Source organism: Rhinoderma darwinii, chromosome 2 (genome assembly GCF_050947455.1).
Source record: "Rhinoderma darwinii isolate aRhiDar2 chromosome 2, aRhiDar2.hap1, whole genome shotgun sequence".
Classification (NCBI taxonomy): domain Eukaryota; kingdom Metazoa; phylum Chordata; class Amphibia; order Anura; family Rhinodermatidae; genus Rhinoderma; species Rhinoderma darwinii.
Window position 1 is genome coordinate 218,209,787 of NC_134688.1, and position 144,179 is coordinate 218,353,965.

The 144,179-nt window shown below is 43.6% G+C and overlaps 1 protein-coding gene across 2 annotated transcripts; it reads left to right on the forward strand.

The window, feature by feature from the left end:
- Positions 1-20,925: 20,925 nt before the first annotated feature.
- On the forward strand, positions 20,926-115,385 carry UBE2G1 (ubiquitin conjugating enzyme E2 G1). Of its 2 annotated transcripts, none has more exons than XM_075852849.1 (6): positions 20,926-21,127; positions 67,319-67,421; positions 69,801-69,898; positions 96,451-96,629; positions 99,385-99,455; positions 105,280-105,366. In XM_075852849.1, coding segments are annotated over exons 1-6 (498 nt in total). In that variant the 5' UTR covers positions 20,926-21,081; the 3' UTR covers positions 105,281-105,366. The 2 variants fall into 2 exon arrangements, with proteins under 2 accessions (XP_075708964.1, XP_075708963.1); XM_075852848.1 differs by lacking the exon at positions 99,385-99,455 and adding an exon at positions 114,057-115,385 and having other exon boundaries at positions 20,931-21,127; positions 105,280-105,402.
- Positions 115,386-144,179: the final 28,794 nt, after the last annotated feature.

Below are 144,179 nucleotides of genomic sequence, written 5' to 3' on the forward strand. Positions count from 1 at the left end.
ATGTAGAGGGGGCAGACACAAGCCATTCCCTGCTTCCAAAAAAGCACAGACAGAAACAATAAAATTGTTCAATCTATCCAAATATAATCTTAATACTGATGAAACAAGTTTACTGTCCAAGGGCCTTTCTTTTTGCCCTACTACCTCTGCCGATGGCTTCGAAATTTTTATGGACCTTAATAGGTTTATGCGTAAACTAACACTCCTACGACATTTTGCACTAATACCCAAAAATTCTCTTCCTGAGCTCCCACACCAAATGGTCCTATCCCCCCATTGTCCTAAGCCCATCAGTGTAGACGTTCGGCCTAGATCTACGTTTTATCCCCTCCACCACCGTGGACCAGCTCTTGAAACTTTTTATAACCTGGTCAGTAATGATCTTAAAACAATAGAACAACCCATACATTCTCTGGATAACCTTACGCGATCTGAGCGTATTTCATTAAAGAATCTCCAAAAGAACCACCATATTGTTATACGGTCCGCAGATAAAGGTGGTGGGATTATCATCCAGGATCGTTTGGATTATACCAATGAGGCCTATAGATTGCTGTCCGATACTAATTACTATGAGAAACTGCAATGTAATCCAATACCCTTGTTTCAAACTAAATATAAAAATCTTATTGAAACCGCTTTCAGGGATCAGATTTTAAATAAAAAAGAAAAATTATTTTTAACTGTTCCATTTCCTACCACACCGTTCCTCTACCACTTACCTAAGGTTCATAAATCCCTATCTAATCCCCCTGGTAGACCCATCATATCTGGAATAGGGTCCCTTACAAGTAATCTATCCCACTTTATAGATATTCATCTCCAGACACATGTGTCTAAATTACCATCTCATCTTATAGACTCAACTGATCTAATTAGAGAGCTGTACCACTTACAAACCATTCATGATTTTACGGATCTTTGGTTTTTAACAGCAGATGTTTCATCATTATACACGAACATCCCCCATGACCTTGGTATGCAGGCATCACAAACCTACCTAATGTCTGATCCACGATTACCAAACAACCAGATCAATTTTTTAATGGAGTGCATTGATTTTATACTTCAACACAATGTGTTCACATTTGAAGGGAGTTTTATAGGCAGTTAAAGGGCTGTGCGATGGGGTCGAGATTTGCCCCATCGTACGCCAATCTGTACATGGGGGCCTTTGAAGATTTTTATATTTATGGTAATGATAAATTTAGGGACAATATAATATTTTATAAACGGTATATCGATGACCTCTTTTTTATTATCAAAGGTGAGGCGACAGTTATTTCAGATTTTATCGAGCATCTTAATGATAACAGTTATGGTATCTCCTTTACACACACATCTTCCCGTGAATACATTGATTTTTTAGATCTTACAATTATGAAAAATGGTCACCTCATTAGTACTAAAACACATTTTAAAGGAGTTGATGTCAATAGCTACTTGGATTTTAAAAGTGCACATTACCAACCTTGGCTAAAAAACGTACCCTTTGGCCAATTCAGGCGGATAAGAAAAAACTGCACTAATGACAAAGATTTTTCGACTGAATGTAATTTATTAAAAAGAAGGTTTAAACAAAAAAACTTCCCAGCAAGCCTGATTATGGGAGCAGAATCGAGAGCAAAGGCATTAACACAATTAGATTGCATTAATCCGAGTGCTTGTATAGAGAAATCCACAGATTTTAATTGCAATTTTATTACTACTTTTAACAAAGGAAGCAAATTAATTAGTTCAACAATTAATAAACATTGGCATATCCTTAAGAACGACCAATATATGAAAAGTATTATTCCCACTAGACCCAAGATCACTTATAGAAGGGCTAAAACATTGAGGAATTTAATTGCACCTAGTAGATTACGGAAAATTAATTGTGACCCTCATAAAACAATTTTAACATCTAATGGCTCATATCGTTGCGGCAAACCAAGATGCCTCTGTTGTTCCAATATTGCGAACAAAATAACTAATTTTATATCGGTAAATACCAAGGAAAGTTTCCCGATTAAAAACTTCCTCAACTGCGGGAGCGACTATGTTATATACCTATTACAATGCACATGTGACCGTCAATACGTGGGTCGTACCACCCAAACCCTTAGAAATAGGATCAATAAGCATAGATTTAATGTCAGGACTGGTTTCGTTAAACATAGTGTATCTCGCCATTGTGCCACTGTACATAACTGTAACTTTGGCGCTATTACTGTAACTCCTATAGAGAGAATACCTATCGATATACCCGATAGATTTACCAGATTAAAGCAAAGGGAAAATTTCTGGATATATAAATTGGGAACGTTATACCCCAATGGTCTTAACGATATTACAGAGTCCGCATTGGATTAATGATCTTATGTTTATGTTTATATAACTGTTGACCTTGCTTTTTAACCATACTCCCGTATTGGATTAATGATATAGAAGTCTTGACGATTAATTTAACCTTGCTTTTAGATTTTGCTCCTCATAAGCGTTATGTTACTATTTTACAATAACCCTTCTATCTTCATTTATGCAGTTTTGTTGTAAGTATTATTATCATTGTGCTATGTAATGTTACCCTAACATTTTATGTGAATTTTATTAGCTGAGGTTTGTTCATACTATATATTTTTATATATATATATATATATATATATATATTTCTTTACGCTCTATAATAATATTATTAATTATTATTTATAGTTCGTGCATGTCTAAATCAATATTGAATTTCTTCGGCTATTGTATCTGGTATTGCCGTCCTAATTGTCTATATGTCCCCGGGTTAGGTCCTTTATTATGTCCTTCTAAATCTTCTATTGTAATTCATTACTGTATTAATCAGGTAAATCCTGTTTTTATAATCCCAGCATATCGCCCGTATCTGCGGTCCATTATGCGTATCACTGTGCTTCACTTCCGGGATTTTTGTTGTCAGTGGTTTCCCTGACAACGTTCCACCATGCGTTCCATTGAGACCGCTTTACCTCTTCCGGATTGTATTGTGTATGTGTTTCCTGGCAACATACAACGGCCGCTGCCCTTTTCTTAAACTACCATCACGTATGTACTTCAGCAATGTTTGTTATTATAATTATATATAATTTTTATTTCTGTTATCGTAAACTAGCTGGTAGTTCACTCTGATTTGTGATCCATGTCTTTTATCTAATCATCCTAGTCATATATTGTTATTTCCTTGTTATATGTTTGCATATTGCATTTCCCTTTTTTATTTATTTTTTTATTTTTTTATTTATTTATTATTATTTTTTTTTTTTTTTATTTATTTATTTATTTATTATTTTTTTTTTTGTTTTTTTTTTTTTTGTTTTTTTGTGTTTTTTTTTTTTTCCTCTCTCTTTATTTGTATCAACTTCTGAACTTTGACCTGCTGTTTTTGGCGGTTTTTGGCCAGGAGGCTGGTCTGAACTGGTCCAATCAGTTTGTAATTTACCCTGTGGTATTTGGTATATATACATGTGGTTTTTAACCCTGCGACATGCCTGATGAAGACGCCGGTCCGGCGCCGAAACGCGTAGCATCCTTCTAATAAACCGTACCTTTACAAGCAGCGCCGTTTATCCCGTTTTTTCTCTTACTTCAATATTACTTTGGCATCTCCACGGGGATTGCGTCCGGGATTGGCAGCAGCTATTGATACAAATTACATGCCGGTAATTTGCCACTGAACAGGTGAGCATTTATGTACCGTTTTTTTTGCTCCTTATACTATTGATCACGCCACTTGGCGCCGTGTCTCCCTTTTTGCTTTTTTTCCTAATACCTGAACCAATGGAAGTCCTGACTATACCTGACTCCCCCTCCTCCTCACTCAACGACTCCATTGAAGATAGCCTGATTTCATTACTCCAACTATCAGTACACAGTACCCCCCAGTCATCCCCTCTTGGCACACATACAAGCCCTCGTAGGAGCTTTTCCACATCCCTACCTTTCATAGACAACCCCTCCAAAATTGATTTAGCAACATCCTCACTTGACATCACTTATGCAGCAACTTCTTTTTTGGGCCTTCCCTCAGAACTCACCAGACACCCATTAACCCCCACAGTTACCAGCAACGACATTCTCCTACCATATATAATGAGCCCCAAAGCACAAACCATCACCCGTTTTTTTCCGAAAATACAGAAAATCTCCATAAAAAGAAAACTAAATACAGACACAGAGGACGGAGAGGAGGCAGGAAACGCAATAAGCCAATGTCCGAGATTGAACCCAAAGAAAAACCGAATAAAACAATAAAAATATTTAATTTGTCATCCTACCCGCTAAACACTCATGAGACGAATTTGCTCAACAAAGGACTGTCCTTTTGCCCCACATCTTTATCTAATGATTTTGATTTATTTATGGACCTCAACCGTTTTATTAGAAAACTTACCCTTATCAGACACTTTGCTTTACAGAAACCCAATATATCATCCATTACAATAGAGGATCCACTGATACCTCTTCCAAATTTAAAAGCCATCCCAGTTGAAGTTTACTCTAAATCTGAATTTTATCCTATCCATCACCAGGGTCCCCTCATTGAAACTTTTTCAACACTAGTGAGTAATGAATTCAGGACGTTAGAGACTCCCCATCTCTATCAAGATAATCTAACCTCACATGAAAGAAGGGCTATCAAATCCCTGCAAAATAACGAAGACATAGTCATTCGTCCTGCCAACAAAGGGGGAGGAATAGTGATCCAGAACAGAGACAACTATCTCGAAGAAACTATGAGGATTTTAAATGACAACACTTTTTATTGTAAATTAACGTCCAATCCCCTTCCCGCCTACATATGTAAATATACATCTATGATAGAGAAAGCCTTCCAGGAGGGCCTACTCACGAAAAAAGAAAAACGTTTTTTACATGTACCATTCCCGAACATACCTTTTATCTATCATCTCCCCAAAATCCACAAAACACTCACAGACCCCCCTGGACGCCCCATCATTTCAGGAATCGGCTCATTAACCAGTAACCTTTCTCACTTTGTAGACTTACACCTTCAACCATTTGTGCTTACGTTACCATCTTATCTCAAAGACTCTACTCAACTAATCAGAGATCTATTCAATCTCAAAATTGATGCAACTACATCCAACATACATTTTCTAACAGCTGATGTAACAGCTTTGTATAGTAACATCCCACATAATAAAGGCATGCAGGTAACCAAATCATTTCTATCATCTAACGTCTTAATCCCTGATAACCAAGTTTCCTTTCTAACCAATTGCATTGATTTTATTCTTCATCATAATACATTCACTTTTAATAACAGTTTTTATAATCAAATCAGAGGCTGTGCGATGGGTACCAGATTCGCACCAGCCTACGCAAATCTGTACATGGGGGCCTTCGAAGAGGAATACATTTTTGGGGAACATTCATTTAAAAATAACATTCTTTTATATAGGCGTTACATCGACGACCTGTTCTTCGTGTGGACAGGATCAGAAAACGAAGCTTCTAGTTTTATAAAACTTTTAAACACTAACACTTTTGATATTTCTTTCACGCACACTTTTTCTGAAATCTCAATCGATTACCTGGACCTAACCATCAGCTATGACACCATGACCGAACATTTTGTCACAAAAACTCACTTTAAATTCGTCGATGTGAATAGCTATATCGACTTCAAAAGTGCCCACTATCGCCCTTGGTTAACCAATGTACCCTTCGGTCAATTCAGAAGAGTACGTAAAAATTGTAGTACCAACGTAAATTTTAAATCAGAATGCAATATTTTAGAGAGAAGATTTAGAGAAAAGAACTTCCCTCTACAACTTATCAAAGATGCAAGACAAAAAGCCTCACTATTATCCCAGGACTCCTGCCTAATCCCTGTACAGAGAAAACCAGTACCAAATAAATATAACACTAATTTCATTACAACTTTTAACCAAGGGAACAAGACAGTCAGGTCAATCTTGCACAAATATTGGCACATCATAAAAAGTGACCCTTACCTCAAAGATGCGATACCCGCTCATCCAAGCATCACCTTTCGACGATCGCTAACTCTGAAAAATATTCTGGTCCCCAGCAGAATCCGTAAACCCAAAACAATATCAGCCACGTTTCTATCCAGACCCAATGGCTCCTACAAATGTGGCCACCCACGATGCATATGCTGCAATAGTATCAATAACAAAAAATACTCATACACATCGACAGTTACAAAAGAGTCTTTTCCAATCAAGTCATTCCTAAGTTGCAGTAGTACATATGTGATTTATTTATTGGAATGTACATGCCAACTCCAATACGTAGGGAGAACGACACAACACCTCAGATCCAGAATAAACAAACACAGATTCAATGTGAACACAGGTTTTTTGAAACATAGTGTGTCTCGCCATTTCACCCACATACATAAATGCCAATTTAACCAAATTACAGTCACACCCATTGAAGAGATACATCATGACGTTCCCAACAGATTTAATAAACTCAAACAGAGGGAAAACTATTGGATTTTTAAATTACAGACTTTACACCCAAGGGGTTTGAATGACATCTCTGAATCATCATTGGATTAACCTATACCATAAATTTTAAAATAATATTTGAGGCCAAATAATCTCCAAATTATCACATATCAATAAACATTTGGAATCTGACTGCCAAATTTATTCATTCATTACGCATTCTCTTTGTGCTATGCAACCCTCGTCTCTATACATTTTACTTATATTTTCCTTTTTAAAAATAGCAAAGTTTTCACATATTATCATTTTAACCACAATTGACTTTTTTATCAGCTTACCTGCGGTATGTTCTGCCTGTCCTGTTTCTGTTTTTCTTCGGATCCTACGGTGCCGTGGTTCCGCACTATTGACCTAGTAATATAATTGCCGTTTTAACCATTTCTTTCAATGTACATTATTGCAAAGAATAAGATCTTCGTATTGAATTACATCCCAGAGTTTAAAATATGCTGCATATTCCTATTGAAATCAGGACTGAACCACTTTGCGAATCACGCTAAATTTAGTCATCTATTGTTTTATCTGTGCAGTCACAAAAGAATATCTATGCCCGATACTATATCTATGTGCATTCTCACATTTAAATAATACATGTTTTTAAGCAGTTTTTAATATCTTACGCACAGCAAGCATAGATCTTTTCATTCGCTCCGTCGCTCCGATCTCCGCTTGGTTGTCCTGGTAACGAAGCCGCGTCCCGGCTTCGTTCATTTTAACCCAGCAACATTATTCATTCTTTTACTTTATTCTTCATTTTTACTTTTCATTCTTTCAATTGTATCTCAGTCTACAAGTAAATATTTGGCTTGTTTGTTAAAATACATTACGCATTTATAGCCCTGCGATGGGAACAGTGAAAAAAAGCCGGGAGTGACGTCACGATCGCACCTTGACCCCTGCAGATTTGGCGGTTTTTTCACTTGTGTCAATTTGAACCTACATGCTATATAAGATGTGTCCATTGTGATATGTACATGGCCTGAGGAAGACGATTGTTCATCGTTGAAACGCGTAGCCACTCACAATAAATTGAACGTATTATCAATACCTCCGGACTCCGTTCTCATCATTTTCACCACACAGCAGCGCCCCTGAAAAGATCCACCTTTTCTCCTGCACTTCTCTCCACTTAAAAGAGAAGGACTTAGACATGTCGGCCACCAGAGTCTGTGGCAACGATATATTAAGCTCCTCAGACTTCAGGTAGTTGATCTTGAAATTGGACAATTTCGAGTATTCACTCAGCTCCGCCATCAGGTTGGGCAAGGAAATCCTGGGAGCAGTGATAAAAAAGAGCAGGTCATCCGCATAGGCAGTGACCTTATGGGACTTACCTCCCAAAACTACACCCGCAATATCTGGATTGGAGCGAATGTGGCACAAAAAGGGCTCCAGGCATAAAATGAAAATCAATGGGGACAAGGGACAGCCTTGCCTCGTACCATTAGTGATTGCGAGTGAAGAGGAGAAGTGCCCATTAACCTTAACCTGAGCCGATGGGGAGGAGTAGAGACCCGAAATCCAATTCAACATATGTGTCCCCAACCCTACATACCGCAAGGTAGCCAGCATAAAATCCCAACTGACTCTGTCGAAGGCCTTTTCTGCATCCGTCGACAAAAAACAAGTGAGAAGGGCTGAGATAGCCGCTTGATACATCAGGTTAATTGCTCATGTGGTGTTATCTCGTGCTTCCCGTAAGGGCATAAAGCCCACCTGGTCGTTATGTATCACAGTATGCAGTAACGGGGACATCCTATGGGCCAGAATCTTAGCAAAAAGTTTAAGATCAACATTCAACAGAGAAATAGGGCGATAATTCTGACACAAGGATGGGTCCTTCCCCTCCTTAGGTGTCACCGTGTGTCACGAGCACAGGGTATGTGAACCCACTAGGCCGCTCCGTCGTAGCGGGGAGGCAGCTGACCAGGTCACAGTCTATGCGGAAGTAAATGGCAGACAGTAATGCTTGGGTACCTGAAATAGTCCGGGCGGTGGCTGTGGCTTCAGCACGGATGGAGGCAGGTGCGGCAAGTGGCGCCAGACGTGGCGGGCAGTATCCGATGAAGCGGTAGACACTTGACGTGGCAGATGACATGTGGCGTGGCAGAAGACACTTGACGTGGCAGATGCCACTTGACGGGGCAGATGGCACTTGACGTGGCAGATGGCACTTGGCGTGGCAGAAGATACTTGACGTGGCAGATGACACTAGACGTGGCAGATGGCACTTGACTCTGGTAGGCACAGGAACAATACGGAATACAGGAACGGTAACAGGGCACGGGTAACAGCTGGAACGGGAGACACTAAGGGACCATTTGCAAGACAGACTGGGAAAGACTAACAATGCTCAGGCATCGAACTAGGGGGCTGGACCCCTCTTATAGCCCAGGGTACACACGGGTCAAAGGTCGTTCAAGATGTCCGGTGCGCGCTGCCCCTTTAAGAGCGGGGACGAGCGTGCGCGCGCACCCTGCGGGCTGCGGCGGAGGTGAGTGGATGCAAGCGCTGGCGTCTCCTGAGGAGGAGGCTGGGGCCAGCGCTTGCCGACTCGTGGCTGCGGCTGTCAGCGGGAGGCTGGAGCGGAAAGCCCGCAGCCACGGACATTACACCGTGATATGGGCCCTCAACGTGTCTCGAGGAATGGAACCCCCCTCTGTAAGTGAATTGAAGGTATATAGGAAGTGGGGCGAGAGCAAGTCTGAGCAAGCCTTATAATATTGTAAGGGCAGTCCATCCGGACCCGGTGCCTTCCCCACTGGTGAGTCCTTCAGTGCCTAGTTCGATACTAGGGGGCTGGACCCCTCTTATAGCCCAGGGTACTTACGGGTCAAAGGTCGTTCAAGATATCTGGTGCGCGCGCTGCCCCTTTAAGTGGGCTCCGGCGGAGGTGAGTGGATGCAAGCGCTGGCGTCTCCTGAGGAGGAGGCTGGGGCCAGCGCTTGCCGACAAGTGGCTGCGGCTGTCAGCGGGAGGCTGGAGCGGACAGCCCACAGCCACGGACATTACAGTATCCCCCCTCTTACGCCCCCTCTTCTTGGGACCGGAGCGAGAGAGAAACTTCTTTAGAAGAGTAGGGGCATTGAGGTTCTCCTCTGGTTCCCAGGACCTCTCTTCGGGACCAAACCCCCTCCAATCCACCAAATAAAAAGTCTTTCCTCTCACTCTCTTGGTGTACAAGATCTCCTTGACCTCAAAGATGTCCGAGGAGCCGCTGGGAGCAACCGTAGGGCTGGGAGTCTTGGAATAGCGGTTTAGGATCACAGGCTTCAGGAGGGAGACAAGGAAGGAGTTAGGGATTCTGAGGGTAGGGGCAGCCGCAGATATAGGAAACAGGGTTAATTTGTTGCAGGATCTCGAAGGGACCAAGGAACCTGGGAGCAAACTCGTATGAAGGCACCTTCAAGCGAATGTTTCGAGAGGACAGCCAGACTTTAGTCCCAGGAAGATACTGAGGCGGCTCTCTTCTTTTGGTATCTGCCTTATGCTTCATGCGATCTACCGCCTGCAAAATAGAGGACCGGGTCTGTTGCCAGATTTGCAGGAAGTCCCCATATGCAGAGTCAGCAGTGGGAACCTGAGATGAAGTCAACACAAGAAGAGGGACTCTGGGATGTTGACTGTACACGATGTGAAACGGAGTGGAAGTGGTGGACTCAATTGTGTGGTTATTATATGAAAACTCGGCCCAAGGAAGAAGCTGTACCCAGTTATCGTGCTGAGAAGAGATGAAGTGGCGGAGATAATTTTCCATGATCTGGTTGATCCTCTCAACTTGCCCATTGGATTGGGGGTGATAGGCAGAGGAAAAGTCCAAACTCACATCCAGGAGTTTACAGAGGGCTCTCCAGAACTTAGAGGTAAACTGAACCCCCGGTCGGACACAATGTGAAGAGGCAAGCCATGCAAGCGGAAGATGTGCTGAATGAAGAAGCTTGCCAGTCGAGGAGCAGAGGGTAGGCCGGTCAGCGGGATAAAATGTGCCATCTTAGAGAACCGGTCCACCACCACCCAGATGGTGTTGCATCCTGCCGAGAGAGGAAGGTCCGTGACGAAGTCCATAGCGATGTGCTGCCAGGGGGCACTGGGTACAGGCAGGGGTTGAAGCAGGCCGGCAGGCTTGCTGTGAGCCACCTTGTTAGAGGCACACACCGTGCAAGCAGAGACAAAGTCCAGAACATCCTTAGGTGGCGTGGGCCACCAGAAGTGACGAGCGATCAGGTCTTGGGTCTTACGGACACCGGCGTGCCCAGCTAGTTTAGAACTGTGTCCCCAGCGGAGAATTCTTTTTCTGTCTGCCAACCGAACAAAAGTTCTCCCTGGAGGGATATTTCTAAGCTGCAGAGGATTGGCGGTGACAACGCAGGATGGGTCTATGATCGTCTGAAGGGACTCCACCGTGTCTTCCGTTTCGAATGATCTGGACAGGGCATCACGTTCTTGTCAGCGGGACGGTAGTGGAGCAGAAATTGGAAACGGGTGAAGAACAGTGACCACCTGGCTTGACGAGGATTCAGTCTTTGAGCGGACTGAAGGTAAGTGAGATTCTTGTGGTCGGTGAAGATCAGAATGAGGTGAGCAGCGCCCTCCAGAAGATGTTTCCACTCCTCCAGGGCCAATTTGATAGCCAGTAGCTCCCGATCTCCAATGGAATAATTGCGCTCAGCAGAGGAAAACAGTCTTGAGTAGTAGCCACACACTACTGCCTTTCCATTGGAGCTCCTCTGGAACAGAAGTGCGCCTGCACCAACAGAGGAAGCGTCCACTTCCAGTGAGAACTGCCGAGATACGTCAGGGTGATGGAGGATTGAAGCTGAGGTGAAGGCTTTCTTGAGTCTAATGAATGCGGACTCTGCCTCTGGAGTCCACACCTTGGCGTTCACACCCTTCTTGGTAAGGGTAGAGATGGGGGCCGTCAGAGAAGAAAAGTTCGGAATGAACTGCCAGTAGAAATTGGCGAAACCAAGGAACCGCTGTATGGCCCTTAGGCCTTGAGGACGTGGCCATTCCAGGACAGACTTTAACTTCTCAGGGTCCATCTTAAGGCCTTGATCCGAGATGACATAGCCCAGGAAGGGCAGAGACCTCTTTTCAAATGTGCATTTCTCTAACTTGGCATACAAGCGATTCTCTCTTAGTCGCAGAAGAACTTGACGAACGTGCCTCTGATGGGTCATCAGATCTGGGGAGAAGATTAGAATATCATCGAGATAAACTACAACACATGTATAGAGGAGATCTCGGAAGATGTCATTAACGAACTCCTGAAATACTGCGGGAGCGTTACACAGTCCGAAGGGCATCACTCGGTATTCGTAGTGCCCATCGCGGGTGTTAAATGCCGTCTTAGGGTATGTGCACACACACCAATTACGTCCGTAATTGACGGACGTATTTCGGCCGCAAGTACCGGACCGAACACAGTGCAGGGAGCCGGGCTCCTAGCATCATAGTTATGTACGACGCTAGGAGTCCCTGCCTCGCTGCCGGACAACTGTCCCGTACTGTAATCATGTTTTCAGTACGGGACAGTAGTTCCACGGAGAGGCAGGGACTCCTAGCATCGTACATAAGTATGATGCTTGGAGCCCGGCTCCCTGCACTGTGTTCGGTCCGGTACTTGCGGCCGAAATACGTCCGTATATTACGGACGTAATTAGTGTGTGTGCACATACCCTTACATTCGTCAACCCGGCGAATGCGGATTAGATTATAGGTCCCTCGCAGATCTAGCTTGGAAAAATTTTTGGCTCCTCGTATGCGATCAAACAGCTCGGAAATGAGTGGCAACGGGTACTTGTTCTTGACCGTGATCTGATTGAGACCACGGTAATCAATGCAGGGTCGGAGAGATCCATCTTTCTTTTTAACGAAGAAGAATCCTGCCCCGGCCGTGGAGGAAGATTTTCGAATAAAACCCCTCTCCAAGTTCTCCTTGATATAGGCTGACATCGATAAAGTCTCTGGCAAGGAGAGAGGATATACTCGTCCACGGGGAAGAGAAGCATTGGGAACCAGTTCAATGGGACAGTCATAATTCCGATGTGGAGGCAACGTCTCAGCCTCTCGTTTGCAGAAGACATCCGCAAAACTGGCATACTGAGAAGGTAGATTGGAGAGTGACTGCGGCAGAGGGGGCACAACAGGACGGACTTGTGACAGGCAATGGCTATGGCATCTGGAACCCCATTGAAGAACTTCTCCAGAACTCCAGTCGAGTGTCGGGGCGTGTAGACGGAGCCATGGCAGACCCAGCAGGATAGGATTGATAGCCTTGGGTAGTACCAGGAAGGAGATCTGTTCTGAGTGAAGAGCTCCGACCCGTAATGTCACCGGCTCAGTGATGAGCATGATTGGATCAAGCAGCGGTAGACCATTCACAGAGGCAACAGCCAGGGGTCTCTCCAGACGGACTGTGGGTAGTTGAAACCGATCCACTAGATCTTGGTGGATAAAATTAGCAGCCGCTCCAGAGTCAAGATAGGCGGAGGAAGGATGTGATGCCTGTCCGGTGACGATGGCCACAGGTATCGATAATTTGGAAGAGGTTTTAATGTTTGGAGACGTTCCACCTAGAGTTGCCTCTCCGACCAAACCTAGGTACTGGAGTTTCTCGGTTCTGTGGGCATTGGCGCACATAATGACCCTTGAGGCCACAATACATACAAAGTCCAGAGGAGCGTCTGCGCTGCTTCTCCTGTTCAGATAACCGGACTCTGTCTACCTGCATGGGTTCCTCAGGTAGCGCACTAGGAGTGGACAATAGTGGTCTGTGGGCAGAGGGTGCTGGTCTGTGGACCCGGCTCTCCTGATTCTCATATCAACCCGGGTGGCTAACAGGATGAGGGCATCCAAGGTAGGGGGAAGGTCGCGGGCTGCCAGTTCGTCCTGATGTGAGAGGACAGTCCCTGCCAGAAGGTCGCCACCAGTGCCTCATTGTTCCATGCCAGCTCGGCTGCTAGGGTACGGAAGGAGATCGAATACTCCCCTACTGTGGAGCCTTCTTGCTTGAGGGTCAACAGAGTGGCTGCGGCAGAGGATGTTCGACCCGGCTCCTCGAACACGGCACGAAAGGACTGCAGGAACAAGGCTAGGTCCGAGGATACAGGTCCTTGTTGCTCCAAGATTGGGTTCGCCCATGCGAGGGCCTTGCCAGCGAGGAGGGAGATAATAATTGCCACTTTGGCCTCCTCAGAGGGGAAGAGATGAGGCCGTAGCCTAAAATGATTGATTGATTGATTGAGAAATCCTCTACATGCTCTGCGATCACCGTCGTAGCGAGGAGGAAGAGGCAGAGGAACTGAGGATCCGGAACAAACAGGGGGAGCAACAGGCAGTGGCACGGCAACAGCTTCAGGAGGAAGAACCGGAGGTGGAACAGCGAGTAGATCCAGGCGGACCAGGATAGAATTCACCGCCTCAAGGAGTTGATCCTGACGTGTGCGTAGGTCATGCACCTCTGTCTGAATCTTCTGTACTGGGGTCTTGGGCTGGCCAGCGGGTTCCATGGCCTGAGCGTACTGTCACGAGCACAGGGTATGTGGACCCACTAGGCCGCTCCGCCGTAGCGGGGAGGCAGCTGACCAGGTCACAGTCTATGCGGAAGTAAATGGTAGACAGTAATGCTTGGGTACCTGAAATAGTCCGGGTGGTGGCTGTGGCTTCAGCACGGATGGAGGCAGGTGCGGCAAGTGGCGCCAGACGTGGCGGGCAGTATCCGATGAAGGGGTAGACACTTGACGTGGCAGATGACACTTGGCGTGGCAGAAGACACTTGACGTGGCAGATGACACTTGACGTGGCAGATGGCACTTGACGTGGCAGATGGCACTTGATATGGCAGATGGCACATGACGTGGCAGATGGCACTTGGCGTGGCAGAAGACACTTGACGTGGCAGATGACACTAGACGTGGCAGATGGCACTTGACGCTGGTAGGCACAGGAACAATACGGAATACAGGAACGGTAACAGGGCACGGGTAAGAGCTGGAACGGGAGACACTAATGGACCATTTGCGAGATAGACTGGGAAAGACTAAAAATGCTCAGGCATCGAACTAGGGGGCTGGACCCCTCTTATAGCCCAGGGTACACACGGGTCAAAGGTAGTTTAAGATGTCCGGTGCGCGCTGCCCCTTTAAGAGCGGGGACGAGCGTGCGCGCGCACCCTTTGGGCTCCGGCGGAGGTGAGTGGATGCAAGCGCTGGCGTCTCCTGAGGAGGAGGCTGGGGCCAGCGCTTGCCGACTCGTGGCTGCGGCTGTCAGCGGGAGGCTGGAGCAGACAGCCCGCAGCCACGGACATTACACCGTGATATGGGCCCTCAACGTGTCTCGAGGAATGGAACCCCCCTCTGTAAGTGAATTGAAGGTATATAGGAAGTGGGGTGAGAACAAGTCTGAGCAAGCCTTATAATATTGTAAGGGCAGTCCATCCGGACCCGGTGCCTTCCCCACTGGTGAGTCCTTCAGTGCCCACAACAACTCTTCCATGGAAATAGGAGCCTCCAAGGCAGCGATCGCCTCTGGAGGGATACATTCATCCCCGAGGACCGGAGATACTGCTCAATCTTCTCCAATTGACTGCCGCCATCCGGAGAAGAAGGTGCCTGAGGGAGATTATACAGCGAGTGGTAATAGGCACGGAAGGACTCCGAGATGTCCTGTGGAAGCTGCAGACGCCTATTTTGTGAGCCCAGAACATGAGGGACATAGGTGCGTGAACGTGTTTTCCTCAGTGCCCGCGCCAGGGTCCTACCCGATTTATTACTAAATTTGTAAAAGTGCCGCCTGCACTTAACTAAGGAGGCCCTCGCCTTAGAAAGACAGAGCGAACGTACCTGCTCTCTCAACTGCCCCAACTCCGCCCCCACAACTCGATCCTGAGATACCTTATGGGACTGTTCCAACCGGTATATCCGGGTCAATAAGTTCCGGAGATGTGCCGTCTGCGCCTTCTTTATTTTGGAACCAATACGTATAAATGAACAGCGCACTACACATTTATGTGCCTCCCAAATACAAAAAGGGTCAACCCCCGGCGAAGCATTCGTGTCAAAGTACTCCCCTAGTTCCCTGCGGATGTCCGATACCACTGCAGGATCCTGTAAAAGCGATTCATTCAAGCGCCACTGCCAGGAACGCCGGCTGGCTGTTGGGAGAGCCAGAGTAAGAGTAATAAGGGCATGGTCTGAAAATGTGATGTCGTCAATGGAGGCAGACGTGAGGCTGGAGAGGTGGGAATGACGTAGAAAAAAGTAGTCTAGTCGAGAATATGAGTTGTGGGGAACCGAAAAAACGTGTAGTCTTTGGTCAAGGGATGCAGAAGCCGCCACGTATCAACGAGTTGATGCTCATGCAACAGCTAACGTATACGACGGTGAGCCGACCTAGATAAAGAGGAATGCCCTCGGGAGGAATCTAATGCCGGATCTAAGGTGGCATTCAAATCCCCCCCCACAGTATTAGAGTGCCTTCCAGAAAGCCACCCAAAGCCACAAGAACCCTCTCCAAGAAGGCAACCTGACCAGTGTTAGGGAGATAATATGAGGCCAGTGTGTGCAGAGTGTTATCCAGCTTACCCTTCACGAAGAGGTACCGTCCCGCTCCATCCGTGCGAGTCTCCACGTGTTCCCAGTGGAGAGAGCGTGAAATCAGGATGGAGACCCCCTTAGTCTTGGAATCAGGGGACACACTATGATACCCTTCCGTATAATGAGAATCCGTGAGCTTCGGTATGCAGTCAGCCCGAAAGTGGGTCTCCTGCAGGAATGCCACGTGCGCCTTTCTCTTTCACAGAAGACAGAGAATAGAGGACCTCTTTTCCGGAATATTCAGACCCTGTGCATTCAGGGAGACAATGGTAATGTCAGTCATAGTGGACGGAAAAGTAGACAGAGGTGGGAAGGGGTAGAAAGAAAGAAAGCGAAAATGAAAAGCCCCTGCACAGAAACAGAAATACCGGAGCTAAGAGACAACACAATCCCTCTAATATCGGAGTATAAATTCCCTCCACTACTCAACATGAGCTATGTCGCCCTCAGAAGAAAAACACCTCCGACCACGACACAGCGACACGGAACCCTAATGGGGAACGAAGAAAGACACCGATGCGAAAAACAATGTCACAAGAATACAGTAGTTAACTAGAAATCACAAATTGAATGCATCGCAACCCCGGACCCACTAAATTAACTACCACATGAACCTACCCTCCCCCGCCTGACTAAGCAATTGAAACAGTCCCCACTGGAGAAAAAAAACCCCGGCCCATATCTTGTGCAGATGACCCCTATAACAACACCATCAACGCCTTCTGCCACTGCTCTCGAGGAACCCTGTGAAAAAAGGGGGTTAAGTGCAAATGATGTTCCACAGAAGGATGTAGGTGATCAATCTCTTTTATGGGGATCGCCGCCCTGGGGGCCGAAGCTCGACTGGCCCGACTCCACAGTCTCTGTGTGGGGATCGCCGCCCCAAGGTCCGAGGCTCGGACCGCCCAACTCCAGGACGAGGCGGGATATGAGGCACAAAATCAGGGCATGGTCTACCTCTAATAACGAACGGTGCCGGGGGTTCAGTCCAATCTGGTAACCGCACTGGTGAGATCTCCAAAAACCGGAAGGCCTCCTCTAGGTGATCCGGAGACCGGACCTCAAACGATTGCCCCTGTCTACGGAGGATGATGTGGAAAGGGTGGCCCCATCTGTAAGTAGCTCCCGCCATCTTGGTCGCTTCCATTAATGGGCGGACAATTCTCCGCATGGAGAGTGTCAGTCTTGAGACATCCGGCAGGACGGTAATCTCGGATCCCTGAAAAGAAACGGCCCCCTTCTCCCATGCTCTCCGGGCAATCTCCTCTTTATGTTTGTAGAAATGTACCCTACATATGACGTCCCGCGGGTGGTTACCATCTCTAACCCGGGGACCCGCCAGCCTATGAACTCTGTCCATTTCAATGGCCATGTCCCGTGGGCGATCCAAGAGTTTGTTGAAAATATGCGTCACTGCATCATAAAGGCCATCCGGGGGTACAGATTCCGACAAACCTCTCAACTTCAGGTTATTACGTCTCCCCCTGTTTTCGACATCATCTAATTGCAGAGAAAAGTCCCGCAGTTGCGAAGCTTGAGTGGCCAAGGACTGTGAAAGAACTGAGATGTCCAAAGAGGATATGGAGTTCTGGCGCTCCAAAGTTTCCACCCTCGCGGTCAGAGCATGCACTCCTGCGAAACCACGCCAATGGCCCTGTCGTGTTTCTCCTCCAGCCGGGAGAGGCGTAGATCCAAATCGGATTTGGTGGGCAACACCTTCACCATTTCCCATAGTTCCGCCAGGGTCCGATCCATAGATAGCGGGGGGCACGGAGACGAACCTGTCTGGTGATCTCCTGGGCGCACTGACGGGGCCAATGATCCCCTAAAAATGGCCGATGTTCCCTGACTCAGCAGCCAGGCCGGTGTGGGAGACTGCCGTTGGACGGTAAGAAAAGATGGTGCCTCAACCGCCCTGCCTGGCGGTGCCATGAGATCCACCCACTGCCCAGGTACTGACTGGGGCTGTATAGGGGAAAAGTCCTCTACCGGGGGGCCGGTGTAGCCGACCCTGGGACGCCTGCAGCACACTGACCTTTCTCTCGATGACGCCATGACCGTTCCAGGGACCCGAGAACAGCTGCCGGTCTGTGCCTGACCAGAGGAGGAAGGAGGCGGTGAGTATCCACGTGGCGGCGGAGTCTAGGTGCGGCCTGCAGGAGGAGAGGAGGAAAATTGCGGCGAGGTCCCGTCCAGCGTGGACCGAAGGTACCTGCCGATGGATGAAGTGCCAGAGGTGACCGGGAGGTTCTTATGGCTTCTCCCCTTCGTCATCCTGCAGCGAGGACCGGTAAGTGAGCCCTGTCGGGCGATTTTCTGCTCAGTAAGTCCGGAGCCGCAACGAAACACGTCCTCACACCGCCATGTCTAAACCACGCCCCCACCTGTTTAAGGTCTTGACACAGTATCTCAATGGATACAAGTCAGGACTTTGACTCTGCCAATCCAAGACCTTAATTTAGTTTCTTTTGAGCCATTCAGAGATGGACCTGTGTGCTTCAAAACATTGTTCTGCTGCATAACGCAACTGTGCTTGAGCTTTAGGTCACGATGGGTGGATATTCTTCTTGAGGATTTTCTGATAGAAAACTGAAATTACAGAAGTTTATTTTTTTCTGGCACACAACGAAATTATTATCAGTGCCTTTCCACAATATAACACTATCCATTGACCGTAAATTGTAACAAGTAATATCTTTTGAAGATAATACAGGATCTGCAATGGCGATATTTTACGTGTTCTCAGTTGCAGTAACATATTAAAATCAGTGATCAGTCCTACTCAATGAATAATGGTGGCAGTTTTTTGCCCATAGAAAAGTAAAACAAGTGTACTTGGCAAATATGTTTGAGAGAAGAAAACCTTCAACTCCAAGAGATATATTTTATACTTTGTGAGAATAGTACAGATAGATACACTACTGCTGAAAAGTAATTGGACACCCCTTCTGAATAGTGGGTTTGGTCATTTCAGCTGTGCCAATTATTAACGGGTACATAAAATGAAGCATACAGCCCTGCAATCTCCATAGACAAACATTATTAGAAAAAAGCTCAGCGACTTTCAATGATGCTCTGTGATAAGATGTCAAGACAGTTTCTTAAACTTCTGCTGGAAGGACTATAACAAAGAAGCACCATAGAGAAACAACATTGGAGAAGTAGGCCACGCACGCTTATAGAAAGGAACCACCAAGTCCTGAAGGGTGTTGTACATACAAATCTTCTCTCCCTAGTTGCCGCACTCACTACTGAGTTCCTAAGGCTGGATTCACACGACCATGTTCGGTCCGGAATGGACGGAACGTATTTCGGCCACAAGTCCCGGACCGAACACTCTGCAGGGAGCCGGGCTCCTAGCATCATAGTTATGTACGACGCTAGGAGTCCCTGCCTCGGTGCCGGACAACTGTCCCGTACTGTAATCATGTTTTCAGTACGGGACAGTAGTTCCACGGAGAGGCAGGGACTCCTAGCATCGTACATAACTATGATGCTAGGAGCCCGGCTCCCTGCAGTGTGTTCGGTCTGGGACTTGTGGCCGAAATACGTTCCGTCCATTATGGACCGAACATGGTCGTGTGAATCCAGCTTAACAGTCTCTGCAAGCCACATGGATTGGGTTTCAATGGGCGAGCAACCACAAATAGACCTGAGGTCATGTGCAATGTCAACATTAGCTGCAGTAATGTAAAACACACCACTATGGGCATGCCTTCTCAGGAATGACAACCATGCTTTACCATCTGATGAAAGGTAGAGTAACATACCTTGCTCAAATGTATAGTGGCAACTGTAAAGTTTGCTGGAGAACTAATAGTCTGGAGATATTTTATTTTCATGGTTTGGGCCAAATCAAAGGGATATTCTTAAAGTGCAGGCAAACAATGACATTCTAGATAATCTGGTGCTTCCAACTTAGTGAGGTCCATAAATTGTTTTTGCAGAGTATGGTGTGTAGGAACTTTACTGGCCTGAACATAGTCCTGACCTCCACCTCATTGACAACCTTCTGGATGAATTGGAAAGCCTCCTCTTATTTCCTGACAAAGTCCACAATGCTCTTGTGGCTGAATGGACACGAATTCCCCAGATCCACATTCTAAAGCCTAAGAAAAGAGTTCCAAGAAGACTGGTTGTTATAGTGGCAAAGGGGACCAACGCCATATTACTTCTCATGGTTTTAGTTGGTGTTCACGTCTGTGTGTCTATCTACCTATAACTATAGATGTGATGATTGGGTGTCCACGTACTTCGAATTGTCATGATCAACCCACCTATACCCTTAAAACCGTTTTTTACGTCTTAGTTTATTCAGGAATATGTATAATAACAAGAACAATAGAAAACCTCACAGAAGATGATGAATTACTGGCAATTTTCCTCCTAAAATAAACATTTATTCTTTATTATGCCTTTAAACCTTGTGTAATGTTCCCATTTGGTCTTTTTATACTGATAGGAACATGAAAAGTTTTTTCCCATTTTTATTTTATTTTTTGGTTTAATATACTAATTATTTTGCTGTCATTTGTTACAGATTACACATTATATGTACTGGCAGGGCCTCTCTGCTGTGTGGTCACATTGGGAGCCCTCCAATAGATAAAAATCTAGAGATTCCCCTCAGTTCTATGAGTTTTCTTACTATTAATTCCAGGCAGTACATTCTGACTATAATAATGATGACTGATCGCTCTCCAGTGGATACTTTATGCTGCACATAGGATTGCCACTGCAAAGCGACCTTCTCAAGATGGTGGAACTTTCCTCCCCACCCCCATCACGCAATGTGTAGGTCACACAATGGGGGAAGGGTTAAAATTGCGCAGGCGCAGTAAGGCCAAAGCCCAAGAGTGAGAGGGACAGAGTGAGGAGCCGGGGAGGGAGAACGAGAGGTGACGGCTCGGACCAGCTGTGCTGCTCCCTCCTCTCCTGTTCCTGTAGTCAGACAGCGCTGCTCACATCGGTACAGGATGACGGAGCCGCAGTCTGCGCTCCTGCTGCGGAGGCAGCTCGCAGGTAATGTGCCCCCCTCACCGGGGTAAGAAGGGAAGAGGGGAGGGAACGAGGTTGCACATAAAGGGGACAGCGCTAGTGTCAACTGGAGGTTGGCGGGATGTTCTTCTCTCTTCACAGCCCGGCAACTGAGAGAGGGGCAGATGGCTCTTCTGTGAGGAGGGGGCAGTGTTGCTGCTATAGAGAGGGGGAGGGGGCTGTTGTGGAGAGGCAGCAGCATTACTACGCCGGGAGGCTGTAGGCAGGGGTAACGGCAGGATGTTCTAGGAGCCTCCGGCCACTAGACTATGGAGGCGCTGTGTAGTCCCTGTGGTGTCCCTGGTGGCGCTCACAGGACGGCGCTGTAGGGCAGAGCTGTGGGTGCATTGCCCTCAGTCAGTGTCAGATAACGCCAGGTGCAGGTAAAGTTCCGTGTTGTGTAATGCCGAGCTTCCTGTACGCAGCCTGCATCTTGTGCTCTCCTTTAAGCGCCCCCTCCCTTTTGTGTCCGTTTCTCTCAGCCCTTGGCTGGTGTTGCCCAGGGCTTTGACTGCCAGTGAAGCACTGTCCGGGCCGCTTCTCTGCGCCTGCGCACTCACCCCTCACATTGGGGCCTCACTATGCTGCTTTACATGTGCTACGAGGTTTAAAGCGACAGGAGTCTGTTCCCTATCATCGAGGCCGCCAAATCTAGCGAGAGCAGCACTAGGGGAACACTTGTACAGCTCTGGCTATATAGACTTATTCTGCTGAGGATGTACGTAGGTGACAATACATTTGAACATTTTTAATACAGATCTGGAAAGTTGTGTTCTTATAGTTTGTCAATTATTTTTTATTTATTTTTTAAGAAGAAAGTTATTCAAAGAGGCTCTGTCACCACATTATAAGTGGCCTATATTGTACATGATGTGATCGGCGCTGTAATGTAGATTACAGCAGTGTTTTTTTTTCTTCAGAAAAACAACCATTTTTGACGGAGTTATGACCTATATTAGCTTTATGCTAATGAGTTTCTTAATGGACAACTAGGCGTATTTTACTTTTTGGCCAAGTGGGCGTTGTGGAGAGAAGTGCATGACGCTGACCAATCCGTGTCATACATTTCTCCCCATTCATTTACACAGCACATAGTGATCTAGCTAGATCACTATGTGCAGTCACTTATTCACATTACTGAAGTGTCTTGACTGTGAATAGACCTCCCCACCAGCCAGGACGTGGTGTCTATTCAGAATCCTGACATTTCTGTAGCGTTTGTGTGAGATTTACAGCACCGCAAGCGTAATCTCGTTTTAAATGACAGTTTACAGCGTAATCTTGCGAGATTACGCTTGCCTTGCTGTAAATCGTTACCGAAGTGTCAGGATTCTGAATAGACACCCCGTTCTGGCTGGAGGTAATGTATATTCATAGTCCGGACACTTCAGTAATGTTACTCTGTGTTTTATGTGGCTGCACATAGTGATGTAATAAGATCACTATATGCAGTGTAAATAAATGGAGAGAAGTGTATGACGCTGATTGGTCAGCGTCATACACTCCTCTGTACAACGCCCACTTGGTCATAAGTAAAACACGCCCAGTTGTCCATTAAGAAACTCATTAGCATAAAGCTAAAAATGGGTCATAGCCATCAAAAATGATAGTTTTTCTAAATAAAAAACACTACTGTAATCTACATTGCAGCGCTGATCACATCATGTACAATATAGGCCACTTATAATGTGGTGACAGAGCCTCTTTAAAGCGGTTCTGTAGCTCTCTGATGGTGTTTTGGTGGTTTTCTGTTACACAGAACTGTGTTATAGGTCAGACCTAGTAATAAAATATTTCTACAATCAGCTGCAATGTATCTGTCACCTCCCCTGACATGTCTATTTTAGTAAATACTTGCGTTCCCCATGAAAACAGTTCTGTAGCATATTTTCTTACGCCTCATGCACACGACCGTTTGCGCCCCGTCAGTGATCCGAGGAAAGATGTGACATGTTCTATCTTTCCTCGGATCGGAGACTCGGATCATTTTTCACTGACCCCAATTCACCCGCGGATGTGAATGGGTCCGTGAACACTATCGGACGCCGTGAAAAACTGCCCGAGTGGCACAACGGTTGTGTGCATGGGGCATTAGGCAATATTCACACGACAGTGATAAAAAATTGCCATTAAAAACTGTCGGTTTTTCATGGCCATTTTGCATCAGTGTGTTTCTAAATTTTCATCCATTTCCAGTCCTTATGTCCGTTTTTTAATGGCCGTTTGTCATCGGTTTGCCATCTGTTTTTCATGGCCGTTAAAAAAAAAAAGTGTGAATTTCATTTGTCAGTTTTTTTTTGTCCGAACCCATTGAAAATATAGTGCTGTCATTTCCCTGTAGATAGTGCCACAACAACCCTTTGTAGCTAGCAACACCCTCCCCTGTAGATAGCGCCACTGTAGGAGCGGAATCCCTCTGGCCGGGGATTCCGCTCATAGATGGAGCACCTGAAGTCTGTCAATATATGGACAGTGATGTCAGGAGGTTGGAATCCCCTGCCAGAGCTGGTTGGGGATTCCACTTCAGGAGTAACCCCTTGACTTCACTGTCCATATATGGATAGTCACGCCGGGGGCTTCTCCAGGAGCAAAATCCCCTGCCAGAGCAGGGTCTGGCTGCCGGGGACTCCGCTCCTACAGGGAGCTACAGTGGTGCTATCTACGGGGATGGGGGGGTTTGCTATCTTCTGGTGGGGGGCATGCTATCTACAAGACTGGAGTCCCCGGCTAGAGAACTGGCGCTGCTCTGGCCAGGGATTCCATTGTTGAAAGCCCTGACTTCACTGTCCTTATAAGGACAGTAATGGCAAGGACTCCCTCGGGCTCAGCGCTCAAAGAAGCGCTGTGTGCGGGGAGTCCACGGCCAGGATCAGCTTTTGCCGGCTGTTGCAAGGATTGTTTCCACTGACTCCTATTTTTTTTTAACGGCCAATATTCAAGGGCCGTTAAAAAACCGCAATGTGAATACACCCATAGAACTTCATTGTTCTGAAAATGGCCGTGTGGCGGCCGTTAAAAAAATCGCAGTTTTTCACGGTTGTGTGAATTTTGCCTTAGTCCTGTTACTTCTCCAAGAAATGTATGAATAAGGACTCATTCAGACGAGCGTTGTCCATGTGCTCTCTGTTGAAATAACTCGCTGCACACGGACCCATTCATTTCAATGGGGCTATTCAGACATGCATGAGTTCTCACACAGCGAGTGTCCGTTGCGTGACACTCCCTGCATGTCCTATATTGGTGTGTATTCACGCACCTAGTCTCCTATTGAAGTCTATGGGTGCCTGAAAACCACGGACAGCAGACAGACGACAATCGTGTTGCTGTCCGTGTTTCACACATCAGTTACATAGAAAAGCAAAGCAATGAATGTAAAAAGAAAATGTAGTGCTTGCACGGACGTGATAAACGCATGCCAATACGCGAAATGTAGGAAAAACGCTGCGTTTAAGGGATATATAACTTGGCAGTCAACACTTCACTGCCAATGTTTGTATCGTAAATGTCGGCTTATATAAGATAAATGATACACTATATCAAGAATGTGTGTCTAGTGCTTTCCCATTTGCATTGACACAAAATAAATCTAGTGTGGCAGGTAATGATGCTAAAAAAGTTACAGAAGTAAAAAAAAAAAAAGTAACACATATTTGGTATCGCCGGGTCCGTAACGACAAGTGATCAAAAAGTCACATCTACTCAAATGGTACTAATAAAAACTACAAGTCGTCCCGCAAAAGAAAACAACACTCATACAGCTGCATCGGCGGAAAAATAAAAAAGTTATGGCTTTTCAAATATGGAGACACAAAAACAAATAATTTTGAGAAAGAAAAAAAAAGATTTTACTGCATAAAAGTAGTAAAACATACAAAATCTATATAAATCTGGTATCGTTGCAATCGTAACAACCCGCTAGATAGTTATTGTTATTTATAACACGGTAAACGATGCAAAAAAAGAGTGGCGAAATTACTGTTCTTCCATTATCCTCCCCAAAAAAGTTAATAAAAGTTAATCCATAAATTATTTGTACCCCAAAATGGTGCTATTAAAAAACACAACTTGTCCCGCAAAAAAACAAGACCTTATACAGCTATGTCGACGCAAAAATAAAAAAGTTATAGCTCTTGGAATGCGACGATGGAAAAACTTAAAAAATACCTTGGTCATTAAGGTTTAAAATAGGCTGGTGACTAAGGGGTTAAACAGACATGTCAGGAGAGGTGACCAGTCCTGTTTAATAGAACATTCTGGGAAGAATGTTTGCACCGACTCTTTGCTCTTCCCCCCCACGCAGTGTTATCACTTCAGAATTATTGTTAAAAAGATTGTAAATGGCAGTCAACACCTTTTTTAAACTCTACGTTCTATCAGAGTTGCCCCTAAAGATTAGACCCCCAGCGATCAGCCATAATTTGTGGTGGGGGAACCTGACCGCATATTCAATTGTCCTGCAGCACCCCCACAGGGGAAATACTGCATTACACAGTGCCCATTCATATCAATGGACTGTCTGTAATGCAGGACATGCTGGGTCCTCCAGTGAGGGAGATTTTCTTTGTAGCTGCTCTCCGCTCTGACTCATGGATATCCTGAATGAAGGACCCAGCTCCATTAACTCCAAATGCCCTAAGAGGGTAATCTACTATCGGCTTCTTATTGTACTGTAAAATATTTTTTTATTTTTTTTAGGCAGGCTTTGGATTTGTCATGGGTTTCTGTGGGGGAGATGTATGTCTGATGTATTCCGCTCCTACAGTGGCGAGATCTACATGGGCACTGGCCCTATGTGAGCATTATCTGCAGTGGGCACTGTGGCACTATCTACAGGGACATTACAGCACTATCTACGTGGGCACTATGGTGTTTTCAGGGGGTTGGGGTAAAAACCTGACATGAAATCCATCCTTTTTCTTAAGAGCCATGAAAAATGGATGGCAAACGGATGACAAACGGCCATTAAAAACTGATAGACGGACCTGGAAATGCATGAAAAATTGGAGGCACACTGATGCAAAACGGCCATGAAAAACTGACAGTTGATCAGTTTTTAAAGAGGCTCTGTCACCAGATTTTCAAACCCCTATCTCGTATTGCAGCAGATCGGCGCTGCAATGTAGATAACAGTAACGTTTTTGTTTTTTTCAAAAACGAGCATTTTTGGCCAAGTTATGACCATTTTTATATTTATGCAAATGAGCCTTTCTTAAGTCCAACTGGGCGTGTTTAAAGTAAAAGTCCAAGTGGGCGTGTATTGTGTGCGTACATCGAGGCGTTTTTACTTCTTTTACTAGCTGGGCGTTGTGAATAGAAGTGTATGATGCTGACGAATCAGCATCATCCACTTCTCTTCGTTACCACCCAGCTTCTGGCAGTGCAGACACACAGCGTGAGTGCACCCTGAAACTGTTCGATACCACTATTTCATGTATTTCGATACTAAGCAGTGCGGCCGCCCAGCTAAGTATAGTAATACATGAATGTTGTTAAGAGCGGGGCTGCGGCTGTGTGATACAGCCATTGCCCCGCTCTTGATTCCTGACGAGTGCACGCGGTATGTTCACACAGGGAGGATATGCTGCGTAAAAGCTCACAGCGTATCCGTCTTGGTCGTCGCAGGGAATTCCGGACGAAAAACCGGCCCAAATAGTGGTACAGTTTTTTTGTTTTTTTTGGCCGGAATGACCGCTGTGGAAAATTCCATGTAAAAAACAAAGTTTGATACCCGTAGCCATGGCCACGTGTTCCTCTGACCTTCTGCAGCCCGGCCTCCTGAGATGACGTTTCATCCCATGTGAATGCAGCAGAGCACAGGCTGCAGTGCATTTTAACCCCTTCCCGGGGTTTATTGATTACTGTAAGTGGTTTCTATTTTTCCTGTAAAATAGAGCACCATATTTTAGTCGTGATACGATTTATATACACAGAAAAACACTTGGTTGAACCTAGTTGTTGCATTTATAATCTAGGAGTTGAGATGTGGCTATTGTATATTTGTACTAGGGATGCACGATGCATCGAAACTTCAATACCGCGTACCGTCAAACGGTTTAATACCGTTATTTCATGTATTTCGATACTAAACTGTGCGGCCGCACAGCTAAGTATGGTAATACACGAATGTTGTTAGAGCGGGGCTGCGGCTGTGTGATACAGCCATTGCCCCGCTCCGGAGTCCTGACAACTGTGCGCATGGTCAGCATGATTTGATGCGGCTGGCGCTGCACTAATGATTGCCGGCACTGAAGACCAAATATGGCGGCTGCACTGCAAAACACCCCCATGTTCTGTCTTCGGTGCCTGTGCCGCCGTTCATTAGTTCAGCGCCGGCTGCATCACATCATGCTGACAGTGCGCGTGCAGTTATTGTTAGGACTGTATTACACGGCCGCAGCCCCTCAGCGGAGATCAGAGAAATCTCTCATCTCCGCCGCTATTCCCCTGAAGGCTGCGATCAAAGCTGACTGCAGCATTCAAGGGAAAATGCGACGGAGGATGCCCTTTGGATCACGTCACATGGAAATCCTGTGATGCGATCGAGGGACATACCATATATACAAAAAAACATTAAAATAAGTCTCAATACATAAAATATACACATTTGGTATCGTCGCGACTGTAATAACACATAATGTCATTCATGTTTACGCGGTTATAAAAACTGCTTTCTTTCACCTATTAATGTGAGGCACGAGGTACTATGAATTTTGAACCTGCACGTGTGTCACATTAATAGTAATTAACCCCATCATGTATCTCAGACATTAACCCAATGTTGTCCATCATGACTGAGGAACATGATGGGGTTAATTACTATTAATATAAGACACGTGGGAGTTCAAAATTAATCACACCACGCGCCTCACAGAAAATGGAAGAACTTTTTATTTTATTTTTTTTCATTGTTGGCAAAAGTATGGTTTTGGTATCGAGTATTGCAATACTACACGAAGTATCGAAGTCCAAATTCTGGTATCGTGACATCCCTAATTTGTACCGTAGTCCGTGTTGTGTAATGCGCTCTGACAAGTTTCTGTGGGGTATTGAGTTCCTAGGTTAAGGTTTTATATGTGATCTGTATGCTTTCTCTGTAGCTTTACATTGCTGGTTCACTGACAACATATGGTTTGCTAAGGCCTTGTTCACACAATGCACATTTTGCATGTATTTTTAATTTTTTTTTGTTACACCAAAAACTGGAATGGCACCTAAACAGAAGAAATATATAAAGGAGGGTCTTGCGCTACATGCACACATTGCAGAATTTAATGCGGAAAATTTGCAGCAAAACCGCAGGTACTTCGCAGGTAAAATCCACATGTAATATTTTATTTATTTTTTTATGCATGCGTTTTTAGGTTCAGCTTTGCAGAAACGAGTGGATTATCTGCTGTGGATTTGTCGTTTTTTATTTTTTTTAATGTAAATTTGTCAGATATTCTTCTGAAACAAAAGACAAGATAATTTGACATGCTGCACATTTTAACCCCTTCCCGGCATTTGCTCTATATATATATATATATATATATATATATATATCACACATCATGTGGGGGAGTATGGAGTGGGCTCACGGGCTGAGCCCGCCCCATAGAGCTACTGTGTCGGCTGTGTGTTCTAGCCGGCCCTTTAGGGTGACGAGCGTGATCCCGCTCATTTAACTGGTTAAATGCCGCGGTCAATAGCGACCGTGGCATTTACATTACTAGAAACAGGGCAATGGCCCCCTGTAATGCTCCAACGGCCCCCTCGCAACACGATCGGGAGGCGCCGTTGGTTGGTGTGGTGTCCTGGGGGCCTAATGAAGCTATAATTGTACTCCTATGAAGCCCTGCCTCAGACTGTCAATATCAAAATATACTGCAATAAATTAGTATTGCAGTATATCGTGCAAGTGATCCAACTGGTTCAAGTCTCCTAGGGGGACAAATTAAAATAAAGTGAAAAACTGTAAAATAAAGTTGTTAATTTTATTGATTAAGGAAAAAAAAATTTAAGGCCCCATGCACACGAACGTGCTTTTGCGGCCGCAATTCCCCTGAAAATCCACGGGAGAATTGCGCCCCCATTAATTTCTATGGGCCCATGCACACGACTATGATTTTCTCGGTCCGTGCATGGTCAAGGCTCATTGACGTCGCCATGCGGGCGGCTCGCGGTGACTCTCCGCGGCCGGCCCGAAAATCATGGCCGTGCACATGGCTACGGTCGTGTGCATGAGGCATAAAAAAAAAATTACATCTAAAATAACTGGTGTCGACGCGTCTGTAAATGTCTGAACTGTTACAATATATAATTTAGGGTATGTTCACGCAGTGTTTTCAGATGTAATTCGGGCGTTTTACGCCTCGAATTATGGCTGAAAAAACGGCTCCATTACGCCTACAAACATCTGCTCATTGCTTTCAATGGGTTTTACGATGTTTTGTTCCCACAAGGGAATTTTATGCGTCCCTGTCAAAATACGGCGCGTAAAAAGAAGTGCATGTCACTTCTTGGGACGTTTTTGGAGGCGTTTTTCATTGATGCCATTGAAAAACCGCTCCAATAACGTCCGTAAAATACGCTGCGAAAAACGCGAGTTACTACAAAAACATCTGATAATACGGAGCTGTTTTCAGGTGAAAACAGCTCCTAATTTTCAGATGTTTTTGGTCACTACGTGTGAACATACCCTTAGTCCGCACGGTGAAATCCATAAAAATGTATAGACGGCAGAATTGCTGTGTTTTTTGTTTTGTTTTTGGGTCACTTCATCTCCCACAAAAAATTGAATAAAAAAATTATCAGTCTCATACACTCCAAAATGGTACCGATAGAAACTACAGCTCGCCCCGCAAAAATTAAGCCCTTATATCGCTTAATCGACAGAAAAATAAAGCTATGCTTTGTTAAAAATGAAACTTGAGTTGTTTTGTCGCCAATCCTTTTTTTCTGTGTAAAAGTAGTAGAAAAACATAAAAAAACTATATAAATTTGGTATCCCTGTATTCGTATTGACCCGCAGAATAAAGTTAACATACCGTTTTTCCCGCACATTGAACACTAAAAACAAAACCCTGCGATTTGAGGAATCACTGGTTTTTTTTCTTATTCCACTCCACGAATAAATTTTTCCCAGTTTTCCACTACATTATATGGTACAATAAATCATGCCGTGAAAATCTACAACTCGTTCCACAAAAAAAACATGCCCTCATACGGCAATTTTGATTGAAAAATAAAAAAAGCTATGGCTTTTGGAAGGTTAGGAGGAAAACAAAGTGAAAATTCCAAAAAAATGGCTGCGGCGGGAAGTGGTTAAAATCCGCACCGCAGGTCAATTTACGTGCGGAAAGATTAAGCAACGGGCCGATGAGATTACTTGAAGTTTTGTTTACTTTGCTGGTAATGTATTACACTGCAGATATTCCGCAGGATAGTCTGCGCTGCAAATCCACACGTAATTCGCATTGTGTGAATGTAGCCTTAACCCCTTAATACCGAAGGTATTTTAAACCTTAATGACAAAGCAACTTACCAAAAGTTTTTCCATCGTTCAAAGAACTATAACTTTTTTTTATTTTTCAGTCAACATAGCTGTATAAGGACTTTTTTTTTTCTTTATTCCTGGATACGTATTTATTAATGGTGCCATTTTGGGATACATATAATTGATTGATTAACTTTTTTTTTTTTTTGTGGGGTACTGGAAAAAAAACAGAAATATCGCTATTCTTTTTTTTACGCCGCTTACCGTGTGGCATAAAAGCCATAACTTTATTCAGCGTGTCGTTACAATTGCGGCAATACCATACTCCTATAGGCTTTTTATGGTTTACTACTTTTACACCGTAAAAACTTTTTTTTTTTTTTTTAAATTAAGTGTTTGTGTCGCCATATTTCAAGAGCCATAACTTTTTTTTATTTTTCCAGTGCTTTTTACGGGACAACTTGTAGTTTTTATTGTTACCATTTTAGAGTACATGCAAATGTTACTTTTTTACCTTTTTCTTGTTCAACAGTGCACATCTATTTTCTCACACTTCCTGATTCTGGCCAGTTGCTAGGGGCGTGTCTTACTGTGTGTGATGTTTGCCAGTACTATATCCAGTTAGTGACCGGCCCATCGTGTTTCTACGTCTGTCACTAACGGGCCTTATTCCGATGCCATAGACTTTTTACGTTGCGGCATCGGAATAAGTAAACAGAGCAGGGAACTGTCAAATCTCCCTGCTCTCGGCTGCCAGAGGTAGCTGAGGGCTGGGAGTGTCCCTGCTCTGCCGGGTGAGATCGATATAAGTATCGATCTCACCTGTTTAACCCCTCAGATGCGGTGCTCAATAGTATGCACCGCATCAGAGTGGTTTTGGAGAGAGGGAGGGAGCTCCCTCTCTCTCTCCCACTGACACCCGACGATCAGATCGCCGAGTGTCTGTGTCTCTAACGGCAGCCGGGGGCCTAATAAAGGCCCCCACGTCTGCCTGTGGTGAATGCCTGCTAGATCATGCCGCAGGCATGACCTAGCTTACACGGACAGGCATACTACACTGCGATACAAAAGTATTGCAGTGTATTATAAATGCGACCGGAGGATCACATAGTTAAGTCCCCTAGTGGGACTAGTAAAAAAGTTTAAAAAAAAGTGAAAACCCCACTTTTTCCCCTTACAAACTGCTTTATTATTAACAAACAAAATAAAGTAAAAAAAGTTACACATATTTGGTATCGCCGCGTCCATAACAACCCCAACTATAAACTTATTACATCATTTAACCCGCACAGTGAACGAAGTAAAAAATAAAATAAAAAAACATGCAAAAATTGCTGTTTTCTTTGAATCCAGCCTTAAAAGAAATGTGATAAAAAGTGATCAAAAAGACACATCTACTCCAAAATGGTACCGATAAAAACTACAAGTCTTCCCGCAAAAAAAAAAGCCCTCCTACAATTGCATCGGCGAAAAAATAAAAACGTTACGGCTCTTCAAGTATGGAGACACAAAAACTAATAATTTTGAAAAAAAAAAGCGTTTTTACTGTGTAAAAGTAGTAAAACATACAAAAACTATACAAATTTAGTATCGTTGCAATCGCAACAACCCGCTGAATAAAGTTATTGTGTTATTTATACCACACGGTAAACGGCGTAAATTTAGGACGCAAAAAAGTGCGGCGAAATTGCTGTTTTTTTCTATCTCCTCCCCCCCCCCCCCCCCAAATTTTTTTAATAAATGTTAATCAATAAATTCTATATACCTCAAATGGTGCTATCGCATTCCCTTCCCTGCACTCTGCTGCTGGCGGTTCCATAGTATATATAGAAGGTACGTGGAGGCAGAGGATGAGGGCATAGTGGCAGCAGCAGGGCACATCACGTTCTCTGCCCTGCGCTCTGCTACTCTGCAGAGAACTGTATAGTATGTAGAGGCAGAGACTTTCCTGATGTCAGGATGGGGGTGTGCACATCTGACGTCATGAGGCGGTCGACCGCCCACCTGTACACACCGTACACCAAGTGCATTCAAACGGTGTACGGATTTCTGCTAGCAACAGCAAAAATACCAGAAATAAAATGTGGTAGAAAAGTGTCAGTGGCCATTTAAAACACATATAATACAAAAAGGAGGCCAAATTCATTAAAAGTATATTACAAGATATATTTATATTACACATGCTGCTAGAAAATACAAAGTTGAATGAAAAGGTTTAGTTTAGCTTTAAAAAATGCATGCCAAATTTGCGGTGTGTGTGAACAAGGCCTAATATGTTAAACATGGTCCGTCCGTCCCCCGGGAATATTGCTTGCATTCCTAAACCCATTTCATACTGTGAAGTGGTCTCCATTTGACTTCTACGCCGGGAAAGGTGTAGGTTCCCAAATAGGGTCACTTTTGGGGTGTTTCCACTGTTTTGTTCTCTAAGGAGCTTTGCAAATGCAACATGGCGATGCAAATCAATCCAGCAAAATCGGAAGGGAAAGAGCGCTATTTGACATTCAAAGCCCTGCCGTGTGTCCAAACAGCAGTTTATTACCACATATGGGGTATTGCCGTGTTCAGGAGAAACTGCTTTACAGATGTTGGGGTGCTTTTTCTCCTTTTATTAATTATGAAAATAGAACAAGTCAGCTAAAACTACATTTCACATAGCGCTTTTGTAAATTTCACCTCCACTTTGCTTTAATTCCTGTGAAACACCTTAAGGGTTAAACTTTAAAAACTGCACCCCTAAAGTATTCAAAACTGCATTTAGAAAATGGGGTGATTTTATTGTAGTTTGTATTTTGTAATGTATGGGTCCCTAAAAGCCACTTCAGAACTGAACTGGTCCCTTAAAAAATGGGATTTTGAAATTTTCATGAAAATGTGAGAAATTGCTGCTAAAGTTCTAAGCCTTGTAACAGCCTAGAAAAAGAAAAGCATGTTCAAAAAGTCCCACACAAATGTTACTGAAGTGTCGGGATTGTGAATAGACATTCCGTCCTGGCTGGAGGTGATGTCTATTCACTCAAGACACTTCAGTAACGTTAATGTGTGTGTATGTGATAGCACATAGTGAAAAACGCAAGATCACTATGTTTATAGTAAATGAATGGAGAGGAGTGTATGACACTGATTGGTGAACGTCATACACTCCTCTGTACAACGCCCACTTGGTCAAAAGTAAAAACGCGCCCACTTGGGCATTAAGAAAGTCATTAGCATAAAGGTAAAATCGCTCATAACTAAAAAATAGGTAGTTTTTCTTAATAGAAAACACTGCTGTTAGCTACAGTACAGCGCCCATCTCATTATGTAGGAGATAGGGCACTTACAATGTGGTGACAGACTCTTTAAAGTAGCGCTGTGCCCGGGGATTTCTCGGCGGGTGGAATAGCTCCTTCTGCTCCGACCGCTCTGATCTAAGGCTATGTTCACACAGGGTATTTTGCCGAGTTTTTTGACGCGGAAACCGCGTCGCAAAACTCGTCAAAGACGGCCCAAGAACGCCTCCCATTGATTTCAATGGGAGGCGTCGGCGTCTTTTTCCCGCGAGCAGTAAAACTGCCTCGCGGGAAAAAGAAGCGACATTCCCTATCTTCGGGCGCTTCCGCCTCTGACCTCCCATTGACTTCAATGGGAGGCAGGAGAAAGCGTATTTCTCGCTGTTTTATGCCCGCGGCGCTCAATGGCCACGGGCGAAAAACGGCGCGATAATTGCCGCGAAAATCGGCGTGCAGGGAGAGGAATATCTGCCTCAAAGTTCCAAACGGAATTTTGAGGCAGATATTCCTCCCCCAAAATACTCCGTGTGAACATAGCCTAAATGCTGAAGCAGGGAGCTGACTGTTCCCTGTTTCAGCATTGGGTTCAACTGTATCTGCGTCCTGAGGACGCAGATACAGTTGACAGCGGGCCATATCCCCGGTCATATCATGACAACGTCTTGAAGGAGCGCAGGTGTATTCCCCCTTCGGCCCTCTCTCCTCTCCTGAGGGAGCTACGGTGCCCCGCGTGCTGCACATGTGTTTGAGACCTCTGCTCTACGCGGACATCACAAACATAATGTGAACAGGGCTCATTATCGGCGTTCCTGGAAAGGGAGTGATTCTGGTAATGACAGCATTTTGGGCAACTTATTTTATTACAGTTCCATAATATTCAGGGGAAAATTTATTAAACCCTTCTCGCCACAGCCACTTTTTCCATTTTTATTATTTTTTTTTCTCCCAGCTTTCAAATAAGCCAAAACGGTTTGCTTTTCTTTGGGGTTATTTTCAGCCCTATGAGGGCTTGATTTGTGTGAGACGAGTTCTAGTTGTCAATGGCACTAATTATTGTAACATAAAATTATTTTGTGGGGTGCAAAAAAATAAAAAATCAACCCAGTTATTCTTACCACTGTTATTTGGGTTTCGTTTTTACACTGTGTGGTAAAAACGACATGTTAACGTTTATTCTGCGGGTCAATCCGATTATCGCATTACTGAATTTAATTTAAAATTTTATATCCAGCGTTTTTCAGCACGTAAAACTTGCTAAATATGCACGTGAAATAGATGTGTGAACAGGGCCTTTTTTTAAATTTTTTTTATTTTTTTTCACGTTTTTTTCAACTTTAAGTTTTAAACTTCTTCAACTTTTTTTTACTTTTTAGTTTCCCTGGAGGACTTGAACAAGCGATAGTTTGATCACTGGTACAATACATTGTTATACTTTAATGTATTGCAGTATGTTGTGATTTTTACCATCGCCTATTGAGCCCTGCCTCATCCAGTGCGCTGCATTTTTTAAATATAGCTGTTGAGCACATCATTACTACCTGCTTGTTATGCTTCAGCCATGATAACATGGCTTATTTCCAGGAGTGCGAAATTTCTTGCATTACACTCCAAAATACACTTGAAATCCGCATGCATGCAGCTTCCTATTGATTTCAATGAGAAATATGCTGTGTAGTTCATACAAGGTGTATTTTTACAATGCTAAATTTAACCCCTTCCCGCACCTTGACGTTAATAAACGTCAATGTGTGCAGTAACTTCGCGCACCTTGACGTTCATTAACGTCAGTGCTTTGACAGTTAACCGCCGCGCGGCGCTACACCGCAGCGGCGGTTAACTGTGCAGGGTGTCAGCCCTGCTCTCCCTGTTGCAGATCAGCGGCCTGTCGCCGCTGAAATCGGCAATTAACCCCTTCGATGCGGTGGTCGATTGCGATCCCCACATTGAAGAGGTTTACAGCGGATCGGCAGCCCCCCACATGTATTTGCGGGGGCTGGCGATCCTTCTCACGGCAACCAGAGGCCAGACAATGACCTCCGGGTTGCCATGTACGGAAGCCTCGGAGGATCAGCCTCCGGCCGTTCCTCCTCTGCTTCATGTCAGTGTGACAGTTACGTCACAATGACAGTTACAACACATTACACTATGTGTGTAGTGTAATGTGTTCCAGCAGCGATCAGAGCTGCAAGTCTAAGTGTCCCCTAGTGGGACAAGTAAAAAAAGTAAAAAAAAGATAATAAAAATGTTTTGAAAAAGTGTAAAAATAAAAGTTAGAAGTGACATAAACAAAGAATGCTTTTTTTCCTATAATAAGTCTTTTATTATAGGAAAAAAATTAACACGATAAAAAAAGTACACATATTTGGTATCACCGCGTTCGTAACGATCCCGACTATAAAACTGTAATATTATTTTTCCCGCACGGTGAACACCGCGAAAAAAATAAACGAAAAACAGTGCCCGAATCACAATTTTTTGGTTACCACCCCTCCCAAAATCGACAATAAAAAGTGATCAAAAAGTCGCATGTACGCCAAAATGGTACCAATACAAACTACAACCCGTCCCGCAAAAAACAAGCCCTTACACCGCATTTTTGACTGAAAAATAAAAAAAGTTGTCGCTCTCAGAATACGGTGACACAAAAAAGAATTTATTTTATAAATAAGTGATTTTATTGCACAAACGCTGCAAAACATCAAAAAGTTATATACGTATGGTATCGCTGTAATCGTATCGACCCGCAGTATAAAATATAATGGTAATTTATAGCCCAGGGTGAACGCCATAAAAAACAGTTTCAGAATTGATGGTTTTTGGTCACCTTGCTTGCCAAAAAATTGAATAAAACGTGATCAAAAAAATTTCTAGTACCCCAAAATGGTACCAATGAAAACTACAGATTGTCCCGCAAAGAATAAACCCTCACCCAGCTCCGGTGGAAAAAAAATAAAACCGTTCTGGCTCTCAGAATATGGCGATGCAAAATGTGCAGTGTTCCAAAAGCAGATAAGATCGGGCGCCTTTTATCAGTGCGACACCGGCCACATATCTGCGGATTATTATTTATTTACTGCATTATTATACCCTCTTATTATACCCTGATGTACCCCGCACAGATGACATGTACCCTGATGTACTCCGCACAGATAACATGTACCCTGATGTACCCCGCACAGATTACATATGCCCCCACATTATATATTGAGACACCAGTAAAACCCCAAACAGAACTACTACCAAGCTACATCTGCGCCCCAAAAGCCAAATGCTGCTCCCTCCCTTCTGAGCCCTGCAGCGTGCCCAAACACCAGTTTACGCCCATAGATATGGCATCGCCATACCCAGGAGAACCCCCTTAATATTTTATGAGGTATTCGTCTTCAGTGGCACAAACTGGGCATAACATGTAGTGCACTAAAATGGCATATGAGTGGAAAATTGTAATTTTTACTCTGCACCATCCGCTGCACATTAACCCCTGCGCGCACCACAACATAGCATGTCGTAGTGTGGGGGGGGGGGGTGATGCATGGAGCGTCTCACGTGAAAAATAAAGCATTTAAAACGGCAAAATCGCTGTTTTTTTGGTCACCTTCGCTCTACCTAAAAATGTAATAAAAAGTGCTCAAAAAGTTGTATGTACCAAAAAATGGTACCAATAAAAACGACCGCTCGTCCCTCAATAAATAAGCCCTCATACCGCTCTATTGACTGAAAAATAAAAAAGTTGTGGCTCTTGGAACGCGGGGAGGAAAAAACTAAAAAGGAAAAGAAAAAAATGGATCAGTCCAGAAAGGGTTAATTACTTTCTAATGAAAAACCATTTATGACCACACGTGGGGTATTGCCGTACTCGGGAGAAATTGCTTTACAAATGTTGGGCAGCATTTTCTCCTTTATCCTTTGTGAAATTGAAAAAATACAACATTTTAGTGGAAGAAATGTTGATATTCATTTTCACGGCCTAATTCTAATAAATCCTGCAAAAGACTTGTGGGGTCTAAATGCCCACTATATCCCTAGATAGATTCTTTAAGTGGTGTAATTTCCACTTTTGGGGGGTTCCACTGTTTTGGCCTCTCAGGGGCTTTGCAAATGCAACATGGCACCCAAAAACCATTTCAGCTAAATTTGATCTCCAAAAGACAAATAGCGCTCCTTCCCTTCTAAGCTCTGCTGTGGGTCCAAACAGCCGTTTATTACCACATATGGCATATTTCCGTAATCGGGAGAAATTGTTTTACAAATGTTGGGGTGCTTTTTCTCCTTTATTCCTTGTAAAAATTAAAAATGGCTACCTTTTTTCAGAAAAAAAGTAGATTTTTACCTTTACAGAATAATTCCAATGAATTCAGCAAAACAACTGTGGCATCAAAATGCTAACTTTACCCCTAGAAAAATTCCTTGATGAGTGTAGTTTCCAAAATGGGGTCACTTTCCGGGGGTTTCCACTATTTTGTTCCCTCCAGTGCAATTCAAACGCGACACGGCACTGAAAACTATTCCAGCAAAATCAGAATTTCAAAATCCAAATGGTGCTCCTTTCCTTCTGAGTCCTGCTGTGGGTCCAAACTGCAGTTTATTACCACATATGGGGTATTGCTGTAATCGGGAGAAATTGCTTTACATATGTTGGGGTGTTTTTTCTCTTTTATTCCTTGAAAAAATAAAAAAATTCTACGTTTTTTTCAGAAAAAAAGTAGATTTTCATCTTCACATACTAATTCAAATACATTTTGCAAAAAAACTGTGGGTTCAAAATGCTAACTATACCCATAGATAAATTCCTTGAGGGGTGTAGTTTCCAAAATGAGGTCACTTTTGGGGGTTTTTATTGTTTTGGCCCCACAAGACCTCTTCAAACCTGACATGATACCTAAAATATATGCTAAAAAAAAGGAGGCCCCAAAATCCACTAGGTGCTTCTTTGCTTCTGAGGCCTGTATTTCAGTAAATTAGCGCACTAAGGCCACATGTGGGATATTTCTAAAAACTGCAGAATCTGGGCAATAAATAATAAGTTCCATTTCTCGGGTAAAAACTTCTGTGGTATAGAATTTTTTTTATTACAAATGAATTTTGTAAAAAAAAAATGACATTTGTAACTTTCACCTCTACTTTGCTTTAATTCCTGTGAAACGCCTAAAGGGTTAAAACACTTTCTGAATGCTGTTTTGAATACTTTGAGGGGTGCAGTTTTCAAAATGGGGTGATTTATGGGGACTTTCTAATAAATAAGACCCTCAAAGCCACTTCAGAACTGAACTGGCCCCTGTAAAAATCGGCTTTTGAAATTTTCTTCAAAATATGAGAAATCGCTGCTAAAGTTCTAAGTCTTGTAACGTCCTAGAAAAATAAAATAATGTTCAAAAAACGATGCCAAACTAAAGTAGACATATGGGGGATGTTAACTAGTAACTATTTTGTGTGGTATTACTATCTGTTTTACAAGCAGATACATTTAAATTTAGAAAAATGCTAATTTTTGCAAATTTTCTTCAAATTTTCGTGTTTTTTACAAATAAATATTGAATTTATCGACCAAATTTTTTCCGTAACATAAAGTACAATATGTCACGAGAAAACAATCTCAGAATCACTTTGATAGGCAAAAGCATTCCGGAGTTATCACCACATAAAGGGACACATGTCAGATTTGAAAAATCGGCTTCGTCCTGAAGGCCAAAACAGGCTCAGTCCTGAAGGGGTTAAATAATATACTTTGTAAAACCGTGACCTGTCACTTCTTGAAGCGTTTTACAAGCTGTCGTTTCAATAGAAAAAAATTTGGGAAAATCAAAGTGCCTTAAAAATACACTTCAAAAAACGCTTGCAAAAATCAAAAACTCTTTGAAAATCCGTTAAAAAAAAAAAAAAAAAGCCTGGATTTCAGATCCTGTTTCTCTTGAAATCAACCTTGTTTGTTTTTTCCCAGCCTGAACGTACGCCGTGTGAACACAGCCTAATTGTTGCTCCTTCTTCCCCGGTAAGCAGAACAGGTGGCCAGGAATTATTTCTGCGGTCTGTAGCCAAAGGCTTGAGAAAGCACTGACTGGGGCGGTGCGGTTGTGACAGACGCTGCTGACTCCTTAAAACCGTGTCGCAGCAGTTTTCTTCTGGCAGGACTGGGACGCCCCTAGAAATTTACCATTTGGGGGCATATACTCTGCATTAAAACAAGGGATGTTAAAAATATTTTTTCTTGAATGGTCACGAAGTTCATAGGAAATATTACGTCACGTCTGACAATTGAATGTATGCCTTATATTTAATTATTTTGAATAAATCCAGAATGTCAGTATGTAACGGTTGTTATAGTGAGGGTCTGTGCTTGGGAAGCTTTCCTGTAGGAAATCCTATCCGCTCAGGAAGTAAAACGAGCTGTGACTGCAAAGGTGGCGCAAGTTCCCAAGATACTGGAAATAGTTTGTACGTTCTAATGAATATTTACAGCACTGGAGAAATATTGCAGATTAGAGACCCCCATTTCACGATCAGTGGGGCCCCCAGCAATTAAAAAAAACTGATCACCTACCCTGTGGATAGGTTATAATTCTGGGAATACCCCTTTAAGGATTGCACCAAGGCTTTGTAGTGCTACTGATTTGATTTTAACTAATATTTGGATGCTCGACCAACATTTTATCGCTAGTCGTTCAGTTGATACACGCATTCCAAGTCCCTTTCAAGACGCTGCGTGTGGCGGTTATTCCATGGGCCTGGTTTACAAGGTGACATTTGGTCCCAGGCACGTTTACAACCATTTAAAGGTTTTCCCATTTACTATACAATGAGGACACTTTTAGGAATCCCTTGGGTAAAGCGTAGTCACTTCTATACAGTGACCTACATCAGAGCCGTTTATCGGAAGTATACGCTGGTAAGTAGGGTTTTGCAGTTTAATTTTTAATTATTTTTGGATAGTTATAAAAATATGGAGCCTCATGTTTGAACGTTGTCCAGAGCAACCAATCAGAGCTCCGCTTCTTAAACTGCTCCGGAAAAATTAAGCTGGGCTCGGGTTGGTTGCTATGTGCAACAAGGACCAGTTTACAGATGGACCGTTTTTGATTAATACAGGCCCCAGTGTAGTGTTAAATTTTGCTCTTGCCTCTTTGTTTCTATCAATTTATGATATTAATACGGAATGTTTTGTGAACATATTAAACCGTTTTTTCCTAATAAATCCTGAAGCAAGACTCTGGAGAAATGCGGACATGGCGTAGAAGCAGTTGGCATGCATGTAGAGACCACAATTTGATGCTGTCATTTGAACATGCCTAGTGCCCATGACAAGGGGCTTATGAACTGACCTTTCTATGGGTTTACCCGCAACTGCTGATCTAACAAGGGATGCAAGCTGAGCTGATCTTTGCTGGCTCATGGTGTTTAGTTACACCATGAGTGTTTAATGTTGTGTGAGGGTGTATATTCTGAAGAATGCCTATTACTTCTTGGTAAACATGATTCTGTCAGAGTACAAAATGTTCATTTCGTTTCTCTGTGACTAAGATATTCTGTATTGCATAAGTATTTTTTGGAAGGATATCACAGATCTGCTGTGGAACCTCCTTAAAGGGAACCTGTCCCGTTGAAAATGCACTTTGGTCTACAGGGAGCTTGTTCTAGAGCTGGAGGAGCTCAGCAGATTGATATATAGTTCTATAGGTAAAGATCTAAATCCCTGCACTCGATGATTGACATTTCCAGTTTGAGCATGCATACAGAAATAGCTGTCATTCACTGAATAAGTTAGTATTCGTAAAACATAATTAAAAAAAACAATATAAATTTTATAAATGCCATAATTGTACTGACCTGCAGAATAATGTTAATGTAATTTATACCGCATTTTGAATGTCTTAAAACAAAACCTGCAAAATTGCAGGTTTTTTTTCCCAGTTCCTCAAGAATAATTTATAAATGCTATACCATACGTACTGTCTAGACTTGTCCAAAAATGGAGCACCCAATCAGATTTCTGGTTCTATTTTCCAAAGGACCTCTGCAAAATGAAAGGTGGAATATGATTGGTTGCTACGGGCAACACTACTTTTCCTTTGCACTAGTTTTGATAACTTTCCCTATATATGTATCCCAAAGTAATGTCCTTATTAACCCCTTCCCTCTTTAACCCCTTCCTGACAGAGGCTCATTTTTCAACTCTGACATTGTTTCACTTTATGTGGTAATAACTCTCGAATGCTTTAAAGGGAATGTGTTGCCAGCATAACATGTTTTTTTTTTTTTAGTTAAACAATTAGTGTGTAGGTGATTAAACATTGTTCTAATTTTTTTTTTTTTTTTTTTCACGAGTCAGGAAATATTATAAATTGGATTCAATTTATAATATTTCCCAGCACTGGTCACTAGATGGAGCAATTCCCAAAATTGCAGCATTGCATGTGGTAAAGCAACCACATTGCTTTATGCTGCAAAATTGGGAAAAAAATCCCTCGCTCTAGTGAGCTCTCAGAATCCTCCCCTCCTTTATCCTGGCTAGTGCCGGGAGAAACGAGGGGTTTGAACGGTCTAACCTCCTACACTGTGTGTCGCCATTTTTTGAGCTAGCACAGTGTAGAAGGTTTACATACACTAGTAAAACACACTGAAACACGAACATACATAGAAATCACTTACCTGCTTCAGTCGCCGCTGCTCCCTCCGGTCCGTCCGCTCCGTCTGCTGCCGCTGCTCCATGTGCACAAGTCCGGAAGCCGCGACCGGAAGTAGTAATCTTACTGCCCGGCCGCGAATTCCGGTCCACAGGAAAATGGCGCCGGACGGCGCGCATTTCAAATCGGACTGTTCCCACACACTCGGCGTACACCATAGTGGATGGAACGGGCCCCGTTCGCAGTCCCTATGGGACTGGAGCTGCCGTATTCCATGTCTGTATGTGTCGTTAATCGACACATACAGAAATGGAAAAAAAAATGGCAGCCCCCATAGGGAAGAAAAAGTGTAAAAATAGAAAAAAGTAACACACAAATAAATATAAACGTTTTTAATAAAACTGATATAAAAAAAAAAATTTTTGGTGACACTGGTCCTTTAACCTATCCAAGAGATTCTGAGATGTTCTCGTGACACATTGGACTTTGTTACTGGCCCTAGTGTGCTACTAGACTGACACACCGGCCTCAGAAGCAAAGGAGCACCTAGTGGATTTTGGGCCTCCTTTTTTATTAGAATATATTTTAGGCACCATGTCGGGTATGAAGGGCTCTTGCGGTGCCAAAACAGTGGAAATCCCCCAAAACTGAGCCCATTTGGGAAACTACACACCTTAAGGAAATTATCTAGGGGTATAGTGAGCATTTTGACTCTACAGGTTTATTGCAGAAATTATTGGAAGTAGGCCGTGAAAATGAAAATCTACATTCTTTCAAAGAAAATGTAGGTTTAGCTAATATTTTTTCATTTCCACAAGGACTAAAGGAGAAAAAGCTGAATTTATAAAGCAATTTCTCCCGAGTAAAACAATACCCCATATGTGGTAATAAACTGCTGTTTGGACACACGGCAGGGCTTAGAAGGGAAAGAGCGCCATTTGGCTTTTGGAGCTCAAATTTAGCAGGAATGGTTTGTGGAGGCCATGGCATATTTGCAGAGCCCCTGATGGGACAAAACAATGAAACCGCCCAAAAAGTGACTCCATTTAGGTAACTACATCCCTTGAAGAATTCATCTATGGGTGTAGTCGTCATTTTGACCCCACAGGTGTTTCATAGAATCTATTAGAATTGGTCAGTGAAAATAAAAACAATCCTTTTTCTTCAATAAGACGTAGCTTTAGCTCAAAATGTTTCATTTTCTCAACAAAGGAAGGAGAAAAAGGACCCCAACATTTGTAAAGCAACTTCTCTGGCGTACGGAAATACCCCATATGTGGTTATAAACTGCTGTTTGGGCACACGGCAAGGAACAGAAGAGAAGGAGCGCCATTTGGCTTTTGGAGCACAGATTTTGCTGGATTGGTTTCGTGACACCATGTCGCTTTTGCAAAGCCTCTAAGGTACCAGTACAGTGGAAACTACCCAAAAGGGACTCCATTTGTGATACTACACCCCTTGAGGAATTTAAAGGGATCCTGTCATCAACATCTTACCTGTCAAACTCCCCTGACCCCTCAATGGCCGCAGCTGTCCAGAGTTCATTCCTGTTCTCTTCTTTCCTGAAGTCCTCCTCTGTCGGTAAATGTAGTCTTTTAAACTCTTCCCGCCTTTTATGGTAATTAGTTTTCCCTCTGGGACGCAGCTTAACCCCGCCCACCGCCGGCACCTGTCCGACCCGGACTGGCTAAGGAGCTGTCAATCAAAAAGGAGGTGGAGTCCACTCTGAGACGCTGGAGGAATGAAAATCTGACTTTTCAGATGAAGATTTGACTCTCTTTTTCTGCTCCTTTGCATACGGCGTGGGACTACTGAAAAACGAAATACTAAAGGTACAGAACTTACTTAGAACATATTTATAACTTAGATGACAATGATTTTTCACCCACTTTCACCAGGCATTGCTGGCTTTATAGCTAAAATGCTGGTGACAGGTTCCCTTTAATCTAGGGGTGTAGTGAGCATTTTGACCCCACAGCTGTTTCATAGATTTTATTTGAATTGGGCAGTGAAAATAAAAATGAAATTTATTTTTTTCCAATAAGACGTAGAATTAGCACAAAGTTTTTTATTTTCTCAAATAAAGCAGAAAAAGAACCCCAACATTTGTTAAGCAATTTCTTCAGAGTATGGCAATACCCTATATGTGGTTAGAAATTCATTTTTGGGCACACGGCAGGGCTCCGAAGGGAAGGAGCGCAATTTGGCTTTCGGAGTACAGATTTTGCTGGATTGGATTCTGGTTGCTATGTAGCATTTGCAAAATCCCTGTGGGACCAAAACAGTGGAAACCCCCTAAAGTGACCCCCATTTAGGAAACTACACCCCTCAAGGTATTCAGGTATTGCAGAGTGAAAATGGGATTTTTCCATAGATATGCCAATATGTGGTGCCCAGCTTGTGCCACCATAACAAGACCGCTCTCTAATTATTATGTTGTGTTTCCCGGTTTTAGAATCGCCCTATATGGGGCCCTAATCTTTTGCCTGGACATTTGACAGGGCTCAGGAGTGAGAGAATATCATGCGAAATTGAGGCCTAATTTGGCGATTTACACAGAATTGGTTCACAATTGCAGAAGCTCAGACGGGAAATAAAGAAACCCCCCACCCCCCAGAAGTGACCCCATTTTAGAAACTACACCCCTCAAGGCATTTATTACGGGGTGTAATGAGCATTTTCACTCCACAGGTCTTTTACATAAATAAATGCGCTGCGTATGGTGCAAAGTAAAAAATATATTTTTTCCCCAGAATTGCCAATTCAGTGGCAAGTATGTCGTGCCCAGCTTATGCCACTGTAGACACACACCCGAAAAATTGTTAAATGGGTTCTCCCGGGTATGGCGGTGCCATATATGTGGAAGTAAACTGCTGTTTGGGCACGCTGTAAGGCTCAGATGGGTGGGAGCGCCATTTGGCTTTTGAAGCGTAGATTTTGCTTGGTAGTAGTTTAGTTTGAGTATTACTGGGGTTTCTGTTTATAATGTGGGGGCATATGTAAGCTGGGCAGAGTACATCAGGGGCATAGTCAGGTGGTATACTAATAGGGTAAACAATAAAATAATCCATAGATGTGTTATGCTGTGAAGCAATCCTTTCTGCACAGGCCGGTGTCGCGCTGATAAATGGTGTCTTTACTTATCCCCCTTTTGGTCCACACTCGGCACCTTTGCAGTTTGGGAAATTTTGCTAGGAAGTGTCCTGGTATAATACGGGCACCCTCGCTTCTACCAGATATGTTTGGGCCCCCCCTTCCTGGTTACCTAATTTTAGGGCCCCGATAAATTGCCTCTTGAAACAGACGAAATGTTCCCCTCTGCACAGCTGCTTATTTTTTTATTTCCTGACTTATGGGAGCCTTAACTAATTTTATTTTTTCATAGACGTAGTGGTATGAGGGCTGTTCTGCGGGACAAGCTGTAGTTATTACTGGTACCATTTTGGGGTACATGCGACTTTTTGATCACTTTTTATCCTATTTTTTTGAGAGGCAAGGTGACCAAAAAACAGCAATTCTGGCATAGTTTTTTTTTTGTTAAGGCTGGGTTCACACGACCATGTCACGTCCGTAATGTACGGAACGTATTTCGGCTGGAAGACCCGGACCGAACACACTGCAGGGGGCCGGGCTCCTAGCATCATAGTGATGTACGACGCTAGGAGTCCCTGCCTCTGCATGGAACTACTGTCCCGTACTGTAATCATGATTACAGTATGGGACAGTTGTTCTGCAGCGAGGCAGGGACTCCTAGCATCGTACATCACTATGATGCTAGGAGCCCGGCCCCCTGCAGTGTTTTTTATACAGCGTTCATCATGCGTTTTATAAATTACATGTTAACTTTATTCTGCGGGTCAGTACAACTCCGGCGATACCTAATTTATAGCACTTTAATTTTATTGTGCAAAAAGTTGTAAAACCTAAAACTTTTGTAAAAAGAATGGGTTTTTTTCTGTCGCCATGTTGTGAGAACCATAACTTTTTATTTTTTTCATCGATGGAGCTGTATGAGGGCTTGTTTTTTGCGAGACGAGCTATCGCTTTTTTATAGGCACCATTTTTGGATTCATGGGACTTTTTGATCACTTTTTATTTCCATTTTTGTAGGGCAAAGTGACAAAAAAGATAAATGCCAGAATGTTTTTGTTTTTTACGCCATTCACCGCGTGGAATAAATAACATATTTTTGTAGTTTAGGACGTTATGGTTGCGGCAAGACCAAATAGGTATGGTTTATTTATTTTCAATAATAAAGGACTTGATCAGGGAAAAAGTGCGCTTGTGTTTTATTTTATTACTTAAAACTTTTATTATATTTTTTACAACTTTTTATTTTTTTTTTCTCACTTTTTTTTTACACTTTACTTTAGTCCCACCAGGGGACTTGAAGGTCCAACTGTCAGATTTTTTTTCTAATACATTGCACTACCTACATAGTGCAATGCATTACATCTGTCAGTCATTCACTGACAGCAAGCCGATTAGGCTTCGCCTCCGAGCGGGGCCTAATCAGCTTCCGTAATGGCAAACAGGAGGCCATTGTTAGGTCTCCTGGTGTCATAATAGCAGTCGGCAGTCGTGCGATTGCAGGGCACAGCTAGCGATCTTCTAGCAACCACAAAGATGTAGCGATCGCATCCGATCGCTGCATCTGGGGGGTTAATGGCAGGGATCGGAGCTAGCTCCGGTTCCTGCCGTTACAAGTGGATGTCAGCTGTAACATACAGCTGATATCCACCGCTGATGACGCCGGCTCATCTTCTAAGCCGGCGGCTACGGAAGCCTTTCAGGCCCCGCCTCCAGGTGGGGGCTGGAAGTTTTCCGTGCTAGGCACACCGGGAGGCCAGTATTAGGCCTCCGGTTGCCATTGCAGCCACCAACACCCCTGCGATTTCATTGCTGGGGTGTCGATGAGCTGGAAACACTTTAAATGTAGCGATCGCTTTTGATGGCTGCATTTAAGGGGTTAATGGCGGGGATCGGAGCTAACTTTGGTCCCCGCTGTTACAGCAAGATGTCAGCTGTCAGATACAGCTGACATCCGGGGATGATGGCACCGACTCAGCTTCGGAGCCGGTGCCAAGCATTTGGCGTATGTATACAACATTTGGCGGGAAGCACTGGCTTTCCATGTCGTATACCTACGACAAATGTCGGGAAGGGGTTAAATACACCTAAAAAAACAGCCCTGATGCGGCTATGTGGACCGAAAAATAAAAATGGTATAGGTCACGGAATACAGTGACGCATATATTATTACTTTTTTGTTTACCTCTTCCTGACATCCGCCGTAGGGCTTCCCGCAAGCGCAGAAATATTACGTCATGGTGATCGTGCGGGCTCAGAAGCTGAGCCCGCACCATCATTGCCGGATGCCAGCTGTATGTTACAGCTGGCACCCTGATGTAACGGCCAGGACCGGAGCTAGCCTCCGATCTGGCCGATTAACCCCTCAGATGCTGCATTCAATAGAGATCGCAGCATGTGAGGGGTTCTTAGCCACCGGCACCCCATCAACGTAATCGCTGGGTTGCCGATGTCTGCAATGGCAACCGGAGGCCTAATACTGGCCTCCTGGGTCTGCCACCAACGGAAGCCTCGATTGCCCCGCTCGGAGGCGTGGCCTAAATGGCTTCTGGTACTATCGGCAAGATGGGGCTGGCTCAGCTTCCGGCTCAGAAGCTGAGCCAGCGTCCTCAGCAGTGGGTGCCTGCTGTATGTTACATCGGACACCCCGCTGTAATGGCAAGAACTGGAGCTAGCTCAGATTCTCCTGCCATTAACCCTTTAGATGCAGCGATTAAAAGCGATCTCTACATCTAAGTGGTGTGTAGCAATTCTGCAGCCTGCCATGCAATTACAAGGCTGCCGACTGCTACTATGGCAACAGGAGGCCTAACAATGGCCTCCTGTCTGCCATTACGGAAGCTGATTAGGCCTCGACTGGAGGCGGAGCATGATCGTGTCAGTGAACAACTGACAGTTCTAATACGTTGCACTACAGAGGTAGTGCAACGTATTAGAACATCAAACAATTGGACCTTCAAGTCCCCTAGTGGGACTAAAAAGTGTAAAAGAAGTAAAGATAAAAGTTGTAAAAAATAAAATAAAACCAATCGCCCTTATCAAGTCATTTATTGAAAAAAATATTAAAACCATACTTATTGGCATCGCCGTATCTGTAACGACCTGAACTATAACAATATTGTTTGTCCCACGCAGTGAACGCCGTAAAAACAAACCCTAAAAGATACTGCCAGAATTGCAGTTTTTTTTGGTCACTTTGTCTTCCAAAAATTTTAATAAAAAGTGATCAAAATGTCGCATGCTTCCAAAAATGGTACCTTAAAAACTATAACTAGTCTCGCAAAAAACAAGTCCTCATACAGCTCCATGGACCAAAAAATTAGTTATGGCTCTCACAACTTGGCGACAGAAAAAATACATTCTTTTTACAAATAATAAAATTATATTGTGCAAAAAGTTGTTAAACATAATAAAGTGCTATAAATTAGGTATCCACGGAATCGTACTGATCCGCAGAATGAAGTTCACGTGTAATTTATATAGTGTTTACCACACGTTCCTAAAAAAACTGCCAGAATTGCTGTTTTTTGATCACCTTTCTAAGATAAAAAGTGATGAAAAAGTCGCATGTACCCCAAAATGGTACGAATAATTACAGCTCATCCCGCAAAAAAACAGCCCTCATACCACTACGGCTATGAAAAAATAAAATTAGTTAAGGCTTCAATAAGTCAGGAAATAAAAATATGCTGTTTTGTCGGCCCCAGGGGAACATGTCTTCTGTTTCAAGAGGCGAATTATCAAGGCCCCAAAATTAGGTAACCAGGAAGGGGAGGGCCCAAACTTATCTGCTGGAAGAGAGGGTGCCCGTATTATGCCAGGACAATACTTTGCAGTTTGGGGAATTTTGCTGGGGGAGTGTGGTCCAAAAGGGGGAATAAGTAAAGACACTGGCCTGTGCATAAAGGATTGCTTCACAGCGTAACAAATATTTATTGATTATTTTATTGTTTACCCCATTATTATACCACCTGACTATGCCCCTGATTTACTCTGCCCAGCTTACATGTACCCCCACATTATAAACTGGAATACCAGTAAAACTACTACCAAGCAAAATCTACACTCCAAAAGCTAAATGGTGCTCACTCCCTTCTGAGCCCTACAGTGTTCCCAAACTACAGTTTACTTCCACATATATGGCACCGCCATACCCGGGAAAACCCTTTAAATAATTTTTGGGTCCAGTGGCACAAGCATGACCTATTTCCCACTGAAATGTCACATCTAGGGAAAAATTAAAATTTAAATTACTATTTTTCACTATCTGCAGCGCAATCATTTATGGAAAAGACCTGTGGGGTGAAAATGCTCACTACACCCCTTAATAAATGCCTTGAGGGGTGTAGCCGGGAAACACAGCATAATAATTAGAGAGCGGTCTTTTCATGGTGGCACCAACACACAAACTGAGCACCACATATTGGCATATCTATGGAAAAAATACAATTATCACTCTGCAACATCGAGGGCACACTAATTTCTGAAAAACACCTGCGGGGTTAAAATTCTCACTACACGCCCTAGGTGAATACCTTGAGGGGTGTAGTTTCCAAAATGGGGTCACTTCTGGGCGGTTTCCACTGTTTTGGTCCCACAGGGGCTTTGCAAATGCGACATAGCGTCCAGAAACAAATCCATTAAAATCTGCACTCCAAAAGCCAAATGCTGCTCCTTCCCTTCTGAGCCCTACTGTGTGCCCAAACAGCAGTTTATGACCACATATGGGGTATTTCCATACTTTTTTCTATTTTTTTTTTTTCTTTCTTTGCTGAGAAAATGAAACCTTTTGAGCTAAAGCTACGTCGTCTTGAAGAAAAGATATATATATATTTTTTTTTTTTCACTGCCCAATTCTAATAAAATCGGTGAAACCTCTGTGGGGTCAAAATGCTCACTACACCCCTAGATTTCTTCAAGGGGTGTAGTTTCGTGAATGGAGTCCCTTTTGGGGAGTTTCCACTGTACTGGTACCTTAGGGGCTTTGCAAAAGCGACTTGGTTCCAAGAAATCCCAGCAAAATCTGTACTACAAAAGCCAAATGGCGCTCCTTCTCTTCTGATCCTTGCCGTATGTCCAAACAGCAGTTTATGACCACATATGGGGTATTGCTGTACTCCAGAGAAGTTGCTTTATAAATGTTGTGTGGTTTTTTCTTTTTTCTTTTTTCTTTGTTGAGAAAATGAAGCATTTTGAGCTAAAGCTACGTCGTCTTGAAGAAAAAGGATTGTTTTTATTTTCACTGCCCAATTCTAATTATACCTATGAAACCCCTGTGGGTCAATATGCTCACTATACCCGTAGATTAATTCCTCAAGGAGTGTAGTTTCCTAAATGTAGTCCCTTTTTGGCCGTTTTCACTGTTTTGGTCCCTCAGGGGCTTTGCAAATGCAACATGGCCTTCACACACCATTCCTGCTAAATTTGAGCTCCAAAAGTCAAATCGCACTCCTTGCCTTCTAAGCCCTGCCGTGTGCCCAAACAGCCATTTATGTCCACATGTGGAGTACTGTTTTACGCAGGAGAAATAGCTTTACAAATTTTGCGGTGCTTTTTCTCCCCTAGTCCTTGTGGAAATGAGAAAAAATTAGCTAAACCTACATTTTCTTTGAAAGAATATAGATTTTAATTTTTCACGGCCTACTTCCAATAATTTCTGCAAACAACCTGCGGCGTCAAAATGCTAACTATACCCCTAGATAATTTCCTCCAAGGAGTGTAGTTTCCAAAATGGGGCCACTTATGGGGGGTTTCCACTGTTTTGGTCCCTCAGGTGCTTTGCAAATGCGACATGGCCTCCGAAAACCATTCTTGCAAAATTTGAGCTCCAAAAGCCAAATGACGCTCCATCCCTTCCAAGGCCTGCCGTGTGTCCAAACAGCCGTTTATTTCCACATATGGGGTATTGTTTTACTCGGGAGAAATTGCTTTACAAATGTTGCGGTGCTTTTTCTCCTTTAGGGTATGTTCACACACTGCTTATATTCGGGCCGAAAAACGGATGCAGAATGCCTCCTATTATCTACCCATTGATTGCAATGGGGAAACAGCGTTCTGTTCCGACAGCCGCGTAAAAAAACGGCCACGTAAAAGAAGTGCATGTCCTTCAGCTGTTTTTGGAGCTATTTTTCCATAGACTTTATAGAAAAACTCGAGTGGCTTAAAAAACGTCTGAAAATCGGGAGCTGTTTTCCCTTGAAAACCGCTCCGTATTTTCAGACGTTTTTAAGTTGGTGTGTGCACATACCCTTAGTCCTTGTGGTAATGAGAGAAAATCAGCTGAAACCTACATTTTCTTTGAAAGAATGTAGATTTTCATTTTCATGGCATACATCCATAATTTCTGCAAAAAACCTGTGTGGTCAAACTGCTTACTATACCCCTAGAAAATTTCCTCAAGGGGTGTAGTTTCCAAAATGGTGTAACTTTTGGGGGGTTTCCACTGTTTTTTGTCCCTTCGGGGGCTGCTAACCATGCCTTCTAAATTTGAGCTCCAAAAGCAAAATGGAGCTCTTTCCCTTCTGGACCCTGCCGTGTGTCCAAACACCCCTTTTAGGACCATGTGTGGGGTATTTTAATCTGGAGAAATTGCTTTACAAATGTTGCAGTGCTTTTTCTCTTTTAGTCCTTGTGGTAATGAGAAAAAATTAGCCAAACCTTACGTCTAAAGGGTTAAGAAACTTTCTAAATGCTGTTTTGAATACTTTGAGGGGTGCAGTTTTTAAAATGGGGTGACTTATTGGGGGTTTCTATTATATAAGGCCCACAAAGCCACTTCACAATTGAACTGGCCCCTGTCAAAATAGCCTTTATGAAATTTTCTTGAAAAATGTGAGACATTGCTGCTAAAGTTCTAAGCCTTGTAACGTCCTAGAAAATTAAAAGGATGTTCAAAAACGATGCCAATCTAAAGTAGACATATGGGGGATGTTAATTAGCAACAATTTTGTGTGGTATAACTGTCTGTCTTACAAGCAGATACATTTAAATTTAGAAAAATGCTAATTTTTGCAATTTTTCGCTACATTTTGCTGTTTTTCACAATTACATACTGAATGTATCGAACAAATTTTGCCAGTAACTTAAAGTGCAATGTGTCACGAGAAAACAATCTCAGAATCGCTTGGATAGGTGAAAGCATGCCGAAGTTATTACCACATAAAGTGAAACATGTCCGATTTGAAAAATGAGGCTCGGTCAGGAAGGTCAAAAGTGGCCAAAGCGGGAAGGAGTCTGGTGTATTCTTGAGTTGCTGCTAGCAGGACTGGCCGGGCTCTGCAGGTAAGTACTCATAAACGACTTTTCTTTAGCATATCAAATCCGTGTGTCTTTCACTCTCAATGTGGACCGCATAATGTCATTGCCAGGTTCCCTTTAAAAGGGTTTATTGTGCTTGATCCTCCAAGCCTATCCTACCACATAACTTTCATATACAGTGCTGGCTTTTCCCATACTCCCTTTAGAAAAAAAGGCTTGTGCGTTAGAAATACATAGCACAAGCAAGGCTGGCGTTGGTATTTTGCTAAAGTGCAGCCACAGCCCTTTCCTGATTTTCAGGCATGAGATCAGGTTTTTTTTTTAATGAAGTCGAATGGTTGGCTGGTGACTATTAGCACAAACTCTATCAAACTTTGATACCGCTGATGGCTTCTGAATTTAGCTAGAGGGTTCTTTCTGCTTAGTCATGCTTTAATAGTCTGTAGATGCCTGTAGAGACAAGCAGAGTAGCAGCATGAAGCTGAAGATCCAGGAAATCCCACGTAGCGTAAACGCTGCGGAATTTCCGCAACGGAATTGTGTGGAAATTCCGTAGCATTTACGGTAGCAGCAAAGTGGATGAGATTTAGTAAATCTCCATCCCACACTGCGGAAAAAACAAAGCGTAAACGTTCAGAAATTGACATGCTGCGGAATTTAACTCCGCCCCGCAGCTCAATTTATGCAGCGTTTTTGGTGATTTTCGGTTGTGGGTTTTGCCCATCGAATTCAATGGGGATGCAAAACCTGGAACAGAAAGCCAACTGTTGCGATTTTTGCGGCATGATCGCAGCGCTTACGCCGCAAAAATCGCAACTCCGGAAGAAAATAAAACATACTTACCCAGACGGCCCTCCTTCCTTCAGTCCAGCCTCCTGGGATGACTTTTCATCCATTGTGACTGCTGCAGCCAATCACCGGCTGCAGCATCACATGGCCAGAGCGGATGTCAAAGGAGGGAAGAGGTAAGTATGAGCGCTGCTTTACACAGCAGAAATTCCATCCCAAAAACCGCACCACAATGGTGCGATTGGTTTTTTCGGACGGAAGAAAGAAGCTAAAGTGAATGAAGAGAAGTGTATGACGCTGATTGGTCCACGTCATACACTTGTCTTTACAAAGCCCACTTGGTCAAAAGTTGAAAAAAACGCCCAGTTGGGCATAAGAAACTAATTAGCATAAATCTAAAATTGTTCATAACTTGCTCAAAAATAATAGTTTTTCAAAATAAAAACCACTTATCTACATTACAGCGCCGATCACATTATGTAGGGGAAAGGGCACTTATAATCCGGTGACAGAGCCTCTTTAAGGCACATTTCCAGAGACACCATTCGGAATACTATGGGGTCTCCGGGTTGTACAATAAAACTGCTACAGTTCTTTAAGTGAAGGTAACCCATCACAACCATTTTTTATTTTTCTAATGCATCTAAAATGAAGCAACTTTTTAAATGGGCAGAATTAAAACTCTTCTATGGCTTTGACTTCCGCTCCTATGCAGGACAATAAACAAACACTGTGAAGTCTGATCCTGCAGTAATACGCCGTACCTCCCAACCATCCTGGATTCAACGGGACCGTTCTAGATTCTGTGCAGTGTCATGGGTATCCGGTAGTATGTCCCAGTGTCAACTGTATCTGCGTCCTCAGGACGCAAATACAGTTGAATCCAATGCTGAAGCAGGGAACAGTCAGCTCCCTGCTTCAGCATTCAACTATGGATTCCCTGGCCAGAGCAACGCAAGCTCTCTGGTCAGGGACTCTTGTCTTGGGAAAGCCCTTGATGTCACTGTCCATATATGCCATATATGGACAGTGATGCCAGGGGCTCCACCTGGAGTGCAATCCCTGGTAGAGGCATGGCCAATTCTCAGCAGGGGATTCCGCTCCAGGAGCAGCCCCTGACTTCATTGGCACTGTCTACATGGTGGTGGTGCTATCTACATGGGCACTTTGGCACTATCTACAGGGGACACTGGTGCTATCTGTGGGCACTGGTACTTTATAGGTTGGCACTATGTGGGCACACTGGCACTATGCATGCATTATCTTCAGCAGGCACTGTGGCACTCTGTACAGTGGCATTGCAGCAGTATCTACATGGGCACTGTGGTGTTTTCAGGGGATTGGGACAAAAAAAAAACCTGACATGAAATCCATCCCTTTTTTTTCATGGCCATAGAAAAAACACCAAAAAAAAACTGACCCAATGATGCTAAACTGCCATGAAAAACAGGCCTCGTGCACATGACCGTGTTTTTGCAGACACAATGGCGGACCCATTCTTCTCTGTGGCCCCATACACACAACCGTGATTTACACGGATCCAAGCGGGGGGCGCAAATTCATAACGCAAAAACTTTTGACAAGTCATTTTTGCGGTCCAGGTTTGCGGATTCACCAATACTGGTGAATTGTTTTCGATCCATGAGTCCAGATGACACAGGTATGCGCAACAAAGGTTTATTGCGATCCGACAGGCCGCAACAGGCCCGTGGTTTTGCAGGCCGCAAAACCAATACGGTCGTCTTCCTGACAGTTGATTTAGTTTTTAATGGCCTTTTTTTTTTTTCCCACGGTCGTGTGAATGTAGCCCATGTATTTATTTTATTTTTTATTAGACACTGTGGGGCATTATACTGTATGGGGCATCTGGGTGGGCATTATACTGTGTGGGAGGCTCAATGGGGTATTGTACTCTGTGGGAGTACAGAGGCGTACTCAATGGGGTATTGTACTCTATGAGGGTATTATACTGTGCAGAGGCACTATGGGAGCATGATACTGTGAGGGCTGAACCAGGGGTGTATGGGTGGGGTTGGAAGCGTGGCTTGAAAGGGAAAAAATTTGCCGTGACGTGTCTGTTGCCCCTCTTTGCGATACTTGAAGGATGGGAGGTATGATACTGCCTTCAATTTATCCCCTACTTTTTACTAACTTACTTTCGGTTTGTTAGGGGATGGGTTAAATTCCTGTATATGACTGACTGCCAGTAAGAACTTCTTCTGCACGACAGGAACACGGCCCCGTTAGAGCTAATGACTGACTATGGTGGTTGCTAAACATCTACTTCCTTTCACTGAAGGGAGCAAAAGTTCAGAACGCATACCGATGAGACTACAGATGCTGGGTTCATGTATATCGGTTGTGCCCATCCAGTTGTTTTATGTCTGCGCTCAACGCAACTGATGACCGGCTATGGATGCTGGGACAGTGCGAAAATCGTTTCAAGCAACATTTTTGTGCCCACCGCAAAGATGTCCAGCATCATAATTGATGCACCGAATGCCATTCTGTGTCCATAGGAAAGCATGGGATTTAGTTTTGGCATCCGTTTCCCTCAGGCGATTCTGTAACATGCCGGAGGCAAACAAAATCTGATCGCAGGATATATGTGAAGGGGGGGGGGGGGCTTACTGCACATAAGCATTCAGGTGGAAAACCCCATTTTTGTTTTTTTTACTGAAGTTATGCACACAAAGAATGTCATCTCTATTTTGCATAAAAAAAGTTGAGTACCTTTCTCTCCTATTAATTTTGAGTTATATGCTGGGTTTTTTTGTTGTTAAAAAGCACATACTACTATTTTCATGCTGCCCAAAGAGCAGCATTAGTTTGTGATCAGGATGTCAAGCTCCGACTGTTCACATCACATTTGAAAACTTTTGGCGCCACCACTAAACCTATCTATAGGGACATGTTTGAAGTGTCCTTTCTTTTAACATGTTTTTTTATTAATTTATTGTATGGAATAGTGTAACATAGTATGCTATTCCATACAGTCATCGATTTTTTTTTTTTTAAATCGTATACTACATGGTATATGCTTTTACAATAAGACCCTATGGAACTTATGTTTGTACAGTGGCATACATCAGAGGTGTACGTTGGTAAATACTCCCAACATTTACCTCCGATAGAAGGCTCTGATGTGATGTGAACAGATCCACCATGATTGAGAAGCTCGGCATCCATACCCAATCATGTTCTACGTTTTGGTTCAGAAGCACTGTGGCAAATTCAGGTTTCCCTTAGGCTATGTTCACACGGGGTATTTTGCCGAGTTTTTTGACGCGGAAACCGCGTCGCAAAACTCGGCAAAGACGGCCCGAGAACGCCTCCCATTGATTTCAATGGGAGGCGTCGGCGTCTTTTTCCCGCGAGCAGTAAAACTGCCTCGCGGGAAAATGAAGCGACATGCCCTATCTTCGGGCGCTTCCGCCTCTGACCTCCCATTAACTTCAATGGGAGGCAGAGAAAGCGTATTTCGCGCTGTTTTATGCCCGCGGCGCTCAATGGCCGCGGGCGAAAATCGGCGTGCAGGGAGAGGAATATCTGCCTCAAAGTTCCAAACGGAATTTTGAGGCAGATATTCCTCCCCCAAAATACTCCGTGTGAACATAGCCTAGGCTGCTTGTTCAGGTACCATATGATTATGAAAAATAATAAAGGCACTCATTCTCAGTAGGATGAACATTGCTCTTCTGATTTCTGCAAACTTGTCAAGTAACTGTATATACCATTAGAAAATACTATATGTAAGTATAAAATGCTGGAAAACCAGAGGTATTCCCATCTTAGACATTGACATATCCACAGGATATGCCATAAATCTCTCATAGATGCGGTCTTAACTCTGACCCGCACCTATATCAACAATGGGGGTCACCCAACCCAGATTCCAGGCAGGGACTAGTGGAGAGAGGGCCCCACGTGGGAGTTACGGAAACAGCCGACTCTCTCCACTAGCCCCCCGTCCGAAATCTTTCCAGTGGCTGCCACACCAGACGAAACCGGGATCCTATGACCCCCTATTCTCAATTTAGATACTGGTACCAGAGCTAAGAACCGCATCTTTCAGACATTTGGCATGTCCTGTGGGTATGCCATTAATGTCTAAGATGGGAATACCTAGAGCTGGGCAATTAATCGTAATTCAGCGCAATTAATCGACATCTTGCGAATTTTAGTTTTATCAACGGCGCTGCATCAGGATAAATAAACAGAGCAGGGAGCCGTTTAAATCTCCCTGCTCTCAGCTGCCAGAGGTAGCTTGGGGCGTCCCTGCTCGACCGGGTGAGATCGATATTAGTATCGATCTCACCCGTTTAACCCCTCAGATGCGGCGCTAAATAGCGTGTGCCGCATCGGAGTTGTTTTTGAGAGAGGGAGGGAGCTCCCTCTCATCCCACTGACACCCGGCGATAAAATCACTGAGTGTCTGTGTCTCTGATGTCAGCAGGGGGCCTAATAAAGGCCCACAGGTCTACCTGTAGTGAATGCCTGCTAGGCTATGCCAGAGGCATGACCTAGCAGATGCCTGTCCATGTTAAACGGACAGGCAGTAATACACTGCAATACAAAAGTATTGCAGTGTATTATAAAAGCGATCGGATGATCGCATATTAAAGTCCCCTAGTGGGACTTGTAAAAAAAAAAAAAATTGAATAAAGTTAATAAATTTTTTTTTTTAAAAAAACAAAATTAAACCCACTTTTTCCCCTTACAAAATGCTTTACTATTGAAAAAAAATCAAGGAAAAAAGTTACACATACTTAGTATTGCCGCGTCCGTAATGACCAAGACTATAAAGCTGTTACATTATTTAACCCGCACGGTAAACGCCGCGAAAAAATAAAATAAACAATGGAAAAATTTCTGTTTTCTGTGAATCCTGACTTAAAAAAAAAAAGTGATCAAAAAGTCGCATCTACTCCAAAATGGTACCAATAAAAACTACAAGTCGTCCCGCAAAAAACAAGCCCTCCTATAACTGCATCGGCGGAACAATAAAAAAGTTATGGCTCTTCAAATATGGAGACACAAAAACAAATGATTTAAAAAAAAAGTGTTTTTACTGTGGAAGTAGTAAATCATACAAAATCTATACAAATTTGGTATCGTTGCAATCGGAACAACCCGCTGAATAAAGTTATTGTGTTATTTATATCACATGGTAAACGGCGTAGATTTCGGACGCAAAAAAGAGGGGCGAAATTTCAGGTTCTCTTCTACCCCCCCCCCTTCCAAAAAAAGTTAATAAAAGTTAATGAATAAATAATATGTACCCCAAAATGGTACTATTAAAAAATACAACTTGTCCCGCAAAAAACAAGACCGTATACAGCTATGTCGATACAAAAATAAAAAAGTTATAGCTTCTTGGATTGCGACGATGGAAAAACGTAAAAAATGGCTTGGTCATTAAGGCCCAGAATGCAAGCAGGGGGAAGGGGTTAATTAATCATGATTTTGGTCATAATCTCCCAGCCCTAGGAATACCCCTTTAACAGTACTAAAGTACTGTGCCTCAATTTTTGGCTGGGGAAAGACTTGCTAACCTTTTTTGGAATTTACCCCTAATGCCAGTGTCTGATTTTCTTAATGTGTAAAGTGTATATGGAGGAACTTTTATCTTTAGGGGTGATTGACCGTTTTCTTGTGTATCCCTTTAATTGTCTTATAAATCCCATACTCCTGCTGCCACATTTATTACTTCTAAGTTTGCATGCTATGCCATCTAATACTCCATATGGTTATTGTGTGTTGAAAATAAATTGAAGTTGATCTTATTTCAAACCAGACTTGACATGTGACATTTAATGCACCTGTCACCGTCTTCTATGCAGAATGTATATAATTGCATTACAGATCTAGTTACCGATCCGCTGAATCTGTGCGAATGACCTCTCCAGCATCCTAAAGAAAAGCGAGTGTGAAGCTTGATTCCAGATAATTTTTCAGATGCCTTTCTCTCCCCTTTTTTTGCAATTCACTATATAGGGAAGCGCATATTTTTTGGATGGTTACCCCTCTCCAACCTCCACATTGTTTTTTTCCTCTCCTGAAACTCGTTAATAAATGAGACCAAATATAACATCCCCCTTCCCCTCCGCTATCTATAGTATTTTGTATTTGGGTGAATAAGTGAATATACAGGGGGCAGATTTGCGAAGTCTGGCGTGTCACACGCCAGTCTTAGGCTGGGTTCACACACCCTATTTACGGACGTAATTCGGGCGTTTTAGCCCCGAATTACGTCCGAAAATACGGCTCTAAATCGGCAGCAAAACTCTCCCCATTCATTTGAATGGGCTTTACGATGTTCTGTGCCGACGGTCATTTTTTTTACGCGCCGCTGTCAAAAGACGGGGCGTAAAAAAGACTCCCGAGTCAAAGAAGTGCCTGTCACTTCTTGAGACGTAATTGGAGCCGTTGTACCCTTGACTCCATGGAAAAACAGCTCCAATTACGTCCGTAACGGACGCAGCGAAAAGCGCCTTCACTTGCCATTACGTCTGAAATTGCGGAGCTGTTTTCTCCTGAAAACAGCTCCGTGATTTCAGCCGTTACGGATGTGTACGTGTGAACATACCCTTAGTCTGAAACCTGCAGGAAAAAGATGTGCCTCTTTAATAAATGTGTATCTTGTGCTGTTCATGCACCGCAAAGTGAAATCTAGATTTCCACGATAATTTGCGCCAGTTTCTGTAATTTTGTTGGGCCACAGACTACCCCTCCCGCTAAACCCTGACCAATTTTCAGAAATGTGGCGTAAAAGGGGGAAAATTTCCCTTTTGGACTTTTAAATTTGGTGTTGCTTTAACATTACTACTTCAACATTGCTATCACATAACACCAAAAAAGTGCCTCAATAGAATAATTTAGTCAAACACCAAAGTCATAGTTTAACCCCTTCCCTCTTTGGCCGCTTTTGACCTTCCTGACAGAGCCTCATTTTTCAAATCTGACATGTTTCACTTTATGTGGTAATAACTCCGGAATGCTTTTATCTATCCAAGTAATTCTGAGATTGTTTTCTCGTGACACATTGGACTTTATGTTACTGGCAAAATTTGCCCGATACATTCAGTATTTAATTGTGAAAAACACCAAAATTTTGCGAAAAATTTGCATTTTTCTCAATTTAAATGTATCTGCTTGTAAGACAGGCAGTTATACCACACAAAAATGTTGCTAACTAACACCCCCCATATGTCTACTTTAGATTGGCATCGTTTTTTGAACATCATTTTATTTTTCTAGGACGTTACAAGGCTTAGAACTTTAGCAGCAATTTCTCACATTTTCAAGAACATTTCAAAATGCTATTTTGACAGGGGCCAGTTCAGTTGTGAAGTGGCTTTGAAGTCCTTAGATATTAGAAACACCCAATAAGTCACCCCATTTTAAAAACTGCACCCCTCAAAGTATTCAAAACAGCATTTAGAAAGTTTCTTAACCCTTTAGACATTGCGCAGGAATTAAGGCAAAGTAGAGGTGAAATTTACAAAGTTCATTATTTTTTTCCAGAAATTCATTTTGAATCCATTTTTTGGTACCACAGAATGTTTTACCCAAGAAATGCAACTCAATATTTATTGCCCAGGTTCTACAGTTTTAGGAAATATGCCACATGTGGCTCTAGTATGCTACTGGACTGAAGCACCTGCCTCCGAAGCAAAGGAGCACCTGGTGGATTTTGGGTCTCCTTTTTATTAGAATATATTTTAGGCACCATGTCAGCTTTGAACAGGTCTTGTGGAACTAAAACAGTGGAAACCCCCCAAAAGTGACCCCATTTGGGAAACGACACCCCTCGAGGACTTTATCTAGGGGTGTAGCAAGCATTTTGACCGGCCAGTTTTTTTGCAAAAATTTTTGGAACTAGGCCATGAAAATGAAAATCTACATTTTTTTTTTTTTCAAATAAAATGTAGGTTTAGCTAATTTTTTTTCATTTCCAAAAGAACTAAAGTAGAAAAAGCACCACAACATTTGTAGAGCAATTTCTCCCGAGTAAAACAATACCCCACATGTGGTAATAAACGGTTGTTTGGACACACGGCAGGGCTTAGAAGGGAAAGAGCGCCATTTGGCTCTTGGAGCTCAAATTTAGCCGGAATGGTTTGCGGAGGCCATGTCACATTTGCAAAGCCCCTAAGGTGACAAAACAGTGTAAACCCCCAACAAGTGACCCCATTTTGGAAACTACACCCCATGAGGAAATTATCTAGGAGTACAGTGAGCAGTTTGACCCCACAGGTGTTTTACAGAACTTATTAGAAGTAGGCCGTAAAAATGAAAATCTACATTTTTTTCAAATAAAATGTAGGTTTAGGTTTTTTTTTTTTTCATTTCCACAAGGACTGAAGGAGAAAAAGCACCACAACATTAGTAAAGCAACTTCTCCCGAGTAAAACAATACCCCACATGTGGTCATAAACGGCTGTTTGGACACACGGTAGGGCTCAGAATGGAACTAGCACCATTTGGATTTTGGATAGTGTCTGGGCGCCATGTCACATTTGCTGAGCCCCTGTAGTACTAGTACAGTGGAAACACCCCAAAATTGACTCCATTTGGGAAACTGCACCCCCTGAGGAATCATCTAGGGGTATAGTGAAAATTTTGATCCCAAAGGTTTTTTGCTGAATTAATTAGAATTAAGCTATGAAAATGAAAAATAATTTTATTTTCCAACAAGATGTAGTTTTAGATCAACATTTTTCATTTTTACAAGGAATAGAGAAGAAAAAGCACCCCAACATTTGTAAAGTAATTTCTCCCGAGTACAGTAACACCCCATATGTGGTTATAATAGGCTGTTTACGTATATGGGAGCATTCAGAAGAAAAGGAGCGGTATTTATCTTTTGGCGCATAGATTTTTCTGGAATGGTTTGCGGACGCGATGTTGCATTTGCAAAACCCCTGATGTACCAAACAAAAGTGACCCCGCTTTAGAAACTACACCCCTAAAGGCATTTATCAAGGGGTGTAGTGAGAATTTAGACATCACAGGTGTTTTTCAGAAATGAATACGCAGTGGATGGTGCAAAGTGAAAATTGCAATTTTTCCACTGATCTGCCAATTCACCGCACAAGATGTTGTGCCCCTAGAGAATCTTACCCCATAAATTGTTAAGCGGGTTCTCCCGGGTATGATAATGCCTTACTTTTGGCCATAAATTGCTGTTTGGGCACGCTGTAGGGCTAAGAAGGAATAGACTGCCATTTTGAGCATGGATTTTGCTTGGTTGTTTTGTTTGAGTTTTGCTGGTATTTCCGTTTATAATGTGGTGGCATATGTAATCTGTGCGGAGTACATCAGGGTATATGTAATCTGTGCGGAGTACATCAGGGCATAATAAGAGGGTATACTAATGGGGTAAATAATACAATTCTCCATAGATGTGTGTTACGCTGTGAAGCGATCCGTTATGCACAGGCCGGTGTCACACTTATAAACGGTTTTCTTTCTTATCCCCCTTTTGTAACGCTCTGCACCTTTTGGGGACTTTTTCTCCTTCGTAGTTTGGGAAATATTACTGGGAAAGTTTTGCGCTGGTATAATACGGGCACCCTCGCTTCCAGCGGATGTGCGATGTCCCTTCCCTTTCCTAGTTCCTAAATACTAGGGCCCTGAAACTGAAGGAATGTTCCCCTCCGGCCTGCGCATTGAGATGTTTTTTCATCACCGCATTACTAGTGGCGTAACTTTTTTTGTTTTTCAGTTGATTGAGCGGTGTGCGGGCTTGTTTCTTGCGAGACGGGCTGTAGATTTTATTGGTAGAACACATACGACTTTTTGATCACTTTTTTTATTTCATTTTTTGATAAAGGAAATTACCAAAAACAAGCAATTCTGGAATCGTTTTTTGTTTTTTTTATCGGCATCCACAGTGCGCCCTAAATTACATGTTAGCTTTATTCTGTGGGTCGATACGATTACGGCTATACCAAATTTATATCGTTTTTTTTTATGTATTGCAGCTTTTGCACAATAAAATCACTTTTTTCATAAAATCATTTGTTTTCTGTGTCGCCATATTCTAAAACCCATAACTTTTTTATTTTTGCGTGCACAAAGCGGTGTCAGGGATTATTCTTTGCGGGACGGATTTTCGTTTTTATTAGTACTATTTTGGAGTAAATGTGACTTTTTGATCACTTTTTATAGCATTTTTTGGAAGGAGATGTGACCTAAAAACAAAGATTCTGGCGTTGTTTTTCATGTTTTTTTTTACGGTGTTCACCGTGCGGGATAAATTACATAATAGTTTTGTAGTTTGGGTCGTTACGGACGAGGCGATACCAATTATGTATAGTTGTTTTTTTTAATTTTTACGGTTTTTCCCATAATAAAATACTTACTATGGGAAAAAAGTCAGTTTAGCTTTATTTTTATTTGAAATGTGTGTGTTTTTACAACATTTTTATTAACTTTTTTTTTTTACTTTTCTGACGTGTCCCACTAGGGGACATGAGGGCCTGATGCCCCGATCGCTACTCTAATACACTGCACTACATACGAAGTGCAGTGTATTAGCGCTGTCAGTTATTCACTGACAGCAAGCCTATGAGGACTCGCCGCAGGCGGGTCCTCATCGGCTCCCGTACAAGGCAGACTCGGACGCCATTTTCTGGGGTCCGATTGCCACAGCAACCCAGCGATTGCATCACTGGGTTGCCGGTAGGTTGAAAACTATTGAGCGCAGCATCTGAGGGGTTAATCTGCCGGATCGGAGAGTAGCTCCGGTCCTGGCAGTTACAGGAGGGTGCCAGCTGTATAATACAGCTATCACCCCGCGGTGATGGTGCCGGCTCTGCTTCTGAGCCCGCACAATCACTGCGCCGTACATGTACGGCACTTTGCGGGAATCACCTCCCGACCGCGCCATACATGTACGCCGCATGTCGGGAAGGGGTTAAACACATATGCAGAAAATCCGTGTTAAATGACCCAAACATTTTAAAAATAACTATTTTGTATTTTTATCATGTCTCAATGAAAACTTTTAATGGCATCAAAAATAGATTAAAATAGAAGTCCTCACAGTAAAGAAAATACTGAGTGGGCTACTGGCCATAACATCTATACCATACAGAAGTACATTGTAAATAAGCCGCCATGGTGAGTCACATAACAAAAATAAACAACTGTGAAATAGACCATCAGAACTGGCAAGGTAGCCAAAAACGAATAAAAGAGAAGTTGACAGACCATGCAGATATACAATGGGGTAAAAAGTAGCGATGTGCCAGGAGCCCACTTGCACCCAACGCGTTTCGCCACCAGGCTTCGTCAGGGAGAAAAGGGATGATTTTTTTTTAATCCATTTTTGATGCTATTAACTGTATATTTTGTATTTTTATCATGTCTCAATAAAAACTATTTTATTTTTAAAATGTTTGGGTCATTGAACACTGATTTTCTGCATATGTGTTTATTGCTATAACATGTGTCACTAACATTTGTATATGAAAGCTCTTAAAACAATCATGCTGTTGCCTATTCGTCCGTTCCATTTATAATTGGAGAGGTCTTAAAGGGGTATTAGCGGCCATTCAGCTGGAAGACTGGGTTAACACGTTGTGTTTAGTAGTTTACCTGTAAAAACCGCACGTCCAATAACCACGCATTGCGTAAAAAAGTGTCAGGTCAGTACTTTGGCGCAGAAAACTCGCCAAATGTCTCCATAGTCAATGAGAGTCCGAATTATACGCCAAAAACTGATGCGTTTTGTGCACACTAACATGCCAAAAACATTTTAAAAAACCGCCTGTATTTAAAACGGGGCTTTACAAAACCGCTAGCATATTTGATGTGTTTACACCATTTTTTCAGCACCGTGTGTACATTCCCAAAGGGGTTGTCCCACCATAAAAAACGTAACCTATCCGCAGTACAGGTAATAAGTGTTCGTTCACTGGGACCCCCACTGATCCCGATTCACCTGTTAAAACATAGCGGTGGTCACGCATGCTGCTCCATTCATTCTTTGTGGGACGGCCTGAGATAGCAGTGTCCAATAGATACTCGTCTGTTCCACAGTTAAAGGAGTATCAGCACGTGACCGCTGCTCCATTAAATAGGTAACTCGGGATCCCCGCTCTCGATCGGTGGAGGTCCCAGCGATCAAACACTTATCACCTATTCTGCTCATAGGCTATAAGTTCATGAAATATTAGCTTTTTATGTGATGTGCATATAGCCTTCCAAAAATCTCCAAAATGTTATCTAAACATATATAGTATGACGTGCCCGTATTTTCTATGAACCAAATGTATGCCATGTGGTCTTTTGGCATACCTTTAAAAAAGAATTTAAAAAAAAATATGGTGCGAATAAGTCTTTACTTGAATTATGCCCTTCTCATTTTAAAGGGAATCTGTGAGCTGGATTAGGCCTGAAAACTGCTGACCGTGCGATACAGGGGAGGGCATTGTAAACATACCTTTCTGCCTCGGTGATGCAAGTTGCATGGCAGAAAAATCTATGTTTAATTCCTCCGCCGCAGTCACAGGGGCCACAATGTTCTAGTGCTCCTTACTTCTCCTTAGGGTATTTCACACTAAGTTTTTTGCAGGCAGAAAATTCTGCCTGGAAAAATCAGCTCCATTTTTGTTTTGTTTTTTAAGTGGTTTTGCACCACACTCGTTTTATGGCGTGTTTTTTTTTTTTTAGGCTATCTCTTCAACAGAAAGATGGAATAACCGCAAAAGTTTTTTGCTGAAAAATGCATTAAAAAAAAACGTGTTTATTTCCGTCTCCCATCTGATTTCAATGGGGTTTTTGAGGCGGAAAATGCCTCAAGATAGGGCATGTTGCTTCTTTTTCCCGCGTGCGGTTTTTTTTTTGTTCGCGGTAAATAACCGCCGGCACCACCCATTGAAATCAATTGGAGTCCATTTCGGCCATTTTTTGCCACGGCAAAAAAACTGTGAACATGGGCCTGAGGCCGGATTCACACAAGCGTGTGCGTTTTGCGTGCGCAAAAGGTACATAACCGCTCCGTGTCAGCAGTGTATGATGCGTGGCTGCGTGATTTTCGCGCAGCCGGCATCATTATGACACTCTGTATGTTTGTAAACAGAAAAGCACGTGGTGCTTTTCTGTTTTCATTCATAGTTCTTACTGCTGTTGCGCGAATCACGCGCACCACATGGAAGTGCTTCCGTGTGGTGCGCGTGATTTTCACGCACCCATTGACTTCAATGGGGGCGTGATGCGCGAAAAACGCACAAATATAGGACATGTCGTGAGTTTTACGCAGCGGACTCGCGCGTGAAAATCACGGACTGTCTGAACGGCCAGATAGACTAATATAGGTCCGTGCGAGGCGCGTGAAAATTACGCACATTGCACCGACGTATATCACGCTCGTCTGAATAAGCCCTTAGAGTGGCTTGATTGTCCGCTAGAGCCGTCACTCAGAGCAGAGAGTGGCACTGGCATCCACAGCACCAATAGTTGTAAACATCGATTTCTCAGACATGCAACTTGAATGACCAAGACAAAAACAAGTAGAATTACAATGTCCTCCTCTGTATCGCGCGGTCAGCAGTTTTTAGGCCCGCTGACGGGATCAGGAAGTGAGGAACGTGCCTTCTATCAATGTAGGGACTATTTTGGCTAACAATACTTAGTGTATTTTTAAACTTGTTTTGTTTTGCAGAACTAAATAAAAACCCAGTAGAGGGGTTCTCAGCAGGATTAATAGATGACAATGACCTATACCGATGGGAAGTTCTTATTATTGGTCCACCGGACACATTATAGTAAGTATCCTGTTTCTAGTAGCTTCTGTTCTCCATATAAGTTTATGATCATTCCATTATGGACATTGGGGTAAATGTCATCTTTTTCCTTCGCTGTCCATGGGAATGCATTAGGCTAGGTCTATTTATCTCCCTACAAAAAAATTACTGTCCATAGTAATACATTGAGTAGCTTGAAAATGTCTTCAAAATCGGTCCAGTCGAGCGATTTGCTAGTCTTCTTATTTTTTTTCTTTTTTGTCTCCTCTCTTGGGTTTGAAAGTTTTAAGTACTCCAAATAATTATACAAGCGATCAAAGGAGGATCCTTGCTTCAAGTACCACGAGAGTAAAAGAAAAAAGACTTCTGTTTAATGAAAAGTACTTCTGCAAAAAAAGTGTTAAAAACAAAACCCCTTTTTCATTAAAAATTTCATTTTGTAAAGTTTCCAGAAAAAATCACAACTGCCTGTAAAATAAGTTATTTTATACTGTGCATGGCATAAAAAATAAATAAATAAAAATAAAGGCAGTTTCGCCGTTTTTATTTTCATCTCTCCCTAAAAAAAAAATAGGCAATTAATTATATGTACTGCAAAATAGTACCAATAAATATCACAACGCACTTTAAAACAAAATAAAAAAAGCCGTCGTACAGCTGCATTGTTGGAAACATTTAAAAAAAAAGGGTTATGGTTTTCATAATCGCAACACAAGTGACTTTTCCTTAAAAAAAAAAAATACAACTCGTCCCACCAAAAACAAGGCATCATACTTCTACATCGATGGAAAAATAAAGTCGTGACCCTTTTGTATGCAAGGATGAAAAAAATGGTTTGGTCATGAAGGACCAAACAGAACTTGTCGTTAAGGGGTTAAAGCCTATAGTAAAATATGTGAGCCTACACACACCGTTTTGATTTGTCACCTGTACTGTACAAAATAAAACTACCAAACGCTTGAAACTTGTCCTTTTTTTTTTTAAAAAAAAAATAAAAAATGATGCGGTTTAAACCCTTAGTGACCAACAATACACCTTTTTAAGTTCGTCACTAAGGGGCCATAGGCTAGGCTAAGTCCTGCACGGGTCTCCCGTGCAGGCTTGAGCCGGGGCTCAGCTGTCTGATGACAGCTGAGCTCCTGCCTGATGACAGCTGAGCTCTTGCTCCAACGCCCGTGATCGAAGTTTACTTCGATCGCGGCCGTTTAACCCGTTAAATGCCGCCATCCATAGCGACCGCGGCATTTAACTTTGTTTACAGAGGGAGTGAGCTCCCTCTCACCCATCGGCGGCCCGCAAATGCAATCGCGGGTCTCCGATGGTGTGTCATTGCAGCCGGGGGCCTGATAAAAGACCCCAGGTCTGCCCTGGACATATGCCTGTTAGGACGCGCCGGAGGCATTATAGCAGCGATCTGAAGATCGCACAGTAAAGTCCCCTAGTGGGACTAATAAAAGAAGTAATGTGAAATAAAGATTATTAATAAAGTACAGTAAAAAAATAAAAAATGTTTTCCATAAAAAGTGGTTTTATTTAGTAAAAGTGTAAAAAAAATAAATAAAAGTACACATATGTGGTATCGCCGCGACCGTAATGACTCCATTAATAAAGTTAATATGTAATTTAAACCGCAAGGTGAACACCGCAAAAAACAATGGCGAAATTGCAATTTTTATCCATTGCCCCCCAAAAAAGTCATAATAAAAATGAATCAATAAGTCCCATGCACCCCAAAACAGTACCAATCAAAACTATGTCTCGTCCCGCAGAAAACAAGCCCAAAAAAATCACTACATTGATGGAAAAATAAAAAAAGTTACGGCTCTTGGAAAGCGACGATGCAAAAACAAATCATTTTAGTTCAAAAGTGTTTTTATTGTGCAAAAGTCGTAAAACATAAAAAAACCTCTACATATGTGGTATCGCCGTAATCGTACCGACCCATAGAATAAAGGTAACGTGTTATTTACGTCGCACAGTGAACGCCGTCAATTTGAAATGCATAGAGCAATGGTGGAATTTCAGGCTTTTTTTTTTATAATCTTCCCCCCCCCCCCCCCCCCAAAAAAAAAGTTAATAAAAGTTTATAAAAAAATACGTACCCAAAAATGGTGCTATTAAAAAGTACAACTAATCCCGCAGAAAACAAGTCCTCATACAGCTATGTAGACGAAAAAATTAAAAAAGTTATAGCTCTTTAAATGCGACTATAGAAAAACGAATAAAATAGCTTGGTCATTACGGCCTAAAATGGGCTGGTCACTAAGGGGTTAAACGGCAAAAAACGTGTGTGTGTGTGTTCGAGACCGTAAACTGCTAAAGGCCTAGATAATGCATGCTAACAATACTGACTCTTTATGCCTCCATACCCATAATGTGTACTCCTTGTTTGCTCCATAGTGAGGGTGGTGTATTCAAAGCGCATCTTACTTTTCCAAGGGATTATCCCCTAAGGCCGCCTAAAATGAAATTTATAACCGAAATCTGGCACCCGAATGGTGAGTAGATTTTTATTTTATTTTTTTCCCCCATGTATGTAAGATTTGTGCATGTTATGAAAAAAAATACAAATCTTAAAGTTGGACACGTAAAAAAAAGTTTATAAAATCCAAAGTAAAAAAAAGTGCTCTATTATGGGGAGGGGGGGGGGGGGGAGTACACCTAGTCAGTGTTGCCGCAACTGTAACGAGATCCGTGGTATAAAATGAATGCATTATTTTTTTCCCACATAGTGACCAACATACAAAAAAAAACAATTGCAGAATTTCTGTGTTTTGTGATGGCACAAAAACAGAGATAGATATGTGTCCCTAAGAAGAGGTTAATTGTTGCAGAGTCAAGCCATGGTGTGGAGGATCTGTCAGTAGTTTAGTAATGCCGTATCTCCTAACTAATCTAATAGGCGCTGTCGCACTGATCATGATCATGAAAATTGTGTCCCAAAACGTCTATTTTAAGTTATGAGCTTTCTTCTAAATATGCAAATGAGTCGATACTAGACAAGTGGGAGTCAACCGCAACGATTCTCCTGAGGTGGAGCCTCTGACACGGACCTATCAGCATGAAGCTGCATTACACCGTATGAGAGGCTGGAGGGAAGGGGGATCACTTCAAACAGCCATATCTCGGGCTGTAGGACAGTGATTCTGGTGGCATATGAAAGAGGAGATTCTAATATTTCATATGGCACCAGGATCGCAGTTCTAGCTGTAAAACAACCGGAGATATCACCAGTTAAAAACATTGTTGGGAATGGTAGCTGTATACTATATGATCGGGCCTTGTTGCTGGGCAGGGAAGAGAACTGTATGCTGATTGGACAGCGTCCTACAGAAAATATTACACCGCCCGCTGTGAAAAGAGTCCCCTCCCGTTTAGCAACTGAAGCCAAATTAGCAGATTTAGAAAAAAGCTCATTACTTTGCAAATCTCTTTTGAAAAAAAATCGCACTAGTTATCAGCATCATAGCGCCTATTAAATTAGTTAGAAGATAGGGAATTAATAATCTAGTGACCGTCTCTTTTTAAACTTTGACCACTTTCACACCGCTTTATTTTGCATCGGGATTTGTAAACCAAAAATAGGAGAAGGTGCAAATATTTCCATGAAACGTATTTATTTTTTCTCTATTAGTTTTTTTGCGGGACGAGTTGCATCCCACCTTTTGGACGCATGTAATATATTGAATACCTTTTTATTAACCTTATGTTAGGAGGGCATTGAAAATAAAAAGCTATTCCAGCATTGTTTTTCGCATTTTAAATATACGCCATTCACTATGCAGTATAAATAACATGTTACCTTTATTCTATGGGTCAGCACGATTACGGGAACACCAAAATATGTGGAGGTATTTTTCTCCTACGTTTGCACAACAAAAACCCTTTTAAAAAATACATTACATGTTTTTTGCATCACCGCGTTCCAAGACTCGTAACTTTTTTTATTTTTCCCTCGATGTGACCATATGTGGGCTCTTGTTGCGGGACAAGGTTTAGTTTTCATTGGTACTATTTTGTGGTACATGGGACTTAGGGGGGATTCACACGAACGCGATTTTCGTCCGGGCAGCCCGCGTGGTTTTCACGCGGGTCGCACGGACCTATGCAAGTCTATGTGGCAGTGCAGACAGTCCGTGAGTTTTGCGCAGCGTGAGTCTGCTGCGTAAAACTCACGACATGTTCTATATTTAGGCGTTTTTCGCGCATCACACACCCATTAAAGTCAATGGGTGCGTGAAAATCACGCATGCCCCACGGAAGCACTTCCGTGGGACGCGCGTTATTCGCGCAACAGCAGTAAAAGAATGAATGTAAACAGAAAAGCACCACGTGCTTTTCTGTTTGCAAACATCCAAACGGAGTGTCGTAATGGCGGCTGCGCGAAAAGCACGCAGCCGCGCATCCATATGAACGTGACACACGGAGCTGTCACGCTGCTGCCACGCGCGTGCAAAACGCAGCGTTTTGTGCGCGCGCTAATCTCTCACTTTCGTCTGAACCTGCCCTCATTCAACTTTTTTATTTTTGGGGGGAATCTAATCTTTTTTTTTTTTTTAATTTTTTATTTTTTTTATCGCCCTTCACCTGGCGGTTTAATTAATGTGTTCACTTCATTGTTCAAGACGTTACAAACGCGGCAACACAATATATGTGTGTATTTATTTTTTATTTATTTTTTACTAAATAAAACCACTTTTTATGGTACTGTAATTTTGATATAATTTTATTTTTTCATAAACTTTTTATTTAACGGTTTTTACATGTTTGTTTGGCTGCCATGGAAACCCATCGGTTCCCTGCGATCACGTCCCGGCGGTGACACGGAGCTTTCTCCCTCAAACATCTTAGAAGCCGCAGTCGCTATTGATCGTGGCATCTAAGGGGTTAAACCTCCGCAATCTGAGTACTCCTCACTTTAGTTTAAAGATTCACTCATGGAAAATAAGTGATTAACCCCTTAAGGACGCAGCCTAGTTTGGGCCTTAAGGCTCAGAGCCCATTTTTCAAATCTGACATATTTCATTTTATGTGGTAACGTCGGAATGCTTAAACCTATCCAAGCAATTTTGAGACTGTTTTCTCATGACACATTGGGCTTTGTGTTAGCGGTAAAATTTAGACGATATATTCAGTGTTTATTGGTGAAAAATTGCAAAATTTTGAGAAAATTTATAAAAAAAATAGCATTTTTCAGAATTTAAATGCATCTGCTTGTAAAACAGACGGTTATACCACCCAAAATAGTTACTAGTTCGCATTTCCCATATGTCTACTTTAGATTGGCATAGTTTTTTGAACATTCTTTTATTTTTCTTGGACGTTACAAGGCTTAGAACATAAACAAAAATTTCTCATATTTTTAAGAAAATGTCAAAAGCCTTTTTTTTAAGGTACCTCTTTGGCTCCGAATTGGCTTTGAGGGGCCTATGTAATAGAAACCCCCATAAAACACCCCATTTTGAAAACTAGACCCCTCAAAGTATTCAAAACAGCATTTAGAAAGTTTATTTAACCCTTCAGGCATTTCACAGAAATTAAAGCAAAGTAGAGGTGAAATTAGCAAATTTAATTTTCCTTTCTGAATTTCAATTCTATTCAATTTTTTTCTGTAACACAGAAGGTTTTACCAGAGAAACACTACTAAATATGTATTGTCCAGGGGCGTGGCCTAGAGGTGAATGTGAGAGGACGTGTGTGACCGGAGCTCCTGCTGTAATCATCCTTTAAGGTCCATATATCCCGTAAAACTCGGGGAAAATAGCTTCCCTAGGGGCTTACCAGAGTCTGGAGGTGGAGGAGCACGAATACCCGGTCATAATGACGCGCTCTAAGAAGCAGAAGTCGCCGCCAGCGAGTCCCGGGTCCCGCGCTCAAGATGGCGCCGAGGAGAAGGAAGGCCGCAATAGAGGCCTCCGGCAGGAAGTTGTGGAAAAGCTGGAGAGGTTCGCCCGCACGCCGAGAGCAGGGGGGGCGGCTGCACAGCAGCGAAAGTCGGCTGGAGATCAGGCAGCTGGAAGCTCATCATATGGATCCAGGTATTCTCCTTTGGCGGGGGACATGAGAAGTGAGGAGGAGGAGGAGGAGATGAGTGGCGCCATGCAGGATCAGCCAGGTGCTGGAGGGAAAAGTGGAGTAGGGAAGGAGGAACCCTCCCTAAAGGACATTTTGGCAGCGGTGAAGCAGAATTCTATGGTTCTTAATACCTTAGCAAGTCAGATGGGTGGATTGAAGGAGGACATTTTGCTGCTCAGGAATGATTTGCAGAAAGTTGCGGAACGCACCACTGCCGTGGAAGGGAGAGTCTCAGACATGGAGGATGCGATTCCTCACATAAAGCAGGATGTACAGGCACATTCGCAGGCAGTGGCGACATTGATGGCTAAGACAGACGATATGGAAAATCGGCTGAGACGAAATAATGTGCGCCTTGTGGGGGTTCCGGAAAGAGTGGAGGGAACGAATCCGGATGACTTCTTTGAAAAGTGGCTGATAGACACATTTGGTAGAGAGGAATTGACCCCTTTATTTGCGGTGGAGAGAGCGCACAGGGTGCCGACCAGACCTGGCCCTCCCGGAAGGCCGCCGAGACCGGTGCTGATAAAGATTCTACATTATAAAGATAGAGACAAGATCCTGAGGAAAGCTAGAGAACGTCAAGACATCTCCTTTAATGGGGTGAAAGTGTCCTTCTTCCCGGACTTCTCTTTGGAAGTACAACGGAAAAGATCACAGTTTATGGATATAAAAAGACGACTAAGGGCATTACAAGTGCAATATTCCATGATGTATCCTGCCCGTTTGAGAGTGGTGGCGCTGGGAACAACTTCCTTTTTTGAGACACCGAGAGAAGCGGTTAGATGGTTGGATAGCCATGAAAGTCAGCTGAGACCGGCAGAGGGACGGCGTTGATCCGGAACAGACCGGCTGGCAAAAGGAGGCTGGGGATGCAGGACTGAACCAGGTGTCGTAGGAAAAATTGCAAGATTTGGCATTTGATTGGACTTGGAGTTGGAGGGCATGGTTGCGGGGACCGCGGAAGACCGGAAGAGGAGGAATGTGTTTATGGACATTGAGGGGTATTGATATGCTGAAGGGATGGTAGTTTATTTGTAAGAAAATGGCAGCGGGAGGGATGGTCAGTTAAGCGGGAAAAGCACATAACGAGTTATGGCATTGTTGAATGTATGGTGGGCGGAGTTGACCTGCCGATGTTTGTTATGGGTAATGGCAGATACGTTCTGTTGCCCCAACCCTTGGAAAGGGGTAGGTTTACGGGGGAGGTTGCAGGGGGGGGAGGGGAGGTTGCAGGGGGGGGAGGGGAGGGAGGGAAAGAAGACCCAGCCGGTCGGATATGTAAAATTAAGAGAACAGGATAGGAGGAGCTGTGATATGTTGAGGGATGATGGGATCAATTAATTGTTTGTCCTGGAATGTACGGGGCCTGCGGGAAGCCAGAAAACGACAGGCGGTATTTGATTTTATTAGAAAACAGGAGTCGAGGGTGATAGGACTACAGGAGACACATATGACTAGGGATTCAGTTTCCATGATGCATAGGGCCTGGGTAGGCCATAGTTTTCATTCTTACCATACTACATATTCAAGGGGGGTGAGTCTTCTCATACATAGGGCAGTGCCATTTGTATGTCACGACTCCTTCCAGGATGGGGAGGGGCGGTATGTGGGGGTACACTGTACATTGTATCATTGGAATTGTGTGTTGGTGGTGTTGTATGTACCCCCTCCGTTTTCTAGTGGATGTATCAAGAAAGTGGTGGAGGAACTGGCTAGGTACCCGGAGGTGCCGTTAATAGTGATGGGGGATTTTAACGCAGTATTGAATACCAATATGGATAAATTTGGCATGACAGGGGGAGGTGTAACAGCTTTTGGCCATCTGGTTGCTGAAATGGGCTGGCGGGACATATGGAGGGATAAACATCCAAATAGCTTTCAGTATTCTTGTGCGTCTTCCACATATCAGTCTTTATCCAGGATAGACTTAATCTTGTGCTCACCGACAGCGGTACCATTTGTAGCTCAGATAGAATACTTGCAAAGAGCGTTATCGGATCATTCTCCTGTGTTAATGAAGGTAGAGACGGAGGAGAGGACAGGGCGGGGGCAAGGGTGTTGGAAACTTAATGCCTTTTGGCTAAAGCTGATAGACAATAAACAAATTTTAGACCTCATAAAGGAGTACTTTCAGTTCAATTCAGGAACGGTACCGCAAGAGATACTGTGGGACGCGATGAAGGCGTGGCTGAGAGGGGTGTTCATCCAGCACATTTCAGCAGTAAAAACACGGTCTAGACAATTAGGAGAAGCACTGTTGGGAAGGGTAGAGGAGACAGAAAGGCTGCATATAATAGATAACACAACAGACACATTGAAGCATTGGGTGGAGGCGCAGCGGTTGTTAAAGCAACATCAGTTGGAGAGGGCAGATAACAAAAGGATGTTTTTAAAACGCCAATATTATGAGGAGGGGGAAACCACTGGACGGTTACTGGCAAGGATGGCGCAGGCTCAGAGGGAGAATAATTACATACACACCATTAAAGGGGAGGGGGGGAGGTTGGAGACTGATACAGGACAGATTTTGAAAGTGTTTCAGCAGTTCTACTCGGATTTGTATGCCTCTAGGGCAGAGCACACGCCTCAGCAGCTGGAAGAGTATATAGGGGAGATAGAATTTCCTAGGTTGGGGGGGGAGGAGAGAGGGACATTGGAGGAGCCAATATCTCTGGAGGAAATACAGGCGGCTATAGGGATACTAGCCAGTGAAAAGGCGCCGGGGCCGGATGGTCTTCCGGTGGAAGTTTTTAAGGAATATGGGGAGGAGCTTGCGCCGCAGTTACTGGCCACTCTTTTAGATAGCTTCAATAGGGGGCGGCTTCCAGAAACAATGTATGAAGCGACTATAGTAGTTCTGCCTAAAGAGGGGAAGGATCCTCAACTCCCGGGCTCTTATAGACCAGTCTCACTGCTGACGGCGGATATTAAAATCATGGCGAAAGTATTGGCGCTTCGACTAGCTAAAGTAGTAGCTGGGGTGGTACACGGAGATCAGGCCGGTTTTATGCCATCCAAATCGACGGCGGTAAATCTGAGGCGGCTGTTTTTGAATCTACAAGTTATGCCGGATAATCGTGGGGGGAGAGCCATAATGTCCTTAGATGCGGCCAAAGCATTCGATTGTGTGGAATGGAATTATTTGTGGTCAGTTCTGGAAAAAATGGGATTTGGCCCTAATTATATAAAATGGGTAAAATTGTTGTATGTAGCCCCGACAGCAAAGATAAGGGTGAATGGGGTGTTATCGGATCGGTTTGCGCTGGAGCGGGGAACGCGTCAGGGATGTCCATTGTCCCCATTGTTGTTTGCGTTGGCGGTGGAACCCTTGGCGTGTGCAGTGAGACAACATGAACACATTCAGGGGTTGAGATATGGGGGGGTGGAGGAAAGAATTGCATTATACGCAGATGATATGCTGCTATTCATGGCGGATACCGAACGCACATTACCGTTAGTGATGGCCCTAATTAAGCGGTTTGGGAAATATTCAGGACTACTCATTAATTGGTCAAAATCGGCCCTAATGCTCATGGACCCGGGGGATATTCAGAATGGGGAAGAGGAGGTGGAGATACCTGTGGTGAAGGAGTTTAAGTATTTGGGGGTGAGGGTGACGGCGAAAGTACAGGATTATATGTCCCTTAATGTAATGCCACTGTTAACAAAGATAAAAGCCAAAGTAGAGGCGTGGAATAAGTTGCCCCTATCGGCTCTGGGTAGGACAAATTTGATTAAAATGATCCTTATGCCCCAGGTGTTGTATGTCCTACATAACTCACCGGTATGGATCCCCAAATATTGGTTCAGGAGATTGCATAACCTTTTTAGAGACCTAGTATGGAAGAAGGGGGTACCTAGGATTAAACTGGAGAAATTACAGCTGCCAAAGGAGGAGGGGGGCCTGGCTGTTCCCAATGCTTGGGTGTATTATTTAGCTGCCCAATGTCAGCATTTCTGGGGGTGGGAGCAGGAAGAGACATGGGGGTCCAGTGCGCGCATCCTATCATATCTGGGGGGGGGGGAGAACCCGTTGGCAGGACTGGAAGCGCACAGATATAAACAGATGGCGAGTACCAGACCCACTCTGCTTCTCATACATAAGGTGTGGTGGCAGTGCAAGCAATTGCTGGGGATAGGGGAGTGCACTAAATATACACCGCTCTGGAGGAATGCTTATTTGGGGGAATTGGGTAAATTGGAAGGGATGCAGGGGTGGGAGCAGCAAGGCATAATACGGTTGAATCAGTTGTATGAGGGAGACATACTCAAATCTTTTCAGCAAGTAAGGGAGGAATTTCAACTGGACTCCCGCATGTTTTATCAGTACCTGCAGATTCGGCACGCAGTGCAGACACAAGCGGTCAGTGTGGACCTGACGATGCATGCAGCGGGGGTGTTGGAGCATATTGCAAAGGCAGTATCATCAAAAGGATTAATCTCATTGGTTTATCGCAGGTTGTTGGTGGAACATCTGGGAGATCCTATGGCAACAGTGAAAGCAATATGGGAGAGGGATGTGGGTCCTATTACAACAGACCACTGGGAGGCGGTATTGGCAGCAACATGTACTTTGTCCATTAATGTAGCACAACGAAGATCGTTTCTGATACATAGGGTGTACAGGACCCCGTGGGTGCTGAAACAAATGGGATTAAGAGCGGATGCAAAGTGCCCTAGGTGCCCGGAAGAAAAAGCAGACATCCTTCATATGTTCTGGACATGTGGGAAGCTGGGGAGTCTGTGGACGGAAATATTGGAACTAGTGGGGAGAGTGTTTGAGGTACAGATCCCATGGGATCCGGTAGTAATGCTGCTAGGGTATGTTGGAGATTTGGGGGGAGATAGGATGTCAGGGTTGGCAATTGCTAAAATACTGTATCAAGTTCGGAAAGGAATTGCAAAGCACTGGCTGGATGCGGAGCCACCATCAAAACAAGAAATCATAGGGGCACTTAACTCACAGGTTCTGATGGAGTATAGGATATACTCCAAGAGGGGGTCCAGGGTCAAGTTCGACAAACAATGGGCTAGGTGGATTGATCAATCTGGGTATGCTTCTGTGGAGCTAATGACACTAAGGCAACAAGTGCAGGTATAGGGCCACTGAGGGGAGAGGATTGGAAAAGTGGTACTGAGGAGATCGGCTGGGGGGGATACAGGGGGGAGTTGGGGGGAAGGGAATGTTTGGTTAAATGTAAAGAATTGGGTCTGTTGAAAATTGCTTGTACACTGTATGAGAACGTACAATGACCTGTAATAATGTGGAGTTTTGTTGAATAAACTTGAACTGATTAAAAAAAAATATGTATTGTCCAGATTCTGCAGTTTTAGAAATGTCCCACATGTGGCTCTAGTGCGCTCGTGGACTAAAACACAAGCCCCAGAAGCAAAGAAGCACCTAGTGCATTTTGAGGCCTCTTTTTTATTAGAATATATTTTAGGCAGCATGCCAGGTTTGAAGAGGTGTTGAGGTGCCAACAGTAGGAATCCCCCAAAAGTGACCCCATTTCGGAAACTACACACCTCAAGGAATTAATTTATGGTGGTTGTAACCATTTTGACCCCACAGTTTTTACACAGCACGTATTTGAATTGGGCTGTGAAATTAAAAATGTCATTTGTGATCGAAATTTCTTATTTTCACAGGGAACAAAATACCCAATTTGTCCTGAGTGCAGCAATACCCCATTTGTGGTGATAAACTGCCGTTTGGGCCCATGGGAGGGCTCAGAAGGAAAGGACCACCATTTGGCCTACTGGGGATTTTATGGTGCGAATTCATGTACGCAGAAGCCCCTGAGGTACCAGTACAGTTGAAACCCCCAAGAAGTGACCCCGTTTTAAAAACTACACCCTTAAGGCATTCATCTAGAGGTGTAGTGAGCATTTTGACCGGAGACCTACACCCCATAAACTGTAATGTGGGTTCTCCTGGGTATGGCCATACCCTCAATGTGGCTGTTATCAGCTGCCTGGGCCCACGGCAGGGCTCAGAAGGGAAAGATGAGGGGGGATAAGATCTGCGGAGTGCATCAGGGTAAGTAAAACTGGGGTCGATTAAAAATCAAGGGATGTATGATAAATTTTAAAACACTATTTCATACAGAGCCTTAGTTTTTCGGGACACGCGTCACATTGATATATTGTGTCTTCCCTTATCCCCCTCTTATAGCAGACTTTGTACCTCTTTTGACTTTTTCCTTTCTTGCCAGTTTGGGGAACTTCTCCTGGAAAGGGTTGCCACCCCGGTACGATGCGTGTGGCCCCGCTTCCAGAAGTACTGGGTGCCCCCCCTTCTTGGTCCCTAAAGATTAGGTTCTTGATAATCCCCTCTTGAAATTCCAGGAAAGTTCCCGTCTGGCCTGCACATCGATGTAGCACGTACGCATTGTACAATGCCATCTGTATGATGTGCACGGCCAGCTTCTTATACCACACCGCATGGCGCTGTAGGGCTTCAGGACTTGATCTGACAAGTCCATCCCTCCCATGTACCTATTGTAGTCCAAGATGCAGTCTGGTTTGAGGGTGGCCTTTCCTTCATATATCCTAAATCTGTAGGTATACCCTGATGCACTCTCACAGCTTATACATCTTCACGCCATACCTTGCCCTCTTACCCGGCAGGTACTCGCGGAATTGAACCCTCCCTTTAAAATGTACCAGCTCCCTAAAAATTAGTTTCTTCATAACCACCTCTTGAAATTCCAGGAAAGTTCCCCTCTGGCCTGTACATCAACGTAGCACGTACACATTGTACAATGCCATCTGTATGATGTGCCCGGCCAGTTTCTTATACCACACCGCATGGCGCTGTAGGGCTTCAGGACTTGATCTGACAAGTCCACCCCTTCCATGTACCTATTGCAGTCCAGGATGCAGTCTGGTTTGGGGGTCTCTGTACTGGTACCTCGTACAGGTACATGGGTACTGGTGTGGCCATGTATTGTCAATACAAGGACATCTCTCTTGTCCTTGTGCGTGACACACAATATGTTGCTGCCAGAATGTGCCCTGCTCTCACCCCTTCTGAGTGTTTGCCCTGCAGAGTCTTAGGGAGGCCTCTCAGGTTTCTTCTAGCAGTGCCGCATGCCGCAGGACTGGAAGCGAGGCAGTTGAAGAGTGGGACGCTGGTATAAAAATTATCCAGGTAGAGGTGGTGACCCTGGTCCAGTAGTGGGTGCACCAAATCCCACACAATTTTTGCATTAACTCCCAGTAAGGGGGGGGGGCATTCTGGGGGCTGAGCACTGGTGTCCTTCCCTTCATATATCCTAAATCTGTAGGTATACCCTGATGCACACTCGCACAGCTTATACATCTTCACGCCATACCTTGCCCTCTTACCCGGCAGGTACTGGCGGAATTGAAGCCTCCCTTTAAAATGTACCAAGGACTCATCAATAGAAATTCTCGGGGGGTGTATGCTTGGGAAAACCGGGCACTGAAACGGTCTAATAGGGGTCTCCGTTTATACAAACGGTCAAAACTGGGGTCATCTTGGAGTAGGCAATGCTCATTAGGAGAAGCGAAGTATTGCCTCATTTTTATTTTTTATTAGGTTCCAGGTCAGTTCTGAAGTGGCTTTGAGGGGCCTATATATTAGACAGCCTTATCAAACACCCCATTTTAGAAACTAGACCCCTCAAAGTATTCACAACAGCATTTAGAAAGTTTATGAACTCTTTAGGTGTTCCACAGGAATTTAGAGCAAAGTAGAGGTGAAATTTACATATTTATTTTTGTCAGAAAATCCTCTTTATACCATTTTTTTCTATAACACAAAAGGTTTTACCAGAGAAACGCAACTCAATACTTATTGCCCAGATTCTGCAGTTTAGAGAAATATCCCACATGTGGCCCTAGTGCGGTAATAGACTATAGCACCGGCCTCCGAAGCAAAGAAGCACCTAGTGGATTTTGAAGCCTCCTTTTTTTTTTTTATTAGGCACCATGTCCGGTTTGAAGAGGTCTTGTAGTGCCAAAACAGTGGAAACCCCCCAAAAGTGACCCCATTTTGGAAACTAGACCCCTTGAGGAATTCATTGTAGTTTTCTTGGGGTGCATGCGGCTTTTTGATCAGTTTTTATTCTATTTTTAAGTTGCGTGGTGACTAAAAAACAGCAATTCTACTATTGTTTTTTATTCTATTACTTTTACAGCGTTCACCGTGCGCTATAAATGACATATTCACTTTATTCTGCGGGGCGATACGATTACGGTGATACCAGATGTTTATAGTTTGTTTTTTTTTGTCGTATGGCACAATAAAAATACTTGTTGTAAAAAATCATTCACTTTTTGTGTTACCTTATTCTAAGAGCCAGAACGTTTTTATTTTTCCATCAATAAAGCCGTGCGAGGACTTATTTTTTGCGTAACGAACTGTAGTTTCAATCATTACTATTTTTAGGTACATGCGACTTTTTGATCTTTTTATTCCATTTTTTGGGAGGTGAAGTGACCAAACAATTGTGATTCTGGTAAGGTTTATTATTTTCTTTCACGGCGTTCACCACGCGGGATAAATAACAAAATAATTTTGTAGTTCAGGTCGTTACGGACGCGGCGATACAAATTATGTATAGTTTGTTTGTTTATATAATTTTTATTAATAATAAATGACTGATAAAAGTAAAAATCCCCCTTTTTTCCCTTATTTTTACACATCATTTTTTTTTTTTTTACTTTATTTCTTTGTCCCACTAGGGGACTTGAGGGCAGGAGGCCCTGATCGCTATTCTAATACACTGCACTACATGCGTAGTGTGGTGTATTAGAGCTGTCAGCTATTCACTGACAGCAAGCATAGTGGGTACTGACTTTGTCGGGACCCACTAGGCTTCCGTCGATGGCATAGCCGGACGCCATTGTCACGATCTCCGGCCGCTATCGAGTAGCAGGCCGGCGATGGTTGCTTAACCCCCTAAAAAGCCGCGATCCCTATTGAACGCGGCTTTTAAGGGGTTAATCAGCGGGGACACAGCGATCGGTCCCCGCTGTAGGAGCTGCGGCAGCTGCTGTACGAGACAGCAGCTGTCACAGCTCCTGTATGCGTCGGGAGGACGGCCGAAACGGCCGTTACTCCCGTGACGTACTATTAGGCCATGGAGCGCGAACGATACAGCTACCATGACCTAATAATACGTCCAGGAGTGGGACGGGGTTAAGACCAGGTTTTTGGAGCTTTGTAGGGTCCATGAGAGTCCTTCAGATGTTGATCCTCTAGAGCAGTGGTCCCCAACCACCGGGGAGCAGACAAATACAGAGCCCTGGATCATTTGGTACAGGGCAACAGACATATACCGAGTCGTGGATCGTTTTGTTTGATGCAGGGCCCCGGTATCCGCAGGGAGTTCTGGATGGAAAACCACACCAAATTGTGGTGCAGTTTTTTACCTGGAATATCAGCAACGGACAACTGCAGCATTTAACCGGACTGCTAGCTGGCCGGCCTCCTGGGATGGCGTTTCATCCCGTGTCACCACTGCTACAGTCTGTGATTTGACTTCTGGGTAAGTATATATTTAAAAAAAAATTCGGAGTTTCGTTTTCTGCGACGGAATCGCTGCAATTCCACCACAATAAACGCAACATGCTTTTTGTTATGGATTTTACCTCCCAAAAAACTCTGTACAACATGTCCATTTCTGAGCGTTTATTCCGCTCACTGTTTACGCAGAGTGTGGATGAGATTTGTTCTATCTCATCCGCTTTGCTCCTACTGTATTATGCTGCAGATTTTCCTTAACTAATTCCGTTGCGGAAAATCCGCAGTATTTCCGCAACGTGTGAACTGACCCTAAACGTTTTTATTTAATTTCTATTTAATTGCAGGGTGTTTTGTAATGTGCGTGATGATTCCCCCAACACCCTCTCCTCCCCCACTGGTCTGTGGAAAAATTGTCTTGCATGAAAGTGGTACTTGGTGCAAAAAATGTTGGACTGCTGCTTTAGAGCTATTCTTAGCTTTTGATACCAATTTTTGTAAAATCTTCTGCTATAAAAAGACAAGACCTGGGGAAATGCTCTGTTCATACCAAGGTTGTTTGCATCCTGTTGAAAGGTACAACGTGATCTAGAGAGACAGAGTTTTTTTTAATTTTTGTCACAATATCCTATTGACTTTAGAAGTAATATGATAATCTCACAGGACAGTAAGTCAGGGGTTAGGTGGTTCCTGAATATGGCATACCACCTCCACAAATATCCGAGATAGATACTCCAAAATAACATAAGCAAAAGAAGAGAACATAAGGAGTCGTAAACTATCAATAATATCAAAATGAAAAAGTATCAATCTTTATTAGTGATTACTAATAAAGATTGAGAGTTTTTCATTTTGATATTATTGATAGTTTACGACTGTATGTTCTCTTCTGTTCCAACTTACTTCTATAGTTCGCAAAACAATAGGCATACTTTTTTCTAACTTTGGAAAGAGATACTTTCAACAGCATGAAAACACGTAGTATGACCTAACCTAACTACCAGGGATGGCAACCTGATCTCCCCACCCCCCTCTCAAGACCATTTTATACAAAAATCACAGACAAACATTTTTGGACAAATAGGAAAACCATAATTTGTAAAGATTAGAAGTATTATATGTCTTTACCCCTTCAGGACCAAGGGTCATCGATGCCTCAATGACCAGCCCCATTTTTCAAATCTGACGTGTCATTTTATGTGGTAATAACACTGGAATGCTTTTGCCTATCCAAGCGATTCAGAGATTTTCTCGTGACATATTGTACTTTGTTAGTGGAAAAATTTGGTCGATAAATTCATAGCTTATTTGTGAAAAACACCGAAATTTAAAGAATTTGCAAAAATTATAATTTTTCTAATTTTAAATGTAATCTACTTATAAAACAGGTAATACCACACAAAATTGTTGCTAATTAACATCCCCAATTTGTGAACTTTATATTTGCATTGTTTTTTTGAAAATTTTTTTATTTTTCTAGGACGTTACAAGGCTTAGAACTTTAGCAGCAATTTCTCACATTTTCAAGAACATTTCAAAAGGCTATTTTGTCCAAGGACCAGTTCACTTCTGAAGTGGCATTGAGGGCCTTATGTACTAGATAGACCCCATAAATAACCCCATTTTAAAAACTGCACCCCTCAAAGTATTCAAAACAGCATTCAGAAAGGTTATTAACCCTTTAGGTGTTTCAAAGGAATTAAAACAAAGTAGAGGGAAAATTTACACATTTCATGATTTATTTATTTTTGCCGACGTTCATTTGTAATACATTTTTTTTTCTGTAACACAGAAGGTTTTACCAGAGAAATGCCACACCAGCAGTGACTAGCAAGGAGGGAGGTTGTGTGTGAGAGAGCTGCTGTGTGTGTGCTGTGAGTGTGTTGAGTGGACCACACCCGGAATCCAGGGAGTTTCCTTTTTTTCACCAGCCCAGGTTTCTATCACCTGCCTGGGCTAAGGAAGCTTCCCTGAAGGAGGCTCCATTCATACATGGAGCCTCAGACCTCTACCCCCTGGAGCATGCAGGCGGGGGGTAGGGGGTCTTCCCAACCTGCTGGGAGCGTGCAGCCAGCATCAGGGGTGAGAAGGTCATCCCGTGGAAAGATCTGTGCGGCCCCCCCTGATGCTGGGGCTCTGGAAGGAGCCAGGAGGAGAGACATGGCGGATCATCCAGGTGGAGGACCAGAAGGCCCAGCAAGGCCAGATGCCAGACCTGAGGACCAGAGCACGGTAGAGGAATGGGGGCTACTGCGGTCGGGAGAGTCGGTGGAAACCTTCAGCTCCCGCCTAGCTGCCCGGCTGGAAGAATACCGGGACCTCGGTAAGTCCCTGCGGCGGCTTCGTGAAGATCTGGCGGTCGCAAGGGGACGAGCCGCGAAAACATCAGGCGCTAAGAGGTCCCGGTATAATCTACAGGTAAAGACAATTTTGGAGGAAATTAATATGGTGGAGGAGAGGAAGATGGAGATTGTGGTCGGTGGGGGAGCCTTCGGGGAGAAATTGGAGAATGATGAAAGGTTTTCCCTGATGGCGTCCCCCACGCAAAGTAATGAAACCCCCTGCAAAAGGGGAGTAAAGGCATTGGCTGCTAAAAGTGCAGAGGCAGTGGAGGCCGCAGAAGTGGAGGCCGCAAAAGTGGAGGCCGCAAAAGTGGAGGCCGCAAAAGTGGAGGCCGCAAAAGTGGAGGCCGCAAAAGTGGAGGCCGCAAAAGTGGAGGCCGCAAAAGTGGAGGAAAGCGTGGAGGTGGAGAGGACGCCAACCCGGGAGGAGACGGGCTCGGAGGACCCCTGGGAAGGCAGTAACGGAGGGGCAAGTGGGGAACTTTCCTGCAGCCAAGTTGTGCAAAACTTTGAATCGGGCAGTGGGCACCCTCCGGGGTTGCTCACGCAAATACGGCTGCAGGAGTCCCCAGTGTCCCTCCAGAACTTTACTTTTGGAGATGAGTTGCCACCGGAGGAGGAGAGAAAAAAAAAGAAAAAATTATGGAAGTTGAGGCGGAAAAAGGCAAAGGGGAAGACAGGTGGAGTATCTTACAAATATTCCTACCTGTCTTCCTTGCGTTCCGGACCGGGTGAGAGCTCGGTTCGGGACGCAAACCCCGCAAATCCCCCAGCTCCGGCCTCTGCAGTGGGGTCGTGGCGGGTATGTGGGCAGAAAGACATGGTGCTGGTTTTGAGCAATGTGGCCAAGATGGCGCCAGACGCCGTCTCCTGTAAAGGAGGTGGTGTCGATGGCCACGTGGCGCTAGGGGGCGTGTCCCCGTGTCCGGCGGATGAGGAACCTCAGAAGCCGGTCTCTGGCGCAAGCCGGAGGCCGGGGGACGGGGGGAACCGGAAACCGGATGTGGCGCCGAAAAACCGGAAGTCCGCTGGTCATGTGACTCGGCCGGCGGACGCACCAAAAAGTGTTGCGGCAGCGAGTTGTGGCGGTAGAAGAGGCTCCGGCACTGCTGGCCACCCCCCGACGGGAGGGGGGGGTGGTTTGGTGCCGGGAGCGGCTCTAGCTGTGCCTGCGGCCCCTCCATCTGCATCGCCGCAAGGCGGTGGGAGGGGTTTAGCGGGCACGGGGGGTGACGGCACCCCTCCTCCCGAACATCGCATAGGTGGCGCAGCAGAAATGGAGGTCGGTGAAGCGGAGGGTGCTGAGGGATTGCCGCCTGAGATATCCGGCGGCGCCCCAGAAGTAGCGGCACCTGATGATGTGGAGACCCCAAAAACGACAAAAACAACTTATAAAAAGCCCATCGACAAGAGGAAGAACTCTGTAACCAGCCTGGCCGGTATGAAAGTTGTGGAGAGGAATGTAAGTGAAAATGTAAATATTAATGGTAATGTTAGTAGTGTTGGTAGTATTGTTGGTGGTGGTAATGTTGTGGATGTTAATGTGGGTTGTAATATTGTGGGGGGAGTGTCAACCAGTGGCGGGCCGGTTGCTCCTTCTGCCAGAGCGCCCGGCAGGTCGTATGCGGGCGTTGTGGTGGGGGGACCGTCGGCCCACCCATCCTCATCTTCTGGGCCCGGGGACGGCAGTTTGCAACAGCGCCTCCTAGAAGCCTTAAGGGAGGGGAAGCAGACGATAACAGTAGGGGGAGTGCAGAAGGACCTATCCTTTTGGATAAATAGGTATGGTCTGGATGCCTTCCGAGAGAGACGGGGAGATCAGTGGTCGCTCCCAACAACCGGGCCGGCCGTGGCCAGGAGGAATGTGGTCCGTCTCCAGTGGCGTGGCAATGATGCGTGCCCTCCTCGTAAGAGGGTGGTGGAGCTGCTGCTGGAGATGGGCTTCAAGGCGAGTGACATCTACGCCTTGATACATCCTCATGGTACGGCTGAGTTTGACATCAGCTTTGTTCAGCCGGGGGGCCTTGAGGTCTTCTGGGGGAACTATGAGCTGGTGAAAAGCGAGCCCGGCTGGCGAGGGTTTGCTGCGCAAGCAATCTCTCGCCAGAATGGTCTCAGGAAAGTGACCGTTCTTACCCGTAACGAGTCGCTTTCCTGTGTGGACATCATGACCTGGTTGGGAAGATACGGAGAGGTAGCAGAGATGCCACGGAAGAACTGCGATGAGTTTGGCATCTGGTCGGGAGCCTGGACGTTTATGGTCAAACTTAAGCGTCTGGGGCAGACGGTGTCCCACATACCATCATCTGCTTTCTTGGGAAGAGATCGAATCCTTGTCTTCTACCAGGGGCAGCCGAAGCTGTGTCACCGGTGTGGCGACCCCTCACACTTGAGCGCAAGCTGCACTGTGCAGAAGTGCGCTCATTGTGGGGGAGTAGGCCATCTGGCCGCATCGTGTGAGCAGATTAGGTGTAACCTGTGTGGTGACCTAGGTCACCCTTTCAGTCGGTGTCCGCGCTCAGTCGTCAATGTCTGTTCCAACCCTACGGAGAATGTAAGGAGGGAGGTCTCCGTGGGCGAGGGGGTGGACAGAGACGATAGAGCCCAAGAGCAAAGGACGAACGCCAGGAGGGGACCCCCTTCTCGTCAGAGAAGGGCGGAAAAACGCAGAAGGGAACGAGAGCTGAGGAGGACCCAGGAAACTGGGGACTCCTCTGGCTCGGACCTGGATGCCCCCCAGGATACTGATGCTCTTGGGGGGGCCGTACTGGACGAGGAGATAAGGAGGATAGAGAGAGAGCAGAGGGCTGAGGACTCCCAGTCCTCCCACTATGAAAGTGTGGAAGAGGAAGGGAGGTCACAGCCTAAAACAAAACAGGGGACACCGGGTAACATCAAAACAGGGCTAAAAACATCTGGCCCTGCCCCGGCCAAGGAAGGCAAAACCTGCACCCCCCTGGTGTGCTCCCCCAACCGATACCGTGTTCTCATGGATATTCCAGACCCCCAGGCCGGGGGGGAGAGCACGGTAGGGAGTCTAGGTGTCGTTGAGCCTCCTCTTCTGCGGGGGCCACTGTCCCCGGGGGAGGGGGTCGGCCCGGACCCAGGAGATGAGAATGGGAGGGGGGTGGTGGAGGTTATGGACTCCTCAAAAACAAAAAAAAGAGGTAAAGAGGGTGAGGGGTCCTCCTCAGAGGAGAAAGCAAGGGGTGGGAAGAAGAAAACCGTCTAACTCAATCATTTATGATGGCGGCACCCACTCCGTTGACGCTGGCATCGATTAACGTTGCCAGCATTAAGTCGAATATGGCTAGATTTGCAGCCTTTGATTTTCTCGGCCGGGTTGAAGCTGACATTTTGTTTTTGCAGGAGACCAGACTGTCACTTTTGGCAGAGGTCGTGAAAGCTAGGAGGGAGTGGCGACGTGGGCCCTCCTACTGGTCTCTTGCGGCTGAGCCATATAGCGGGGTGGCGGTACTTTTTACCGCACCGGTCACATGCCGGCGGATGATCGAGTTAGAAATGGGGCGGTGCTTGATCTTAGATGTTCTCATGAGGGGACAAGAACTAAGACTTATCAACATCTACGGTCCCCAGACAAAGTGGGACCGGAAAAGTCTCTTCATGAGGATTAAGCCCTTCCTTTTTACAGGCCGACAAGTCATTTTTGGAGGGGACTTTAACACTGTCGTTAGGCCCCAAGACAGAGGAGGTTCCAGAAAGGTACTGGCCTATGATAGTGTCGAGTTGAATAGAATAGCTAGTGATGCTCGCCTGGAGGACATCCACATTCGGTATACCCCAGGCCACTCGGGGTTCACCTATCATAGTGGTAGTCGTAGGTCCAGGATAGACAGGTTTTTTTTAAAGGAGGACGCCATCTCTTCGGCAGTGTCCGTCGTTGAGGTGGAGTTCTCCGATCACTGTATGATTATTTTTTCTTTGAATGTTGCAGAGTCCCTCCAGATGGGAAGAGGTATATGGAGGCTGAATTCTACTCTCCTGGAAGAAGCAGAGATAAGACAGGCCTTCGAGGATTTTCTTCAGAGCCAGGTACCTTTATTGGATCTAGGTGGTACTAAGTCTGAGTGGTGGGAGGTGTTCAAAGAACGGGTGGCTGAGTTTTTCCGTCAGATCTCGTGCCTCAGGTCTATGAGCAGGTATCGCCTGTATCAAGACATGAGGAGGAAACTCGAACATCTAGTCTCAACCGGAGGTAGCCGTGAGGAAATCTCCGTGGTGAAAGCTCTGCTCAAAAGATGCCAATATGATAGGCACACGTCTTTGGTTCTTGAACGGGATTTCGGGAGGTACCGCTCGCCCGACCCTTACAAGAACTGCAAGATGTCAGTGAGTCGTAAGGTGGTGACAGGACTGGTAGATAGTACAGGCTCCCTGATGAGATCCAAATCAGGGATCCTGGAGGTCATCAGATCCTTTTATTCGCAGCTTTTGGGTGAGCAGGATCTAAACCGAGACGAAATGTCGGCTTTCCTGGCTGAAACCATCCCTGAGCCAGGAGCAGACCCCTCGCTTGGTGTTTTGACAGAGTCGATCAAGGAAGAGGAAGTTATGCTGGCGATTGATGGGTTGGCCATCAAAAAGTCGCCAGGCCCAGATGGCTTAACATCTGAGTTTTATAAGGCTTTTAAGGGAACCTTAGTTCCCCTCTTGACTGCGGTTTTTAATGAGTGCCTCTCCTCGGGCGCTCTGCCAAAGTCAATGGGCAAGTCGGCCTTGATCATTCTGTCAAAGGGTAAGGATTCGACCCGTATTGAGAACTGGCGTCCCATAGCGCTCCTCAATACGGACAGAAAGGTTCTCGCAAAAGTACTGTTTAATCGGCTGGTGAAGTTTGCACCCCGGCTCCTTTCGTCGGCCCAGCATTGCTCTGTTCCAGGCCGCAGCACCTTTAGTGCTGTCCTCAGTGTCAGAGAGGCAGTGGAGCAGGGACATTCTGGCCGATGGGAGGGGTACATGCTGTCCTTGGATCAGGCCAAAGCTTTTGACCGGGTGAATCACAAGTACCTATGGTCAGTCCTTCTGAGGTATGGCCTACCGGGTGAGTTTGTTAATTGGCTCCAGACCCTATACGCTGGGGCTGAGTCTTTTGCACTGGTGAACGGTTGGACTGGAACCCCCTTTGAGGTTGGGTCTGGTGTCCGCCAGGGTTGTCCCTTAAGCCCCTTGCTGTATGTTTTCGCGATCGACCCCTTTCTTAGGCGGCTCGATCGTGGGCCATTGGCGGGGGTGGGGATGGACTTGGAGGAGCCGGAAGCCACTCAGAGGGTGGTTGCGTACGCGGATGACGTCACTATCTTTGTCTCCTCGAGAGGGGAGGCAGAGTGGGTGATGTCAGAAGTTGAGCGCTACTCACGGGCATCTGGGTCCAGGATCAACCGGGACAAGTGTGAAAGTCTCTGGCTGGGGGGAGGGGATCCTAGTTTTGATCTCCCGGACACCCTCCCAGAGCCCAAAGGGTCTGCTAAAATCTTAGGCATTGAATTTGGCCCGGGTGATTACCCCAAGAAAAACTGGGAAGGTAGGCTATCAATAGCTGCCCAGAAGGTTGGCCAATGGAAGGGATGGTCTTTGTCCCTTAGGGAAAGGGTTCACCTGGCCAAGGCTTACCTGATGCCCATGTTGCTCTACCTTGGCAGCGTGTGCATGTTGCCAGAGCCTCTCTGGACTCGGGTCTATAGCCTGTTCTTCCAACTGTTATGGGGAAACAGGCTTAACCTAATCAAGAGGGAGGTTACTTACCTACCGAGGAAACTAGGTGGGTTAGGTATGGTTAACCCAGTGGTGTTTCTAGTAAACACCTTCATTAAAATTAATTTGGCGAACCTCTTTGAAAGAGAAAGGGCTCCTCTGTGGATATCCTCCTGCAGGGGATGGTTTCGGCCTTTCTTCCAGGAATGGGAGACAGGAGGCCAAGCGAAAGACCTGCGTGTACCCCATGGGCACCTCCCGGCTTATGCCGCCCCGGTTCTGAAGGTTGTTCGTCGGTGGGGTCTGGAGGCGAGGGAGATCAAGACCATGTCGAGAAAATTTCTTGACAGAAAGGTCTTGTTGACCTGCTTCCAGAAGCCCCTGGCGCTCAGGGACTGCCCAAGTAGCGACCTCGGGGTGGGATTAAAACTTTTAAACTCTGTGAGGATTCCCCAGAAGTTTTGGGATCTGGCTTGGCGCTGCTTCCATGGGAGGCTGTATGTAAGGGGCAATCTGAAGTTTAGAAACTCCGATGAAAGAGGTTGTCCTCGGGAGGAGTGCGATGACACGCTGGAAAGCATGGACCATTTCTTGCTTCAGTGTCCCTTCAATGCAGAGGTTTACAAACGGGTGGGTGCCTCCATCGGTTGGCCCGGTCTGACCAACCTCTCCTACGCTGGTTGGGCCTATGGGGCATTCGGAGACCTGGGTGGAAGGGATCATTGCACTTCTTTTTTAGTTAGTTTAGTGATCAGGTATTTCACGTGGAACGCACGGTGCTTAGTATCGACTCAGTGTAAAATCCTCCTGGAGGACGAGGTGTGTAGGAATATCATGGGTGACCTGGTGAAGGTCCGGTCTCTGGAGGTTGAGAAACTGGGTGCATCCAAGGCCTCTCGACTTTGGAGGGGCTTCAATTTTAGGGTGCCCTAGGTGGAACCAACCTTCAGGGGGAGGGGAGGGAGTGCCCCTGGGTATTAGACTGGAGGTGGGGGTCTGCACCTGGCCATGACACCGGGAAATAGCGATAGGGACAGAATGAGAGACAGCAGGAGGGACAGATTAGTTTATAAAGTAATAAGGGATAGAGATAGGGCAAGCAGGATAGGTTTAGCGATAGGGACCGGGGTGGTGGTTGGGGGTTGGCTTTGGCCTCTGGGCTGGTGCTCTAGGGGGGCTTTCCTCTCTCTCTCCTCTGGTGATGGGCTGAGTAAGCACAAGTAGGTTTTTGTTTTGAGCTTTTTGGAGACAGAAAAAGGGCTTACAAGCAGCCAAACTTAGGTTTTCGGGTTTATGTATATAGTATGGTATTTGGTTATAGTTATGTGTCGATATGGTGTATAGGTCTATGCATGGGTTTGTGTGAATGTTTAGGTAAGATGGGCAGTAGATAGGTGGGGTGGGGGGCCTGGGGGTGTGCCCAGCCTGATTCTGGACTACGTGGACGTGAGGAGGACATGAGACGTGGGATCGGGCTGGTTGGGTGATGTGTTGGGTGGTGGGGGCCAGCATCTGAACTATGCGGACATGGAAGGACATGAGGCGTGATGCTGGTTGGGGGAGGTGATGGGTGGTGATGGATAAGGTAGTATGTACAGGGTTAGGTATGAATGTGGATAAGTTAATAAAAAAGGAAAAAAAAAAAAAAATTAAAAAAATTAAAAAAAAAAAAAAAAAAATAATTTTTTTTGGGGGTTTGTTTTGTTGTTTTTTATGTTTTGTTCTTTTCTTTTCATTTACATGGTGCACTGAAGTAAGTGCACCATGGGATGGTAACTTTTATTTTTAGAGTTTATTATTATTATTATTTTGTTTATTTTTATTGTGATTATTATTTATTTTGTTTTATATATGTGGTGTTTTTCTTTTAGGGGGCCATTGGTTGGCACGTGGTTTTTAAGAGTATGTTGTATATAGTGTTATAGTTATGTTTTCTTGGGGTTGGGGGGGTTTAGGTGTGTGTATGAATGAGTATGGGATCATAGTTATGTATGCATGGGGATTTATGTAAGAAGGGCCAGGCTGGGTAAATTGTACAGAAATGTACATAAGTTTTGTTTTGTTGTGTTTGTTTTGTAAATACCGTTTATTTTGTAATGTTTTATATTTTTCTATTAAAAGAGTACCAGAGAAATGCAACTCCATATTTATTGCCCAGATTCTGCAGTTTTTAGAAATATCCCACATGTGGCTCTATTGTGATAGTGGACTGAAGCACCGGCCTCAAACAAAGGAGCACCTAGAGGATTTTGGGGTCTCCTTTTTTTAGAATATATTTTAGGCACCATGCCAGGTTTGAAGAGGTCTTGTGGTGCCAAAACAGTGGAATCTCCCCAAAAGTCATTTTGGAAACTACACCAAGCAATTTATCTAGGGGTATAGTTAGCATCTTGACCCAACAGGTCTTTTGCTATATTTATTGGAATATGTCTGTGAAAATGATAGTCTACTTTTTCTGAAAAAATATATAAAAAAAATGTAATTTTTACAAGGAATAAAGAATAAAAAGCACCCCAAAACTTGTAAAGCAATTTCTCACGATCACGGCAATACCCCATATGTAGTAATAAACTGCTGTTTGGACCCACGGCAGAGCTCAGAAGGGAGGGAGCGCCGTTTGGCTTTTGGAGCACAGATTTTGCTTGGTAATCGTTCTATTTGGGGTTTTGCTGGTATTTCAGTTTATAATGTGGTGGCATATGTAAGCTGGGCAGAGTACATCAGGGCATAATAAGAGGGTATAATAATGGGTAATTCATAGATGTGTGGCCGGTGTCGCACTGATAAATTGTGCCCAATCTTATCCGCTTTTGGACACTGCACAATTTCTGTCACTATAATCTGAGCGCCAGAACTTTTTTAAATTTTTTTTCTCCATCGGAGCTGTGTCAGGGCTTATTTGTTACGTTACAATCTGTAGTTTTCATTGGTACCATTTTAGGGTACATGTGATTTTTATTTATTTATTTTTTTTTAATTTTTTTGACAAGCAAAGTGACAAAAAAAACCATACATTTTGACTTTTTTTTTTTGTCCTTTTTTTTTTTTTTTTTTTTTTTAACAGTAATCACTGCGCTATAAATGACATTTTACTTTATTCTGCAGGTCGGTATGATTACGGCTATACCATATGTATATAGTTTTTTTAATGTTTTGTGGCGTTTGCGCAATAAAATCACTTTTCTATAAAATTATTTCTTTTTTGTGTCGCCATATTCTGAGGCAGAATTTATTTTTTTTTTTCCGTCAAAAAAGCTGTGCAAGGGCTTTTTTTTTGCGGGACGGGTTGTAGTTTTTATTGGTATTATTTTGGATTACATGCAAATTTTTGATCACTTTTTATTCTATATTTTGGGAGGGGTGATGACTAAAAAAAAAACAATACTAGCATCACTATTTTTTTGAAGAGACTCAGGGCACTTATAATGTGGTGACAATCTCCTATATAAAGGAGATCGGCGCTATAATGTAGGTGACAGTAATGCACTTTATTTCGAAAAACTATCTATTTTAAACAACTTTATGAACGATTTTTAGCTTTATGCTAATGAGTTTCTTAATGCCCAAGTGCTTTTACGTTAGACCAAGTGGGCGTTGTACAGAGGAGTGTATGACGCTGACCAATCAGCAGCATACACTTCTCTCCATTCATTTACACTGCACTAGCGATATAGTTATATCGTTATGTGCAGCTACATACACAAACACTAACATTACTGCAGTGTCCTGATAATGAATATACATTACTACCAGCCTGGACGTGTTGTTTATTCAGAATCCTGACACTTCTGAATCTTTTCTGCGAGATTCCAGCAAGGCAAGCGTAATCTCGTTTGAAATGACAGGTTACATAGTAATCTCGCGAGATTATGCTGGCCTTCCCGGAATCTCACAGAAAAGATTCAGAAATGTCAGGATTCTGAATAAACATCACGTCCTGGCTGGTGGGGATGTATGTTCATTGTCAGGACACTGCAGTAATGTTTGTGTATGTGGCTGCACATAACGATACAGCTATATCGCTAGTGCAGTGTAAATGAGTGGAGAGAAGTGTATGCTGCTGATTGGTCAGCATGATACACTCCTCTGTACAACGCCAACTTGGTCTAACGTAAAAGCACGCCCACTTGGGCATTAAGAAACTCATTAGCATAAAGCTAAAAATCGCCTTATAAAGAGGTTTAAAATGGATCGTTTTTCTAAATAAAAAGCATTACTATCACCTACATTACAGCGCCGATCTCCTTATATAGGAGATAGGGCACTTATAATGTGGTGACAGAGCCTCTTTAATTTTTTGCGGTGTTCACCGGGCGAGAAAAATATTATAGTTTTATAGTTGGGGTCGTTACGAACGCGGTGATACCAAATGTGTACTTTTTTTAACGTTTTTATTTTTTTTCCTATAATAAAATACTTATTATAGGGGAAAAAAAGCACTTTTTGTTTTTGTAACTTTTTTTTTTATTTTTACAGTTTTATAAAACATATTTTTTATTTTTTTTTACTTGAAGACCTGGACCACTGATGGCTGCTATAATACATTATACTACCTAGGTAGTGTAACGTGTTCTAAACTGTCAGTTTGACGTTGACCGTCACACTGACAGGAGGCCTATGAGGACCAGCTGGTCCTCATAGGCTTCCGTGAATGGCAGACCGGAGGCCGTGGTATGGCCTCCGGTTTTGCAATGCAACAGATGGCAGCACCTGCAATTTGGTCCCCGAAAGTTTGTTGTAGCAGCAAACTTTCCAGTTTTTTGCTGCAACAAACTTTCCCTGCAATCACATGATCTGAACCTGAACCAATCAGGTCCCGATCATGTCTACGGGACCAGAGGCAGAGGTTAACAGCGCGATCCAGGTGTCCGCACTACTCTGAGACACCTGGATTGCACTTTTAACACGCAAGCTCCGACGTGAATTTACTGTGGGCGGTCAGGAAGCAGTTAATAACTGTGATCATATTCTCTGTAGCCGAACCAATCGGTTCGGCTGTCAGTGAGCTGGTTGCTGGGGAGCCGGCGTCCTAGCACTATTCACAGCGCTATGCCGGCTGGAACAGAGATCTGTATATTCACGCCCTGGCAGCACGGGGTATTTGCGAAAAGGACGTGAATCTACAGATTGTCGGCATGAAAGGGTTAAACTTAGAAAACTGACATTAAAATATTAGCAGCATGTACTGTGACCTGTAAAATGATAATTACAATCCCAACAATTTATACAAGCTCCTCCAACTTAAAAAAAAATTTTTTTTATAAAAAACAACAAAACTGATGCATAAATTATTTCTTTTTATTTATTACGAACACTGGAAAGTCTCCTATTTTTACTAACTGTCCAGAAGTTTACGGATGGTTGGCAACCCTAATAGTTTGGATATTGTCTCAAAGCTTTAAACTTCGTTTTTATGTTTTTGCAGTTGATAAGAATGGTGATGTCTGTATTTCTATTCTTCACGAGCCTGGAGAAGATAAATATGGCTATGAAAAACCAGAAGAGCGCTGGCTGCCTATCCATACGGTGGAAACTATTATGATCAGTGTCATTTCTATGCTAGCAGACCCCAATGGAGACTCCCCAGCCAATGTAGATGCAGCAGTACGTTCACATTTGTTATTTCTTGATTTGTCTGTCACAATTTTTTGTATTCTCATTATATAATCTATATAGAGGTGAAAGAATTACCTGGGTTTCTGAATTGAGTACTACTAAAACGTGGTTTGACTGCTAAAATACATTTGCAAACTTGGACGCTCACTCCTCTGATTATAAATTTATCACCCTTCTCTACATGCGGACAGCAAAAGAGCCTACATTACTGATCAAAACCTCATTGAAGTCTAGAAGATGCACAACCGATTTCTGGTAGGCATAGTCCTCGTGCACACGACCGTGTTCGGTCCGTAATATACAGACCGCATGTCGGCCGCATTTCCCTGACCGATCACCGTTCAGGGAGCCGGGCTCCTAGCATCATAGTTGTGTATGACGCTAGGTGTCCCTGCCTCCCCGCAGGAATACTGTCCCGTGCTGAAACATGTTTTCTAGGAGCCCGGCTCCCTGAACTGGGTTTGGTCGGGGAAATATCACGGTCGAGAGCATGTGGCCTTAGATTGGTTCAATGAAGCACTTGAAAATAGACTGAAGTATTCTGTTTCATGACTTCTAAGAGTACAGTTGCAAGAAAAAGTAAGTAAACCCTTTGGAATTAGCTGGATTTTTGCATTGATTACTAATAAAATATGGTCTGATTGTGACTTGAAGAGGCTCTGTCACCACAAGTGGCCTATCTCCTACATAATGAGATCGGCGCTGTAATGTAGGTGACAGCAGTGTTTTTTATTTAGAAAAACTATCTATTTTCACCAAGTTATGAGCGATTTTAGCTTTATGCTAATGAGTTTCTTAATGGACAACTGGGCGTGTTTTTACTTATGACCAAGTGGGCGTTGTACAGAGGAGTGTATGATGCTGACCAATCAGTGACCAATCAGCATCATACACTTCTCATTGTTAGTGTGATTGTGCAGTGAAAGAAGCTGGGCTGGAACAATTAGAAGTGTATGACGCTGATTGGTCACTGATTGGTCAGCGTCATACACTCCTCTATACAACGCCCACTTGGTAAAAAGTAAAAACACGCCCAGTTGTCTATTAAGAAAGGAATTAGCATAAATCGAAAATTGTTTATAACGGTGTCAAAAATTATCGTTTTTCTAAATAAAAACCACTGCTGTTATCTACATTACAGCGCCGATCAGATTTTGAAGGAGATAGGGCACTTATAATCTGGTGACAGAGCTTTTTTAAGATAACAACTATGGACCAATACAATCTAACGAAACTAATAACCAAACTGTTGTACTGTTCGTGTTTTTGATTGAGCACTTTGAGTAAACATCCACAGGGCAGGGACAAGTTAACCTCTGTGTTAAAGGCAGTTGTCCCAAAATCTACAATTCTAGGTAGTAATTGTCTGATCGCTGGGGGCCCCATTGATGGTAAAAATGGTGATCCAGAACTTCCTGTTCCTCCTCACTGCTTGATATCAGTGAGGAGCACCTGGAATGGAGCGGTGGTCAATTATATGCCCGCTGCTCCATTCAATGTAGGAGAATGATCGAAACCGCAGCGTGCATGCTTGACTGCCGCTCGATTCACTGTTCTCACTGTGATCATGCAGGTCCGGGATCACCATTCTCTCGATCAGTGGGGCCCCCACTGATCAGGCAATTATCACCTATCGTGTGTAAAGATTATTTTTTACTCTAGAACAACACCTTTAATGACTTCTTCAAGAGCTAATTACCAAAAGGTGTTTCAAAAACAAGATGAGATTGGAAGTGTATGTTGCATTGGTACTTTGACTATTAAATAAAGACACACAAAGCCTGGTTGCTAACAAATCTGTTCTTAAGATAAATTGGTTAGTTTAGGCCATTTATTAGTATGAACACCTCAGTAGATGTGTTTATAGAGACGCATAAAGCTGGAAAAGGCTACAAAAGCATTGCTAAAGACCTGTGTGCACATCAATAGAGAAAATTGAGAACTGTTGCTACTCTCCCTAGAAGTGGGCATCCTGAGAGCACAATGGGCAATCTTGGAGGTGAGAGAACCCAAGGGTAACTGCAGGAGACTTACTAAAGACTCTACAAACCGTAAAAAGTTCTGTTCCATTTGTCGACTGTTAGAAAAACACTTCAACGAGAATGGTGTTCATGGAAGGACACCAAAAAATGAAAAAACATTTTGGCCTGTAACGTCTGACCACCTGGCTTTCGCTATGCTTCTAGGAAAATTGTTCTATGGACAGATGAATAGTTGAAATTTTTAGCACAAATGCACAATGATCTGTTTGGAGGAAAAAAAAAAAGAACACTGCACACCAAGACCTCATCCCAACTTTGGCTGCATTGCTGCCTCGGGGCCTGGATGCCTTGCGATCATTGATGGAACAATTCTAGGTATCAAAACATTTTACAGTAGCATGTAAGGGCAGCAGTTTAACCTCGAGCTAAAGAGCTGTTGGGTGATGCAAGAAGACAATGACCCAAGCAATCAAGTAAATCAACTAAAGATTGGCCACTCCAAAACACAAATCCTCTTTTTCAACCAAGTCAAGCCAATGAACACCTTTGCACTGAAAAAAAATATTGTAATTGTTCATTTGATTCCTAAATGCAAAGTTAAGCAACATTCTAAATCGTCTTAATTAAAAATGTCCTACTATTCTCCTGCTGTAGAGTTTGTGCAACTCCTGTAGATAACTGGCTGTGCTGCTGCTTCTAACTCAAATCTGTCAGTCCACTTATCCTGACAGGCTGACATAATCTGCTTTTCCCCCTGTTAGGGAGAGCTTTCCTACCCTCTACACTACTCTGTGATCTGCTGTGGAAAACCTCCTTCTCCTCCTCCCTACTGGTAAGTGTTTATGGAGAGCAGATCACACAGGCTGTCCGTATCAGTGTGTGTGTGTGTGTGTGTGTGTGTATATATAAGGAGAGCAGAGGGGGAACCACACAGGCTATCCGTGTAGAGAGAAAGCTGTTCTGATACACCAGAGCTAGTGAAGGCAACAGCTTCTTGGACACACACAACTTATATCCAGCATGTATAACTGGGAGGGACACGTCCACAGGAGAAAAGTCTGCTACTTGCTCCTAGTTTCAAACTGAATATGTGGGGGAGTGTCTAACAAAGGAATGAAGATTGCAGCCTGAAATTTAGTGCAAGTTTTTTTTAACTCCAGGTAACCCCTAACTTTTATGTAAAAATATTTGTTTTCTGTATCAAAGGTTTCCTCGCCTTTTAGCATGGACGTTCTGTGGCATGACTGAAAGAGGGCTGTGCACACCAGGTGTCCCAAAAATATTGGTGAACTAAAATACATTTGCAGGGAGGAATGGTCCATAATTCCTTCTCAACAGTGTGCAAATCTTATTTGCGGCTGCAGAAAATGTTTGAACGTAATTGCTGTTTATTGCTGGTTATTAAATTGAAGGGTTCATTTACTTTTTCCTCCCTACACTGTGGGAGGTTTACTCAATGTGCTCAGTAAAAGACATTAACAGTATCCCTGTGTTATTAGTTTAGTTACATTGTTTGTCTAGAATCAGACCACATTTTAAGTCGCAATTCTAATCTATTAGAAATCAATGCAGAAATCCAGGTAATTCCAAAGGGTTTACTTTTTTTTTTCCTTGCAGCTGTACTCTTAGAAGTCATGTAACTGAATACTTCGATCGGTTTCAGGTGTCTCATTCAACTCTTATTTTAATTTTTTTTAATTCAGAAAACAACTTGAGTCTAAGGGCAGAGACACACGAACGTTGCGTTTTTGCGCGCGCAAACAACGCTGCGTTTTGCGCGCGCAAAAACCATTTGACAGCTGCGTGTGTCATCCGTGTCTGATGCGCGGCTGCGTGATTTTCGCGCAGCCGCCATCATAGAGATGAGGCTAGTCGACGCCCGTCACTGTCCAAGGTGCTGAAAGAGCTAACTCTTTCAGCACCCTCGACAGTGAATGCCGAACACAATATCGAAAAACCTGTTGAAAAAAAGAAAAAGTTCGTACTTACCGAGAACTTCCCGGCCGTTGCCTTGGAGACGTTTCCTTGGTGACGCGCCTCTCGACATCGGGCCCCACCTCCCTGGATGACGCGCCAGTCCATGTGACCGCTGCAGCCTGTGATTGGCTGGAGCTGTCACTTGGCCTGAATTGTCATCCCGGGAGGTCAGACTGGAGGAAGACGCCGGGAGTTATCGGTAAGTCAGAACTTCGTTTTTTTTTTTTTACAGGTTCATGTTTATTGGGATCGGAAGTCACTGTCCATGGTGCTGAAACAGTTTAACTCTTTCAGCACCATGGACAGTGACTATCTCCTGACGTCGCGTACCGATAATTTTTTTGCCGGGTTCGGCCAAAACGAGTTCGGCCGAACCCGGTGAAGTTCGGTTCGCTTGTCCGGCTTTGCTAATCGCAAAGACACTCCGTTTGGATGTTTGGAAACAGAAAAGCACATGGTGCTTTTCTGTTTACATTCATCCTTTTGACAGCTGTTACGCAAACACGCAGTTCGCACGGAAGTGCTTCCGTGCAACCTGCGTGGTTTTCACGCACCCATTGACTTCAATGGGTGCGTGATGCGCGAAATACGCAGAGTTATTGAACCTGTCGCGCTTTTTGCGCAGCAGACAAACGCTGCGCAAAAAGCACGGACTGACTGTACTGCCCCATAGACTTGTATTGGTCCATGCGTGCCGCGTGAAAACCACGCGGCCCGCACGGACCGAATACACGCTCGTGTGAATCCCCCCTAAGAGTGTGTTCACAGGGTGGAATTTTGCAGACGGATTCCGCTGCAAAACTCTGCCCGCCATTGATTATTTCAGCTAGCAGGAAAAAGAAGCGTCCCATCTTCAGGCGGATTCCGCCCGAACCTCTCATTGATATCAATGGGGGAGAGAAATCTTTTTGGAATTGTTTTGTAGCGGAACCTGCCACGCAAAATCCACCATGAGAACTAGCCCTAAAAGGTCTGCCTGCCTGCCGGTAGTCTGTTGTGCATCTTCTATACTTCACTGAGGGTTTGGCCATTCGTTTTCACTGTTGCTTAACCGTGAATGTAAGGTTATTAGCTGTCCGCATGTAGATAATTTCTTTATCCTAAGAGGAATGAGCATCCGTAACTTTGCAAATGTAACTGAGCATTAATTGCTAACATAGATAATCCTGGATACATAGATGCTATATCTTGCGCTGAAACCTGCACCCTTCAGATCAACGGTACTGATCGCTTCGGTGACAGCGGGTGCTGCATATCTGTTCATAACTTAGATGTGATCGATAACATGTAGATCCTGCGTCAGAGACATGCAGCACCCTGGTCACCAAAGCAATCAGCGGATTCATGTTTCAGCGCAAGACGCAGATTCTACCTATCTAGGATACATAGAAGCAGTCTCTTAAGACATTTTTTTTTTTTTTTTTTCATAAAAAAACAAATTACTTTCTTTTTTTTTTTCAAAGTTGCACTGAACACTAAAATACAAAGTGGTTTTGTTTTTTTTTGTAAAGTCTTTAAAGGGAATGTGTCGCTAGAAATTTGCTTTTTTTTTTTTTTTTAGCTAAACAATTAGTATCTGAGTGATTACACATTGTTTTAATTTTTTCCACAAGTCAGGAAATATTATAAATTAGAATCTAATTGATAACATTTCCATATGCTGGGCACTAGAGGGAGCAGTTCCCAAAATTGCAGCATGGTCAATGTGGTAAAGCAACCTCATTGATTTTATTCTGCAAATTTGGGGTGGACACACTCTCTCGTGTCCTCACACGATCCTTCTCTTGACACTAGCCAGAAGAAGGGAGGGGGGGGGATGGGTTTGAATCTTCAAACCTTCTACACTGTGTGCCGCCATTTTCTGAGCAACTGCTCAGTGTAGGAGGATTAGATACAGGGCTCAGCAGACCCTATCACAGGAACATAATAAACACATCACATACACGAACATAAATTACCTGCCGCCTCCGCTGGTCTACGCTCCTATCCCTTGTGCCTGAACATATGGCTGGAAGCCATCATCTGACCGGCAGCGACTTCCGGTCCACATGAAAATGGTGCCGGATTTCGCTCTGCGAGCGAGCTTTGTTTTGGTCTGTGTGGGACGGCGTATGCTTCTGAGAATGGAACCGCTACCATTCGCATTCTCTATGGGGTTGTATATGCCGTATTCCATCTCTGTATGTGTCGTTAATCGACACCTACAGAGATGAGAAAAAAATGGCAGCCCCCATAGAGAAGTAAGAACACAGTAAAAAGTAGAACAGGAGAATACAAATAAATACAATTTATGTTAATATCATATTAAAAGCAATATGATAAAAAAATAAAAAAAATAATTCATGACACCTTCCCTTTAAGATTAATAAATATTTTACCACAGATTTGTCTTGGATTCCAACCTTTAAATGTGAGCAGACGTTGCAGATTTAGCATGCAATGTACTGTGCGTTGTTGCAGACTTTCAGTACGGTAGATTTTACGGTTTTCTAATGTACTTTGTGTCAATTCCTCAGTTTTCTGTTCTGTCATGGACATACATGTGCTTGGCTTGTTACATTACATAGGATGAAAAGGTATGCAAAAACCGGGATAAATGTAGCGCTGCCAACATCCAAGCGAGTCAGGTAGTTAGTAAAGAAAAAGGGATTTATTAACCCAACGTGAGTGACTACACGTTTCAGTGCTGGTCCAGCGTCTTCCTGAGGCCATTTACAACTGTAAAAACAGGGTGCTGTTAAAGATGCTCTGTCACCAGTTTAATACTTCCCTATCTCCTACCTAATCTAATAAACACTTTGTTGTAGGTAACTACTGTTTGTTTGTTTTTTGTTTTTTTAAAAACGTTTGAGTGACCAAAGTTCTGATCATTTTTAGGGTATGTTCACATGGCGGGGGTCCGTAACGGCTGAAATTACGGGGATGTTTCAGCCTGAAAACATCCCCGTAATTTCAGCCGTACCGGCATGTGCAGGCGCTTGAACGCCGCGTCAATTACGGCCGTAATTAGCGCTGCTATTCATTGGAGTCAATGAATAGCGGCTCCAATTACGGCCAAAGAAGTGACAGGTCACTTCTTCTACGCGGGCGTCTATTTACGCGCCGTCATTTGACAGCGGCGCGTAAATATACGCCTCGTCTGAACAGACAAACGTCTGCCCATTGCTTTCAATGGGCAGATGTTTGTCAGCGCTATTGAGGCGCTATTTTCGGGCGTAATTCGGGGCAAAAACGCCCGATTTACGTCCGTAAATAGGCCGTGTGAACATACCCTTAGATTTACGCGAATTCTTTCTAAATGCCCAACTAGACGTTTTTCTTTAGCTTCACCAAGTGGGCGTTGTAAAAAAAGTGTATGAGGCTGACCAATCGGTGTCATACACTTCTCTCTATTCATGCCCAGCTTTATGCACCGCGTGATCTCGCGATATCACGCTGTCACTTCACTTACTCCTGCAGTTCCTTCACCGAAGCGACGGGAGAATGACCAGACCTCTGCTCCAGCTGTGCCAGGACTGCTGCTGAAGAGTATAATCGTCCTGGCACGGTTGGAGCCGATGTCTGGTCATTCTCTCGTCGCTCCGGTGAAGGAACTGCAGGAGTAAGTGAAGTCACAGCGTGATATCGCGAGATCACGCAGTGCATAAAGCTGGGCATGAATGAAGAGAAGTGTATGACGCTGATTGGTCAGCATCATACACTTTACAACGTCCACTTGGTGAAGCTAAAAGAAACAGCCCAGTTGGGCATTTAGAAAAAAAATTGCATAAATCTAAAAACAAAGTGTTTATTAGATTAGGTAGGAGATAGGGAAGTATTAAACTGGTGACAGAGCATCTTTAAAAGTACCCAGTTTTTACGGTTGTAAAGGGCCTGAGGAAGACCCTGGACCAGCATTGAAATGCGTAGTTACTCATGTTAGGTAGTTAGTAAAGAAAAAGGGATTTATTAACCTGACTCGTTTGGATGCTGGTAGCGCTACAGTTATCCCTGTTTTAGCATCCCTTTTCATCCTTTTGAAGTGGTGAATCACACGGACCGGTTTGGGGATAGCTGCAGCTGACTTGACACTATATATGTCCTTGTCTACACCAGGGTTTTACCTGGATTGGTACAACCTGACCTGGTTAGTCGTTTTTTTCTTTGTTTTTTTTTTCAGATTCTAGAAGTGAAATGGATCAGGTAATTACGGATAAAATTGCGGACTCATTCATTTATATTGGCCACGGACACCTTTCCGTATACTTTCGGATGTGTGTCCGGCCGGTAAAAATATGCGTAATATAGAACATGTCCTATTCTTGTCTGCATTTGCGGCACGGACTCACTTCTTTTGGCACTTCCACAATTGCGGACACCTACGGATGTGCATACATATTCTCGGATCCGTATTTGCAGACAGTAAAAACCATTACAGTTGTGTGCATGAGGCCTAAGGCTCTGTTAACACTTTTGTACAGCAACCGATGGATTCTGTTGACTTACATTGGGTTCCATCAAGGCTTCCATTGTTTTTACAGCAAAAATATTCTATGCATGCTGCACTATTCTTGCTGTCTAAAGTGATGGAACCCCCCACAGAATGCCCTAGCATAGGTGTGAATGTAGCCCTAGTTAGTTTGTACTTCAATTTTATATTCATCATATGTTTGTTTTTGTTTTTTTTAATGCCTCTATAGAAAGAGTGGAGAGAAGATCGTAATGGAGAATTTAAGAGGAAAGTCGCCCGCTGTGTAAGAAAAAGCCAAGAGACTGCTTTTGAGTGACATTTATGCAGCAGCTAATAGCTTCACAATTTCAGGGTAACTTTTCTATCGTATTCAAGTAAATTATATGTTCTCTATAGTTCTCTGGAAGCAGTTGTTTCAAGTTGGGGAGAGGCTGTATAGTTTTCCTATGAGATTAGTGACCGGAAGTCCAGAAACCTGTATACTCCCAAAATCACTACTATCCTGCATATCTTCAGCTCCGTAAAAAATCTGTACAATGTTTCTGGAGATGATCAGTATCTGGGTCTGGAACGTGTCGAAAAATACGCCAGATTTTGGTGCGGTTTTGAGGTTTTGTACCTCACTAGACACTTTTTTTTTTTTATTTTTTAAAGTATCTCAAAGGGGGTGTGGCTTAGCAGAAAAAGAGGCATAACTTACCAGAAAGAGGGTGTGGCAATGCACCAAAGTACGCCAAAACACTAGCAAAAAAATAATCTGGCGCAAAGTAAACCAAATAAAAGGTCTCCGACTAAAAAGAAGGCCCCAAAATCCTATAGGTGCTCCTTTTGCTTCGAATATATTTTAGGCGTCATGTCCAGTTTGAAGAGGTCTTGTGATACCAAAACGGTGAAAACACCCCCAAAAGACACCAGTTGGCAAACTACACCCCTCAAGGAATTTATCAAGCAGTATAGTAAGCATTTTGACCCCACAGTTTGTTTGCTGAATTTAGTGGAATGAAGCTGTGAAAATGAAAATCTACATTTATTTATTTTTTCCAATAAAACTTAGAAATTTTAAATTTTTGCAAGGCATAAAGGAGAAGAAAACTCCCCAGCATTTGAAAAGCAATCTCTCACGATTACAGTAATACCCCATATGTGGTGATAAACTTCTGTTTGGACACATGGCAGGGTTCCGAAAGGAAGGAGCACCATTTGGCTTTTTGAACTCAAGTTTTGCTGCAATGATTTTCTGGTGCCATGTCGCCTTAGCAAAGCCCCTGAGGGACCAAATCAGTGGAAACCCCCCAAACAGACACCATTTGGCAAATTGCACCCCTCAAGGGGTATAGTGAGCATTTTGACCCCACAGGTCTCTTGCGGACTTTAGTGGAATTAGGCCGTGAAAATCAAAACCTGCATTTTTTTTTTCTACTAAAATGAGATGCTTTTTCTCCGGAGTACGGAAATACCCCACGTGGTCATAAAATGCTTTATGGACAAACAGCAGGGCTCAAAGGCAGGAGCACTATTTGACATGCAGATTCTGCTGGATAGGTTTTTGGGTGCCATGTCGCATTTGCAAAACCCTAAGGTACCGGAGTACAGTGGAAGCCCCCAAGAAGTAACCCCATTTTGGAAACTACCCCCCTCAAGGCATTTAACATTTGCCTGGACATTGGGCAGCTCAGAAATGAAGGGTAACGTGCGCATTTGTGGTTTATTTTGGTTATTTTCAGAGCATTGGCCCACAATTCCAGGGCTCCTAGGTCAAATAGTAAAACAAACCCCCAAGTAGTGCAATGCATTAGAGCTGTCAGTCATTCACTGGCAGCAAGCCTATTTGGGCCCGTCTGTGGGCAGGGTCTAATAGTCTATCGTACGTGGCAGACCAGTAGGCCATTATTAGTCCTCCAGTTGCCATAGCAACGATCGGCATCGTCACGATCACATCGTGTCGATGCCGATCGATACAAACCACTAAGATGCTGTGATCGCTTTTGATCGCGGCATCTAAAGGGTTAATGGCACGGATCGGAGCTAGCTCCGTTCCCTTCCGTTACAGCATTGTCAGCTGTAACATACAGCTGACACTAGCGGCTGATGCTTCTGAGCCTGCGCCATCTTGTTACTGCGGCCGTACGGCTTTTAGACCCCAGCTCTGGGCCATTGTTAGGCCTCCGGTCTGCTGGAGGTACCGCATGTGTCCCCTGTCCTATCTGTGCCTGTACTACAATCAGCCACCTTGCCCCTGCCCAGAAGCCCAGACACTGTTCCCATACAGCCTGCACTGCATGCGGATTTGCACCTGCTCAGGGAACTGATCCAAGCTCTCCCAACAAGACAGGACTTAGATTCCCTGTTAACTAGGATTGAACAATCCCACCAACAAGATATTGCTGCTTTACAACAAGAAGTGGATAGGGTGGACACTAGGATTGCTAATACTGACCAAACGGTCTCCTTTATTGATAGCAGAGTACTAGCTCTGGAGCAGGCAGCCATTTCCAACAGAACGCACATACAGTTGCTAGCACTGCAGTTGGATGATCAGGAAAACATTGGTCGTAGAAAAAATATCCGTCTGAAAGGCCTTCCAGACCTGGGCCCTAGAGATGACCTTCCGGCCAGGATAACCGGCATCTTTAATACGGTCACTAATAGACCGTTGGAAGCGACTTTTTTTTGGACCGTATTCACAGGGTCTCTCGGCCTGGTCCGAACGACCCATCCAACCCCCGCGATGTCCTGTGCCGCCTGCACTACTACTCTGACAAAGACTCAATCATTCGAGGTGCGTGGTCGCATGGGCCGGTTTCTGTGGATGAATGCAGGGTCTCGATCTACCCAGATGTCTCCCCGCGCACGCTCTACATGCGACGTCTCCTTCACCCACTATTAGAGAAGATCAAAGCGGTGGGAGCCACTTATAGATGGGGTCACCCGTTCCACGTAGTCAGGAAAGATGCAGCCACCTTTCTTCTGCGCCATTTCTCAGATTTGGAGGCCTTATTTCGTTTCCTGCAGATCGAGCTGTTTCCGGTCCCGGATTGGCCGGCACTGGACCGGCCTGAACCATCTCAACGTCGGCGCCCTAGCCAACATCTCAGCAGGCCTTTGCTCATTAAGGTCCCAACCGGATCTTTCGTTGCGGCTACCGCCTGAGGCCTGATGTGGATTACCTTCTGGAGAGTCCTCTGGTCTCCGTGGCAACACCTTGTCTGCAGTTAATATCGCTGGGCTCCACTTAATGCCTAGCGACTCTTTTTGTTACAGGTTTTCCTGTCGGCCCCTCCGAGGACTGTCTTTTCCAGCGGAACTTTGTGAGCGGTCCCGTTATTTCTTCAATGGCTTGCCGAGATTCCCGTGGACTACGTGCTGTCACGGATGACCTCACAGTTGCCTTCAGAACTGTAGATATACTCCGGCCTACATCTTACCTTTCTTTTGCTCCTGGCCGCCCCCTCCCCCCCTCAACTCCACCTCACCTTTCCTCCTCCCGCATTTTAGTTATGTTTCTGGCATGGGATGCATACGTTGAATGTCAAGGGGTTGCGTGGTCCTGGGAAGCAATCCGTTTTGTTTAACATGTTGAAAGGTAGACACTTGCATGTAGCTTTCCTACAGGAAACGCACCTTAGTGAACAGAAACCCTTTAAGATGTCTAACCTCTGGTTTCCTCACGCCTATCACAGTTTCTCTCCTGACCCGAAATCCAGAGGGACGAGTATCCTCCTTTCCCGTTCTCTTCCATGGGAGTTTCTGGATTATCGCAGTGATGGGATGGGGCGAATGCTTCTGATCAAGGGCAGCATCAACTCGCAGATCTATACCTTTGCCTCCTTCTATCTGCCCAATGTGGGTCAGGGTTCAGCACTGATTGGCTTTTTGGATACTCTGGAGGAGTTTGGAGAGGCCACCATTGTCCTAGGAGGTGACTTCAATGTCGCATTGGAGCCCACCATGGACGTTTCAACGGGATCATCGTCAATACCGCACTCCCAACTGCGCCGTATTAAACGAGCGGTTCACGATCATAACTTTGTGGATACATGGCGCCTACTACATCCGGCAGATAAAGATTTTTCCTTTTACTCTTCCGTCCATGATATTTACTCCAGACTCGATCTGCTATTTGTCAAACATTGCACACTTCCAACCCTACAGCCAGCCGACATTGACTCAATCTCTTTCTCAGATCATGCCCTAGTCACGCTATCCTTAGCATTGCAAACCCGATAGTGCATCAATCCCAGTGGAAGCTCAATCCATCGCTTCTTAATGACTCCCTAGTCTCTTCGGACGTGCAGCGTACACTTAACTATTATTTCAATACCAATAGCTCCGCAGACACGAATCCACGGATACTATGGGAGGAGCACAAATGTGTCGTACATGGCACCCTTATTAAACACGGAGCCCGATTGAAAAGGGAACGCGCTGTGACCACTGCTCGGCTTATATCGGAGATTGAGGCTTTAGAGTCCACACACAAACGTTCCCATGAACTGGAATGTAAAATTGCATTAATTCAGAAACGGGAAGAGCTCCGTACCCTATTACTATCTAAGGCCAAAGCCACCCTCTCGAAATGCAAGCGCCACTTTTTACGAATATGCGAACAAATACAGCAGGTCACTGGCCAGAGCACTGAGACTCCAGCAAGCGCGCACCTACGTACCTTTTATTGCATCATCCCCCACCACTCGAGTTAATCTGCCATTAGACATAGCATCACAGTTCCGCGACTTCTATGCCTCCCTTTATAACACAGACTCCACCAATCCGGCCACGCTTGCGAGCAACTTCCGCACACATCCAAACCTACATAGCAGACTCGGGTTTGCCCCCCTTGGCAGAGGAGGTCCTCACTGCTTTGGAGGCTCCAATCACTACGCCAGAATTAACTGATGCGCTCAAGAACTCCGCCAATGGTAAGGCCCCGGGGCCTGACGGTTTCACGCTTCCCTATTATAAAAAATTTGCCGCCATCCTTGGTCTGCATTTCATATCGTCCTTGAACTCCTTTTCCTCCTCCGCTCGCGTTCCACCAGACGCACTCAGGGCTCACATAGCAGTGATCCCCAAGCCAGGGAAAGACCCTTCCCAGTGTGCAAGTTACAGGCCAATTTTGCTTCTTAATAAAGATATTAAACTCTTCGCGAAGATTTTGGCAATGCGTTTGGCTCCGTTGCTCAGTGGGGTCATCCATCTTGACCAGGCAGGGTTCATGTTGGGCAGGGAGGCTCGAGACAACACCACGAAAGCGATCAATCTCATCCACAAGGCTAAGCTGTCCCGTGTACTGCTCATGCTCTTGTCTACCGATGCTGAAAAGGCCTTTGACAGAGTCAATTGGACATACATGGAGGAAACACTCCTCAGACTTGGACTGGGTCCTCAGATGATGGGTTGGATTATGTTGTTGTACTCCTGCCCCTCCGCTAGGGTCCGTGTAAATGGCATCCTCTTGGAAGAATTTAACATCCATAATGGGACCCGCCAGGGCTGCCCCCTTTCCCCTCTGATCTTTATCTTGACATTGGAACCATTTCTAAGGCATGTTCGAGCTAATCAGGACATTAAGGGCCTAGGGGAGGGTTCTCGTGTCGACAAGGTTGCAGCGTATGCAGACGACCTGTTTTTCCTGACCAGCCCAACCATTTTCCTCCCGAATCTGATGCAGGAGTTTCATTGCTTTTCCAGTCTCTCCAATTTTAAAATAAATTTTGCCAAATCAGAGGCCATGAATATTTCCCTCCCCGCCTCCCTTCTATATATGCTGGAACAATCCTTTCGTTTCAAATGGAACTCGGTGGCCCTCAAGTACCTGGGAGTACGCATCCCGGCGGATCTGAAGGCACTATTTCACTTGAACTTTCCAAGGTTTCTTACCGAGATTAAAGCGGACTGTGCTAGATGGTCGGGAGGCACATTTACGTGGATGGGCCGCTGCACTATTTTTAAAATGAATATTTGACCTCGACTGCTCTACTTATTTCAGGCCCTTCCTATAGCAGTTCCACCATCATACTTTAAAGCAATCAATTCCATACAAATCTCCTTTATCTGGAATGACAAGCACCCACGCCTTAGCCGCACGCTCCTGTGTCGATCCCGGAACGCAGGGGGATTGGCACTCCCTGACATTCGCTCGTATTACACTGCATTTCATCTGTTGCGCGTAGTGGACTGGTGTAGACACGCCCCCTTCAAGGCATGGGTGGGTATTGAGCAAAGCTTTTCGGTGGTCCCTCTCGAAGTGACTCCATGGCTGAAGCGTGGACTTCTCACATCCCTCCATCATCCCACGATCAGTCCCACGCTCCGATGTTGTGTTTTTCCTGCGGTCCGATCAAACCTCCTACCTCTTTGCGCCCCCACGTCTCCGATCCTGGGGAACCCATCTTTCCCCTCAGGGTTGAGTGATTTGGTGTTCAAGTCTTGGGCGGCGTCGGGTGTATTTAGGGCAGAGCACTTTCTGAAGAATTCGGAGTGGCTCTCCCTTGAGGAGTTGACACAGATGCGTGAACTCCCTCCTTTGGGTTACTGGCGCATATTTCAGCTCCGCCACTTCTACTCCTCTTTACCGCCTCCGGATCTATTCCAAGCTCCTAGGTCTCCATTGGAGGTTTTGTGTGTTGGCTCTGAACCAGCTCGCCACACATTGTCCACGATCTACCATCCCCTACTGAACCGCCGGATCTCCCAGCGCCTGGCTATATTTCTGAGTGGGAGTCGGAACTGGGGATCACCCTTACCATCCTCACTCTAGCCAATAAAACTTCAATTAGCTCGCGTTATCAGGAAGCCAGTTTTAAACTACTCTCACGATGGTATAGGACACCGGTCCGCCTGCATCGTATTTTCCCGACCGTTTCACCTCTCTGTTGGAGATGCGGTTTGGACAATGGTACCCTACTCCACACTTTCTGGTCTTGCCCGCTACTTGCAGAATTCTGGGACGGGGTTAAGAGGGTGATATGCGAGGTAACTGATACCAGCTTTACTATGGACGCGGCCTTCTTCCTCCTCCATCACTGTGACATCCGAGCAAACTTCTACAAACACTCTTTGCTTCACTTTTTAGTGATGGCCGCGAGACACTGCATTCCCTTGCGATGGAAGAACCCCTCTCCTCCCTCTGGGTTTCAAAGGTCAACGATCTCATGCACATGGAGGACCTGACCTCTAGCATTCATGACACTCACGCCAGGTTCTGCCTCACATGGTCTCCCTGGATTATGTTTCAGGACACTGACTCCTATAAAGACATTCTTGGAGATTGGTGGATAGCTCATAGTGGTCTCAGTCTGGGGGGGCGGGGATCTCCTTGGTGGGAGACGCTGCTCCTCCCCCTCCTTCCACTCATCTCTACCTCCTTTATTCTGTCTTGTTTCATCTCTCTTTCGCATAATGGGGAGTGTCCATCAGTATATCCTAGAGATGACAAAGGTTGCCTCCTTTGGATAAGTTTGTAATATGCTGTTCAAATTATTGCATCTCTATCTCTGTACATGTATTTCACCTTCCCTTATGTATCTGTATTTTTCACTGCGAAAAATTTGGCTGTTGGCCTCGAAAATAAAGAATAAAAAAAAAAAAAAAGACTGTCTGCAGACACAGTACCTTGTGAACGCTATGAAATAATAGGTCGTCCGTTTGCGTTAACAGTTCACTGCTCGTGACTTAATAGTAGGGCCTTAAGGGGTTAAGCATTGTTACATTTCATGTTCCTTTAATACATTACCAAATGTGTTTTGATTCACTACTTTAATTGTCCAACTATAGTTTTATTACTGCTCCTGTAGTACCTTTTACTATGAATTTAGTATTTCTTTGTTGACCCAAACAATAGAAACCTCATATGCTGGAATAAAATAATAAGTGTCAAGCCTGTAGTTTGGCGAGCACACATCTTGGGTCAGAAAGTCCTGACACGGACAGGGAAAGGGTTAAAACCCGTTCAAGACTGGTAATGCTCAGCATGTAATTCCGTATAAGAAATTCTATATGTAGGCAGAATAGTAGTGTAAGAGCAGGTATGTTTATTTCCATTCAATGGCATAGAAAGCAGCAGGGGTACAATGCAGCACGCGGCTAGGTGATGACTGTTTCACGCTTTCTCAGGCGGTCTGTGGCGCAGAACAGCAGATGCCTATCTGCATTGTACCCCCGTTTGGTTTTTATGCGATTGTAGTACCTACTTTTAAATCAGTGAGTGCTGCATCTTCTATCTGCATGTGAAAACTTAAAATTCAACATTAAAGCGGATCGATCATCTGAATATGCTCTCCTATGTAAGGGCAATATATTACAGCTACAGGCCTGTTATCCAAAACAGCACAGTTGTAATGGGAGCGATGGATGAATACAGCAGAGTCCAAGTTATGAGTCCGGTGTATTCAGGAGGGGAGCACTCCTTCACCTCTCTGCGGTGACTGACAGACTATGTGTATGTGGCAGGGGATGGGAGTGGTGTTCTTTCATCGTTCTATTTCCTAAACTGCAAAAATGATCCAATCAGACCCTGTTTAAAACCCCCTGCAGCATTGTTCAGGATAAAAATAAAACCGCCAGATCTTGTAGCAGGTGGTCTACTTGTTGACTGTGTAAAGGTAGTATATATTGCCCAATGCATTGTATAAAGCTTAATGTGAATGTCCACTCTAGCACCATTTTCATTTTAACATCGATCAGTCCAAAATTTTACGCTCCTTTTATTACTCCATGCTTTGTAGGGGTTGGGGGTTCTGCTTTTCTGATACAGAGGTCCACATCGCCTGCATAGTTAAAAGATAACAATCCGGGTGCCTGCAGCCACCACTACTGAAGTAACTGTAAGATATAGTTCATGTCTGCAGATTTATTTATTTTATTTTTTTCCATGGTCAATGGCTAAAATAGCACCAGGTCTTTTTATTTTTTTTTATTATATATAAAATGCAATATGTAGTATATTTATGTATGGTATTTTATGTATTTTAATCTATCTTTTTTTTTTTTTCTACTCTTATTTAGGTCTCCATTTGAGAAACAAGGCACTGTTTTTCCTGCACTCTACCCACCTTTTGCTGGACTTTTTGTTGAAACTAGTTGGCAAGCACTGGCTGGCACCGGGGGTTGCAATAAAACATGCCATTTATCAATACTGACAAGAGCCTAATAAGTGCCAACTTAAAGGTGATTTTCGCGTTTCAAAAATCGAAAGAACTGCTTTAAACTTCAGGAAGAATTGTACAGACCTGTACATAGCACAACATGGTCCGGATAATATATATAATGTTCATGTACATCCATAAATACACGTTGTACCAAATAATGCTTTCTAGTTAGGAAAACAATTCTGTAAAGACTGCGGATGCAAACCGAGCAAGAAATGAAGGAAGAGCGTTGTACTTGGGGGGTTTCCAGTTTTCTGTTTAGCCTGTTCTCCAGATTTCTATCCTTCTCCTTATTCCCCTTTCTAGTTTATAAAAGGGGTGCAAAAGGGAGTTGGACAGTTTCCAAGCAGAGCGGGGTCCCCTTTTTCTCATGGCAAGTGATGAAGTTTTTCAAATGTATCTTCCTTCTGCTCTCCGAATTGAAACAGTCCTTTCTATGCAGAAAAGCCCCTTCGTGGTATGGATGGGTAAAACTTCATTTTGTTTTTAATTTTTCTGTGCAGCAGGATTTTAGCCTATCCCCCTCCTTCTCTACCCCCAAATGCTCCCCTCTTATTGTCTTTCGATCTCGCGAGCTTATGACTAGACAATACTTGGTCACTGCAGGAGTTTGGTTACTTTTTTTTTTTTGGTCTGTTCTAATCCATAGTTAACTCCTAAGGGGAGTATGGTAATTAGACTCCTGAAGTGCCTTATGTCCCAGCAAACGTTCTGTGAAATACCTGCTTCTACGGAGTTGATGGAAATTCATGCTGCTTATCCTACGAAGTTTGCTTATAGAGCCCGAAAACCCTGCTGCTTTTAATAAATCAACCGGTGAATTAATCCTTTTGCATTTCCCGTACAATACTTTTCCTTAACTGCCTGGTCTTGAACTTGAAAGAAGGAAAGCATGCATATGTGTCAGTTTATTAAATTATCTTCAGGGTTTGACATAATGTTGCATTTTCTCTTATATGTATTTTTTTTTTCTCCTCTTCTTTCTTTTCTTTTTCTCTTCTCTCCTATGAATTTTTTTTTTTTTCCCCACCTCCGCTCCCCTACCATTTTATTTCCTTTTTCAGAAGATTTTCCTCACCCATTGTACAGAGAGAAAATGGCGATGTATATTTTCATGTAATTTGATTTTGGAATTCTGTTACCTTCTGTAGTGCGTTCTTCCAAAATATAAATTTTTTTCAAATAAGGCATCGTCTGTGTGAATTCATCATTCTCTAAAGTGTCTTACACTGAAGTACAATATTCTTGTATGATTGACTTGTCGGGAAGCTGGGATAGTGAATTTTCGAATCCATTTTATTTGAGGTACTTTTTATAAAAACTAAATTTGTACATTAGTTAAAGTACATTTATTAACCGCGCTACCTTTTGGGTTATAGCTTCAGAAAGTTCCATAAACTGATTTTTAAGCTCCATAGCCTGTATATTAAAGTAAAAAGAATACCTTGCCTGACTTAACAGGTTCATTTGTACGGTTAGATGGGATCTTATTGCAAATTGAAGAATTTGGAGAGCCGTCTACATCTTCCAGGCATTCTGTCATTACTTTGTCATGAAAAGGTGTGAATGCAGAGAAAAGGAAGGAATACCTGCTGGGCTTTAGAGGATCTTTCATTGTTCAATTTTTAATAAAAATGCCAGAGGCATCTCTTTACAAGAAGTGGGACAAATTGCTGAAGGATGTCTTGAAATGACTTCAAAGTATAACCCTCATCATTACAATAGGAAGAACAAGAGCTGAAGTTGGTGGTTTTCCACTCAAGGTGTCAGTCCTTCTTCCTGTAGGCCTGGCAAAGTTTTTTTTTTATTTTACATTAAATCAAATGGCATTAATCACTGGCCCGGTTACCATGTTCCTCATCCTGAGACCTAGATTGCTCTGTGCGACTCCTTTTAGCCTTTGTTTGTAACGGCAGCCGCAACGCCATGCCTAATTCTTCGTGCGACAGATCCCATTGGTGTCCGACAGACCCCCAAAGACCTATAATGTCCATCAGGGTTTTGTCACGGTTCCCATCGTTGTGACATTCATAAAGCACTTCAGTTCATACTGTTCTATTCTTGCAGTCAAATCTGATAGGGACTGCCAACGGAGCGCTCAATGGCAGTGTAAACTTGGCCTTATATGTACATATGTCTAAAGGGACTATAGAATATCTAATGTTCTCCGTTCTGTATACGATATCTGGTTATCTTCAATTTCTAGCTCGTGGTGATATTCTTATTTGGAGGCTTCCTGATGTATACACTGATTTACTGTGTTTATTTTTTGGGGTTTTTAAAAGTATACTTATTAATGGTAAAAATTACTTTTTTGCAAAATTGTTTTCCAGCCACTAAACATTAACGCAAACCATCAGCTAATTGAGTGAGTTTGCATATATATATATATATATATATATATATATATATATATATATGCGCGCGCACACATGTATACATATACACAGGTAGATCATGTGAGTGGTTGAATGATTTTGCTTCTTCCATCAAGTATTCAGAACTGGATCAATAAGAGAATTAACACCAGCGATTTGTCTGTACCTGCTGGCAAAGGTTACTGTACCATCTTTCAGAGCAGATGTCTCCGAAAAAGTGACAAGTTCTGTTTGCTGCGAAGCTTTTCAGTACACCCTCCCCCACTGCATACGAATTAGGTTTTTGTTCACATAACTAATTGGTAATAATAACGATTCTTTGCTTGGTTTGGTCATATTGGAGTCTTCTTTCTTCCCTAATTTTCATCATGTAAAACCCCCTTCAAATTACCAGCATTTGAATGGTGTTTTCTGCTAAGCAGACAAAATGTGTTGCTTGACAGTTGGTTAGTAGACACAATAGACTTGCCTACACTGAGAATGATATGTGCTTGGCTTCCAGCTGGGCATGACTCTGAGCGGCAGCCAGCTGGCAACCAGTTACATTACAAAAGATGTTTCTTGTCTGCTTTGTTTCGGTAATACAGTTAAATACGAGAGGTAAAGCCGTGTACTGACATTTTTTACATGGGATTTAATTTTATTTTTTTTACTACCTGCGTAAATCTAAATATTCAGTGTAAAAACTAGCACTACAGCAGTCACAATAGGTTTACCCTTCCTGGTTTTATGTAGCTGACTTGTGAGCATTGCTGTATGGAGTGAAACTGGACAAGCAAAATATTATTTGGGTACCCACATGCGTTGCCGATCTCATCCACTCGCCTGCAACAGTCTTCTGCTGTGGATTTTCCATCCGCGAATCCGCATGGAAAATCTGCAACAAATCCGCTATGTGTGCAGGGAGCCTTAGAAGGTGGGAGAGTTAATATCGCTGTTGTACTGCCAGGGGTCTAGATAAAGTAGGATAGCGACATTAAACACTATAGATATAAAGTTACCCAAACACTTAAAGGAACAGTGTCATCACAATTTTTTTTTTAATATGTTAAAGATGTTAGTGCTTTATTAAAAACGTTTATATTTATTTGTGTGTTACTTTTTCTTATTTTTACACTTTTTCTTCCCTATGGGGGCTGCCATTTTTTTTCCCATTTCTGTATGTGTCGATTAACGACACATACAGACATGGAATACGGCAGCCACAGTCCCACAGCCCGTTCCATCCACTAACATGTGCGCCGTCTGTGTGGGAACTGCGCATGCGCCGCTCCCACACAGTCCAATTTGAAATGCGCGCCGTCCGGCGCCATTTTCCTGTGGACCGGAAGTCGCGGCCGGACAGTAAGATTACTACTTCCGGTCGCGGCTTCCGGACTTGTGCACTTGGACCAGCGGCAGCAGACGGAGCGGACGGGCCGGAGGGAGCCGCGGCGGCAGGAGCAGGTAAGAGATTTCTATGTATGTTCGTGTTTGTGTACGTTTACTACTGTATGTAAACCTACTACACTGTGTGTTAGCTCAAAAAATGGCGACACACAGTGTAGGAGGTTAGACCGTTCAAACCCCTCGTTTATCCCGGCACTAGCCAGGATAAAGGAGGGGGGGGATGCTGAGAGCTCACTAGAGCGAGGGCTTTGTACCCAATTTTGCAATGCTGCAATTTTGGGAATAGCTCCATCTAGTGACCAGCAATGGGAAATATTATAAATTAGAATTAATTTATAATATTTCCTGACTCGTGAAAAAAATAAAAAAAATTTGAACAATGTTTAATCACCTACACACTAAATGTTTAATTAAAAAAAACAAACATGTTTTTCTGGCAACACATTCCCTTTAAGATAGCTGTTGGCTTACAGCTATTCCTCCTGCGTACACATGCACACTCTGCCATACATTCATATGTATTCAATGGGTAGAGATGATTCTGGCTGCGGCTTGTCTCCTTCCCTGAACAAAGGATCAGGCCTGTTTGAAATCAAACGTTCCCGATCCTTCTTTCCCCTGACATCTGCATTTGGGAGGGGAAATCTAGACACCCTGATACAGATTTTCTTCCATTTTTGCCAAAATCGTCAGGTTTGGCCAACTGTGATGTGTATGGGCACCTTAAAGAGGCTCTGTCACCACATTATAAGTGCCCTATCTCCTACATAAGGAGATGGGCACTATAATGTAGGTGACAGCAGTGCTTTTTATTTAAAAAAAACGATCTGTTTTCACCACTTTATTAGCGATTTTAGATTAATGCTAATGAGTTGCTTAATGCCCAAGTGGGCGTGTTTTTACTTTAGACCAAGTGGGTGTTGTACAGGGGAGTGTATGACGCTGACCAACAGCGTCATGCACTCCTCTCCATTCATTTAGGCAGCGCATAGGGATCCTTTTAAATCGCTATGTGCTGTCTTATACTAATACATTACCGATACTGAAGTGTTTAGACAGTGAATAGACATTCCACGGGATGTCTATTCACAAACTCTGCACTTTGTTACTGTTTCTATGGTAGTTACAGCAGAGGAAGTGTAATCTCGTTGTAACCTGTCATCTACAGCGTAATCTTGCGAGATTACGCTTCCTCTGCTGTAACTACCACAGAAACCGTAACGAAGTGCTGGTTACTGGTGAGGTGAACCTGCATACACCCGAAACGCTATAGGGTTTGTAGGTTGTTTTTGAATGATCGGAGTACTTGATCTCTGCTATATAGCTGGTCTATTGGAACCATCTTCTCCTGCTTTTCTTTACAGGGGTACACCGCTCCAGCGGTGTGGTAGACTAGCTTTTGGGGTATATTATTTGTGCAACTTCCACAGGGGTTAATTTTTTATTTTTCTGCACCCCCTCAGACATTGCTGCTTGTTTTTCCTCCTTCGGTTGTGTCTTCTCGGAGGAGGAGGCTATAAAGGTTATACAGATGCGCAAGGCTACCTTTTTATACCTGTGGCGGTTGTGATATGTTTACACACGGCTAGTCTACCCCATGGTGCCAGCTATCAAAAACCCCCAAGATTGCTGCCCCCCCCCCCCAAGGATGTGGCTACCTCTGAGTGGGTGTTGTCTTTTGCTCAGGCCCTGGGGTAAATTTCCATACTATCCTAGTCCATGGTTGTCTGTGACGCGTGTGGCTTACCTGATTGTGGATGAACTTGGGATGGCTCTCCTTTGGACAACACTCAGACTACTTTTTGTGGTAGATCGCATTTGAGATGTTGAGCCTTGGACAGGTCCCTTTCCTCATCAAACTCTTTCCAGGGGGGTCCCAACGGGGTTTTCAATTATGATATTGCCTCCAATATGGATCAGTCTCTTTTTTTTCCGTTCATATATCTGCAGTCAGGGCAGGAATCACAGTTGTCAGCTGCCATGCAAGGGTTAATATTGGCTGTCTATAACACCTATTAACAAAAGGATGTCCCTATTGAGAAATTAACAAAGGTGTGGAAACATCCTGATAGACGTCTCGTTTCTAAACGTGCAGGTACTGTTGCCTTTTCAGGAAGACGTGGTTTCTGTGTGGGCTGTTTCTCCTGTGCATCCTCCTAGCTCTAGGCTACCACTACTATTCCTCTGTCTGATGCAGCTTCGATCAGCGACCCTCTGGACAAGAAGTTGGATTCTCAAGCGAAGTGTTTTTATTAATTTTTTTATTCTATTTTTTTTTGTGGCTGCAGTATCTCCTCTATGCCTGGCTTTTGCATCCGCTTGGTTACATAGTATGGTTGAAAAAAAGACATGTCCATCAAGTTCAACCACGGAATGGGAGAAAGGGAAGGGATGAAACAAAAATTCTACACATTGACATAGGAGCTGATATCTTTTCATTCTAGGAAATTATCCTAAATTCAGTTCTCACAGTAAAGAAGGCTTGTCACCTCTGGAGATTGAACTTTTTTTTTTTTCTCCAGATGTAGAGAGGGGGTTTTACATGGAACAAGTTTTCACTATATTTCTTGTATGGGCCATTCATATATTTTATATAAGTTAATCATGTTCCCCCTTAGTCGTCTCTCAAAAGTTAGATTCTCTATGCCCCTTATTAGTTTAGTTGCTCTTCTTTGTATTTTTTCCAACTCCAGGGCATCCTTTCTATGAACTGGAGCCTGGGATAGAACTGAATTCTTGATGAGGCCGCACTAATGCTTTGTAAAGTGGTAATATATCTCTGTCCCGCGAGTCCATGCCTCTTTTAATACACAATAATATCTTACTTGTCTTAGAAGCAGCTGATTGACATTGCATGCTGTTATTGAGTTTATGATTTACAAGTACACCCAGATCCTTCTCAACAAGTGACTCCCCCAGTGTAGCTCCCCCTAGGATATATGATTCATGCAGGTTGTTGGAACCCAGATGAATAACTTTACAGTTATCTACATTAAACTTAATTTGCCAAGTGGACGCCCAAACACTGTGTCCAAATCGGCTTGTAATTTATAAACCTCTTCCACAGACTGAACTATACATAGCTTGGTGCCCTCTGCAAAAATAGAAATCATGCTATTAATCCCATCCTCTATATCATTAATAAATAAGTTGAATAATAGTGGTCCCAGCACTGAACCCTGGGGTACACCACTTATTACCAGGGACCATTCAGAGTAGGAATTATTTACCACAACTCTCTGGATACGGTCCTTGGGCCAATTCTCAATCCAATTACAAACTATATTTTCTAAACCTATAGTCCTTAATTTACCCATTAGACGTCTATGAGGGACAGTGTCTAAAACAAATCGGGTTGGTTTGGCAACTTCTGTCCTTTAATAAATCTTTGCCTGCTGTCAATTTCATAATACTATTTTTTTGTCACCTACTCCTGTATGAGTAAGGCCTGCTTGGTGTGGGGAAAGTAACTGCATTACGGCATCCTGTCGGCAGCAGGATTTAGACAAACTCCTCTCCGGTAATCTATGCTTCAAAGTTTCTATTCAGGGCATCCCCTGATTCAGCCTGCTCTGTTTGGCTTAAAGGGAAGGTGTCATGAAATAATTTTTTTAATCATATTGCTTTTAGTGTGATATTAAAATAAATGTTATTTATTTGTATTCTACTTTTTTCTTACTTTTACTTCTCTATGGGGGCTGGCATTTTTTTTAAAATCTCTGTGTCGATTAACGACACATACAGAGATGGAATACGGCACATACAACCCCATAGAGAATGCGAACGGGAGCTGTTCCATTCACTGCAGCGTACGCCGTCTGTGGCAACGTTGCATGCGCCGCTCCCACACAGACCCAAAGGAAGGTCTTCGACAGAGCGAAATCCGGCGCCATTTTCATGTGGACCGGAAGCCGCGGCCGGACAATAAGATGACTACTTCCGGCCGCGGTTTCCGGCCATATGTTCAAAGGAGCGAAGGCGCAAGGAATAGGAGCGGAGGTGGCAGCGGCGGCAGGAGCAGGTAAGTTATGTTCGTGTATGTGATGTGCATTTTATGTTTGTGTTATACTGTCTGCACAGTGTAGGAGGATTCGATACAGTGCTCAGCAGTCGCTCAGAAAATGGCGGCACACAGTGTAGGAGGTTTGACAATTCAAACCCCCTCCTCCTGGCACTAGCCAGAATAAGGGATGGGGGTATTGTGTTAGGATACTAGAGCGAGTGTGTCTACCCCAAATTTGCAGCATAAAGCTATGAGGTTGCTTTACCACATTGACCATGCTGCAATTTTGGGAACTGCTCCCTCTAGTGCCCAGCACATGGAAATATTATAAATTAGAATCTAATTTATAATATTTCCTGACTTGTGAAAAAATGCAAAAAATGAAAACAATGTGTAATCACTTAAATAATAATTGTTTAACTTAAAAAAATAAAAAAATTCTAGCGACACATTCCCTTTAAAGAGGCTCTGTCACCAGATTGTGCAACCCCTATCTGCTATTGCAGCAGATAGGCGCTGCAATGTAGATTACAGTAACGTTTTTATTTTAAAAAAACGAGCATTTTTGGCCAAGTTATGACCATTTTCGTATTTATGCAAATGAGGCTTGCAAAAGTACAACTGGGCGTGTTGAAAAGTAAAAGTACAACTGGGCGTGTATTATGTGCGTACATCGGGGCGTGTTTACTACTTTTACTAGCTGGGCTTTCAGAAGAGAAGTATCATCCACTTCTCTTCAGAACGCCCAGCTTCTGGCAGTGCAGATCTGTGACGTCACTCACAGGTCCTGCATCGTGTCGGACACATCGGCACCAGAGGCTACAGTTGATTCTGCAGCAGCATCAGCGTTTGCAGGTAAGTAGCTACATCGACTTACCTGCAAACGCCGATGCTGCTGCAGAATCATCTGGTGCCGACATGATGCAGGACCTGTGAGTGACGTCACAGATCTGCACTGCCAGAAGCTGGGCGTTCTGAAGAGAAGTGGATGATACTTCTCTTCTGAAAGCCCAGCTAGTAAAAGTAGTAAACACGCCCCGATGTACGCACATAATACACGCCCAGTTGTACTTTTACTTTTCAACACGCCCAGTTGTACTTTTGCAAGCCTCATTTGCATAAATACGAAAATGGTCATAACTTGGCCAAAAATGCTCGTTTTTTTAAAATAAAAACGTTACTGTAATCTACATTGCAGCGCCTATCTGCTGCAATAGCAGATAGGGGTTGCACAATCTGGTGACCGAGCCTCTTTAAATCTTGGGCAGCGGATAACTCTTCCAAGAAAATATTGATTGACCTTTCCTTTGTTTGCTGCAAGTTTTTTTTAAATAAACATCTGGATGAGATTATCTGAGGCTATAGGCGTTAAAAGCTTTCTTCTGCCTCAGAACTGCCCTTGCCACACGTGGCCTTATCTCCGGTCTCCAAGTTTTTGCTCCTTTCTGAGAGTCTTCTTACTGGGATCAGTTTCTTTAAGACTAGACAGTAGGGCGAACTATACCAATGATTCTGGATGTTCATCTTTTAAAGAGGCTCTGTAACTCACAGACGCTACAAAAGTGGTCAGGATTCTGAATACACATCACATCCTGGCTGGAGGTAACGTATATTCATTATCAGGACACTGCAGTAATGTTAGTTGTGTGTGTATGAGGCTGCACATAGTGATATAGCTATATCGCTATCTGTAGAGTAAATGAATGGAGAGAAGTGTATGACGCTGATAGGTCACTGATTGGTCAGCGTCATACACTTCTCTCCACAACGCCCACTTGATCATATAGTAAAACACACCCAGATGTCCATTGAGAAACTCATTAGCATAAAGCTAATAGGTCATAACTCTGTCAAAAATGATAGTTTTTCTAAATAAAAAACACTGCTGTAATCTACATTACAGCGCCGATCACATCATGTACAATATAGACCACTTATAATGTGGTGACAGAGCCTCTTTAAGCCTAGGCTATTTTAGTAGCTGCAGCCCAGGCCCCAGGGACTGTCCTTAAAGAGGCTCTGTCCCCAGTTTATAAGTGCCTATCTCCTACATAATCTGATAGATGCTGTAATGTAGATAACAGTGGTTTTTATTTTGAAAAACAATCATTTTTGAGCAAGTTATGAACAATTTTAGATTTCTGTTAATTCGTTTCTTAGTGCTCAACTGGGCGTTTTTTAACTTTTGACCAAGTGGGCGTTCTAAAAAGAAGTGTATGACGCTGACCAATCCGTGTCATACACTTCTCTCCATTCATGTCCATTTGTACTCGCAGCACAGCGTGATCTCGTGAGATCACGCCGTGCTGTGTGAGTAAGTCCCACAAAAACTTTACCGAAGTGTCGGGAGTGTGAATAGACATCGCATCCTGGCTGGAAGCAATGTCTATTCACTCTCAAGACACTTCAGTAAAGTTAATGTGGGTGTATGTGACAGCACAGTGTGATCTGTGCTGTGAGTATAAATGGAGAGAAATGTATGATGCTCATTGGTGGGCGTCATACACTTCTCTTTACTACACCCACTTGGTCAAAAGTTAAAAAACGCCCAGTTGGGCATTAAGAAACTAATTAGCATAAATCGAAAATTGTTCATAACTTGCTAAAAAATTATAGTTTTTCAAAATAAAAACCACTTATCTACATTACTGCGACTATCAGATGGGGATAGGGCATTTATAAACTGGTGACAGTCTCTTTAACAAGACTCCTTCAGCATGAAGGAGTCTTCCCATTCTTAGCTGATGTCCGATTGGGGGGACAACTCTCCTTTTCAAAAGACATGGCTCACTCATCTGGACGAAGCCTGTATGTGGTATCTACTGGATACAGGAGAGCGTTTTTTTAAGGCTTCATACTATAGGATTGTTAAGGATCTGCCAGGCACAGCTTCTGTATCCACGCCCATAGGTAATCAGTCTGCACCTGCTTCTATGTCTGTGAGACTCACTCCATCTTCCACCACTCAGGATGGCAGGCTTAGGAGTGGGAGAGCCTATCACAGCCTGGCCAGACGGAGCTAGCTCCCGCCCTCTGTCTATTTATACCTGCCTTTCCTATTCCTCCTTGCTTGTGATTCTTCTCGTTTTGTTTCCTGGCCCTGCTGCAGCTTCTTGAACCATTTGACCCTGCTTCATATTGACCCTGGCTTACTGACTACTCTCCTGCTCTGCGTTTGGTACCTCGTACACTCCTGGTTTGACTCGGCTTGTTCACTACTCTCCTGCTCTGCGTTTGGTACCTCGTACACTCCTGGTTTGACTCGGCTCGTTCACCACTCTTGTTGCTCACGGTATTGCCGTGGGCAACTGCCCCTTTTCCCTTGCTTCTGTGTACCCTTGTCTATCGTGCACTTATTGATACAACACATGTCTGATACAAAAATGTAAACTTTATTAAACATAATCACAAGAATTAAAAGATGAGTCATACAAAGCATGACATGGAGACGTTCAACAAATGCAGAGGAACTGTAAACATGATAGGTGAAATAACAGACAGAGACAGTGTGTATTTGTCAAACTGATGCAAACAGGCTAGCTAAATAAATAAATAATCAATGAGAGCTATAGTGCAAACAATTGCATGAACAGTGCAGTACTGTATGCAAAGAGAGCTAGGTAAATGGTGATGTAGTGCAGTTTGAAGTGTCACAAACACCAGCACCTCATTGCTGGGGGACACGCTATAATTTTATATGTCAAATGAAGATGCACATAGCACTGTTCTCAATAAAGTTCGCCTGACGAAGGCATCCCGCCGAAACGCGCGTCGGGTTTGACGGTCTCTCTGCAGAGGTATCATCATGGGTATGTCATTGTTTCCATTATGCTCAGGCGAACTTTATTGAGAACAGTGCTATGTGCATCTTCATTTGACATATAAAATTATAGCGTGTCCCCCAGCAATGAGGTGCTGGTGTTTGTGACACTTCAAACTGCACTACATCACCATTTACCTAGCTCTCTTTGCATACAGTACTGCACTGTTCATGCCATTGTTTGCACTATAGCTCTCATTGATTATTTATTTATTTAGCTAGCCTGTTTGCATCAGTTTGACAAATACACACTGTCTCTGTCTGTTATTTCACCTATCATGTTTACAGTTCCTCTGCATTTGTTGAACGTCTCCATGTCATGCTTTGTATGACTCATCTTTTAATTCTTGTAATTATGTTTAATAAAGTTTACATTTTTGTATCAGACATGTGTTGTGTTAATTGCACCCTACTCTTTATAGGCTATATAATAGATTTTTAGGGTCAATGCACCAAGATTTACTTGGTTTTTTCAAGATCTTGCGATTTGATTTGGTTAAACATTGGTCACGTACCTTCTCATGCACACTAGCAAGATCGCTTCTCCTGTACGTACCAATAGGTTTTTGTTCGTGCACTTATTGAGCGTAGGGACCGTCGCCCAGTTGTACCCCGTCGCCTAGGGCGGGTCGTTGCAAGTAGGCAGGGACTGAGTGGCCGGTAGATTAGGGCTCACTTGTCTGTTTCCTTACCCCCATCATTACACGGATTCTTTCTCTCTACCCTGCCTCGCGCTCCGGATTGAACTTTTTGCTTTTTTTTTTTTCAGGCTGTACATTCCCTTCTCTGGCAGAAGGTTATTGTCCCAGATACTCAGCCAGAACGGTTTCAAAGCTCCTATTCACATTTTATTTTAAGTCCCCTAGAAGAATTGATCTCTCCATTCAATCCTGGACTTGAGGATGTTAAACCTATTTGTTCTCATTTTGAGGTTTCGCACGGATTACTTAAGGCTGGTGGTCGCATCGCTGGAACAGGGAGAACTCCTCTCTTCCATCAACATTTGTGATGCATACCTCTATATTCGCATTGCAAAGACTCACCAGCATTTCCTTCGTTTCACGGTGGGTTTTCTACATGTCCAATTAGTCGCTCTCCCTTTTAGGTTTGCCAAGGTCCTGGTGACTCTTATGGCGCTTCTCTACACTACGGGAGTCACTGTCATCCCTTATCTGGAAAACCTCTTGGGGAAGGCACCCTACAGACAAGAAAATCTTACGCCTCCACAACACTCTGGACACTATGAGAAGATTCGGGTGGATCATCAAGGTAAAGAAATCCTCATTGGTCCCAAATCAAAGCATAGAGTAAATGTTATTCAACACCAGGGCAGCAAGAGTCCTTCTACTTGTGGACAAGTCCGCCTCCATTCAAGCTGAAGTAGTGCCTCTTCGTAAAGACACACTTTTATCCATTTATGCATGCAAATGTTGGTAAGTATGGTGTTCGCCTTCGAACTTGTTTAATATGAAAAATTGCATTTCAGGTTCCCCCAGGGGGCAATCCTCTTGCTCTGGGACAAGTCTAAGGACTCCCTGAACAAGTTGATTCTCCTGCCCTCTCGGATTCGTCAAGAGTTGCAACGGTGGGAGACCTCTCCAGCTATCATGATGGGTTTGTCTGTTCCTTCCCTCCAGTGGTTGGATGTCTGAACAGATGCCAGACTGTCTGGTGGGGTGTCGTTTTTGGTTTCCACGTGGTTCACAGAACTTGGGTGCAGGAGGAGACATCCTTACAGATCAACCTGCTAGAATTGAGGGAAATCTTCCTAGCTTTCTCCCACTGGTCTCTTCTTCAGGGTCAGTCACTCAGGATCCAGACTGACAACTCCATGGTGGTTGCTTATCTGAACCACCAGGAGTTGGGCAGCTCTGTTGGAATCCTATCCGATATTGCTGTGAGCAGAGCAGCATATTCCAGCGCTGTCAGTGGTCCACATACCAGGAGGGGACAATTCGGCTGCATGTTTTCATAGCTGAGAGGCTAGATCTGGGATATTGGTCTCCTCCCCCATGGATATTTAATTAACTGAGCCAGTGGTGGGGCTACCCGGCGGTGGATCTCTTTTGCGTACCATCTCAAAAGGTTCTAATCTGCGTAACTGCGGCATGAGATTTTAGGGTCATTGCAGGTCTGCAAAGCATCTACCTGGGCGTCTGTGCACACGTTCAATACATTTTAGCATCTTCGTTTTTTTGGTCTCTGCTGATGCCAGTCTGGGTCGCATAGTGTTGTGGACAGCTGTGTGTTAGGTGGGTCACTTGGCTGTACTTTTACTTTATTTTTCCCACCCTCTGGGACTGCTTTAGGACATCCCATGGTGCTGTGTCCCCAATGACTAATGAGAAAACAACGGTTTTGCCCTTGCTGTAAATTCTATTTCTCGTTGAATTCCTTGGTAGATACAGATCCACTCTCTTATTTTTGTTTATTGTAGGGCCCTGGACCTGTCATTATGTTGAGGTTTTTTTGCCAGAAACATGGGGATTTTTTTACAAACTGAATTAGCCAGTGTCCGTGGGAAAGGTATGGCTTGCATGAGCATATGGTGCGGTGTCCCTCAAAGGATTCAAGAAATAGAACTTGCTGACTATTTTTCCCATCTTAACTCTCACATATAAATGGACATACTGTACTAATGTGTTTATGAAATTAATATTCCTGTATGCAAAGAGGCTTACTGACTCTACCACTTGTCCGATGCACCAAAATATATCTGCTGCTATCTGGGTGAATAGATGTTATTATGAGGACATCCCTTTTGTCCCGAAACTTGACAAGAAGAAAGTCCTCATTACAAAGTCTTCTGATTTACCCAGCCCTTAGTTTTTGATTTGACCAGGGACTATGGCAGGCCATTTGATTGCAGCGTATGATGCCACAGGCCACTGTCTTTTTGGCAGACGAGAACCTGAAGAGGGGTACATTGGAATACAAATTGTCAATATATAAATGGTACCTTTTTTGTCCAAAATAGGGTGCAAAAGGCCCCAGACAATTGGTCCAGCACTGAGTGAAGGGGCCTTTGGGTGGGACAATTTGGGCGTCTTTGTCCTCATACACTCCACCAATATATACATTTTCAACCTGAATTAGGCCTTTTTTGGGGGGAAATGTTGCCCTGAACTACAGCCGAGCTTTGAAAAGGACCGGGGACTCATCCACTGCAACGTTTTTATAAGCGGTGTATTCCTGTGCTAATTTTTTGTTTAAAATGGTTTATAAGGGGACTAATTATATAAATCCAGTCATGACCGGGGTCACTGGGGGGGTGGGCAATGCGTATTGTAAGCGAATTACAGGAAACGCAGTAAGGTCTAAAAATGCTTTCTTCACAATAATTCTCTGTACGTAGCGGTGTCGTCATCCAACACGTCCTGTTACCAATAGTATCTAATTGTGTTTTATTCTGTTTGGTTTTTTTTCAGACCCATATTTAAAAGGATGCCCAAAATATGCCATATCAACAGGGCAGATGTGGGTTTACAAGCGATGAATTCAGCACTGATAAAATTAGGCTGCTGTCTTTTCTGTGGTTCACCATCGTTGATGCTGGTGGATGGTGACAACATAAAAAATTGTTAGTCAGTTTTACTAGCACTTTCTGTATCCGAGCAGATCATGGCGCAGGCCTTATCTACCATATACGGACACGCAGCCATTTTTTTTAATGAACTTATACTTCACTAAACGTAACTATAATAAACTATCATTTTTAAGCCTTTTTATTTTTTTTTTATACCACGGTAACCCTATAAACCCAGCACTGATAAACCTTCCTTATGGTCTGCCATAACTAGCTTTTTCTAAGTTCTTGCCCCCCTACCTAATGCCCTATGCCTAACACTGAGGGTATGTTCACACGCAGTGTTTTCAGGCGTAATTTGGGCGTTTTATGCCTCGAATTATGCCTGAAAAAACTGTTCCTCTACGCCTACAAACATCTGCCTATTGCTTTCAATGGGTTTTACGGTGTTCTGTTCCCACGAGGTGTAATTTTACGCGTCGCTGTCAAAATACGGCGTGTAACAAGACGCCCGCGAAATTTAACATAAAAGGTAATTTAATACCTTCAGGTGGTTTATTAAGTATATTATATAGATAAGAAATCAAGCCAATTCTGCATGGAATAAAGAACACCTCTTTCTAGAGCAGTATAGTATACATAATGGTGTTAATTGTCCTGGTTACAAAGCGCCAGTATGAAAACTTGGGAGTGTCTAAACTCTGGTGTTGGACAATATTTCGTTTTAAAGTAGGAGACTTCGATTAACCCCTTAAAGAGGCTCTGTCACCAGATTTTGCAACCCCTATCTGCTAGTGCAGCAGATAGGCGCTGCAATGTAGATTACAGTAACGTTTTTATTTTTAAAAAACGAGCATTTTTGGCCAAGTTATGACCATTTTTGTAGTTATGCAAATGAGGCTTGCAAAAATCCAAGTGGGTGTGTTTAAAAGTAAAAGTCCAAGTAGGCGTGTATTATGTGCGTACATCGGGGCGTTTTTAATACTTTTACTAGCTGGGCGTTCTGACGAGAAGTATCATCCACTTCTCTTCAGAACGCCCAGCTTCTGACAGTGCAGATCTGTGACGTCACTCACAGGTCCTGCATCGTGACGGCCACATCGGCACCAGAGGCTACAGTTGATTCTGCAGCAGCATCAGCGTTTGCAGGTAAGTCGATCTTACCTGCAAACGCTGATGCAGAATCAACTGTAGCCTCTGGTGCCGATGTGGCCGTCACGATGCAGGACCTGTGAGTGACGTCACAGATCTGCACTGTCAGAAGCTGGGCGTTCTGAAGAGAAGAGGATGTTACTTCTCTTCAGAGCGCCCAGCTAGTGAAAGTATTAAAAACGCCCCGATGTACGCACATAATACACGCCCACTTGGACTTTTACTTTTAAACACACCCACTTGGACTTTTGCAAGCCTCATTTGCATAATTACAAAAATGGTCATAACTTGGCCAAAAATGCTTGTTTTTTAAAAATAAAAACGTTACTGTAATCTACATTGCAGCGCCTATCTGCTGCAATAGCAGATAGGGGTTGCAAAATCTGGTGACAGAGCCTCTTTAAGGACGCGGCCAATTTTGGCCTTGAGGACAGAACAATTTTTTATATATTTCCCTCTTTGCATCCCGACGCTCATAACTTTTTATTTTTTGTACGACGTAGTTGTATGAGACTTTGTTTTTTTCGGGGCAAGTTGTACTTAATGTATTTGTACCAAAAAATGGTACCTACATAATCGTTTAATTTATGTAAAAAGTTATTTTGGCGAAAATGCAAAAAAAAAACAGTTCCGCTGCAGTTGAAATATTTTTTTCTCACACCATACACCGATCATCATAAATAATGTTATACATTTGTTGTAAGGGTTATTACGGTCATGGCGATACCAAATATGTCTATATTATCTCATGTTTTGGGACTTATAATTTAAAAAGTTTATTATAAAAAAAAAAGGTGTATTTCTGTGTATTTTTTTTTATTTTATGTCCATTTTTTTTTTACGTTAAAGGGTTATTCCCAAGTTGATAAATGTAGCTATGAAGCTCCCCCATGTAAAAATAAGAAGAATTCTAATTACCTGTCCGTCGCCCAGCGATGTAGTTTTCCTGCGATTCTTGATTGAAGTCCAGGTCGGTCCCTCTTTGTATCTTGCGCGTTGTCTAGGTTCCCAGCCACCGCTATTAACCTTTAGCGGTGGCCGCGTATAAGTAATGACATCCTCTCCTTCCTGAGGAGAGGATGTAATTTATCTTGTGAACGCGCATCTCGACGCATGCGCCGTAGATGCACGGTGAGACACCAGTCACACGGTATGTGTATATATATATATATATATGTTTGTGTGTGTTTGGGTATGTGTCTTTGTCTGTTTTTGTTTTTATACGTGTGTTTGTGTATATGTGTGTGTTTGTGTATATATGGGTGTATATGTTTGTGTGTGTTTTTGTATATGTGTGTGTGTATATATATGGGTGTGTGTAGATGTGTGTGTTTTGTATATATGTGTGTGTGTATATATGGGTCTGTGTACATGTTTGTGTGTGTGTGTGTGTGTGTGTGTGTTGTTTTTGTATATGTGTGTGTGTGTGTGTTTTTGTGTGTATATATGGGTTTGTTTGTGCATATGTGTTTGTGCATATGTTTGTGTGTGTGTGTTTTGTATATGTGTGTGTGTATATATGGGTCTGTGTACGTGTGTGTTTTTGTGTGTGTGTTGTGTTTTTGTGTGTGTATGTGTTGTGTGTGTGTGTTGTGTTTTTGTGTGTGTGTGTGTTTTTTGTGTGTGTATATGTATTGTTCACATTGATAACAGTTTTTTTATGTTGTTGCAGATTTTGATGTACCGATTTGGACTACATCTTCGATTCGTTGGACTACTGCGTAGATCTACGTTTTTTCAAATTTTAATAAAATGGTTAATGAGGGTTTTGTTGGGGATTTCTTATTTCAATAAAAAAAATTGTCTTTGTGTTTTTTTTAAAACTTTATTAGTGCCTAGATAATGCCAGTTGGCTGATTGACAGCGTCCATTATTAAGGCGGTACTTAGTGTTAGCCGGTGCAGAGGCTAGCACTAACCACCCATTATTACCCCGGTACCCACCACCACCAGGGTTGCCGGGAAGAGCTTGGTACGATCCAGTACCCGACCATCTGTTGTGATGGTCGGGTACTGGGGTGGCCGTAGGCTGGTATTATGAGGCTGGGAAGGGCCAAAAACAGTGGACCTTCCCACCTTTGTAATGCTAGGCTGCTGCTGTGTTGTATCGGGCTGGTTATAAAAATGGGGGGGACCCCCACGTCGTTTGTTTTTGTTTTAAATTTAACAATAGACTGGTCCCCCACATTTTTAATAACCAGCCATATACAAGGCCGCAGCAGTCTGGCATTACATGGGTGGGAAGGGCCACTGGTTTTGTCCATTCCCAGGCTAATAACACTGTGTTGTATGTGACTGGTTATGATAAATTGGGTGGAACCCCATGTCTTTTTTTAAAAAAAAATAAAAAATTAATAAATAAATAATTTAAAAAAATGACGTGGGGTCCCCCCCACTTTTATAACCAGCCAGATACAAAGCAGCAGCAGCCGCCGCCGCCGCCTAGCATTACAAGGGTGGGAAGGCCCACTGGTTTTGGCCCGTCCCAGCCTCCTAATACCAGCCTGCGGCCGCCCCAGAGCCCGACCATCACAACAGATGGTCGGGTACTGGATCATACCTGGCTCTTCCCGGCACACCTGGGGGGGGGGTAATAATGGTGGTTAGCGTTGGCCTCTGCACCGGCTAATGGATGTTGTCACTCAGACAGTGGCCATTACTAAAGTGGTAGTAATAAAATTTGAAAAGACAAAGATATAGATAAAATATTTTATTGAAATAAAGCACCCCCAACACAACCCTCATTAACCATTTTATTGTAGAAAAAAAAACCCGTCATCTAAGTAGTCCTCGAAACTGACGTAGTCCAAACACCAAACCTGTAAAAAAAAATTATGAAATAAAACATGTCGTAAGCTTAGATTAAGTTTAATGTGTGATACTGACTGTTATACCATGTATAGAAGCCTGCCGCAAAGTTGACTTAGATACAGGGCGCCAGCAGACAGTATCATACATGGCCATACAGACATAAACAAACAAACAAACATACATGCAAACATATATACATACATATATACAAACATACATATATACAAGCATGCACATATATACATGCAAATATACATACATGCAAACATACACACATATATACATACATACACACACATATATACATACATGCAAACTATCATACATACAAACAAACATGCAAAGATACATATATACAAGCATACACAAATATACATACAAACATAATTACATACATGCACACATATATATATATATATATATATATATATAAACATACATGCAAAAATAAAAACATGCAAACATACATACATACATGCACATATACATACATACATACATGCCAACATGCATACATGCAAACATACATACATGCAAACATAAATACATGCAAACATAATTACATACATGCACATATATATATATAAACATACATGCAAAAATAAATACATGCAAACATGCATACATACATGCCAACATACATACATGCCAACAAACATACATACAAACATACATGCAAATATACATACAAACATGCACATATATACATACATGCCAACATACATGCACATATATACATACATACATGACAACATACATACATGCAAACATACATGACAACATACATACATACATGCAAACATACATGCACATATACACATACATACATGACAACATACATGCAAACATACATACATAAATAAACTCACCTAAGACGTTCCCACGAAGATTTGAACGGTCCCGTCACTTTTCTTCTTACTGCTCCCATTCACAATAACAGAGCGGTGGGCGCAGATGACGTAATCACGTGTGCCTGATATGATTACGTCATCTGCGCCACAACGCATTGTTACTATGAATGCGATCGGCGCCAAGAAGAAGGAAGATGGCAAGTGACGGGACCGTTCAGAGCGCCGTTAGAACGTCTTAGGTGAGTTTATTTTTTTTATATATATATTTTTAGTTGTTCGCCGGGTGCTGATGCAGCACCGGTGCGGCGGATAAAAAAAATTACATGTAGTGACAGGGTGGGTGAATGTAGTGTAGGGTAGTGTTGTTGACATTCACGGTAAGTTCGTCTCAATCAGGCTTACCATGCCCGCTTGAGACGAACATTCTCCCGATGTTGCCAGAACTACAGTATTTAGCAACATCGGGAGCGCGCACACTGCAGAGCAGAGCGGCTTGATTGACATCGAGCCGATCACGCCCATTTTTAGAAAAGATAACCAGCACTTGCTGAGTTATCAAATGTAAAAAAAAAAGGTACTTAGGAAATGAATTTTGTACAAATTTTAACACCAAATGTTTTCAAATTCATTTCCTGCTTAGAATGTCTAAAAAAAAAAAATTTGAGTCAACTTGGGAATAACTCTTTAATTTAAAGGGAACCTGTCACTAGCATTTCACCTATTGAACTTTACATATCCCTCACTGGCTGCTGCTATCAAAAGTTAATTGCCGTTATCCCCTCTCCGAAACTCCTCCTCCTACTGCAAATAACGGTCTGCAAACATTTTGCGCCTTTTATCGTAATAATCCGGTATCCCTTTGTGCGCACACACCAGAAGAGGACATCAATGCACAAGCGCGGGATTTAGTGTGCTGGGTAAAGGCGAGGAGCTGTCCATCAAAAGTAATGAGGCGGGTTAAACTCGGAAAGACTTGAGGAATGAAGATATGACTCTTTTCAAACAAAGATTTGACTCTTTTCAAACAAAGATTTGACTCTTTTCAAACAGATTTGACTCTTTTATGCTCATTAGCATACAGTGTGGGAACACTAAAAAACTGAATACTAAAGCTACATAGCCGACTAAGAAGACCGTTATAGGTTATATAGAAAGGATTTTTCACCCACTACCACTCGGTAGTGCTGGTTTAATAGGTCAAATGCTGGTGACAGGTTCCCTTTTAACTTTTTTTTTTTTTTTTTTTTTAATCCCATAAAGGGATTTTTCAATTTGATTTTTTAACTGTAATGTACTGGCATAGATCTATATGCTGGTACATTAGCCTGTGTACTGATTGTACACGGGCAGTTGTTAGGGTATACCTCAGTATGCCCTAACAACAGGAAATATGTTCAGACAGCCTTGGGGTCCTTCAATGGACCCTGGGCTGTCTGACGCCATCAAAGCCCATAACTTGTATGACCACAGAGATTTTGTGACACGAACAAAGTGCAGTCCCCACTCCTTCAACGTCGCGATCCGCTTTCATCGCGGCACTCAAGGGGTTAACGGCGGTGAGAAGATGTTTCTCTTCTCTCGGCCGTTAGAGCGGGGCCGTAGCTGTGTATTACAAGTGTTGCCCCGCTCTCGATTGTGCGCAGAGACTGCTGTCACACATTACGAGAATGCTCGTCCTAATGCGCGAAGTACCCGCCCCTCGTCCTGTGTCTGCAACCAGTTAATCTATTGCTATGGAGGCAATCATAAAGGCGTGTAAGTTTGTGTGTCAGCCACCATGCAAATGAAGAAGTGTCCAACCAAGGGGAAAATGATGAAATAGAAATGAGGAGGCTCAGCAGTGAAATGGCTGGCTGCAATTTAAACTTAAATCGGACAGTCCTTCATAAGAGTATAGAGTAATAAGTAAGAATTCATTGCTGTTCGATGTTTTTTTGGGATTGGATCTGTAGTCTAGTGGAAATGGATGCAAGAGTTTAGACTTCACCTTGACCCACAACAGTGCCATAATAGGATTGTGTCTCAACATCCATGCCAAACTGGTAGTATTTGATAAAATTGGGGTGCAACCGTCCTACTCTTATGATAAAACATTATGAAAGTTTTAATGCGGGGATGTTTATCAGCCCATATAAAGTGGATGAGATCCTGTTAAAACTTCAGATAGGGGTATTGGGACGGGTAGTGTTCTGAACATGTATAGGAGACAAGGAAGGACTACTGTTTTAATGGTGAGTACTCTACCCAGCCAGGGTAGAAATGGGGAGAACCATCTTTTCAGGTCATTTATTAGATATTTAAACATCTGTGGGTAATTAGCAGAATAAAGGCTGTTAATTTGTTGGGTCAAGTCTATACTCGGGTAAAGCGATGTACCCAAAATTAAGTGCAATTAGTTTCTATGTCTGTTGCATACATTACAGAACAGAATCTCTGACTTATTGCTGTTAATACAAAACCTTGGAATGGTTTTCAAGAAGTTTAGATTATTGGGCAGTTCGGTGAAGGCTTTAGTCAAAGATAAAAGCATATCGTCAGCGAATAGACGGACTTTGTGTTTTGCTGAACCGATTTGTATACCAGGGATATTAGGATTAGAACGTATAATAGTGGCAAGGGGTACCATGGCAAGCTCAAAAAGTGCCGGTGATAAGGGGAAGCCTTGTCTAGTCCTCTCAATATTGATCAGTGAAGGCTCAGCAGTTGGGATTTTTAAATAGGCAGTTGAGTTAGAATATAGAGTGTAATTCTGAGACTAAAGGGCCATGAAAATAAACTAACTGAGGACTTAAAAAAGTAAGTCCCATTAAATGCTATCAAAAGCCCTTTCTAGGTCAAAGGCTAAGAGTGTGACAGGTGAAGATGTTCGGCTAGCCCAAGAGCTCAAGTTAAGAATCTTGCCAATGTCCGGGGCTTTTCTACCCATATTGAAGTCTACCTTATCCTTGTAAACTAGGGCAGGAAGAAACTTGTTAAGGCATTTTGGAGTGACTCTAGAGTTAACAGAGGCAAAGATGTCTGGTTCAGAAAGGATGTGGTATCGCCTGGCGGAGGGGGTTCGGAGAAAAAAAAAATAGCCTGCTAATACTTTTTAAAAACTTTATACAAGCGGTTGGGCATGGAATTCTATTACCATCTCTTATTTGAATTTGGTGTACGTGGTTAATGCGTTGTATCTCCCTCAGTTCTTGTGCTAATATTTTGTCCAGCTTATTTGCCTACTTATAGTATTTAGGTTGGGTCCTTCAAAGCTTTTCCTTTTTTGTGTGACAACAGCGTCCAAATGTAACTTAACCTCTTTTATATTTTTATACAAATACAAGGGTTGGTGACAATGGTGGGCCATAGCCAAACCGGAGAGTTTGTTTTCTAATTGGTACTGAGCTGTCGTGCGCTACTTTTTGATCCTAGATGCGGTCGCTCTAAATTGCCCCTGTATGAAAGCTTTATAAAATGCCAGATCCAGTAAGGGTCTTTCATTAAGAAAATATTTTTCTAGATAGTCTAATATTTGGGAACGCACAGCAGGGTGAGAAATGCCTCATTCAACTGCTATTTAAAGGGCATTTTGCCCCTAGCTTGAAAACTGAATTCAGTGAACACCATATTATGGTCCGAACATGCAATTAATATATGTCTAGCATTTATTAGATGAGGAAGGGAAGAGCTAGAGGAGAGAACCATATATATTCTTGAGTGTTGATGGTGGGCAGATGAATAAAACGTAGCCCCTGTTAACCCCGTCACACAAAATCACGTAACTGGGTAAGGGGAAGTATGGAGCGAGATCACGGGCTGAGCTCGCTCCATACACAGCGGGTGACGGCTGTTGCACGCAGCCGACACCTCCCTGCAATGAGCGGAATTCAAGTTCACTTTGATTCCGCCCGTTTAACACCTTAAATGCCGCAATCAATCTCGACCGCGACATTTAAAGTGTTAGAATCAGGGGGGCACCCCCTCAAACACGCGATCGCACCCCACCTCCGCGACACGATTGGCCGGTTACAACGGTTGCTATGGCAGCCTGGGGGCCGAAAAAAAAGCCCCCAGGTCTGCCATCTTTGTACTCCTTAGAAGCTCTGCCTCCGGCAGGGCTTCAGATGAGACTGTCAGAATCACGATATACTGCAATACATTAGTATTGCAGTATATCATGCAAGCGATCCAACGATCACTGCTTCAAGTCTCCTTGGGTTAAGCAGAGGTCCCCCTCTTGGTCTTGATCTCCTATTTATCTTCTTATACGCAGGTGTAGGTATACTACTTTATATGTCGTTTTTACTTAGATTGTACCTTATATATATTCTCTATACTTATTTATGTGTTCATCTGTGCAAAGCGTACCATGCCTAGTACCTGCTCATTAATATGTACTTATGCACTTTAGCCATATATAGGTTGTGTCAGACCATTTTTACATCTGGGGGGCTACTCTGCTTTTACGTTCGGATTCCGTTTGTGTTCGAGGGTCCATGGCATTTTATTATGTCTAAGTGTTATACGTTGTCTCCATGTGTCTAATTGACTTTAATAAAGATTATTTGTATATTTTTTCAAACACCTGGTCGTGACTTGTTTCTTGTTCTGGTTAAGTCTCCTAGGGTGACTAGTAAAAAACAGTTAAATAAAGATTTTTGTTATGTTCCAAAAACAATAAAGTATTACATGTTAAAAGAAAAAACCTTTTCACATTTATCCCCTAAATCAATGTTAAGAAAAAAAAATAAAAGTTAACAAAACTGGTATCGCCGCGTCCGTAAAAGTCCGAACTATCACAATATAGTGTTGTTTAACCCGCTCGGTGAATGCTGTAAAATATATATATAAACACGCAAATTGCTGTTTTTTGGTCACCTTAGCGCTACAAAAAAATGAAATAGAAAATGATGGAAAAGTCGCATATAACCCAAAATGGTATCAGTGAAAACTACAGCTCGCCCCGCAAAACTTAAGCCCTCACAACGCTAAATTGATGGAAAAATAAAAAAGTTATGGCTCTCAGAACACGGCGACATTTAGCAAATTTAGCAAATAGTTTTATTTTTTTTAAAAGTGGTAAAACATATAAATTTGGTATCGCCGTAATCGTATCAACCGTAGAATAAGGAGAATATGTATTTTTTACCGCCTGATGGACGCCGTAAAAACAAAACCCCCCAAAATATGACGTAATCGCTGTTTTTGGACCATTTCACCCCACAAATAAATATATAATACATTATGCAGTACAATAAATGGTGCCATGGTGCTCTCATATGGCGATATAGACGGAAAAATAAAAAAATTATAGCTTTTGAAAGGTGGGGAGAAAGAAACAGAAACAAAAGTGAAAATTTGAAAAAGGGCTGCGTCCTGAAGGGGTTAAAGCCATTATGATCCTGACGTGTCTGCTAAGGATAATAGGTGTTCTGTAGCGATCACTTCTCAGCAGTCATGTCATTATCATTACATGCCGGATTACAAGGAAAGGTAACACCTCTATATAGATAATAAAGGATCCACCATTGATAATAGGGGATGGACACAGCTTCCCTCCTCCCCCCCCCCCCCTGCACAGGTCACCGAGCATGCCTAGAAACCTCTCCCATAGAAGTCATTGCTCAGACAGGGCAGCATAAAGAAGTGATAGATCAGTTTTAAGATAAAAAAAATACCCCTTTGAAAAAAATATATAAAAATTTCAATTACCAAAAGAAATGACTGAGCATAATATAGGATATATATTACAAGAAATGCTAAATACATTCTCTCTATGAATTCAGGTGGTGGTAGTAAATCTTCTACTTGAGATTAATAAATGTTAATAGGACTTGGCTAAACATTTCCATAATTGAGCAGAGGTGCCAATGTCCAACACGTGAGGACCTATTTGTATAAGCGTTCCCTTACAGGGAACACAGTAATGCAGTACAATGTGCTGTTGGAGTCACGTTACTAAATATCTGCACCGCCTGTCTTTTGAAAAATACTAGTACTGTCTCCTAACTTGAACATTGAAGCACAAATCAGCTATATCCTTTTAGCAGTACCCTCTCCATTGCAATGGGTGAAATTTTCAGAAAAATTCTGCAACAATTCACTTGTCGCTGTCATAATGCCTTTTTTGATGCAAATAGCACCATAACAGCTAGGTTTTGTCGCGGTCATGGAACCCAGTCTACATTTATATATATTGTCCTGTAAATAGAATTGTACATGTACAAATGTAACTTTTTCTGCTGTACTTTTCCTTTATATTCTCATCCATTCTGGTCAATAACCCCTTAACGACCAGATCTATTTTGCCCTTAAAGGGGATTTTCCATAATCGATATTTCACCTATCCATAGGTGTTGCAGCAGGAGCCCCGCTTTCAGTCGGAGCCTCCAAGGACATGCATGTTCGGCATACTGTGGAAACTAACTGCTTCAGATGGCGTACATGCTCGTGATGCAGCGTTATGAGGTTAAAGAGGTTGTTACATCATAGTCAAACCCTTTCAGATTTAAATAGCTGATCTTGAGGGGGATGGGGGGTTGCGGCAGTTGAAATGTAGTGTCACATGGCAGCCATGTAATAGAGAGAGGTCTTAGTCGGGGATCCCACTTATGGACTTGTACATGCCCTCATAGGGCACATGGAGAGGAGTGGTCTTCAAGAGAAAACACCTGTAGGCTGGAAACACTCACGTCGAGATTTTGGTGCAATTGTTTATGCCGTTTTTTGAGCCAACACCGGGAGTGAATGTAATGGGAAATTATACCTCTCCTTCCTCCTGGATCTACTTCTGGTTATGGTTAAAAAAAAATTGCATCAAAAACTGCACCAAAATCTGAAACAAAAATCATGTTTGCGTCCAGCCTTAAGAAAAAACTGCTACAACTGACAGCAGAGGGGGATGGGAGGGGGAGATATAATGAACCTGCCAAGGGGTCTGGGTGCTGAGACCCCTACCGTTGCTGAAACAAAGGTACAGAAGAGCTCAGCTGAGCACCCTGCACATTCGGCTATGATTGGTGCGCCTTGTTAGGCTGAGTACAACTCATATAGACATTCTATATAAGCCGTCTTCAGCCTAACAAAGAACACCGATCGTAGCCGAAGGAGTAGGGTGCTTAGCTGAGCTCTTCTACACCTTCGTTTTTGGAAAGTACACTTACTCTTTAAATGTGGTCCTGTCATAGGATGCCATCTTTGTGAAATTTCTCATCTGTTAGATCTGCCCAGGTAAATTGTAAGTGCTAATTTTGTGAAGTGGAAGAATCTAAGAGTAACAGCTCCGCCACTAAGGCCTGATTCACTCGAACGCTGCGCATCTCGGACGTGAAAAACTGCAGTCTTTCACGTCAGAGGTGCATCCGTGCTCAGTGCTGCGGGATACGATGACATGTCCTATTTTCCCACGGACCCTTCACACGTTCCATTGAAACAACGGCTGTGTGAACGGCCAGATTGAATAATATAGGTCCGTGGGACGGCCGCTGTTTCAACGGCCGTCCCATGGACAGTTAACACGTTCGTGTAAATCAGGCCTAAGCGGTAGACAACACAAACGCACGGAGAGAAGGCCACCAAATTCTGAAAAGCCTATCCTCTGTTGTATTACTCATGACCGAGTTCGACACTGCCTTTGGAAGTGATATCAGCACAAGAACTATGCATCCGGAGCTTCATGAAATAGGCTTGTGTGCAGCTCCTTGACCATGAAAACCTAAGTTCACCATGTACAATGCCAAACATCAGCTGGAGTGGTGTAAAGCATGCCGCCACTCGACTCTGGAAATGTGTTCTCTGGAGTGATGGATCACGTTTCACTATGTGGAAGTTGGACAGAGGATGCCAGGAGAATTCACCTACCAGAATGCCGAGTGTCTACTGTAAAATTTGGTAGAAGAGGTCTAATGTGAGGGACCCCTTAGTTCCATTGAAGGTAAATGTTAACGCTATAGCATGAAAACACATTTTAGACAATTGCATGCTTCCAACTTTGTAGGAACAGTTTGGGGTAAAGCCTTTTCTGTTCCAGCATGTTTGAGCCCCTGTGCACAAAGCGAAGTCCATAGTGGAGGAACTCGGGTGGCTGCTTAGAGCCCTGACCTCAACCCCGTAAGACACCTTTGGGATGAACTAGAACACAAATTGGGAGCCGGATCATCTCGTCCAACATCAGTGTCTGACCTTAGAAGTTGGCTGATTAGGCAAAATTTCCACAGGCACGCTCCAAAATGTTATTGCCACAAAAGCGGGCCTAACTCCATATTAACTCCCATGCTTTTGGAATCGGATTTACAACAAACTCATAGGATATGTTCACATGGCAGCCTCCATAAGGGCTGAAATTAGGGAGCTGTTTTCAGGAGAAAACAGCACCGTAATTTCAGTCGTAATGGCATGTGCAGGCATCTTTTGCTGCGTCCATTACGGACGTAATTGGAGCGGTTTTTCCATGGTGTCAATGTAAAACGGCTCCATTTACATCTGAAGAAGTGACAGGTACTTCTTTGACGCGGGCGTCTTTTTTACGCGCCGCCTTTTGACAGCGGCGCGTAAAAAAAATGACCGTCGGAACAGAACATCATAAGACCCATTCAAATGAATGGGCAGATGTTTGCCGACGCTTTTGAGACGCATTTTTGGACGTAATTCGGGGCTAAAATGCCCAAATTACGCCCGTAAATAGTGTGTGTGAACCCAGCCATATAAGTGCGATGGTCAGGTGTCCACATACTTTTGGCCATATCTTGCATTAGGACATGGCAGTATTTAGGTCAGTAGCGTGCATCAGTGTTTGGAAGTCAAAAACCAGGAGTGGTTCAAAAACATTGACATTTTACAAATCTTTCCATTATGGTTTTTCTCTGTAGGTTTCTCTCCTGGTTTTGGCCTCCAAATACTGAACAAAATACTGCAGTGTGAAAATGGCCTAAAGCTGGACTCACACATTAAGGCAATGTTGACATCTACATATTTTCAGGCGTATTTCAGCGAGTTAAATGCTCGTATTACACGCCGAAATACACCTGCATTAAGCTTCCCATTAATTTCAATGGGAAATACGCTGTGTAGCTCATACGAGGTGTATCCGCTGTATTAAAAACGCAGCGTAAAAAGACCATTAGGCCGGATTTACACGAGCGTGTGCGTTTTGCGTGCGCAAAAGGCACGTAACAGCTCTGTGTGTCAGCCCCGTATGATGCGCGGCTGCGTGATTTTCGTTTGGATATATTTGTAAACAGAAATGCACGTGGTGCTTTTCTGTTTTCATTCATAGTTTGACAGCTGTTGCGCGAATCACGCTCGTCCCACGGAAGTGCTTCCGTGTGGCATGCGTGATTTTCACGCATCCATTGACTTCAATGGGTGCGTGATGCGCGAACGACGCAGAAATATAGGACATGTAGTGAGTTTTACACAACGGACTCACATTGCGCAAAAATCAGGGACTCTGCACGGCCCTCTAGACTAATATAGGTCCGTACGACACGCGTGAAAATCACGCGCGTTGCACGGACGTATATCACGTTCGTGTAAATAAGCCCTTATAAAAAGTGTACATTTTTTTTAAAGCTTTTACAAGCTTATTGTTCACGTTGAAGTCTTTCCCACTGACGCTTCAAAAAACGCTCCAAAAAAACACCTAAAGGCCCTGTTCACACTGAGGTTTTTTTACGCAGAACCTGCATCGGAAAACGCCTCCCATTGATTTCAATGGGAGGCGGAGGCGGTTTTTTCCTGCGAGCGGTAAAACCTGCTCGTGGGGAAATAGTGATATGCTCTATCTTCGGGCGTTTTCGTCTCTGACCTCCCGTAAACATCAATGGGAGGCAGAGAAAGCCTTTTTCGCTGCGTTTTTGCCCGCGGCGCTCAATGGCCATGGGCGAAAAATGCTGCAAAAAATATGGCAAAGGGCGTGCAGGCAGATCAAAATCTGCCTCAAAGTTCCAGACGGAATTTTGAGGCAGAATTTTCTGCCTGCAAAGAAACTGTGTGAACAGGGCCTAAGATATGCTTCAAATACGCTTGGAAAATTTAAAAACTTTTTGAAAATAAACTAGTAAACGTCTGGATT

Excerpts from the sequence above, each read along its gene's own strand:
- UBE2G1 (XM_075852848.1), top strand. The coding sequence starts at position 21,082 with ATGACGGAGCCGCAGTCTGCGCTCCTGCTGCGGAGGCAGCTCGCAG. Across the intron at positions 67,422-69,800 it reads GGTCCACCGGACACATTATA|TGAGGGTGGTGTATTCAAAG; the intron begins GTAAGTATCCTG and ends TTTGCTCCATAG. Across the intron at positions 69,899-96,450 it reads CGAAATCTGGCACCCGAATG|TTGATAAGAATGGTGATGTC; the intron begins GTGAGTAGATTT and ends ATGTTTTTGCAG.